Source organism: Neoarius graeffei, chromosome 21 (assembly GCF_027579695.1).
Source record: "Neoarius graeffei isolate fNeoGra1 chromosome 21, fNeoGra1.pri, whole genome shotgun sequence".
NCBI lineage: Eukaryota > Metazoa > Chordata > Actinopteri > Siluriformes > Ariidae > Neoarius > Neoarius graeffei.
Window position 1 is genome coordinate 1,180,624 of NC_083589.1, and position 116,030 is coordinate 1,296,653.

The 116,030-nt window shown below is 43.4% G+C and overlaps 1 protein-coding gene across 1 annotated transcript; it reads left to right on the forward strand.

Moving 5' to 3' along the window:
- The first annotated feature begins 29,965 nt into the window (after positions 1–29,965).
- Positions 29,966–76,070, forward strand: LOC132869637 (deleted in malignant brain tumors 1 protein-like). Its single transcript, XM_060902930.1, has 26 exons — positions 29,966–30,053; positions 34,270–34,578; positions 46,816–47,118; positions 50,568–50,883; positions 51,121–51,416; positions 51,730–52,038; positions 55,171–55,473; positions 55,701–56,006; positions 56,413–56,721; positions 60,393–60,710; positions 60,825–61,139; positions 61,224–61,549; positions 61,693–62,017; positions 62,240–62,599; positions 62,778–62,816; positions 63,277–63,579; positions 63,798–63,810; positions 63,923–64,086; positions 64,239–64,337; positions 74,315–74,377; positions 74,680–74,745; positions 74,856–74,933; positions 75,138–75,200; positions 75,300–75,362; positions 75,728–75,790; positions 76,063–76,070. The coding sequence occupies exons 1-26, from the start codon at positions 29,996–29,998 to the stop codon at positions 76,068–76,070; spliced, it is 5,175 nt and encodes a 1,724-aa protein (XP_060758913.1). The 5' UTR covers positions 29,966–29,995.
- Positions 76,071–116,030: the final 39,960 nt, after the last annotated feature.

Sequence of the window (116,030 nt, forward strand, 5' to 3'; positions counted from 1 at the left end):
GCATCCTGAGGGGACGCACTCAAATGCAGGGAACTGGACATGTGAAGGGTCCTGAAGAATCCTGCTCACTGAGTTTACTGTCTGCTGCTCGCAGAGTGTTGAGAGTGACCTGAGTGGGGCCAATAATTTTAGAGCACACCTTGACTGTGCTCTGCAGGCAGTTTTTGTACTGAAGGCTAAGGGAGTGGAACCAGCAGGTTATGGAAAACGACATTCTACTCTCAATGAAGGAGTAGTAGAAAGTAGTCAGAATGTCCTTGCTGACTCCAAAGGACTTAAGCTTCCTCAGGAGATACTGTCACTGTTGGCACTTTCTGAGGATCTCCTCTGTGTTGAAGGCAAATCTGAGTTTATTATCAAAGATTGTGCCCAAGTACTTGTACTCCTCAACCATGTCCACCGCCTTCCCATGAATGTTGGTGATGATGGCAGCATTATACTCGATGCAGCATTATACTCAATGCAGGCATTATACTTGATGCAGGCATTAATTGGCAGCCAGTGTTGGCTCTTCAAGGACATTGGTGACATCTTCACCATGTTGAGGTCATGCTACACCTCTGGCAGCTGAATTTAGGACACGTTGGAGTTTCTTGAGCTTGGACTCCAGCAGACTGTAAACCAGGCTGTTACAGTAATCCAGCCTTGATGTAACAAAGGCATGGACCGACCTCTCAGCAGGTGGCTGATCCAGGCCCTTTTGAATCTTGCTAATTTGGCCAGCTCTGCTATGGGGCACTCGCTACGATGGTATTCCTATCCACCCCGACAGCCCACGGGCGCAGATAGAGGGTGGGACGGGTGGGATTCGTCCCACCCAGATTTAAATTCACCTCGTTCGGTCCCGCCCACTTATAGGGAGGAAAAAACGTCAATGCTGTCTTTCTTTGCATAAGGCAAACCTCACAGAAAAATCAAAAGACTAATTACCATTCGGTTTATTGAGGTGCACAGCAGTAAATACATAGTTGCAACAACTCACATAAAACAAAACAAAGACTGATATATGGTTGGTTGAGCTGCACAGACTGCACAGGTTGCGAGCTCGAGCTTGGTTGCTATGGTTACCCACAACAAGTTTGACAGGGGGGCGTCACGGTGGTGTAGTGGTTAGCGCTGTCACCTCACAGCAAGAAGGTCTGGGTTTGAGCCCCGTGGCCGGCGAGGGCCTTTCTGTGCGGAGTTTGCATGTTCTCCCCGTGTCTGCATGGGTTTCCTCTGGGTGCTCCGGTTTCCCCCACAGTCCAAAGACATGCAGGTTAGGTTAACCGGTGACTCTAAATTGACCGTAGGTGTGAATGTAAGTGTGAATGGTTGTCTGTGTCTATGTGTCAGCCCTGTGATGACCTGGTGACTTGTCCAGGGTGTACCCCGCCTTTCGCCCGTAGTCAGCTGGGATAGGCTCCAGCTTGCCTGCGACCCTGTAGAACAGGATAAAGCGGCTAGAGGTAATGAGATGAGATGAGATGGGATGAGATGAGAAGTTTGACAGGCATATCAGGGACAGCTCCTAGTTCAGGACCCCAACACGGCATGATGAAGGGTGCCAAACCGAAAAGGCAGAAAATGATTGCATCGTTTTTTAAAAAAACAATGACTGTAAGTAAACTGTGCCTTACTTTATCATATCACCTTGCAATTTTTTGATAGGCTGTTCAAAGTAATGTCGTAGTGAAAATAAAATCGTACGGAGTAGAGATGCCTTTCTGGTAGCCTCCTTCTTTCAGTGGTAGCCTGTAGATACAGTGCTCAGAAGGCAGTTTTAATGTTTAATCTGGCATTCCCTGCCATAATTTCAGCGAGCATATTGTTTCATAAGGAAACTTTGCAAAGAGTTGTTGACTGACTGCCGCTCACGCAACACACAGGCATAGTTAGAAAGTCAGGATGCACTGGTTAACACTTTACACACACACACATAGCCCAGCCATTCGCTATGTTTAACAGTTGGAACTTAGCGGTTTTAAAACTAGTTTTGCAGTTTTGCAATTTCTGTGCGTGATGATAATGTGTAAACTTTGGATTTCTATAGGCTATGTTAAAATGTTATCATTGTCCTGGCCTGCAGGTAGTTCCTGGTGATGGCAGTGAGGGAGGTGAAATAAGTGATCCACAGGAGGGTAGTAGTAGTGCACTAGGCCTGCAACTGACATCCTGTCGTGTCAGTGGTAAATAGCACATGAGAGCACCAGACATCACAGGTGTGCTCTATTCCTACTCTTTATTTATTCGTAGGCCTAATCTAACGGTTGCAGGAATGAAGGAGTGATTTTTTTTTGTCTTAGCTGAGTAATGTTGCCGCCCTGAGGGCATCAGAGTACAGTATATTCCTCACACAACACATGTTGGGGGTGGGGTTGGGGTTGGTTTGCTGGCAGCTTTGTCCCCCCCAGTTCAAAAAACGTATCTGCGCCCCTGCGACAGCCTTGTATGACTCAATCAAATTCTTGCCTCTTTGGTCATGTTGCAAGACCTTCTGGTAGCTCTTGACCACCTGGTGTGGATTTACTGCTATCATGGAAAAGACAAAACAAAGATAAATGAAATGTATACAACAGCTATTTCCAACCATGCATTGATATCGGCCAAGATACATTCTAAGCTGTGCCAATATGATTTAAATAATCCACAGAGGTACAAAAGAAATTATTTGTTGCACAACTCTTTTGGAATTAACTGGAAAGTCAGTTGATGGGAACATAGGAGAGCATCTGTGAATCTCTGACTCCACTGTCCTCTCTGCCTGAATTCATATTTTGCCCATGTGCTGGCAGGGGTCCCAGACAGATGATGACAGGGCATATTATTTAGTGTTGCTATTAGGGCTGAATAAATGCCACATTTGTGATAGCTAGTGACACATTTTGATTACTTTATTTGGGAGGACCAATACTTCTTAAAAAAGCAACACAGCACCCAAATATCTACAAAGAGCATCTTGTGACTCTCATCAATACAAATACTGTGCTGGCGTGCAACCACATATAGATGTTAAGTATATCAAGGATTCAGGTGACACCGCCTTCTCCATATCTGCAAACTGCCTATAATTGCTGACACAGAGTGATATTTTGCTAACTGCTTTGAGTTCTTCTTGTTTAGGCCAGCTATTTGCAGCCCTCTAACACAATCTATGGACGGGTCCAAGGCGACCATAAATGAGACCCACCAGATTTGTACTATAGCCACCTACTCTAAGAGCGTCCACTAATGGCTGGTATTTTATCATTTTCTCAGAAAAACACAAGTCCATATATGCATCAAAACAGCATCCCACTTCCAAAATCACAATAGTTTTTAAAATCTCATCAACAACAACTATGTCAGGGGAGTTAGGGGAGTCTTTTATAACATTTTTCAGAGCAACATTGTTCATCAAATTTGAAAACCAGCTCAATTGTATTTTTCTGTTTGTGTGTATTACAGATTGTCCATATACTTTCCGCAGCTCTGTCGCAGTTATATTAACAATGCGATCATGACAAGCGATGTTCAGGCCTTTACATGCTGGACAACCATTCATTATATGCACTGTTGTTTCTATTGTTTTATCATTGTGCAACAAGCAGCATGGTTTATGACACCTCGGAAACCACAAAGAGAGGTTATACTGAGCTGGAAGGGCTTGCAGTCTAGCTTTGGTGACAAATTTTAGAATGCCTTCGTTGACAGCTGGATTGTGCAGCGCTACATGAGAAGCAGTGTGATCGGCGCACTGAAGGCACGCGAGTTTGCCTTGAAGACGCAAGTTCACCCAGGGAGCACATTGTTGTGAGTGAAAATACTGGAGAATCTCATACCTGCATGCCTGGCCGTTAAGCTTTTTACTGATTCCATCATGATGTAGAGTTGCCTCCGCATGCACATTTAAGTCAATGATTAGCTCCTCACTGACGTTCACCTGAGCTCCGCTTGTATGTATCCAGCTCAACTCTATGTTGTTACGACTGCACAGGTCGTTCAAATCCGGCCAATCCGAGCGCAGCCCAAATCCACTGGCACGAGTATCCAATTCTCCGTTAGGGTTCTTCTTGAAGCCAAGGAAACTTGGTTGTCTGCAGGGGGCAGGGGAGATCTTGCATTTCCCTAAGGGTTAGGGACACACACACACACACTGAACTCATCCAAAAAAGGTCAGAATTGTGGGTTTGGTGGATCATATCTCTGTTGTCACTGTATTAAATAGCATAGTTGTGTCTTACGTAATCAGAAAGCTGCTCTTTTCTCTTTACAGTAACCCATCCATAAAGCTCATGCATTTCTGGGATGAGCAGCAAAGGTGATGATCCTTGCAGATGTGGCATCATTGTAAAGGGAAATGAACAGGCTTTCCAATAATGTAAGCTGCAATGCTATTTATAACAGTGACAACAGATATATGATTGACCAAACACAAAGCACAATAACTTTTTGGGTTCTAAACCAAGAACAGCATGCAGTGAGCTGAAATGGACATCCATGAATCAACAACACTGTGGATAATTAAACAATAAGTATCTCATCTCATCTCATTATCTCTAGCCGCTTTATCCTTCTACAGGGTCGCAGGCAAGCTGGAGCCTATCGCAGCTGACTACGGGCGAAAGGCGGGGTACACCCTGGACAAGTTGCCAGGTCATCACAGGGCTGACACATAGACACAGACAACCATTCACACTCACATTCACACCTACGGTCAATTTAGAGTCACCAGTTAACCTAACCTGCATGTCTTTGGACTGTGGGGGAAACCGGAGCACCCGGAGGAAACCCACGCGGACACGGGGAGAACATGCAAACTCCACACAGAAAGGCCCTCGCCGGCCCCGGAGCTCGAATCCAGGACCTTCTTGCTGTGAGGCGACAGCGCTAACCACTACACCACCGTGCCGCCGCCATTTATTTTATTAGTTTATAATTATTGTTTAATTTAGTCTTCAGGAGAGACTGCCTGCACACAGTACTAGTATTAATAGTTTTTTTCTTACATGAAAGCTGAGGCTGTTAGGGTTTTGCTGGGATTCGAACCTGGTTCGTTGGTGTGATGATCCAGCAAACCCCCACTAGGCCACCAGGGGAATGACTCAAATGCAGAGGCGTGAGGCGGAAGTAGAAAAAGTAACAAAAGGTTTATTTAAACTATATACACTATATACAGGGCAGAACAAAAGACAAAAAAAAAAAACAAAGAGTAAAATCCAAAAGAAAAGCAAAGTGCAAAAATACAAAAGCTAAGAAGATCAAAAAACACAGTACAAAGGAAACTGGAGATAAACATAACAGCACAAAGACTCCGTGACAAGAGGACTGAACTCAGGGGAATAAATAGACAAACTAATTAAGGACACAGGTGAAGATAATTAGGCAATTAACACAAACACAAAACACAGGAACAGTGGCGGCCTCTAGAGGCCAAAATAAACACGACATGAAAAGGAAATAACAGCGGCCTCTAGAGGCCAAAACAGTCCTAGTCCTAACAGGACCCCCCCCTCTAGGAGCGTCTCCTGACGTTCCCAGGGCGATCCGGATGGGCCGAATGGAAGTCCCGACATAGTTCTTTATCAAGGACATCCCGAGCAGGAACCCAGCAGCGCTCCTCAGGACCATAGCCCTCCCAGTCCACCAGATATTGCAACCCGCCGCAGACCCGGCGGGAGTCAAGCAGGCGATTCACAGTGAACACAGTCTGCCCCTGGAAGATGCGGGGGGGTGGGGGGTTCCTAGGGGCAGGGGCATACGTAGACGTCAGTACGGGCCGTAACAGGGAAACATGGAAAGTGGGGTTGATCCTCAGAGTCCGGGGCAACTGGAGCCGGTAGGAGACAGGGTTCACCCTGCGCACCACCTTGAAGGGGCCAATGTAGCGAGGAGCAAGCTTGCGGTTCTCCACCCGCAGTGGAAGGTCCTTAGTGGACAGCCAAACACGCTGCCCAGGGCGGAAAGCATGTGCAGGTCTTCTATGGCGGTTGGCCTGAGTCTGGTTGGTTCTGGAGGTCTGTATGAGGGTCTTCCTGACCTTGCTCCAGGTCTTGCGACACCGTCTCACATATTGGTTGACCGAGGGCACCCCCGCGTCCTCCTCCTGGTCCGGGAACAGAGGTGGCTGGAACCCGAATTGGCACTGGAATGGCGACAGCTTGGTGGCCGATGACTGCAGGGTGTTGTGGGCGTACTCCGCCCATGGCAGCCAGGTGCTCCACGATGTCGGGTTATCCATAGCCAGGCCTCGCAGGGTGGTTTCCAGGTCCTGGTTGAGCCTCTCCGTCTGACCATTGGACTGTGGGTGAAACCCAGAGGAGAGGCTGGCAGTGGCTCCGATGACCTTGCAGAACCCGTGCCACACTCGGGAGGAGAACTGGGGCCCTCGGTCTGAGACGATGTCCTGTGGAAGACCAAAGACTCGGAAGACATGATTAAACAAAAGTTTCGCAGTTTCAAGAGCAGAGGGGAGTTTGCACAGTGGTATGAAGCGGCAGGCCTTGGAGAATCTGTCAACTAAGACCAAAATGACCGTGTTACCTTGTGACTCAGGGAGACCCGTGATAAAGTCGACTGCCACGTGGGACCAGGGACGCCGGGGAATGGTCAGAGGATGCAGGAGACCCTGGGGACGCTGTCGTGGGTTCTTGGTTCTGGTGCAAACCTCACAGGACAGGACAAATGACCTTACTTCCTTCTCCATGTTAGGCCACCAGAAGCGTCTTTTCAGGAAGTCCAGGGTCCTCCGAGCTCCCGGGTGGGCGGTGAGAGGGGAAGAGTGACCCCACTGGAGAACCTTGGCCCGGGCTTGATGTGGGACGTACAAGAGGCCTGGTGGCCCCGTCCCAGGACCGGGGTCCTGGCGTTGGGCTCGTCGGACAGCCTCCTCAATACCCCAGCGGACAGGGGCCACAATCCGGGACACAGGGATAATAGGCCCGACTTCATTCTCCCTGTTAGTGGCAGAGAACAGTCTGGACAGTGCGTCAGGTTTGGTGTTCTTGGAGCCGGGGCGGTATGAGAGGGTGAAGTCAAACCGACTGAAAAACAGGGCCCACCTAGCCTGTCGAGGGTTCAGTCTCTTGGCTTGCTGGAGGTACTCCAGGTTCTTGTGGTCAGTCCAAACCAGGAATGGATGTTGTGCTCCCTCCAGCCAGTGCCTCCACTCCTCAAGGGCCAGTTTGACCGCTAGCAGTTCTCGATCCCCCACATCGTACCGGGACTCAGCAGGACTCAGGCGGTGGGAGAAGTAAGCGCAGGGGTGCAGCTTTCCTTCCGAACGTTGAGAGAGCACCGCGCCGACACCACTGTCCGAGGCGTCCACCTCCACGATGAATGGTTGGGAGGTGTCCGGGAGAACCAGAATGGGTGCCGTGCAGAAGCGGTCCTTGAGGTCTTTGAACACCTTTTCTGCCTGAGGAGACCAGCCATAAGATCCACCTGTCCCTTTGGTGAGGTCTGACATGGGTGCTGCCACAGAACTGAAGTTCCTGATGAACTTGCGGTAGAAGTTAGCGAATCCTAAGAACCGCTGAACCTCCTTAACGGACTTGGGAGTAGGCCAGTCCCGGACAGCCAGGGTCTTGGCAGGGTCCATTTGGAGTTGGCCTGTCCGTACAATAAATCCCAGAAAGGAGACCTCGGGAACATGAAATTCGCATTTCTGGGCCTTGGCGAACAGATTGTTCTGTAGCAGCCTCTGGAGAACCTGGCGGACATGGTGGCGGTGCTCCTGCACGGTCTTGGAAAAGATAAGGATGTCATCGAGGTAGACAAAGACGTACAGGTTAATCATGTCCCTTAAGACGTCGTTGATTAGGGCCTGAAAAACAGCTGGTGCGTTGGTGAGTCCGAAGGGCATCACCTGGTATTCGTAGTGCCCAGACGGGGTGTTAAAGGCAGTCTTCCACTCGTCTCCCTGTCGGATACGGATGAGGTGGTATGCGTTCCGTAGGTCCAACTTGGTGAAGACGGTGGCGCCTTGGAGCAGGTCGAAAGCAGTGGACATCAGCGGAAGGGGATATCGGTTGCGCACAGTGATCTTGTTCAGGCCCCTGTAGTCAATACATGGTCGAAGCCCCCCATCCTTCTTGCCGACAAAGAAGAAGCCGGCACCAGCAGGTGAGGTGGAGGGTCGAATGAACCCAGAGACCAGGGCGTCTTTGAGGTATTCCTCCATAGCCTTGCGTTCTGGCTGAGAGAGGGAAAACAGTCTGCCACGAGGAGGGGTAGTCCCAGGGAGCAAATCGATGGCACAGTCGTAGGCCCGGTGCGGAGGAAGAACGGCGGCCCTGCTCTTGCTGAATACCTCCTTGAGATCCCAGTACTCTGTGGGAACTTGAGATAACTCGGTGAGATCAGGGGGCTCGGCAGGAGACACAGGAGAGCTAGAGAGCAGACAAGAGGCATGGCATGCAGGGCCCCATTCCACAACCTGGCTTGTTACCCAGTCTATGCGAGGGTTGTGGCGAGTAAGCCAAGGAAGGCCTAGAATAACTGGGAACTCAGGTGAAGGAATCAGGTGCAGGGATATTTCTTCCTTGTGACCTTGAGACTGGAGGAAGACTGGAGAAGTAACTTGAGTGACTCTTCCATCACCTAACGCTTGGCCATCGAGGGCAGACACAGACAGAGGGACTTCAAGAGGTGCAGTAGGTATATTGATGCTTTGGGCGAAGTGAATATCCATAAAGTTCCCAGCCGCCCCTGAGTCTATCAAAGCTTGACAAGAGTGGACAGACTCACCCCAGGAGATGGAGACCGGGATGTAGATTCCTTGGCCAGGGAGTCCGGGAGAGAGGGTAGGCCCCGTCACAACCCTCCCTCGGCTGGACGGGGCGGTCCTTTTCCCAAGAGTTCGGGACATGATGCTCGGAAGTGACCAGGCTTGCCACAGTAGATGCAGCACTTGTCCCTCCTTCTGCGCTCCCTCTCAGATGCGGAGAGGCGAGTACGACCCACTTGCATGGGTTCTGGACAGTCACTGAAGGAGGTAGACGGTCTCCAGGTAGAGGTAGGGAGGCTGGGGGGGCTCAAGGCTTGGTGGCGTTCTCTCATCCTGTTGTCCAGACGAATAGCATGTGAGATGAGGGTTTCGAGGTCACTTGGGCATCCAATCGAGGCCAGACCATCCTTGATGGGGTCAGACAGACCATGGTGGAAGGCTGACACCAGGGCAGTCTCGTTCCATCCACTTACTGCTGCGAGCGTTCGGAACGAGATGGCGTAATCTGCGACGCTTCCTCCTTGCCGGATGGACATGAGCTTTCGGGCTGCGTCGGTACTGATGTCTGCCTGATCGAAGACCCGAAGCATCTCTTCAGAAAACAGCTGGAAATCAAAGCACTCAGGTCCCTGTCTTTGCCAGATAGCAGTAGCCCAGGCTCGCGCCTTACCAGCTAATAAGGTGATCACAAAGGCAATCTTGCGGCGATCCGTAGTGTAGGTGGTAGGCTGAAGCTCAAAGGTGAGTTGACACTGGGTAAGGAACTCTCGGCACTCACTGTGCTTGCCGTCATACCTCTGTGGTGCAGGAAGGCTGGGTTCGCGAGGTGAAGAAGGCAGCATTGCAGGAGGCACTGGAGCAGGAGTGGGAGCTGGATCAGGAACTGGATCAGGAGCAGGAGATGCAGGCAGAGATGTCAGCTGTGCCAGGGTTTTCCCAATTTGCTGAAGCAGTTCCTCGTGGCGAGCGAGGGCCTCACGTTGGCTGGTGAGCGTACGTCCATGAGCGTCCATGGTCGCTCCAAAGCGTGTCAAAGCTGCCATAATTCCCTGAAGGTTGGCCGGGTAGACAGTTGAAGCAGCCTCTGCTGAGTCGGTCATGACGGAGTCTTTCTGTTAGGGTTTTGCTGGGATTCGAACCTGGTTCGTTGGTGTGATGATCCAGCAAACCCCCACTAGGCCACCAGGGGAATGACTCAAATGCAGAGGCGTGAGGCGGAAGTAGAAAAAGTAACAAAAGGTTTATTTAAACTATATACACTATATACAGGGCAGAACAAAAGACAAAAAAAAAAAACAAAGAGTAAAATCCAAAAGAAAAGCAAAGTGCAAAAATACAAAAGCTAAGAAGATCAAAAAACACAGTACAAAGGAAACTGGAGATAAACATAACAGCACAAAGACTCCGTGACAAGAGGACTGAACTCAGGGGTATAAATAGACAAACTAATTAAGGACACAGGTGAAGATAATTAGGCAATTAACACAAACACAAAACACAGGAACAGTGGCGGCCTCTAGAGGCCAAAATAAACACGACATGAAAAGGAAATAACAGCGGCCTCTAGAGGCCAAAACAGTCCTAGTCCTAACAGAGGCATTTTATATTATATTTTAAGGTAACTTCATGTTGTGTTGTGAGGTTCTACGCACTTTAACTTTTGAACCAACAGGTGCATTTGGATAAGTAAAGCCTATTTTTCTGCATTTTTGTAGTCCTGGTAATCTTTTATATTGGTAAAGTTGTTTATAGGACCATTTCTCAGTGTCTTTGTTTTTTTAATCAATAGTTTTTTCAGTAATAACTTAATATTTAACATCTCACTCAATTTTAATCACAAAAAGAGAAAATCGCAACAATTTATCGCAACTTTCACTTCCTCCCGCAATGTAATCGCAACAAAAACCTAAAAAACACCACAACTTTCATCGCAATTTTTTGGAAACCCCCCCACAACATCAGACATTTTAGCCCGCAACAATCACAAAAAAGGCCCGCGAAATCCTGGGGGGACTGAATATTGTCTGTCTGTGTGTGTTTATGTCTCTTAACCTAAAGGTTCCCACTGGGTGGCAGAGTATATTAGTATGGGATGTGAAATCTATGAGCCTAGTGCAGCAGGCATAATCATGCATGGGTGATGGTGAAATTCCACAGAATTTTGTGAAAATAGGTTGTGTGGTGTTCGCATAATCCCGCTTACAGATGTACAAACAGATGCTGCTGCGCCACCACAGAGCAGTCACCAACTCCATATCCTTTCGTGTTCATTGCTAGGCTGACTGTTTTTCTTCATTATTATACTGTATATATTTTATTGCAGCTTTTCTCCATGTAAAACATCTTAAATCTACCTTGAAAGTGCTGCTGCTGTTGTAATGAAGCGACTGAATGAATCAAATTGCGTTGCTTGTCTGTGGACCCTGAATAATATTTGATGGATGTCACCCCAGGTTTGCCTCATGACAGGGGGGTATAAGTAAACCTTTACTGAATATGATATGTCATGTTACTCAGTGCGATACTTACATTCGGACAATTCTGCCAATATGGCCTCCTTCTCTTTGGTCAACTCCTCTAGTTATTTGGATTGAGAATCGTCTTTTTCCTGAGCCTTCATCAGCTGTGTGCAATTTCTTGTCCGACAGCACAGTTGTGGGGGACGGTGGCATAGGGTTACCTGAAACTACACAGAAAAGGACCAGCGGCAGCTAGTTAACCAAAAGTGATTGTTAATATAACATTGTGTTATAACTAGGGATGGGAATTGGTAAGATATTATGGATGTCAAATCCATTATCGATTCTGCTTATTGATCCAATTCTTTATTGATTCCTTTATCGATTCCTGATTTATGTGAGGAAAACCTACAGAAATCAGCTGATTAGGATCAGACAGGAGGGTGCCTGCTGACCTGATAGCTGGTTGCAATATCTCAATTCATATCATTAACTGCATTTACATGGGCATCTTATTTTCAATACAATTTTAATAATTCCGATTTTAAAAAAGTTGTCGGGCGGCACGGTGGTGTAGTGGTTAGCGCTGTCGCCTCACAGCAAGAAGGTCCTGGATTCGAGCCCCGGGGCCAGCGAGGGCCTTTCTGTGTGGAGTTTGCATGTTCTCCCCGTGTCCGCGTGGGTTTCCTCTGGGTGCTCCGGTTTCCCCCACAGTCCAAAGACATGCAGGTTAGGTTAACTGGTGACTCTAAATTGACCGTAGGTGTGAATGTGAGTGTGAATGGTTGTCTGTGTCTATGTGTCAGCCCTGTGATGACCTGGCGACTTGTCCAGGGTGTACCCCGCCTTTCGCCCGTAGTCAGCTGGGATAGGCTCCAGCTTGCCTGCGACCCTGTAGAAGGATAAAGCGGCTAGAGATAATGAGATGAGATGAGAAAAAAGTTGTCCATGTAAATGAGACTATTGATAGAAAATGCAGTCGCAAGCTTGCCAGAGTGGTTTACTACCGATTCTCAATCTGAACTGGTTCTCGATTCCCATCTGTAGTTATAATGCCAGCTATAACAATAACTACTATCCTTAATAGCAGTGGTGGATAGTAACCAAGTACAATTACTCGAGTATTGTACTTGAGTACCAATTTGAGGTACTTGTACTTTATTTGAGTCTTTCCATTTGATGCTACTTTATACTTCCACTCCACATCTCAGAGGCAAATATTGTACGTTCTACTCCACTACATTTGTCTGACAGCTTTAGTTATGTTTCATATTACAACACTTCATATCCTTCCTCTCCAGTGTAAACCATGTATCTCCAAATGTGCTGATTTTGAATGTTTGTGATAAACTGAGGGATTGTGTTTCTTTATGGGTTGAGAGAATTCTCCTGCTCCTTAAACGAATTAAACTATTTAAAAATCCTCTTGGATTTGCTGGAAAATGCACTGTTTTTCTGAGCTCATGAAAAGTTGACTTTTTAGAGATAAATGTTTCTCACAGAACAGTGATGCTGCAAACAGGCTGTGATGATCTTATAGATTAAATGACCCAACAGCATATAAAGTAGTTAAAATGAGCTCAAACTTAAACATCTACAACAGTAAAATGCAACATGAACATTAATGTAGTCGTAATATTAATCCAAAACATTCTATATGACCGAAAAAAAAAAAAAAACACTGAGAAGGCCTATTTTACTGCACAATTCATACTTTTACTTTTGATATTTAAAGTAGATTTTGCTGATAATACTTACAGACTTTTACTTCCGTAAGGTTTTGAATGCAGGACTTTTACTTGTAGTGGAGTATTTTCACAGTGTGATATTCGTACTTTTACTGCACAAGCACAAAGTATTCAATGTTTTCTGTAACACGAACTCATCCCCTTGCATCGATCTGCATTAACTATGTAGGATTAGCAAAACTATCATGTCCGTCAGGTAGTGTTGATAAAGTTGGCTAGACTAGCCGATATAGCTAATATAGCTAACTTTCTAAAAAACGATTAGCGTTTGTGCTTGCTTGATAGCTTAGCAGATTTATCCAGTCAAAATAAGTCAACAAATAAGTTAGCCTGCAATCGTGAATTTAGTACTTTGGGTTTACTGAATACTGTAATGTTAGCTTACTTGTGCTGGTGCTAGCTTCTTCCCCATCTTCGATAATAGAGTGTCACTTGGAGCGCTTAGCTCTTGTTCTGGCATGCATGTTCCAGCTTCAGAGTGTCTAACGAACAGTGTTTAATTATCATACAAGCTCAAAATGATCACATTTTGATGAAAAGTAGCTTAGATGAGTCATATCCAAGAGACATTTCTGGTCTATCTGAGAAACTCAGGAGGATCTTCTACAAACACAACATTCCGGTCCATTTCAGACCCAGTAACACCCTGAAGCAGAAACTGGTCCACCCTAAGGACAGAATAGCCAGACACAAACAGGTCAACGTAGTGTATGCAATTCAGTGCAGTGAGGAATGCACAGACTCATATATTGCGGAACAAAACAACCGCTTCACAGGTGCATGGCTCAACACAGGAGAGCCAGTTCCTCAGGCCAGGACTCTGCTGTCTACCTTCATCTTAACAACAAAGGACACTCATTTCAGGATTGTAGCGTACGCATTTTAGCCAGAGAGGATCATTGGTATGAGCGAGGAGTTAAAGAAGCCATTTTTGTCAACCTGGAACGGCCATCACTGAACAGAGGTGGTGGTCTAAGACACCATTTATCAGCCACCTACGTACAATGCAGTCCTTGGCACACTTCCCAGACAACTGAATGCACACCAAAACCCAGCTGTTTTCAGTGACTCACAGGAGGACAGAGAGAACCAACAAACCATTGATCACCCCAATGACTCTCTAGGCCGTTCACACCCAGCCCCCAGTGACCCACACCAACAGGATGACTCAACAACACCTTAGGATTGCTTTTCATCCATGAGAGAATAAATACCTGATACTCCCTATTAGTCAGACAGAACTGAAGAAGCCTTTCGGATGAGAGGTGAAACGTCTTCAAGAATCTTCAAGCAAGTCCAGTTGCTCTCTTTTACCACCCACAGTTGTTTGTACTGTTTCTTTACAAATGAGGGCGTTTCTTTGTGGGTGGATTAGTGATGTAATGAGGTTTATATTACAGTAGCAAAACCACTGTGTAGAAATTTACCAGTAAAAGTTCAAGTCATTTTTTTTATTTCTCAAAATAAGTAATGACTCCAGCTACCAAATAAATGTACAGGAGTAAAAATTACAGGTGCAGTTACAGTGCTATTAAATAAAGCAAAGTAAAAGTATAAATAAACTCATGGAGTAAAGTAATTCAGAAAAGATTTTTGCCTTCTTTTTCTTTTCCAATATGCTGTTTTGTTATTCTGTTTCTTTAGGTGGTATTGGTTTGCACCCCTTTGGCCTTTTGGAATTAAAAAAATAAAATTTTAGTGTACTTAAGTAAATAGACATTCCTCCACTGATTTTTAATCATTAATAATCCACTAAGATCCACATATTTCTTTAAATCAGGTGTGGTGGAGCAGGAAAACATCGAAAACCTGCAGGTCAGGGGAAAAACCAGTGCCTTATGGCACATACAGTACCATATTACTCTTTCTTCAAAAAAACATCTATTTTTCTAAATTGTGGAAGGAAATTCTGAAATTAGATACACTGGGCAACAATGAAGAGAGTGAAATAAAATGAAAATAAATAAATGAATAAAATCTACATCAAAGAAACGCCCCCCTTCCACCACCACCACCTTTCTGACCCCCCATCTTCTCCCAAACATTTTGCTATGACCCTGCGATTCCCGCACTTGCTGCTGACTCTAACACACACCTGCGGATTAAATCCTGGGAGGAGCCGAGACACTGCAGGTAAGGGCCCGTTTACACGAGGACGCTGTCGGGTAAAAACGACTAAATATTTTATCAGAAGTGCCTTTTGTTTACACGGGGACGGCGTTTCCGAGGCTGAAAAATGGATAAAATTGAAAACGCCTTCCAGAGTGGATAAGTTAAAAACGGCCCCCATTGCATATCCGTCTAAACTACCCAATACGTGAAACTCTGCTCGGATCTGCTCACGTCGGGTACGCGTTTACGTCATACATATGTCATATACTGCACATGCCAGCCCGGGAAGTAAGAAAGTAAGTAAAAAAGTAAGAGCATGTCTGATTACATCGATCCAACGGACCTTCAAGCTGCTCTGTGTTTTAATGCACTAGATGTGTTTTCCTGCTCACCCGCCCAGCTGGAGCTCCTCAGTTTGGTGTCGCCAAGTTACACACACACGCACGCGCGCGCCGCCTATTCAAGCCGCTCGTGAAACCATAAACCCGAGACTGAAAACAAAACTAGCAGCCGAACGGATTTATTTTGCTGAGATGGACACTGCCTTTTCTCTTCTTCACCGAAACAAGAGTGAGTGTTACTTAATAAAGGCAGATTAAGAGAGTTTCGGTTTGCTCCTGCTCCTCCCTCGAGCACTACAGTACCTCAGCCGGATCGGTGTTCTGTAAAGTTATCCTAGCAAGTTCTCATACAGACCGTTTTATTATTTAAAACAAGTCATTACAAATTATTTGACTCGGCCAAAGACTCGACCAATACGCACAAAACATAAAAATCGGCAAATGCGTGAAATTCTCACCGATTTTCTATCAGCCCAGCTGATCGGTGGGACAAAACTACTGTTGAATTTTCCTACCCTCCTGGATTTCGCGCATGTGTAGTAGGCTTGGTAGGATAACTTGACAGAACAGCGGCGCAGATGTGCAGATCAGACAAGACGGAAGATGTTGCGCATGCGTGCAGACATAGCGGAGACATTTATGCGTCACCGTATAGACGCAGATTTCCTCCTTGAAAACGGTCGTGTAGACGTGGAAAAAAGTGAGAACGAAAACGGACTTTTGCGTTTTTGTTTTATTCCATCCCCATGTAAAGTGGGCCTAAGACTGATGATGAAACTCAAAACTCAGGTCACAATTTTACGTTGTAACTACGTACTTACAATGTAGTGGTTTAGTAGATGTTACGTAGTGTTTTTACATAGTTACTATGTAAAATTCTGGACTACCAACAATGTTTTTACTACTTCATAAAGTTACATAAAGAAATTACATACCCACCATCTTCCCACTACCTTATGGGGACCTTCCCACTACCCTGTGGGGACCTTCCCACTACACTATGGATACTTTCACACTCATATGGGCACATTCTCACCACCTTACATTTTCACATCCTTTCTACTACCTTATTAAACCTAAGTAATTTTATGCAGAAAACATGGAAGAAGCAACAATATTTTGCATAGTTGGTGCATTTATTTCAACAAAAAAATCGCATAAAATGGCATAAAAACCTACAGAGACTGACTGCAATATTTACACACGTGCCAACCATTATTTTTGTTCTGGCTGATATAATGGTGAACCAGTATTCAATGTGGAACACCTTATTATAAAAGTCTGAGATTTAACCCTCCTCTTGTGTTCGGGTCGCCACTGACCCGTTTTAGTTTTTAAAGGTGTAAAACAACCACTTAATGTTAATTTATTACATCAAGGCTTTTTGACTTTGCCAGGAATCTCTAGTTGAACAAAATAGAAAAAGAAATTTTTGTTTTCCTAAATCTGAAAATGGTCTAGCAAAAAATATAATACTTATGTGCAGTTGTTTCTGTATGCGACGGGCTACTTCATGACAAAATAATTACAGCTTGGGCTTAGAGGGCAAACAATACACACTGTAAAAAAAGAATAGTCGAGAATACTTGAAATTTCAAGGCAACAGTCTGCATTAAGAATTTTATGTTTTGCCAACGATGTATGCCCATGATAATCCAAACTATGATAACACTGTTATCTTTATTAAGAATTCTTAATTAAGTCAATTTTCAATTCCTCATTCTGCCAACATAGATTTCTCTTTTTGCTGAAGAGTGGCATTCACAGTAGTACAAAAAGGCAATTGAGGTTCTCACAATTTTTGGGGGGGCTTTTTTACCTTTATTTGGATAGGACAGTGTAGAGACAAGAAATGAGCAGGAGAGAGACAGAGAAGGAAATGACCTCAGGTCGGAATCGAACCCAGGTCCCCAGACTTATGGTATGGCGCCTTATCCACCTGAGCCACGACAACATTATTTTCAACTGGAGAGAGAACCACATTGCCCAGCCCTTGCATTTGGGAGAGGAAACCCCGTGTCTTGGTCATTAAGAGCATGTGCTGAATAAACACCTGTGGCAATTATGTATTTTCAATTCAGATTATTCACTATTGCATATTTACACATCATTGAGGTGCACCCTATCAGTTTGATGTGGATTTTTCTGTTCGTTAATAATTATTCATATTTTCTTGTCCATTCAATTGTGAATATGGAATTACTTGAACAAAGCATAATTCTATTTTTTAGAATTATCCACATCAAGAAAAATCCACATCAAACTGATAGGGTGCACCTCAATGATGTGTAAATATACAATAGTGAATAATCTGAATTGAAAATACATAATTGTCACAGGTGTTTATTCAGCGCATGCTCTGAATGACCAAGACACGTGGTTTCCTCTCCCAAATGCAAGGGCTGGGCAATGTGGTTCTCTCTTTGGTTGAAGTTCATGTTGTCGTGGCTCAGGTGGGTAAGGGGCCATACCATAAATCTGGGGGCCTGGGTTTGATTCTGACCTGAGGTCATTTCCTGATCTCTCTCTCTCTCTCTCTCTCCTGCTCATTTCCTGTCTCTACACTGTCCTATCCAAATAAAGGTGAAAAAAGCCCCCCCAAAAATTGTGATAACCTCAATTGCCTTTTTGTACTATTGTGAATGCCACTGTTCAGCAAAAAGAGAAATCTATGTTGGCAGAATGAGGAATTGAAAATTGACTTAATTAAGAATTCTTAATAAAGATAACAGTGTTATCATAGTTTGGATTATCATGGGCACATCGTTGGCAAAACATAAAATTATTAATGCAGACTGTTGCCTTGAAATTTCAAGTATTCTCAACTATTCTTTTTTACAGTGCATTTTCACTCGATTCATGTGTTACCTGGCTGGTGGGGCAGGGGAAGAGCTGACTGACTGCCCGATGTGTTGTCTGTGCTACGACAAGGCCGTGGCTTCCAGGACGCTATGCTGCTGCAACCTCACATTGAATGCACTGCACGCTTGTTCACGTGACAGAGCAAGAGAGACAGAGGTCCGGTGTGTGTGCGGAGGGGGCACACATCGGGACATTATTTTCACACACGCTTTTAATGCCGCGGCTTTTCTAAAAGATCATGTCAACATTGGCCTCAGTAAACTGTAAAAAAAAATTCAAAAGGGCACTTTTTTGGACAGAGGGCAGAGGGGCAGGTGCTTGAGCACCACCTCGTGTCTATCTGTGCACACCACTGGTCATGCACTGAAAAAAGTGAAACAAAGCTGTTGTTCATTGAATGTATTTGTTTTCATTCCAGTGAATAAAAAAAAATAGTTTGCTCCCATATTCAAAAGTTGTTTAAATGAATTTAAAATATTCAGGTTTAACAAAGATTATTTATCTTTGTTAAACCTGAATATTTTAAATTCATTTAAACAACTTTTGAATATGGGAGCAAACTATTTTTTTTTTATTCACTGGAATGAAAACAAAGACATTCAATGAACAACAGCTTTGTTTCACTTTTTTCAGTGTACATTAAGTAATAAAACCAATGTATTTAGGGGCACCGTGGTTTAGTCAACTAAGGTGCCATACCATAAGTCTGAGAACCCAGGTTTGATTCCAACTTGAGGTCATTTCCTGATCCCTCCCTGTCTCTCTTTCCCCAGCTCATTTCCTGTCTCTACACTGTCCTATCCAATAAAGGTAAAAAAAACCCAATGTATTTAATTTAGGAAAATCTGAAATAATTGCTTTGGTTCAACCATCAGAAATTGGTTTACATGAAGTTAAATATTTCAGGTCAAATCAAATGAATTATTTATATTGTATAACACTATAATATTAGGTGTGATCGATTACCTCAATTTTTTTAATTTGAGCCAATGTTTAATTTTTTTCAGTGTGGGCCACATAAAAATGAGTGAGCATTATGGATTTATGAATTAAAGACATACATTTTAAAAAATAGTTGGATTTTATGATAAAATGCCACACATCAATAAGTAATATTATTAGTACTGGATGTCACTACACAGATATTCAGACTGACAGATCACAAATGTAAGTCATTTATTCAAGTAGTGTTTCTATCTTTTGATAAAATGTGTACGCTAGCATGTCTCTTTTGTAAGTAAGAATAGAACTCCCTGTCTGATCTGGTATTTTGCCGTGGATCTGCACTCCTCGGCCTGAACAGCTCTTCAAGGTCCTCTGTCTCGGAGACAAATTTGCAAACCAGTTAATATCTTGCAGAACGAATGGAATTAATTAAGCTAATGGTCAGATTTTACTGTTTGTTTTTAATGAATGTAATATGCAAACCTTGGAGATGAATGATATTCCCAAGAGATAAAAATAAATTCCACCTCAGTGAATTTTTCTATAGATTGCATAATAAATGCATGTAACAGTAAAACAAACTAAAATAGTGTGGAACAGCGTTATGAAACATTCCAAATACCCCAAAAAGTAGTCTACATATGTTGTGACAGAATAAATTTTGTGAAACAATTTAGTTTTTAAATTTCACCAAACATTCATATTAGGATGCATGTTTATCAGTTTATATTGTAACAATACGAAATAACTGACCAAAGTCAGCTTTTGATTGAAATCAGGAGGTAGTTAAACCTTCACAGCTTTAAACCATGGTTTAAAAAAGTGAATGAAATTCCCCATAAAGGATCCACACTAACATTCAGTAACAGGGTTGCCACTCAAGTAAGATTTCAAAATGGTGCCGCGGCGCGCTTTCCTGCGGTGGATACTCATACACTAAAATTAGTTAAAATAAACATTTAACGATAACATTTGCATCTAATATATCATCAGACTTAATCACCTTACATTTATGGAATCAATTTTGTGCCAAAATGTTCATACAATACTTTTGAAATATCAAACAAAAACTACAAATCAAAATACAAAAAAAAGTCAATTTTTTTAGACCGGCAAACAAATTATTCGTGTAATTGTGCAAAATATCAGTCTATTACTCTTCAGAAACCTTTTATTTTTGTTCTGTGTCTTTCTCAGTTTTGTTTGCCGTAATTTATTTTGGTTGCGATTCCAGCTTTCTCGTTTGCGCTCCCTGACTTTTTGCTGCAGTTTTGGCACAAACTTCCTGTGTGGGTGGGCTGTCCAGGAACGCATTCCCATTGGCTAACTTGCGTTTGACTGACAGCTACGCTCAGCCATTCCCCCAGAGGCTGTTGCGGCCATTTCCTACTCGGATTCTGGCGGACTGTTTGACGAGTGACCGATCCATTGACGGTAAACAAGGATCGAGTGGACTTCAGTGGCAACTATGATATTGAATTAATTCAACAAAGTGTAAATTCAGTATCATAGTCGCCACTGAAGTCCACTCGATCCTTGTTTACAGTCAATGGATCGGTCACTCGTCAAACAGTCCGCAAGAATCCGAGTAGGGAATGGCTGAGCGTAGCTGTCAGTCAAACGCAAGTTAGCCAATGGGAATGCGTTCCTGGACAGCCCACCCACACGTGAAGTTTGTGCCAAAACTGCAGCAAAAAGTCAGGGAGCGCAAACAAGAAAGCTGGAATCGCAACCAAAATAAATTACGGCAAACAAAACTGAGAAAGACGCAGAACAAAAATAAAAGGTTTCTGAAGAGTAATAGACTGATATTTTGCACGATTACACGAATAATTTGTTTGCCAGTCTAAAAAAATTGACTTTTTTTTCTTTTTTGTATTTTGTTTTGTCGTATTTGTTTGATATTTCAAAAGTATTGTATGAACATTTTGGCACAAAATTGATTCCATATACATTCACATTTACTATTCTTACCTTGAAAGATTCTGTTGATCAAAGCTCTCTGATTATAATGAAACACCGTCCCTTTGCATGAATAAAAAAAACTGGGACGGAAGTCGATCCAACGGGTTTTGAAAGACCGACGCGATCCGGAGCCGCAAAGCATGATGGGATAGAGGTCAGCCCAAAGTTCGGGACATTCAGCATGCCCTTTTCCCGCCAAGTTAACAGGGTGAAGTGGGGTGGTGGAGGGGGTCACGGGATAGGGGCGGGTATTGGCTTTGGAAAAAAAGTGGGGGGATATTGATAATTTCTATGAAAAGTGTCGACGAATGGCCCGAAGGCAGTGCCCTGGAAAATGAAAATGTACATGTTCATTCAGTGAATTTGAGCATATTTTGAATATTTTTGCTTGCTTCAAGCTTTCTGTTGTGTTTACTCTTTTATACCTCCCCCCCTCCCCTGGTCACTGAAGGGGGGTGGGGGGTTACGGATCCGCCACTGGGGGATCACAAAAATAAAAATTCTCAATCACACATCACAGGAATAGAAACAGGCTCAAATCACGGGTCATCGAAATTGGCAATCATGGATCATGTGAAAGTCCTCCCCTTCAGTTAAAGTTTTGCGTGTACCGAACATGATTTGGGATTAAAAAAAATAACACTAATAGTTATATTCGAGGGTTACAATGCAGATAAACTGATAAGACAAACTGCAAAATCATGAATCTATGAACTTTTATTTCATTGAAATGGCCTCATTCAGTGCTATTTTAAAGTTAAATAAACCACGATCAATTCATCAATAGACCAAGATCACATTGTTAATGTTATTCACAGAGACATACAACAAAATGTACGAAAGCAAATTATTAATACATCGATCATCAAATAGAAAATACACACAACATGTAGACTAGGACATACGTTACTGGATGGTCGCTGGATAGTGTGTCCATTAGATATTACCACTACGTTGTCATTACGTATTACCACTATGTTGTCATTAATACATTGTCATTACGTATTACCACTACGTTGTCGTTACTGTGGTGTCGTTACGTATTACCACTACTGTACGTTGTCATTATGTATTACCACTACGTTGTCGTTACTAGGGTGTCATTACATATTTCCACTATGTTGTCATTACGTATTGGCACGACGTTTTATTAGGACGTGCCTACTACATAACTATGACGTATTTCCCTGACATTACCAGACCACTATCTAACCACTACATCGTATATACGTATGTGTTTGCTGGGATGTAAAGAACCTGTTCACACTCTGGAAGAAGATTGCCACTGAAAACAAGATGCCGACAGTCACTGGCGCTTTTCAAGTCAAGTCAAGTGAACTTGATTGTAAATTCTGCCATATGTACAGGACAGACAGGATTGAAATAGTGTTTCTCCCACACCCTCGGTGTAAATACAAATAAAGTAAGTATGTCTGTGTGTATATATATATATATATATATATATATATATATATATATATATAGAGAGAGAGAGAGAGAGAGAGAGAGAGAGTTCTGTACAAAACTTTTAGGCATCCTATTTTTTAATGAAATCTTTGTGATAGATTTTTATTTTATGACTTCTGCATGGGGGCAGCATGGTGGTGTAGTGGTTAGCACTGTCGCCTCACAGCAAGAAGGTCCGGGCTCGAGCCCCGTGGCCGGCGAGGGCCTTTCTGTGCGGAGTTTGCATGTTCTCCCCGTGTCCGTGTGGGTTTCCTCCAGGTGCTCCGGTTTCCCCCACAGTCCAAAGACATGCAGGTTAGGTTAACTGGTGACTCTAAATTGACCGTAGGTGTGAATGTAAGTGTGAATGGTTGTCTGTGTCTATGTGTCAGCCCTGTGATGACCTGGTGACTTGTCCAGGGTGAACCCTGCCTTTCACCTGTAGTCAGCTGGGATAGGCTCCAGCTTGCCTGCGACCCTGTAGGACAGGATAAAGCGGCTAGAGATAATGAGATGAGATGGGATGAGACTTCCGCATGATCCAGTCAGTACAAAAACATTTTAGATTTCAAACATTAGTTTTCTGCAACAAAATTAAATGATTAAATGTTACAAAAGGGCGGCACAGTGGTGCCTCACAGCACACCTCACAGCAAGAAGGTTCTGGGTTCGAGCCCAGTGGCTGACGGGGGTCATTCTGTGTGGAGTCTGCATGTTCTCCCCGTGTCTGTGTGGGTTTCGTCTGGGTGCTCCGGTTTCCCCCACAGTCCAAACACATGCAGCTTTGGTTCACATGGATCAGCCTTGGGCTGAAGAGCCCCTGAGCGAGGCTCCGGACCCACAACTGCTCCCCGGGCGCTGTAGCATAGCTGACCACTGCTCTGGGTGTGAGTGTGTGTGCTCACTGCTCACGTGTGTGTGTGTGTGTGTGTGTGTGTGTGTGTGTGTGTGTGTGTGTGTGTGCGTGTGTTCACTGCTTCAGATGGGTTAAATGCCGAGAGGAAGTTCACTGTGCTTGAGTGTACGTGTGATAAATAAAGTTGTTGTTCTTCATCTTAAAAAATGATTGAATGACAGTAAAGAAAGCAGCAGATTTCAGAAAAGATCATTTTCAGGAAAAAAAAATGAAGGCTGCTGAGTTTTTTGCAAAAATAAGAAACAAGTGTGCCAGTAAAAACCTCCAGAAGAACTGTGGCTGGTTCTGCAAGACTTTCACTAAAACATATCTTTGAAGGTGTCTTTGTTCTCCAGCATTTCTTTACACATGCCCAAGAATTTTGCACAGTAGTGTGTGTGTGTGTGTGTGTGTGTGTGTGTGTGCACTTCTGGTGACATCTAGAGCTGATTGTTACCAGTTGAACATGTTGAGGAAAAGGTGATATTTTACTTGTAATTTTACTGATTTCCCACCAGAAAAACAGAAATAAACCCCAATAGTAGTCGCCCTGATGTGGGTGGAGTCCTGGAGCACGACAGGCAGGAGATGATGTTCACACACACTTTATTTTTAAGACTATCGCTTTTCAGCTTCATTCATTCACTCACTCACAATTCACACACACACACACAACATGACAATTTTTCCATCCACTAGATGGCAGAAAAGCGGTTCCAACCTGAGAATACTCATCACATCTCATTATCTCTAGCCACTTTATCCTGTCCTACAGGGTCGCAGGCAAGCTGGAGCCTATCCCAGCTGACTACGGGCGAAAGGCGGGGTACACCCTGGACAAGTCACCAGATCATCACAGGGCTGACACATAGACACAGACAACCATTCACACTCACATTCACACCTACGGTCAATTTAGAGTCACCAGTTAATCTAACCTGCATGTCTTTGGACTGTGGGGGAAACCGGAGCACCCGGAGGAAACCCACGCGGACACGGGGAGAACATGCAAACTCCACACAGAAAGGCCCTCGCCGGCCACGGGGCTCGAACCCAGAACCTTCTTGCTGTGAGGTGACAGTGTGAACCACTACACCACCATGATGCCCAGGTAGGGAGATGGTACATGGTAATCTACATGAATGTGAGGACCCAAGGTTTCCCAGCAGAACATTGCCCAGAGCATCACACTGCCTCCTCCGGCTTGCCTTCTTCCCATTCTGCATCCTGGTGCCATATCTTCCCCAGGTAAGCAACACACACACACCTGGCCATCCACATGATATAAAAGAAAATGTGATTGATCAGACCAGGCCACCTTCTTCCTTTCCTCTTTGGTCCAGTTCTGATGCTCATGTCCCCGTTGTAGGTCTTTTGCCAGTGGACAGGGGTCAGCATGGGCACTCTGACCGCTCTGCAGCTACACAGCCCCAAACACAGCAAGCTGCAATGCACTGTGTGTTCTGACTCCTTTCTATCACAGCCAGCAGGAACTTTTTCAGCAGGTTGTGTTACAGGAGCTCTTCTGTGTGATGGGACGAGATGGTCTAGCCCAGTGATTCTCAAACTGTGGTACGCGTACCACTAGTGGTACGCGGGCTCCATTCTAGTGGTACGCCAAAGAATCACTTAATTAAATATAAATTTTAAAAAAACAGTGAAATACTATCCATAATATCCAAATGGATGAAAATATCTTATCAACCGATGACAAGAAAATGAAAGGAGATACAAATTAAGTTAATAATTTTAAAAAGTTTGCAAGTGCTTCTGGGTAGCCATACGTAGCATACGTACGCATTCCCGCCGGTTCCGCTGACAGACGGTTATCCGCCATTGGTAGCTACAGAGTAGGCTGTGATGGGAAAAGGTGGAGGTGGCTTTGCTAATTATGATGAGTAGGACAAAATTACTGTCGTGGCTTAAATCCGCGAATGGGAGCGTGGATCAGGGGAGAGGGAGAACTGAAGAGGACGTGTGTGAGCCGAGCGCGGATGCTAACAACAGTGGCAAAACCAGCCCCAGAACTGCTAGCAAACAGCAGAAACCAGTGAGGAGGAAGTATGGCGAAAAATACATAAAACTGGGATTCATTTGGAGCGGGACAGAGGAGCTGCCCAGACCGCAGTGTGTTGTATGCGGCGACGTTCTGAGCAATGAGTCCATGAAACCATCGCATCTCAAACGGCATCTTACAACCAAACACACAGCACTAAAGGACAAACCAATGGATTTTTTTTTAATGAAAACGTGATGAACTGAAGCAGTCCAAGTCCACCATTCTGTCCTCTGGTACACCCGTAGCCAAAGCACAGGAAGCTTCATATCGTGCCAGCCTCCTGATCACCAGAGCCGGTAAGCCGCACACAATCGGGGAACTGCTGTGTTTACCATTAGCCAAAGAGATGACACGTATCATGTGTGGAGAGAAAGCTGCCAGAGAGTTAAACTTGGTGCCGCTTTCAAACGACACCGTGTCAAGGAGAATAAACGACATGGCTGACGATGTTAAAAAGACACTGATTGAGCACATTAAGAACAGTAGATATTTTGCCATACAGCTTGATGAGACTACAGATGTTGCAGATTTGGCCAATTTATTGGTTTATGTGAGATATGAATATGACGGTGTGGCACAGGAGTACTTTATGTTCTTATGTACTATGTACTTATGCAAATATTCCAGTTACTGAACAAGTTCATCCAGGAGCATGGCTTGGACTGGGAAACGTGTGGGTGTATGAAACACTGAAGGCATCTTTCAGAAAGGACACTCTGTTGGACTTTTGGATAAAGCAGTACAGTGAATATCCTGTGCTTTCTGACAAGGCTGTGTGATTTCTCCTTTCTTTTGTGACCACCTACCTGTGCGAGAAAGGCTTCTCTTCACTTGTTGTCATAAAAACAAAGTACAGAAGCAGGGTGGATGCTGAGCCAAACCTGAGACTGAAGCTGACCTCCATTGACCCAGATGTTGCAGGACTGTGTTCACAGAGGCATGCACACCCATCACATTAAGCTCAGTAAGTTGTCAATCAATAGTCAGTCAATAGTCTGTGTATATTTAACTACAGCTGTTATTCTTAATGCTTTTCCTCACTTTTGTTTTATTCTTAATCTTATTGTTCTTCCTCTGTTTGTGGGTGTGTGTTTCTGTTTCAGAAAGCAGTCACTGGGGTTAAGAATCGGCAAGAACTGCAGCTATGCGTAGCCTGTTTTGATTTTTTTCAAGTACATCAAGTACAGTACTTTTTTTTTTACTTAACATTTAAGTACAGTACAGTTATTTGACTTTTAAGTACATTTTCATTTAATTTTTAAGAACTGTCTTTTAATATTTATTTTAGTACAGTGTTTATTTCACTTTTATGTGCAATTAATTTTATTTGATTCATTATTTAAGTACAGTGTTTTATTTTCCTATATTTAAACACAGCGTTACTGTTCAAAGTACTGTGTGTAATGTTACAGTGGCCAACAATATTAAATATACTTGTTAAATAAAACCTCCGCCTTGTTTTTAATGAATACTTAGGCCTACTACGCTACTGTATTTTAATGTTGGTCATTATGGTGGTACTTGGAGAGCCAAGTATTTTCTGAGGTGGTACTTGGTGAAAAAAGTTTGAGAACCACTGGTCTAGCCTTCGCTCCCCTCGTGCATCAGTGAGCCTTGGGTGCCCATGACCCTCTCACCAGTTCACCAGTTTCCTTCTTTGGACCCCTTTTGGGAGAGACTCACCACTGCATACTGGGAACGCCCCACAAGACCTGCCATTGTGGAGAAGAAATGACCCAGTCATCCAGTAATCATAATTTTTGTGGCAAAAAAAGAAAGAAAACAAACAAACAAACAAAAATTAGTGGATGGGGATTGATGGGGGGAGAGGTGTGTGTTTGCCCAGGGTGCCATATATAGCTCACATTGCCACTGCCTAATATACCCCGCCCCTTTACAGTTGCCATTGTTACAAGATAATCAAAGTTCTTCATTTCACCTCTCATCATCATCATCATCATCATCATCCAGCAACATTCTAACAGCGCCCTCAGCAGGTCAGTTCAGAGAAAAATACATTTCATGAAACACAATGTCAGTTTGGAAGTGTTTTACTGCCATCTAGTGGATGGAAAATTATAATAAATAATCAAACTAAAATGGATTTTTATTATTCATAATATTAATCAGTGTGTGTGTGTGTGTGTGTGTGTGTGTGCGCGCGCACTGTAAAAAGAATAATTCACTGAAAATGAATGGATTTTTTTAATATGCAAATCTGTCGAATATGTGTAATAATGTTGAGGGAAAAAATGTTGAACTTCAGTTTAAAGTCTAGAAATTGTTATAATCATGGAATAATAATGCTATAATAGTGTAATACTTAAAATATTAAATATTTAAAGTTTACCATAATACCAGATTAAAGATTAGATGAGTGTGTGTGTGTGTGTGTGTGTGTGGGGAGGTCATGGTCAGTTCCCACCCCCAGACAGGTTTCCTCTATCACATGGCAGCTACCAATCAGGGACAGCAAAGACTCTCATGCGTGTCCTCCAAGGAACGTGACACCAGCCGACTGCATCTTTTTGATGCGGCTGCTGATGTAACATTAGGGGGCGGAGTAACACGCTCAGAGGAAAACGGTCTCCACCCATGAGCACGAGCTCACAGATGCCCATGATTAGCTATTGTCACTGTAATAGACAGGGGTCAGAGAGTACACCACCCCACCCTCCCTGAGAGCACGGAGCTCTTGGGCTTCCGGCCATGGATGGCTATGACATCATCAGGATCTGAACTAGTGACCTCCAGATGAGGGGGCAAATACTTTTCTGTTGTGGCCCTCAGGAGCCCAGTTAATTATAATTATTTGGAATGTCGCCAAAAAGAGTCTTCAGCTGAAAGAGAAAAAAAGACCAAAATGTGGCCCTAAAAGATGAAATGGGCCGACAGTGACGTGTCAAATCTAATGAATAATGTTAATGGTGATGTGAATTAGAAAGGGATTTATTTTTGCTGTTTTTGTGCCTGTGTTGTGCTGAATTCTGACTCCCTGCAGAATCTGACTCCCCTTCATGTGCACATGCAGATGGACCTGATTTCTGCTGTTTCTCTTCTCTTGCTAGATTGCAGTTCATTTTTAATTGTCCTCCACAGTAACCACCAGAATAATGCAAAACATCCCAACAAAGAGCCTCACAGTGAAACTAAATGCATCTAATGACCTGAAGACTTTGTGAGTGCGCTGTTCAGAATCCAACTTCCCTTCACATGCATGCAGGCCTCATAGTGTCCTTTTCCTCACATCGCATGTTCGCAACAGAAACTGGAGGAAATATGCAGCTTCACTATATGGATTCTGTAACACACATGAAGAGCAGTCTGATTCTGCCGGGAGTCTGAATTGGACACAACACCGGCAAGCGATTCCCAAGCTCATGAATCGGCCATCAATTCACGATGATTATATCGTTTATCTCCAGATTTTAAAATCTCAATCATGGACAAGGAATAAATCAATATCGCACAAGCTGATACTGCACTATTGCCCTTTCACCTGCCCCTGACTACCTCTATAAGCTGCTGTACCATTCTACAGCCCAGCCCACATTCTCATCATTATATATGTACATCCATATTTTTTATTTCTAATTCTGGACATTTTAGGACTTTTTTTTTTTACTGTAACCCAAATGTGACTGTACCTGTCCAATAACAATAAAGATTCTATTCTCAGGAACACAAACATCATCTATCATGAGTTTATACATGTACATCATCTAATTTAGGCACGCCAACATAATTTTATTTGTTTTATATATATATATATATATATATATATATATATATATATATATATATATATATATATATATATATACAGTGTATATATAAAATATTAGATGAAAAAACAAATATTGTGTGTGTGTGTGTGTGTGTGTGTTTAGCTGATGTAGTTGCAGTGTGCTGCAGTGGTTTAACAGTGTTTGTATCTGCTCTGTGCAGCTGTCAGGAATTAATGCTGTATGAGAGCCGAGTGCTTCCTCTCTCTGAAATCAGTGTGTGATGTGGTCGACTCTCATCAGTCACACAGCTCAGAGCTGGGAGGAGGAGCTCTGTTCATCAGTCACACAGCTCAGAGCTGGGAGGAGGAGCTCTGTTCATCAGTCACACCCCTCAGAGCCAGGAAGAGGAGCTCTGTTCATCAGTCACACCCCTCAGAGCCGGGAGGAGGAGCTCTGTTCATCAATCACACACGTCAGAGCCGGGAGGAGGAGCTCTGTTCATCAGTGCTGATGTTATTTTGATATATATGGAGAAAGTGAAAGATGCCTCGTCTGATTTGTTCTTGAGGCTGTGTGATGATTTCCTCTCATCTTTCTAATAAGGTAACAGTGAGTGTGATTGGTCTCTCTCTCTCTCTCTCTCTCTCTCTCTCTCTCTCTCTCTCTGTAGGGGCTGAGTGAGGCGACACACTTCTCTCAGTCACTCTGGGTGAGTGGAGGTGAACACATCGTGTACAGCGAGGAGGGAGATGGAAATCTGTCTGAGTTTTATTCTTCTCTCTTCCACATTCCATCTCTCTTCTGCAGGTAAGAACACACTGATTATTCACACTAAAACATCACACACTTCTCACTTTAACAGGAGAGATTATTTTTAATCATGAAATCTGAGAAAGTCTCATGGATCCACCGTAACTTTATAAGCAGTGAAACTTTCATTGTTATAGAATTTAAAAAGCTGTAGATGAGCAAACACACACCATCCTCAGGGTTTTTTTTTTCTGAGGCATCAGTTATAAAATCAGCTCCAGATTAATGTTTAGAGTTTACACATGATTTATTGTGAGTAAAAACACCTGAACTAACACAAGGCTGTGTTCGTGTGTGTGTGTGTTTGAGAGAGAGAGAGAGAGAGGGGGAGAGAGGGGGAGAGAATTCTCATGAACCACAATATAAACTGAAATATCTCTCTCTCTCTCTCTCTCTCTCTCTCTCTTTTGCTCTCTTTTCCCACTGTAATGCTTTATTGTATAAAATACATAATAATTGCACAGTAATATTGTAAATCAATAATATGAAAGTTAAATAATAAAGGAAAATGTTTCATTGAAACTGTAACATTTACTAAACTAACTAATTTATGCTAAATACTGTATTTCATAAACAAAGTCTTCATCCTTCTCTCTTGTCTCTCTTTGTCGTATATTATCCCGGTTTCTCTGGCTGCAGAATTTCACTGTGATCAGGGATATCATCTCTACGGGGATTACTGCTATCACTTCAACAGTGAATCAGATAAAACATGGCAGGATGCTGAAAACTATTGCAGCTCCCAGAACGGACACCTGGCCAGCGTCCACAACCAGGAGACAGTCAGATTCATCACAGGTGAGTAACAGACAGCTGCTCATGCTGGACATCACGGTGGTGTAGTGGTTAGCACTGTCACCTCACAGCAAGAAGGTTCTGGGTTTGAGCCCAGTGGCTGATGGGGGTCTTTCTGTGTGGAGTTTGCATGTTCTCCCCGTGTCTGTGTGGGTTTCTTCTGGGTGCTCCAGTTTCTCCCACAGTCCAAAGACATGTGGTTTGGTTAAGATGGGAGCAGCCTTGGGCTGAAGAGCCCTTTAGCAAGGCCCCTGAACCCCCAACTGCCCCGGGTGCTATAGTATAGCTGCCCACTGCTCTGTGTGTGTGCTCATTGCTGATTTGTGTGTGTACATGTGTGTGTGTTCACTGCTTCAAAGGGTTAGTCTTAGTAGCTGCATGTAGTAGGTGGGATTTGAATATGACTGTGTTTATGGGTTTTTTTCTTTCTCAAGATTACATTCCCAGTTCTTCCTGGATTGGACTTAATGACCGACTACATGAGGGAAACTATGTCTGGTCTGATGGAACGCCTTCCGTATGTAACACTCCCTCAATATCCTTCAACATGTACTTGAAGTAAAGGCTCTCATTTTAACCCTAAACCATCATTTTGAAATGACTTTAAATAGTTTATGTCCATGTTTAGATGTTGGTTTCTCATCTCATTATCTCTAGCCGCTTTATCCTTCTACAGGGTCGCAGGCAAGCTGGAGCCTATCCCAGCTGATTACGGGTGAAAGGCAGGGTACACCCTGGACAAGTCGCCAGGTCATCACAGGGCTGACACATAGACACAGACAACCATTCACACTCACATTCACACCTACGGTCAATTTAGAGTCACCAGTTAACCTAACCTGCATGTCTTTGGACTGTGGGGGAAACCGGAGCACCCGGAGGAAACCCACGCGGACACGGGGAGAACATGCAAACTCCACACAGAAAGGCCCTCGCCGGCCCCAGGGCTCGAACCCAGGACCTTCTTGCTGTGAGGTGACAGCGCTAACCACGACACCACCGTGCCGCCGTTGTTGGTTTGTTTACAGAAATATGTATTTGAACCACTTTTTATTGTATATCTCTTTTCTATACAATATTTATTCTGATGGAATAAAATATTAAGACATCTTCAATAAATTCTCCAACACCACAGCGCTGATGGATTCTTGATTCTGATTGGTCAGAAGGTGTTGATTAATTTTCTATAACAGCAACTAAGACAAAAGTGTAGCTCTAAATCACAGGTTTATATTAATGCTCTCATTCTTTTACATTGTTTCTATAGCAACAACTCATTCAGAGGGACTTTTACAGTCGATGCTCCAGATAAGCAAATGAAAAATAATTCTTTTCTCCAGGGTCAGGAGATGTTTATTTAACATTATGGAAGGAGTCTCCAGTGTCAGTGCTTTGTAATAGTCAAAGGGAAAACTGAAACGTTTTCCCAGACGGCTGGAGGATGTTGCGTTTCATGCATTACATTTTTTATTAACTCCATGAGAAAGTGAGGGAACGGCCGATTATAGCTGCTATAACATAAAAGATCACAGGAACTTACTTGTTCTGCAGATGTTCCACAACATTGACTGTAACTTTAAGGGAAAAAAGTATTGCATGTATTTTTTTATATCGTTATTTTTTTTTACTGAATACAAATTTAAATCTCTGGCACATTGTTGTAGTATAAGAGGAATAAAACACATCAGGACATATTTTTACAGGATAATAATCAACTTTAGTGTGGTGAGATTAACTCTGCTTCATCACTCCGCCCTGTAATTTATTTTCTAACAATAACAGTATGTCCTGTCATATTGTCATTATTTTCTTTCATGATTTCTGGTTTGCTGTCTCCAGGACTTCTTGCCATGGGCCCCGGGTCAGCCGGATAACTGGGAGGATGATGAGCACTGCGTACAAATCCACGGCATGGAGGACAATTATAGGGGAAAATTCAGTGATCGAAACTGCTCGAGCTACGAACTGTTCATCTGCCAGAAAGGTGAAACCTGAGCTCGGTTCTGAGGTGGAAAGTTGTGCTCAGTTCATGTGTAAACATTATTTTATGATCAGAGCATCTCCATCAGTCAGAGGCGATGACCTTCAACCTCATAGTCTGCTTCTTTCTACTGTAATCTTTATATCCTCTTTTCAAAAGGATGATGTTCATTATCTTTCTTTTATTAATTCTACAAATTTATCTGTATTTACAAATTTAAGTCAAGAGTGGAAATATATTATGATTTGCAGAACTTTCCGCTTTCTGGTAGAGTTTTATTCTATTATTAAATATCAGTTTTATAATATTCAGATTAATGTGATGTTTTGATGTCTTTAGGAAAAAATGTTGGTCCTCCACCAGTTCCACCCACCGCCGTACCAGGTATCAGTCTCTCTCTCTCTCTCTCCCCCCTTTATTAAGCTTTATTTTATATAAAATATATAATAATCACACAGTAATATTGTAAACCAAAAATGTGAAAGTTAAATAACAAAGGAAAATGCTTCAATGAAACTGTAACATTTACTAACTGTGTAAACATTATTTGATGATCAGAGCATCTCCATCAGTCAGAGGCGATGACCTTCGACCTTATAGTCTGCTTCTTTCTGCTATAATCCTCTTTTCAAAAGGATGAGATTCATTTATCTTTCTTTTTTAATTCAACAAAATTACCTGTATTTTCAAATGTTAGTAAAGAGTCGGGCGGCACGATGGTGTAGTGGTTAGCGCTGTCGCCTCACAGCAAGAAGGTCCGGGTTCGAGCCCCGTGGCCGGTGAGGGCCTTTCTGTGCGGAGTTTGCATGTTCTCCCCGTGTCCGCGTGGGTTTCCTCCGGGTGCTCTAGTTTCCCCCACAGTCCAAAGACATGCAGGTTAGGTTAACTGGTGACTCTAAATTGAGCGTAGGTGTGAATGTGAGTGTGAATGGTTGTCTGTGTCTATGTGTCAGCCCTGCAATAACCTGGCGACTTGTCCAGGGTGTACCCCGCCTTTCGCCCGTAGTCAGCTGGGATAGGCTCCAGCTTGCTTGCGACCCTGTAGAAGGATAAAGCGGCTAGAGATAATGAGAGGAGATGAGAAGTAAAGAGTATTAATTATATGAAATTTCATGAAATATATTTTGATCTGAGCCCTGTGATGACCTGGTGACGTGTCCAGGGTGAACCCCGCCTCTCGCCCATAGTCAGCTGGGATAGGCTCCAGCCCGTGACCCTGTACAGGATAAGCGGCGACGGATAATGGACGGATATTTTTATCTGCATTACTTTCAGTTTCTGGGAGACTTTTATTAACTTATTAAATAAAAGTTTTATAATATTCAGATTAACGTGATGTTTTGATGTCTTCAGGTCAAAGTTTTGGTCCTCCACCAGTTCCACCCTCCGCCGTACCAGGTATCAGTCTCTCTCTCTCTCTCTCTCTCTCTCTCTCAGGCAGTGTGAGGCTGGTGAATGGTGGAAGTCGCTGTGCTGGGAGAGTGGAGGTTCTTCATGATGGTCAGTGGGGAACAGTGTGTGATGATGACTGGGATATGAGAGAAGCTGCAGTGGTGTGTAGAGAGCTGCGCTGTGGGGAGCCTGTAAATGTTCGGTATGAGGCTCACTTTGGACGAGGATCCGGACCAATCTGGATGGATGATGTGAACTGTAGAGGATCAGAGTCGACACTGAAGAACTGTACATCAGCAGGGTTGGGAAACAATAACTGTAATCATGGTGAAGATGCTGGAGTCACCTGCTCAGGTAAATTGGTTTTAATCTTAACATTTAAAATATATGCTCAAAAATATATTTATCACCACAATCGATATTTAAGTTCAATAAAATAAATGTTGATCATAATAGACTGCGCTGTCGGGGTCTGGTGTAAAGTCCACTTTGATGAACATGACAATGTGTTGGAGGCAGTGTCACTGCAATCTGCTGTAAAATCAGCTTTAGAGGAATTACACACTGTATGATCATTTTACTACTACTACTACTACTACTACTACTACTACTAATAATAATAATAATAATAATAATAATATTGGCATATTAGAGGCCGATGACATAAAACGCACGGACATGAGAAAGGCAATATCTAATGAGTAGTTGAGAAGGATATGAAGGATACTAAAGTCAGAACTGAATGGTGGAAACGTGATGAAAGTGATCAATTTAAGGGCAGTTTCAGTGGGAAGGTCTGGTGCAGGAATTATGAGTTGGACTAAAGAAGGGCTCAGGAAATTGGACCAGAAAATGAGAAAGTTGTTCACCATTAACAGAACACTTCACCCACAGGGGGATGATGATAGACTTTATGTGAAATGATAAGTGGTGGATGAGGTTTATTAAGTGTCGAGGACTGTGTGAACATTGAAGTAGGTCGTTTATACAAGTTTATTGAAGCAACTATCGAAGGGTTACTTCATATTGTAGCAGACAGAAAAAAATTTTGGATGAGGGGGTGAAAAAGCAAAGTATAGCTGAAGAAAGAATGAGCAGATATAGAAACAAGACACTGCATGGACAATTTATGAAGGGACCGAAGGAAGTGAGAGATTAGGATTTGTGGAACTGGTTAAATAGACGTACCATAAAGAAAGAAATGGAAGGACTCTTAACTGCTGCACAAGATCAAGCATTCCGAACCAACAGCATCAAGAACAGAGTTGACAAGGAGAATGTGTCCCTGATGTGCCGATTTTGTGGAGAAAGAGAAAAGACAATTCGTCATCTAACAGCAGAATGAAAGAAACTCACACAAACAGAAAACAAAATGTGGAGACAAGATAAGGTCGGACAAGTCATTCAGTGGATTCACTTCCGGGGCGCTCCTTAGCGTGCGACCCTGCGTCTCTATCTTTTAATGTTGTAGCTGTTTAAATTGACTTCTTAAAATTTTGTTTTCGAGTATGAATGTATTCTGTCAGTGATTTTTAGCCATGCATATTATTGGAACTTTCTTGGAACTCCTCGTGATCTTCCTCTTGGTATCGTTGCTACTGGGGGCTCCTAGGCCTACCTGTTGGGAAGCAGGTGGACTTGGAATTATCGGGAGAGCAACATACAGCAGGGAGTTTGTCCTCTCGCTGCGGACTTCAACAGCCGGGGTTATCCCTGCTACTATCCCGAGCAGTGGCGATTCTAGGGTCTAGTGGGGCCCCAATCAGAAATTCATTGGGGGGCCCCACCACCGCCCGCCCACCCGCCCCCCCCCACCACACACGTGCACACACAACAGAATTTCACTAGGACAAACTCTGGACCTTTGTAATTTTAATAAATAACCAACAAATTGTAGCAAGTATAGTTTTGTTTTATTTCACAAGTTAGAAATATTACATAAACAAACATGAACATTGTGAAGTTTCTGTTTATTTTAACAGAGAGTGCAATATTAAATATAATATTATATTAAATGTATTATTTCAATATTATATTAAAACAAACAAACGAAAAGCCTTTAAACTTTTAGCTTTTAACCTTTGTGTAAGGCAGCGGTTCTCAACCTTTTTTTTTTTTTTAAACAAACGCCCATCATAGGGAAAAATACTATTGTCTCTGTTCATTATTATTGCTACTGACTTACCACCATCTTGCTTTCTTCTCCCCTCGTCTTCTTTTTTCTTCTTTCTTTTTTTCACTCCCGGATGGATAGTTTCTCTTCATAATAATTTAGCCATGGAGGTCTACCAACACGCAATATGTGCACGTTAATAGCCTACAGGGTTTCCGATTTGTGCAAACATGTGGTTGCACGTGCAGGAAGGGATCCCTCTGCAGACTGCAAGCGCTGATTGCTTGAAGAATATTGTCACTCAAAAATGTGGTCACACAATTGGCTGCTTAGCATTTTGTTCCTCCCAACAGCTTATTGTAAACGGGAAACCCGTGAGAGTCAGACTCAGCGAATGACTTTTCAAAACGCAAATTTCGATTCTTCTTCACTCTCGACTCGCAAATTTCTCTAGCAACTGCTGTGCAAATTTCGACTCTCTGTCGCCACCTGGTGGGGGCCCCAAGTAGCTGATTGGCTTGCCTGGTGAGAAAAATCGCCTCTGATCCCGAGGGCGCTGCGGTGTGTACCGGCCTTGAAACCTCGGAAGAGGGGGAAGAGAGGTGGCTTACGCCGGAGATTGAAAACTTTTCGGCTGGATAATCGCCGCAAGCTACCACCGCTCCCCTCTGTATTGCTATCAAATGTGCAATCCATCCGTAACAAGATTGACGAATTGGAATTATGGACTAAGACTAGAGCGGAGATCAGGGAGTCGTGTTTACTTGCTTTTACGGAATCATGGCTCACCGACCTAGATCGGGACGAGGATCTGTCAATAACTGGGTTTGGAAGCCCAATTCGGCTCGACAGGTCACCGGAGGCAACAGGAAAAAACAGAGGAGGAGGAGGGGTGTGTTTTTACATCAACGAGCGGTATTGCAATACTATTACGATCAGGGAAAAAATATGCACCGCCGACATAGAATTACTGTCCATCTCACTACGCCCCTTCTACCTTCCGCGTGAGTTTCAACAACTTTTTTATACACTGGTATACATTCACCCGCGCGCAAATGCAGCCGCTGCTGCTCAGCTGATTGCAGACACTACACATAAACTGGACGAAATTTGCCCCGATGCACCTAAATTTATTTTGGGAGATTTTAACCACTGTGATTTGAGTAAGACTATGAGAACTTATGATCAATATGTTACTTGTACTACAACGCAGAAAATGACCTTGATTGATCTGTGCTATGGGTCAGTGGACGGTGCTTACAGCTCCATACCTATGCCTTCCTTGGGAGCTTCCTATCATAACAGTATTTACCTCATGCCAGTGTACAAACCTTCTTTCAGACGCCTAGAACACAATGAGAGAACTGTGAAACTCTGGTCAGAGGATAGTATCTCTTCACTTCAAGCATGTTTTGAGTGTACGGACTGGGAGTGCTTTCAGGAAGGGTCTGAGAGCATTGATGAACTTGCAGACACGGTATCATCATATATCACATTTTGTGTGGATATGGTCATCCCAACTAAGACTACCGTCACTTTTCCGAACAACAAACCATGGATGACGAAAGAACTAAAATCTGTCATTAACAAGAAAAAGAGGACTTTCTATACTGGTGACATTTGGGAGATTAAAGCGGTGTGCAAAGAAGTAAAAAATGAGATTAGGAAAGCTAAAATGAAATATAGAAGAAAAGTAGAAGAGCAATACAGGGGAGGGGATCTTAGAGCTGCCTGGCGAGGAATAAAGTCAATGGCATCATTAAACCAACAAGCTGAATACGGCAGAAGGACTACTACTATCCAAGGTATTGAGTCATGTGATCTTCCAAATGCTTTTAATTTATTTTACTCACGTTTCGAATCCGATGACTTTGGTAACAATATTTCTATGTGGAGAAACACTCTGGTTCCTAATCATGACCTAATAATATCTCAGGAGCAAGTAACAACCCTGTTTAAGAAGGTCAATATTAGGAAAGCTGCTGGTCCTGATGCTGTTTGCGGACGCACACTACGTCATTGTGCAGAACAACTAAGTGGAGTTTTCACCTCCCTCTTCAATATGTGTGCAACAAAAGGGCTGATTCCCCAAATATGGAAGAGCTCCACTATAATACCATTAGCTAAATTAAATAAACCTAAGGAGCTGAAAGACTTTAGACCTGTAGCTCTTACAACCTTGGTGATGAAGAATTTTGAAAAAATCCTCAAAAATGAAATTTAGTCGTTGGTCACTGGGAAGCTGGATCCACTACAGTTTGCATATCAAACAGGCAGAAGTGTGGATGATGCAAAACTTTTTATTTTAGATAAAATATATAAACACTTGGAGAAACCTGGCTCCCATGCCAGGCTTTTATTTGCAGATTTTTCTTCTGCTTTCAATAAAATGCAGCTGCATATTTTGATTGAGAGACTGAAAAATGACTTTCAATTACCAAATCAATTACTGCTTTTGATTTTAAATTTCTTAATAGATAGAAGTCAGAGAGTCTTAGTAAATGGTCATTTGTCTCAACCAATCACTTCAAATACTGGCTCGCCACAAGGATGTGTACTCTCTCCCCTGCTATTTATTCTATATACAGACAGCTGTAGGTCTTCCCAGCAAGGAAGCTACCTGGTTAAGTTTTCAGATGACACTGCACTGCTATCCCTGTTCCAAGGTCCACATTCCACTCATGGGCCAGCACTGACATCATTTGTGAAGTGGTGCGACAATAACTTTCTAGACTTGAACGTAGATAAAACAAAGGAGCTCATAATAGATTTTAGGAGAGCGAAGGCCGAATCAAAGGCAAGTGTCATACATGGGGGGGGGGGGAGTTGAAATAGTTGATTCTTACAAATATTTAGGCACAATATTTGATAGTGACCTGAACTTTCATTTAAACGCAGAGACAATTGTTAAAAAGGGACAGCAGAGAATTCATCTACTGAGGAAGCTTAACTCCTTCAGTGTCTCTAAAACCATTTTGTGTAATTGTTATCAGTCTTTTATTGAAAGTCTTTTAACGTTTTCTTTTTTATGTTGGTTTGACACTTTATCAGTCAAAGACAAAAACAGTCTTAGTAGTATTGTTAACACCTCATCAAGGATTATTGGAACACACCTTAATGGTTTGAGCGCTCTGTTTAACAAACAGGCAGTCCAAAAGGCTAGAAGTATCATTAAAGCCGCAAGCGGCCTCGACGGGCCCTCGCGCCAGCGGCCAAGGGGGGCAGGGGCATGCGTCCCCGCGAAATACCTTCCACAGCTTCTTCGGCAAGAGACATTACCACAAGGTAGTGGTGTGAAGGAAAAGCATTATGGAATTATTTACCAAAAACCCGTGTTGGAGCAATTGCGTCGGCCAAAAACAGCGCCCCCCATGGACGCAAATGCCCAAAATGTAGTATACATGACATGGGAGGTAGTAAGAGGGTGGCCGTGAAGTTTGACCAAATTTGAGGAAAGATTGGATTTTTTGCCCAAAAATAGCGCCCCCAGTGGCAAAATATCACAGAAATTGGGTAACATGTCAGAAGCCCAATGAGTGATTTGCGTGTGAAGTATGAGCAGTTTTGAGCAATTAGAAGATTTGTTATGAATTTTTAAGCATGTAAAATTGTGCAGTGAAAATTGATTGACGTATAACTTCGGAACGGTTTATGCTACGTGAAACGTATTTAGAAACTTTTGTCAGCCATGTCTGTAGATCATGAGTATCAATTTTGGTGACATTCCTATGAACGGTGTAGGAGGAGAAGCGCCGTGTTCGTGGCCATGCATTTCGCACAAAAGTGAAATTACCTCACTTCCTGTTGGGCGTGGCTAACGCATTGGCATTAGATTTTTGTCCGGCTTAGTGAGATACATATGCGTACCAAATGGCATGCCACTACTACAAACTACATGGCACCCAGGCACCTTAATGCTGGAGGCCAAAATCACAACGACTTAGGGGGCGCTATAGAGGCCCTGAGCCCCGGCCAAGTTTGGGCTTCTGGTTCTGAGTAGCGGTGGCAAGTGGTATACATGACATGGGAGGTAGTAAGAGGGTGGCCGTGAAGTTTGACCAAATTTGAGGAAAGATTGGATTTTTTGCCCAAAAATAGCGCCCCCAGTGGCGAAAGTGCACAAAATTTGGCGTATATGTCAGGTGAGCTATGAAGAGTTTGCGTATGAAGTTTGATGACAATTGAGTAAATAGAAGATGAGATATAGATTTTTGAAGAATACATTTTTTGGTTTTTCCCATGTCAGAAGGTGGCGCTATGCTGTACATGAGCGATTATGAGTTGGAAAAATAAGTGTCTACAACAGCAACGTACTCTCACAAGGTAGTGGTGTGAAGGAAAAGCATTATGGAATTATTAACCAAAAACCCGTTTTGGAGCAATTGCGGCGGCCAAAAACAGCGCCCCCCATGGACGAAAAGTTCCAAAACGTGGTATACATGACATGGGAGGTAGAAAGAGGGTGGCCGTGAAGTTTGACCAAATTTGAGGAAAGATTGGAATTTTTGCCCAAAAATAGCGCCCCCAGTGGCGAAATATCACAGAAATTGGGTAACATGTCAGAAGCCCAATGAGTGATTTGCGTGTGAAGTATGAGCAGTTTTGAGCAATCAGAAGATTTGTTATGAATTTTTAAGCATGTAAAATATCGCATCGAAAATTGACTGACGTATAACTTCTGAACGGTTTATCCTACATGAAACGTATTTAGTAACTTTTGTCAGCCATGTCTGTAGATGATGTGGATCAATTTTGGTGACATTCCTATGAACGGTCTAGGAGGAGTTGCGCCGAATTCGTGGCCATGCATTTCGCACAAAAGTGAAATGACCTCACTTCCTGTTGGGCGTGGCTAATGCATTGGCATTACATTTTTGTCCGGCTTAGTGAGATACATATGCGTACCAAATGGCATGCCACTACTACAAACAACATGGCACCCAGGCACCTTAATGCTGGAGGCCAAAATCACAACGACTTAGGGGGCGCTATAGAGGCCCTGAGCCCCGGCCAAGTTTGGGCTTCTGGTTCTGAGTAGCGGTGGCAATTCTCGGAACTGGTGCCAAATTTGGTGCGTTTTCGCCCATGGCAAGTGCCCCGAAAATGGCCCAACAGCGGAGAAAAATAAAGAAGAAGAAGAAGACGGAAGAAGAAGAAGAAGAAGAAGAAGAAGAAGAAGACGGAAGAATAATAATAGTGAACTCTTACAAGAACAATAGGGCCTTCGCCCATAGGGCTCGGGCCCTAATTAGCCAACCTGACCATGTGTTAAGTGGTCAGTTTTCTTTAATGCCCTCTGGGAGGCGCTATTACTCGGTCAGAGCGAAAACAAATAGGTACTCAAATTCTTTCATCCCTGTAAGTATTAGATTATTAAATAAGATGGTAGGGATAGAGTACACCAATGAGAACTTGATTTATTAAATGCTGGCTATCACTGTCAGGGTAGGGTGTGATGTTTGACTGGATGTGTGTATATTGGATGTATGTGTATATGTCTTGTGTTCTCTTAATTATTTTTAATTTATTGTTGTCTGATGGAGACTGAGCTGTAAACTAAATTGCCCATTGATGGGACAAATAAAGTAATCTTGAACTTGAACTTGAAACTCACACAAACAGAAAACAAAATGTGGAGACATGATAAGGTCAGACAAGTCATTCACTGGAAGCTCTGTCAGAAGTTCAGTGGTATAAGTGGTATGACCACACTCCGGAAGGGCTCATGGAAAATGATGAAGTGAAAATACTGTGGGACCTCAGGGTTCAAACAGGCCATCATCTTCAACATAACAGACCTGATATGGTCGTATTGGAGAAGGAGGAGAGAACGTGAAATGTAATCGACATAGCATGCCCCTTTGACACGCGAGTGTTGGAAAAGGAACATGAGAAAATTAAAAATATCAGGACCATAAAAGAGCGATTGGGAAGATCTGGAAGTGCAGGAGAGTAAATGTAGTACCAGTTGTTATTGGAGCACTTGGGAAAATCACTCAGAACTTCAAGGCATCGGTAAACAAAATTGGACTGAATGACAGCACTGCGTTGCTTCAGAAAGTTCACTTGTTGGGAACAGCAAAGATTTTAAGAAAGTCACTCGACACCTAAGGATATAGGCTAAAGCTCGATGTCTAGATTACAAAAAAACGCATTATCAGCTTACCATGTGAATTGCTGAAATAATAATAATAATAATTAAAGCCGCAAGCGGCCTCGACGGGCCCTCGCGCCAGCGGCCAAGGGGGGCGGGGGCACACGTCCCCGCGAAATACCTTCCACAGCTTCTTCGGCAAGAGACATTACTCCCACAATGGCGAGAAAGCACAGAATTGGACACATGGCAACAATAGGGTCTCGCACTGCACGGTGCTCGGGGCCTAATAATAATAATAATAATAATAATCCTTCAAAAACAATAGGGTCTCGCACTGAACGGTGCTCGGGCCCTAATAATAATAATAATAACTAGAAACTATATGCCAAGCAGGCACCTTAATGCGAGAGGCAAAAATCACAACACGTTAGGGGGCGCTATAGAGGCCCTGAGGCCCGCCTGGATCTGGGCTTCTGGTTCTCAGTAGCGGTGGCAGTCTAAGAAAAAGGAGCCAAACTTCGTGTGTTGTCGACCATGGCAAGCGCCCCAATAAGGGTCTTGTAAAGAGTTTGCTTGCCAAGTTTGACAAATCAGAAGCTGCAATATCATTTCTGCCATAACCAGCACCCCCAGGGGCGAAAGTGCACAAAATTTGGCGTACATGTCAGGTGAGCTATGAAGAGTTTGCGTATGAAGTTTGATGACAATTGAGTAAATAGAAGATGAGATATAGATTTTTGAAGAATAAATTTTTTGGTTTTTCCCATGTCAGTAGGTGGCGCTATGCTGTACATGAGCGATTATGAGTTGGAGAAATAAGTGTCTACAACAGCAACGCACTATCACAAGGTAGTGGTGTGAAGGAAAAGCATTATGGAATTATTTACCAAAAACCCGTTTTGGAGCAATTGTGTCGGCCAAAAACAGCGCCCCCCATGGACAAAAATTCCCAAAATGTGGTATACATGACATGGGAGGTAGGAAGAGGGTGGCCGTGAAGTTTGACCAAATTTGAGGAAAGATTGGATTTTTTGCCCAAAAATAGCGCCCCCAGTGGCGAAATATCACAGAAATTGGGTAACATGTCAGAAGCCCAATGAGTGATTTGCGTGTGAAGTATGAGCAGTTTTGAGCAATTAGAAGATTTGTTATGAATTTTTAAGCATGTAAAATTTTGCATTGAAAATTGATTGACGTATAACTTCTGAACGGTTTATGCTACGTGAAACGTATTTAGTAACTTTTGTCAGCCATGTCTGTAGATGATGTGTATCAATTTTGGTGACAGTCCTATGAACGATCTAGGAGGACTTGCGCCGTATTCGTGGCCATGCATCTCGCACAAAAGTGAAATTACCTCACTTCCTGTTGGGCGTGGCTAATGCATTGGCATTACATTTTTGTCCGGCTTAGTGAGATACATATGCGTACCAAATGGCATGCCACTACTACAAACTACATGGCAACCAGGCACCTTAATGCGGGAGGCCAAAATCACAACGAGTGAGGGGGCGCTATAGAGGCCCTGAGGCCCGCCTGGATCTGGGCTTCTGTTTCTCAGTAGCAGTGGCAGTCTAAGAAAAAGGAGCCAAATTTCGTGCGTTGTCGACCATGGCAAGCGCCCCAATAAGGGTCTTGTAAAGAGTTTGCTTGCCAAGTTTGACAAATCAGAAGCTGCAATGTCCTTTCTGACATAACCAGCACCCCCAGGGGCGAAAGCGCACAAAATTTGGTGTACATGTCAGGTGAGCTATGAAGAGTTTGTGTATGAAGTTTGATGACAATTGAGTAAATAGAAGATGAGATATAGATTTTTGAAGAATAAATTTTTTGGTTTTTCCCATGTCAGTAGGTGGCGCTATGCTGTACATGAGCGATTATGAGTTGGAAAAATAAATGTCTACAACAGCAACGCACTATCACAAGGTAGTGGTGTGAAGGAAAAGCATTATGGAATTATTTACCAAAAACCCGTTTTGGAGCAATTGTGTCGGCCAAAAACAGCGCCCCCCATGGACGAAAATTCCCAAAATGTGGTATACATGACATGGGAGGTAGTAAGAGGGTGGCCGTGAAGTTTGACCAAATTTGAGGAAAGATTGGATTTTTTGCCCAAAAATAGCGCCCCCAGTGGCGAAATATCACAGAAATTGGGTAACATGTCAGAAGCCCAATGAGTGATTTGCGTGTGAAGTATGAGCAGTTTTGAGCAATCAGAAGATTTGTTATGAATTTTTAAGCATGTAAAATTTTGCATCGAAAATTGATTGACGTATAACTTCTGAACGGTTTATCCTACGTGAAACGTATTTAGTATCTTTAGTCAGGCATGTCTGTAGATGATGTGTATCAATTTTGGTGACAGTCCTATGAACGGTCAAGGAGGAGTTGCGCCGTTTTCGTGGCCATGCATTTCGCACAAAAGTGAAATTACCTCACTTCCTGTTGGGCGTGGCTAATGCATTGGCATTACATTTTTGTCCGGCTTAGTGAGATACATATGCGTACCAAGTGGCATGCCACTACTACAAACTACATGGCACCCAGGCACCTTAATGCGGGAGGCCAAAATCACAATGACTTAGGGGGCGCTATAGAGGCCCTGAGCCCCGGCCAAGTTTGGGCTTTTGGTTCTGAGTAGCGGTGGCAATTCTCGGAACTGGTGCCAAATTTCGTGCGTTTTCGCCCATGGCAAGCGCCCCGAAAATGGCCCAACAGCGGAGAAAAATAAAGAAGAAGAAGAAGAAGAATAGTGAACTCTTACAAGAACAATAGGGCCTTCGCCCATTCGGGCTCGGGCCCTAATAATAATATCTCAGGTGACCTCTGGTGCGATCATCACCCTGAGGGTAATAAGCTCTGCCTCAAACATTCACACTCTGCTTTTCTTTGATTTCGATGAAACAACAGAGAACTCTGATTATGTTTTGTGATTATTACATTACATTCTGCTCAGTGAGATTCTGTTCAGTTTCTTTGACAAATTGGAAGAAATTTTAAATTATATTTAAATCTCCACATAAGTATTCAGACCTGCAATGTGACAACTGTCATATTTTCAGACGTTACACACAAGGGGCGGAGTTTATCTAAAACAGAGGCGTGTCTCAGTTGTGTGCGTTTCTGATGTTGAATTTAAACACGTGTTTCTTGCGTGATATCAGCCTGAGTGAGGAGCAGTGTTAACTCCAGCGCCACCATCTGACAGTTTGCTGGAACAACAATGCCACGCTGACATTTATATTCATGCTGTAAATTCGCTCAAAAACACGATGGAGCGTCATTCAAGGACAATAATCAAGACATAAATATGATGGTGTTAATTGATCAACAATATTCAGACTTATAGTGCACAAAAAGGTTGTTTCACATGGAGGATGTTGGAGGAGACACATGTGAATAAGAAATATTGCTTATCTGGAGGAGTGAAGTCTTTATGGCCAAAATTCTAAATGAACTTAAAGTGTCTCTGTCAGTGTATCAGACGAGCGCTCGGTCAGATTATCCTTCACACCGTGATGATGTTTTCTGAACAGGAGAGCAGATGGAATTAACACAAACATCATGTTTTATTCATTTGAAGAATTAAAATTCCAATCTAAAGCATGAAAAAATTGACTACAATAGAAGATGATGTTCTGGATCAGGGCCTATTTTATAAGCTGGAGAACAACGAGTGTGGAAGCCATATAATAAAATTAATAGAACTATTCAGGCATCGAAATCTTATCAATATGATCGACTCAGTGCTCGCCATCTCATTCCTATATCATCATATTAGTCTTTTTATTTTTAAACTGTTTCTTGCTTTTATGTTCCATTGTGTTACATTTGACAGGAAATGTAAAAAGTGCGATTTTCAGTCCCAGATATTTTGTGAATTTAATGATGAGTGTTAATAAAATGATGATATTAAATGTGAATAATATAAAGGAAGAACACATAAAACTGCCTGAAGCAGCTGTGTTGCCCGACTCTGTATATGAGGAACTCATCACTTTAAATATCTGTGTGTTACTGTAGGAAATGATCCTGAGAACGATGATGACGCTGTTCCAGCTGATCAGAGGACAGTTATAGTGACAGGTTTGATAATAATGTGACAGTTTTGTAATCTCCATAATGCACACAGTCATAAATAACATCAAAGTGTATTTACTGTCATTGATTTAATTAATTTTGACAGAGAAAATACCAGAGTCCTGTGATACTGCTGTTACCAATAGTACACAAGGATTATATCACAGAAAGAAAGAAAGAAAGAAAGAAAGAAAGAAAGAAAGAAAGAAAGAAAGAAAGAAAGAAGTTTCACTTTTCTATCTGTGGGTCTTTCTTTATTTTTTTTTTGCATACTGACTCCATTGTTCTGTCCACCTCTCAGACGGTGTGAGGTTGGTGAATGGTGAAAGTCGCTGTGCTGGGAGAGTGGAGGTTCTTCAGGATGGTCGGTGGGGAACAGTGTGTGGTTCTGCCTGGGATGTGAAAGATGCTGCAGTGGTGTGTAGAGAGCTGCGCTGTGGGGAGCCTGAAGCTCTGGGGTATTGGGCTGAGTTTGGACGAGGATCAGGACCAATCTGGATACACGATTTGTACTGCAGGGGATCAGAGTCAACACTGAACAACTGTAGCTCACAAGGGGAACATGCCTGTGGTCATGTTAGTGATGCTGGTGTCGTCTGTTCAGGTAAACTGATGTATTTGAAAAAATAAATAAATAAATTGATAATATCAATACAATAATGTGAGTACTCGTCTCGTCTCGTCTTCTTCCGCTTTATCCGGGACCGGGTCGCGGAGGCAGCAGTCTAAGCAGGGAAGCCCAAACTTCCCTTTCCCCAGACACCTCGGCCAGCTCCTCGGGAAGAACACCGAGGCGTTCCCAGGCCAGCCGAGAGACATAGTCCCTCCAGCGTGTCCTGGGTCTTCCCCGGGGCCTCCTCCCGGGGGGACATGCCTGGAACACCTCCCCAGGTAGGCGTCCAGGAGGCATCCGAAAAAGATGCCCGAGCCACCTCAGCTGATTCCTCTCGATGTGGAGCAGCAGCGGCTCTACTCCGAGCTCCTCCCGAGTGACTGTGCTTCTCACCCTATCTCTAAGGGAGCGCCCAGCCACCCTGCGAAGGAAACTCATTTCGGCCGCTTGTATCCGCGATCTTGTCCTTTCGGTCATTACCCAAAGCTCATGACCATAGGTGAGAGTCGGAACGTAGATCGACCGGTAAATTGAGAGCTTCGCCTTTTGGCTCAGCTCCTTCTTCACCACAACGGACCGGTAAAGCGACCGCATCACTGCGGAGGCTGCACCGATCCGCCTGTCGATCTCACGCTCCATCCTTCCCTCACTCGTGAACAAGATCCCGAGATACTTAAACTCCTCCACTTGAGGCAGAACTTCTCCACCAACCTGGAGAGGGCAAGCCACCCTTTTCCGGTCGAGAACCATGGCCTCGGACTTGGAGGTGCTGATTCTCATCCCAGCCGCTTCACACTCGACTGCAAACCGCCCCAGTGCATGCTGAAGGTCCTGGTTTGAAGAAGCCAACAGGACAACATCATCCGCAAAAAGCAGAGATGAAATCCTGTGGTTCCCAAACAGGATTCCTTCTGGCCCCTGGCTGCGCCTAGAAATTCTGTCCATAAAAATTATGAACAGAACCGGTGACAAAGGGCAGCCCTGCCGGAGTCCAACATGCACTGGGAACAGGTCTGACTTACTGCCGGCAATGCGAACCAGACTCCTGCTCCGTTCGTACAGGGACCGGACAGCCCTTAGCAAAGAGCCCCGAACCCCATACTCCCGAAGCACCCCCCACAGAATACTACGGGGGACACGGTCGAATGCCTTCTCCAGATCCACAAAGCACATGTGGACTGGTTGGGCAAACTCCCATGAACCCTCGAGCACCCTATGAAGGGTATAGAGCTGGTCCAGTGTTCCGCGACCAGGACGAAAACCGCATTGTTCCTCCTGGATCCGAGGTTCGACTATTGGTCGAATTCTCCTCTCCAGTACCCTGGAGTAAACCTTCCCTGGGAGGCTGAGAAGTGTGATTCCCCTATAATTGGGGCACACTCTCCGGTCCCCTTTCTTAAAAAGAGGGACCACCACCCCAGTCTGCCACTCCAGAGGCACTGTCCCTGACCGCCACGCGATGTTGCAGAGGCGTGTCAACCAAGACAGCCCCACAACATCCAGAGACTTGAGATACTCAGGGCGGATCTCATCCACCCCCGGTGCCTTGCCACCGAGGAGCTTGCAAACCACCTCAGTGACTTCGGCTTGGGTAATGGACGAGTCCACCTCTGAGTCATCAGCCTCAGTCTCCTCAGTGGAAGACATGACGGTGGGATTGAGGAGATCCTCAAAGTATTCCTTCCACCGCCCGACAATGTCCCCAGTCGAGGTCAACAGCTCCCCACCCGCACTGTAAACAGTGTTGGCAGAGTACTGCTTCCCCCTCCTGAGGCGCCGGACGGTTTGCCAGAATTTCTTCGAGGCCGACCGATAGTCCTTCTCCATGGCCTCCCCGAACTCCTCCCAGTTCCGAGTTTTTGCTTCCGCAACTGCCCGAGCTGCAGCACGCCTGGCCTGCCGATACCCGTCAGCTGCCTCGGGAGTCCTGGAGGTTAACATGGCCCGATAGGACTCCTTCTTCAGCTTGATGGCATCCCTTACTTCTGGTGTCCACCACCGGGTTCGGGGATTGCCGCCACGACAGGCACCGGAGACCTTGCGGCCACAGCTCCGAACAGCTGCATCCACAATGGAGGTAGAGAACATGGTCCACTCAGACTCAATGTCCCCCGCCTCCCTCGGAAGCTGGGAAAAGCTCTCCCGGAGGTGGGAGTTAAAGACCTCCCCGACAGAGTGCTCGGCCAGACGTTCCCAGCAGACCCTCACCATACGTTTGGGCCTGCCAGGTCTGTCCAGCTTCCTCCTCCGCCAGCGGATCCAACTCACCACCAGGTGGTGATCAGTTGACAGCTCAGCCCCTCTCTTCACCCGAGTGTCCAAGACATAGGGCCGGAGATCAGATGAAACGACTACAAAGTCTATCATTGACCTCCGACCTAAGGTGTCCTGGTGCCACGTGCACTTATGGACACCCCTATGCTCGAACATGGTGTTCGTTATGGACAAACCGTGACTAGCACAGAAGTCCAATAACAAAACACCACTCGGGTTCAGATCGGGGAGGCCGTTCCTCCCAACCACGCCCCTCCAGGTGTCACTGTCATCTCCCACGTGAGCATTGAAGTCCCCCAGTAACACAATGGAGTCCCCAGTCTGAGCACTCCTCAGTACCTCTCCCAGGGACTCCAAGAAGGCCGGATACTCTATACTGCTATTTGGGCCATAGGCACAAACAACAGCAAGAGCCCTCTCCCCAATCCGAAGGCGCAGCGAGGCGACCCTCTCGTTCACTGGGGTAAACTCCAACACATGGCGGCTGAGCTGGGGAGCTATAAGCAAGCCCACACCAGCCCGCCGCCGCTCACCACCGGCAACTCCAGAGAAGTGGAGAGTCCAGCCCCTCTCGAGGAGCTGGGTTCCAGAGCCCAAGCTGTGCGTGGAGGTGAGCCCGACTATCTCTAGCCGGTACCTCTCAACCTCCCGCACAAGCTCAGGCTCTTTCCCCCCCAGCGAAGTGACATTCCATGTCCCAACAGCCAGCCGCTGTGTCCGGGGATCAGGTCGTCGAGGCCCCTGCCTTCGACTGCCACCCAATCCACATTGCACCAGTCCCCTACTGCTACCTCTGTGGGTGGTGAACCCACAGGAGGTCGGGCCCACGTCACCTCTTCGGGCTGAGCCCGGCCGGGCCCCATGGGCAAAGGCCCGGCCACCAAGCGCTCGCATACGAGCCCCAACCCCGGGCCTGGCTCCAGGGTGGGGCCCCGGCTGCGTCATCCCGGGCGACGTCACGGTCCTCGGATTTCTCTCCATAGGGGTTTTGGTGAACTAATAATGTGAGTACATTTTATGTAAATCTAAAGCATTTTGCAACTCCAGTGTAATGATTTATTGATATTCTGACTGAAAATGTGTGTGCGCGTGTGAGAGAGAGAGAAGTTTTATTTGACGGTATGGTTCATATGGGGTCTCTCTCTCTCTCTCTCTCTCTCTCTCAGGCAGTGTGAGGTTGGTGAATGGTGGAAGTCGCTGTGCTGGGAGAGTGGAGGTTCTTCAGGATGGTCAGTGGGGAACAGTGTGTGGTTATGACTGGGATCTGGACGATGCTGCAGTGGTGTGTGGAGAGCTGGGCTGTGGGGAGCCTGTAAATGCAACACAAAACAGTGACTTTGGAGCGGGATCAGGACCAATCTGGCTGGTTGGTGTGCAGTGTAGAGGATCAGAGTCGACACTGAAGAACTGTAGATCAGATGGGAGGGGGGATTACTGTGGTCACGGTCGGGATGCTGGAGTCACCTGTTCAGGTAAACTGCTGTATTTAGGAAAAAATATAACAAAGAGTAAAATTATTGTTTTGATCAATTTGACAAAATTTTGCTCCTCCACTGTAATGATTTATTGATATTCTGACTAAAAATGTTTGTGTGTGTGAGAGAGAGAGAGAGAGAGAGAGAAAGAGAGAGAGAACACATGATATGTTTTTTTGAATTCTCTCTCTCTCTCTCTCTCTCTCTCTCTCTATCTCTCTCTCTCTCTCTCAGACGGTGTGAGGTTGGTGAATGGTGGGAGTCGCTGTGCTGGGAGAGTGGAGGTTCTTCAGGATGGTCAGTGGGGAACAGTGTGTGGTGATGACTGGGATCTGGACGATGCTGCAGTGGTGTGTGGAGAGCTGGGCTGTGGGGGCCCTGGAGATGCACCACAAAACAGTGACTTTGGAGCGGGATCAGGACCAATCTGGCTGGTTGGTGTGCAGTGTAGAGGATCAGAGTCGACACTGAAGAACTGTAGATCAGATGGGAGGGGGGATTACTGTGGTCACGGTCGGGATGCTGGAGTCACCTGTTCAGGTAAACTGCTGTATTTAGGAAAAAATATTACAAAGAGTAAAATTATTGTTTTGATTGATTTGACTAAATTTTGCTCCTCCATTGGAGTGATTTATTGATATTCTGACTAAAAATGTTTGTGTGTGTGTGTGTGTGTGTGAGAGAGAGAGAGAGAGAGAGAGAGAGAGTGTGTTTGTGTGCGTGAGGGAGAGAGAGAGGGAGAGAGAGTGTGTGTGAGAGTGTGCGTGTGTGTGTGTGAGAGAGAGAGAGAGAAGTTTTATTTGATGGTCTGGTTTATGTGGATTCTCTCTCTCTCTCTCTCTCTCTCTCTCAGGCAGTGTGAGGCTGGTGAATGGTGGAAGTCGCTGTGCTGGGAGAGTGGAGGTTCTTCATGATGGTCAGTGGGGAACAGTGTGTGATGATGGCTGGGATATGAGAGATGCTGCAGTGGTGTGTAGAGAGCTGCGCTGTGGGGAGCCTGTAAATGTTCGGTATGTGGCTCACTTTGGACGAGGATCCGGACCAATCTGGATGGATGATGTGAACTGTAGAGGATCAGAGTCGACACTGAAGAACTGTACATCAGCAGAGTTGGGCAAAAATAACTGTAATCATGGTGGAGATGCTGGAGTCACCTGCTCAGGTAAATTGGTTTTAATCTTAACTTTTAAAATATATGCTCAAAAATATATTTATTACCACAATCGATATTTAAGTTCTATTAAATAAATGTTGATCATAATAGACTGCGCTGTCGGGGTCCGGTGTAAAGTCCACTTTGATAAACATGACAGTGTGTTGGACGCAGCGTCACTGAATCTGCTGTAAAATCAGCTTTAGAGGAATTACACACTGTATGATCATTTTACTACTACTGATAATAATAATAATAATAATAATAATAATAATAATAATGGGATATTAGAGGCAGATGACCTAACACACAGTGATGTGAGAAAGGCAATATCTAATGAGTAGTTGAGAAGGATATGAAGGATACTGAAGTGAGAACTGAATGGTGGAAATGTGATGAAGGCAATCAATTTAAGGGCAGTTTCAGTGGGAAGGTTTGGTGCACGAATTATCAGTTGGACCAAAGAAGAGCTCAGGAAATTGGAACAGAAAACGAGAACGTTGTTCACCATTAACAGAACACTTCACCCACAGGGGGATGATGATAGACTTTATGTGAAATGATAAGTGGTGGATGAGGTTTATTAAGTGTAGAGGACTGTGTAAACATTGAAGTAGGTCGTTTATACAAGTTTGTTGAAGCAACTATCGAAAGGTTACTTCGTTTTGTAGCAGATGAAAAAAATTTGGATGAGGGGGTGAGAAAACAAAGTACAGCTGAAGAAAGAATGAGCAGATATAGAAACAAGACACTGCATGGACAATTTATGAAGGGACCGGAGGAAGTGAGAGATTAGGATTTGTGGAACTGGTTAAATAGACGTACCATAAAGAAAGAAACGGAAGGACTCTTAACTGCTGCACAAGATCAAGCATTCCGAACCAACAGCATCAAGAACAGAGTCGACAAGTTGAATGTGTCCCTGATGTGGAGAAAGAGAAAAGACAATTAGTCATCTAACAGCAGAATGAAAGAAACTCACACAAACAGAAAACAAAATGTGGAGACATGATAAGGTCGGACAAGTCATTCACTGGAAGCTCTGTCAGAAGTTCAGTGGTATAAGTGGTATGACCACACTCCGGAAGGGCTCATGGAAAATGATGAAGTGAAAATACTGTGGGACCTCAGGGTTCAAACAGGCCATCATCTTCAACATAACAGACCTGATATGGTCGTATTGGAGAAGGAGGAGAGAACGTGAAATGTAATTGACATAGCATGCCCCTTTGACACGCGAGTGTTGGAAAAGGAACATGAGAAAATTAAAAAATATCAAGACCTTAAAAGAGTGATTGGGAAGATCTGGAAGTGCAGGAGAGTAAATGTAGTACCAGTTGTTATTGGAGCACTTGGGAAAATCACTCAGTACTTCAAGGCATTGATAAACAAAATTGGACTGAATGACAGCACTACGTTGCTTCAGAAAGCTCACTTGTTGGGAGCAGCAAAGATTTTAAGAAAGTCACTCGACACCTAAGGATATAGGCTAAAGCTCGATGTCTAGATTACAAAAAAACGCATTATCAGCTTACCATGTGAATTGCTGAAATAATAATAATAATAATAATATCTCAGGTGACCTCTGGTGGGATCACAACCCTGAGGGTAATAAGCTCTGCCTCAAACATTCACACTCTGCTTTTCTTTGATTTCGATGAAACAACAGAGAACTCTGATTGTTTTGTGATTATTACATTACATTCTGCTCAGTGAGATTCTGTTCAGTTTCTTTGACAAATTGGAAGAAATTTTAAATTATATTTAAATCTCCACATCAGTATTCAGACCTGCGATGTGACAACTGTCATATTTTCAGACGTTACAAACAAGGGGCGGAGTTTATCTAAAACACAGGCGTGTCTCAGTTGCGTGCGTTTCTGATGTTGAATTTAAACACGTGTTTCTTGCGTGATATCAGCCTGAGTGAGGAGCAGTGTTAACTCCAGCACCACCATCTGACAGTTTGATGGAACAACAATGCCATGCTGATATTCATATTCATGCTGTAAATTCGCTAAAAAACACGATGGCGCATCATTCAAGGACAATATTCAAGACATAAATATGATGGTATTAATTGATTAACAATATTCACACTTATAGTGCACAAAAAGGTTGTTTCACATGGAGGATGTTGGAGGAGACACATGTGAATAAGAAATATTGCTTATCTGGAGGAGTGAAGTCTTTATGGCCAAAATTATAAATGAACTTAAAGTTTCTCTGTCAGTGTATCAGACGAGCGCTCGGTCAGATTATCCTTCACACCGTGATTATGTTTTCTGAACAGGAGAGCAGATGGAATTAACACAGACATCATGTTTAATTCATTTGAAGAATTAAAATTCCAAACTAAAGCATGAAAAAAATTGACTACAGTAGAACATGATGTTCTGGATCAGGGCCTATTTTATAAGCTGGAGAACAACGAGTGTGGAAGCCATATAATTAAATTAATAGAACTATTCAGGCATCGAAATCTTATCAATATGATCGACTCAGTGCTCGCCATCTCATTCCTATATCATCATATTAATCTTTTTATTTTTAAACTGTTTCTTGCTTTTATGTTCCATGGTGTTACATTTGACAGGAAATGTAAAAAGTGTGATTTTCCGTCCCAGATATTTTGTGAATTTAATGATGAGTGTTAATAAAATGATGATATTAAATGTGAATAATATAAAGGAAGAACACATAAAACTGCCTGAAGCAGCTGTGTAACCCGACTCTGAATATGAGGAACTCATCACTTTTTAAATATCTGTGTGTTACTGTAGGAAATGATCCTGAGAACGATGATGACGCTGTTCCAGCTGATCAGAGGACAGTTATAGTGACAGGTATGATAATAATGTGACAGTTTTGTAATCTCCATAATGAACACAGTCATAAATAACATCAAAGTGTATTTACTGTCATTGATTTAATTAATTTTGACAGAGAAAATACCAGAGTCCTGTGATACTGCTGTTACCAATAGTACACAAGTATTATATCACAGAAAGAAAGAAAGAAAGAAAGAAAGAAAGAAAGAAAGAAAGAAAGAAAGAAAGAAAGAAGTTTCACTTTTCTATCTGTGGGTCTTTCTTTATTTTTTTTTTGCATACTGACTCCATTGTTCTGTCCACCTCTCAGACGGTGTGAGGTTGGTGAATGGTGAAAGTCGCTGTGCTGGGAGAGTGGAGGTTCTTCAGGATGGTCGGTGGGGAACAGTGTGTAGTTCTGCCTGGGATGTGAAAGATGCTGCAGTGGTGTGTAGAGAGCTGCGCTGTGGGGAGCCTGAAGCTCTGGGGTATTGGGCTGAGTTTGGACGAGGATCAGGACCAATCTGGATACACGATTTGTACTGCAGAGGATCAGAGTCAACACTGAACAACTGTAGCTCACAAGGGGGACATGCCTGTGGTCATGTGATTGATGCTGGTGTCGTCTGTTCAGGTAAACTGATGTATTTGAAAAAATAAATAAATACATTGATAATATCAATACAATAATGTGAGTACATTTTATGTAAATCTAAAGCATTTTGCAACTCCAGTGTAATGATTTATTGATATTCTGACTGAAAATGTGTGTGCGCGTGTGAGAGAGAGAGAAGTTTTATTTGACGGTATGGTTAATATGGGGTCTCTCTCTCTCTCTCTCTCTCTCTCTCTCTCTCTCAGGCAGTGTGAGGTTGGTGAATGGTGGAAGTCGCTGTGCTGGGAGAGTGGAGGTTCTTCAGGATGGTCAGTGGGGAACAGTGTGTGGTGTTGGCTGGGATCTGGACGATGCTGCAGTGGTGTGTGGAGAGCTGGGCTGTGGGGGGCCTGGAGATGCACCACAAAACAGTGACTTTGGAGCGGGATCAGGACCAATCTGGCTGGTTGGTGTGCAGTGTAGAGGATCAGAGTCGACACTGAAGAACTGTAGATCAGATGGGAGGGGGGATTACTGTGGTCACGGTCGGGATGCTGGAGTCACCTGTTCAGGTAAACTGCTGTATTTAGGAAAAAATATTACAAAGAGTAAAATTATTGTTTTGATTGATTTGACTAAATTTTGCTCCTCCATTGGAGTGATTTATTGATATTCTGACTAAAAATGTTTGTGTGTGTGTGTGTGTGTGAGAGAGAGATAGAGAGAGAGAGAGAGAGAGAGAGAGAGAGTGTTTGTGTGCGTGAGGGAGAGAGAGAGGGAGAGAGAGAGTGTGTGTGTGTGTGTGTGTGTGTGTGTGTGTGTGTGTGTGTGTGTGTGTGTGTGAGAGTGTGTGTGTGTGTGTGTGTGTGTGTGTGTCTGTGTGTGTGTGTGTGTGTGTGTGTGAGAGAGAGAGAGAGAAGTTTTATTGATGGTCTGGTTTATGTGGATTTTCTCTCTCTCTCTCTCTCTCTCTCTCAGGCAGTGTGAGGTTGGTGAATGGTGGAAGTCGCTGTGCTGGGAGAGTGGAGGTTCTTCATGATGGTCAGTGGGGAACAGTGTGTCATAATGGCTGGGATATGAGAGAAGCTGCAGTGGTGTGTAGAGAGCTGCGCTGTGGGGAGCCTGTAAATGTTCGGTATTTTGCTCACTTTGGACGAGGATCCGGACCAATCTGGATGAATTATGTGACCTGTAGAGGATCAGAGTCGACACTGAAGAACTGTACATCAGCAGAGTTGGGCAAAAATAACTGTAATCATGGTGGAGATGCTGGAGTCACCTGCTCAGGTAAATTGTTTTTAATCTTAACTTTTAAAATATATGCTCAAAAATATATTTATTACCACAATCGATATTTAAGTTCTATTAAATAAATGTTGATCATAATAGACTTCGCTATCGGGGTCCGGTGTAAAGTCCACTTTGATAAACATGACAGTGTGTTGGACGCAGCGTCACTGCAATCTGCTGTAAAATCAGCTTTAGAGGAATTACACACTGTATGATCATTTTACTACAACTGATAATAATAATAATAATAATAATAATGGGATATTAGAGGCAGATGACCTAACACACAGTGACGTGAGAAAGGCACTATCTAATGAGTAGCTGAGAAGGATATGTTACAACTGAATGGTGGAAACGTGATGAAGGCGATCAATTTAAGGGCAGTTTCAGTGGGAAGGTCTGGTGCAGCAATTATCAGTTGGACCAAAGAAGAGCTCAGGAAATTGGACCAGAAAATGAGAAAGTTGTTCACCATTAACAGAACACTTCACCCACAGGGGGATGACGATAGACTTTATGTGAAATGATAAGTGGTGGATGAGGTTTATTAAGTGTAGAGGACTGTGTAAACATTGAAGTAGGTCGTTTATACACGTTTGTTGAAGCAACTATTGAAAGGTTACATCGTTTTGTAGCAGATGAAAAAAATTTGGATGAGGGGGTGAGAAGGCAAAGTATAGCTGAAGAAAGAATGAGCAGATATAGAAACAAGACACTGCATGGACAATTTATGAAGGGACCGGAGGAAGTGAGAGATTAGGATTTGTGGAACTGGTTAAATAGACGTACCATAAAAAAAGAAACGGAAGGACTCTTAACTGCTGCACAAGATCAAGCATTCCGATCCAACAGCATCAAGAACAGAGTCGACAAGGAGAATGTGTCCCTGATGTGGAGAAAGAGAAAAGACAATTCGTCATCTAACAGCAGAATGAAAGAAACTCACACAAACAGAAAACAAAATGTGGAGACATGATAAGGTCGGACAAGTCATTCACTGGAAGCTCTGTCAGAAGTTCAGTGGTATAAGTGGTATGACCACACTCCGGAAGGGCTCATGGAAAATGATGAAGTGAAAATACTGTGGGACCTCAGGGTTCAAACAGGCCGTCATCTTCAACATAACAGACCTGATATGGTCGTATTGGAGAAGGAAGAGAGAACGTGAAATGAAATCGACATAGCATGACCCTTTGACACGCGAGTGTTGGAAAAGGAACATGAGAAAATTAAAAATATCAAGACCTTAAAAGAGCGATTGGGAAGATCTGGAAGTGCAGGAGAGTAAATGTAGTACCAGTTGTTATTGGAGCACTTGGGAAAATCACTCAGAACTTCAAGGAATCGATAAACAAAATTGGACTGAATGACAGAACTGCGTTGCTTCAGAAAGCTCACTTGTTGGGAACAGCAAAGATTTTAAGAAAGTCACTCGACACCTAAGGATATAGGCTAAAGCTCGATGTCTAGATTACAAAAAACGCATTATCAGCTTACCATGTGAATTGCTGAAATAATAATAATAATAATAATAATAATAATAATAATATCTCAGGTGACCTCTGGTGGGATCACAACCCTGAGGGTAATAAGCTCTGCCTTAAACATTCACACTCTGCTTTTCTTTGATTTCGATGAAACAACAGAGAACTCTGATTATGTTTTGTGATTATTACATTACATTCTGCTCAGTGAGATTCTGTTCAGTTTCTTTGACAAATTGGAAGAAATTTTAATTGATATTTAAATCTCCACATCAGTATTCAGACCTGCAATGTGACAACTGTCTTATTTTCAGGGCAGAGTTTATCTAAAACAAAGGCGTGTCTCATTTGCGTGCATTTCTGATGTTGAACTTAAACACGTGTTTCTTGCATGATATCAGCCTGAGTGAGGAGCAGTGTTAACTCCAGCGCCACCATCTGACAGTTTGCTGGAACAACAATGCCACGCTGACATTTATATTCATGCTGTAAATTCACTCAAAAACACGATGGAGCGTCATTCAAGGACAATATTCAAGACATAAATATGATGGTATTAATTGATTAACAATATTCAGACTTATAGTGCACAAAAAGGTTGTTTCACATGGAGGATGTTTGAGGAGACACATGTGAATAAGAAATATTGCTTATCTGGAGGAGTGAAGGTTTTATGGGCAAAATTATAAATGAACTTAAAGTGTCTCTGTCAGTGTATCAGACGAGCGCTCGGTCAGATTATCCTTCACACCGTGATGATGTTTTCTGATCAGGAGAGCAGATGAAATTAACACAGACATCATGTTTTATTCATTTGAAGTAATAAAAATTCCAATCTAAAGCATGAAAAAATTGACTACAATAGAAGATGATGTTCTGGATCAGGGCCTATTTTATAAGCTGGAGAACAATGAGTGTGGAAGCCATATAATTAAATTAATAGAACGATTCAGGCATCAAAATCTTATCAATATGATCGACTCAGTGCTCGCCATCTCATTCCTATATCCTCATATTAGTCTTTTTATTTTTAAGCTGTTTCTTGCTTTTATGTTCCATCGTGTTACATTTGACAGGAAATGTAAAAAGTGCGATTTTCAGTCCCATATATTTTGTGAATTAAATGATGAGTGTTAATAAAATGATGATATTAAATGTTAATAATATCAAGGAAGAACACATAAAACTGCCTGAAGCAGCTGTGTAACCCGACTCTGAATATGAGGAACTCTCCCTGCTGACATTCTGATGGGACTTCTGGACTTCACTGGTTCTGAATCTGGCCCACTGGGATTGTTGTGACTCTTCAACACTATTTCTGTCACTTTAATGTTCATTCTGACTTCATCACTTTAAATATCTGTGTGTCACTGTAGGAAATGATCCTGAGAACGATGATGACGCTGTTCCAGCTGATCAGAGGACAGTTATAGTGACAGGTATGATAATAATGTGACAGTTTTGTAATCTCCATAATGAACACATTCATAAATAACATCAAAGTGTATTTACTGTCATTGATTTAATTAATTTTGACAGAGAAAATACCAGAGTCCTGTGATACTGCTGTTACCAATAGTACATGAGGATCATATCACAGAGAAAGAAAGAAAGAAAGAAAGAAAGAAAGAAAGAAAGAAAGAAAGAAAAGTGAAACTTCTTTCTATCTGTGGGTCTTTCTCTTTTTTTTTGCATACTGACTCCATTGTTCTGTCCACCTCTCAGACGGTGTGAGGTTGGTGAATGGTGAAAGTCGCTGTGCTGGGAGAGTGGAGGTTCTTCAGGATGGTCAGTGGGGAACAGTGTGTAGTTCTGCTTGGGATGTGAAAGATGCTGCAGTGGTGTGTAGAGAGCTGCGCTGTGGGGAGCCTGAAGCTCTGCGGTATTGGGCTGATTTTGGACAAGGATCAGGACCAATCTGGATACACGATTTGTACTGCAGAGGATCAGAGTCAACACTGAACAATTGTAGCTCACAAGGGGAACATGCCTGTTATCATGTGATTGATGCTGGAGTCGTCTGTTCAGGTAAACTGCTGTGTTTGAAAAAAAAATCATAATATCAATACAATAATGTGAATACTTTTTATGTAAATCTAAAGCATTTTGCAACTCCAGTGTAATGATTTGTTGATATTCTGAATGAAAATGTCTACAATATTTAAACAATGAAATCAAACCCAGGTCACATAAGGCCGAGACTCTCTGCTGGTCCTCACCGGTGCTCTGGGAGAGTGGAGGTGCTTCATGGAGGTTCCTGGTCCACAGTGTGTGATGCTGACTTTGACCAGCAGGATGCAGAGGTTGTGTGCAGAGAGCTGGGCTGTGGGATTCCTGTGGAGGTGCTGGGATCAGCTGCTTTTGGCCGAGGGGAGGGTCAGGTGTGGACAGAGGAGCTTCAGTGTAGAGGAAACGAATCTGAGATTTACTTCTGTCCAACATCATCTTCACTCAAACACTCAACCTGCTCCCATGACAACGATGTGGGATTAAAATGTTCTGGTTAAGTATCATGATTTAACTTCTGTTTAAATAGAGACCACAAACCTGTCAATCAAACTTTAAGCTGCCTTTGTTAATTTTCATCTTTCACCGAGCTCTCGGCTGTTTGTTCAGCTCACACAGGGGCGCGGCTGGTGAACGGATCGGACTCCTGTTCCGGTCGAGTGGAGCTCCAGTACCTCAGTGAGTGGGGCACAGTTTGTGCTGTAAGCTGGGATATGAGAGCTACAGATGTTCTCTGTGCACAGCTGGACTGTGGGAGTGCTGTGGCTGTGGTGGAGGTTGACTGGTTTGGGAACGGGAGTGGCCACATCTGGGCTGATGTGTTTGATTGTCAGGGGAATGAGACACACCTCTCACAATGTGGCGTCTCATCATGGAGTCGAGCTGCATGCTCTCATCAACACGATGCTGGAGTCATCTGTAATGGTGAGATATTAACATCACGTACACCACGTTAGTGAATAAAGTCAGTGTTCATTAGAATATTTAAACCATGTTCTTCTGCTTCAGGATCATCCGTGGCGTTTCATGAGGGGCGAGTGCGGTTGTCTGGAGGGAGCGAGTGTCAGGGGGAGGTGGAGATTTATTTCAGGCAGGACTGGAGGAGAGTTCTCCTGGACTCGTGGAGTCTGTCTGAGGCATCTGTGCTCTGCAGACAGCTGGGCTGTGGCTCTGTGCTGAACTACCGCTCCTCTCCATCCACCACTGAACACAAACACATGTGTGTAACGGGTTTCAGCTGCTCTGGGACTGAAGCTCATCTGGGGAACTGCAGCAGAGCACAAAATGTCAGCTGCAGCTCCGGGGAACAGCTGTACATCACCTGCTCAGGTAAGCAGCACAACACCAACCAATGAGCAGCAATTAACAACAGGAATAAATGTTTTATCATTCTAAAGTGTTCTATTAAATATACAGAATAATCGCATAGTCTACAAAGGGATATTAGTTTTATATACTTTATTAAATTAAATAAATCTTTAACTCAGACCCCAGGTCCATCAGGCTGGTTGGTTCTGGTGGAGACTGTGCAGGAAGGCTGGAGGTTTTCCACAGCGGCTCGTGGGGGACAGTGTGTGATGACTCGTGGGATATTGAGGATGCGCAGGTGGTGTGCAGACAGCTGCAGTGTGGAGAGGCCCTCAGTACCCACATACCAGCCTGGTTTGGTCCTGGAACTGGGTCCATATGGCTGAATGAGGTGGAGTGTGAGGGGAACGAGACGTCCCTGTGGAACTGCAGATTTCAGCGGTGTGAAGAGGGTGAATGTGGACACCAGGAGGACGTAGGAGTCGTGTGCTCAGGTACAGTGTGATGACTGAGATTAAACCTGTTAAATATGGACATGTCTGTGTTTCAAAACTCAGCTCCAAAGTTCCTGAAATTCAACATGAGAGTAAGGAGCTTTTTATAAATGTCATCCATGTTGAATATCTTTTTACAGAAACATAATATTACACATCTTTAACTGAGTCAATAAAACAGGATTTTTACAAATGAAGTTGAAGTCGTTCTTCTTCCAGTAGAGTTTAAAGAGATCCGACTCACGGAGGGCTGTGAGGGGAATCTGGAAGTGTTCTACAATGGAACCTGGGGTAATGTGTGTCACAATCAGATGGAGCAGGAGGTAGAAACAGCAGACATGGTGTGTCGAGAGCTGAACTGTGGAAGACGTGGCAGTCTGTCAAACACTGCAGCGAGAGTAAAATCTGCTCCGAACTGGCTGGATCATCTGAAGTGTAGGAAACACGACTCTAATCTGTGGCAGTGTCCATCTTCACCCTGGGGACAGAACCGCTGTGATAATGGTGATGAGGTGGTTCGTATTACCTGTACAGGTGGGTGGATTCAGACTTTTCTGCTTCTGTCCATTGCCATAAACTGCAGTGTTTCATTGTGAATAGTGTATAACTAATGTTGCTGAAATATAAAGTGTATTTGGTAAAAAATCCTGTGAAAAGTCTGAGGAAAGTCTGCTCTGAGAGATAAACCTGCATGTGAAACCTTTTCATTAATGCATGTATTTTATTCCTGCAGATGATGGAAAGTCTCTCCATCCACGAGAAAAGTGCTCTTCATTTCCCTCTCAGAAACATTGCTCAAGTAAGGATGGATAAGGAAAAGCTTTTTGTACTGTTCTTCATTTGCATTTGTTAGTGACAGAAGATATTTCCTCATGTGTTTATAAAATCATTTTCTGAGGACTTGAATGGATTTCCTCATAGAACCATCCTGAGGGCATCAGTCTTCCTCACACTTCATGAAAATTCAACCAACAGAGATCAAATCAGGAAACCGAACCCAAAGCTGATCTTACTGCTTTACATGATTTCATTCAGCAGCAATTCATTCCTTTATTTATGAATAACACATCAAAGTAAACACCTGGATATGGAGTTGGTATGAGATTCTTTTTCAGAAGACCTCAGAAAGTGTTTTTGGTAAACAAGCCCATGTTGAGTGTCATATAAGGTTGTATTATCATTGTGTTGTAGTGAGCTGTGTGACTGGAGCTGTTCTTCAGCGTGGGTGTGTTTCCTCATGTGTGATGTGTGTGATGTAGAGCGCTGGTCTCTCAGGCTGAGGGGAGATAAGGGAAGCTGCTCTGGGAGGTTGGAGGTGTATCATAACGCTACATGGGGCTTCATTTGTGATGATCAGTGGAACATCAGGAACGCTCAGGTGGTGTGCAGACAGCTGGGCTGTGGGTCGGCGCTGAGAGCTGAGAGGAATGTTCCTGGTCCTGGTGAAGGGACGATCTGGCTGAACAGAGTGAAGTGTCGAGGGGATGAGATTCACCTGTGGGACTGTCATCATTCCCTGAAGAACCACGCTGGCTGCTCTCATGCTGGAGTCACCTGTGCAGGTCAGAGGGGTGCACTAACTTTTCAGCTTTCTGTCTCTGCTCATTACACTTTTCTCCCAGTGTTAAGACTTGCTGACTTTTATTTATACAGTAATCTTCAATGTAATCTTGAAAGCTCAAATCTGAAATTCACTCATCAGCATCTCATAAACCTTATTGAGTGAGAGTTTATTTTAATTGGAGAATATAAATGTTTTTTTTTCTTTTTGTAAATACAGACATATCCACTGTGTCCACAGCGAGACCCACCACCACCACATCAGGTCTGTATATTTGTTCCACTACAATAATTGCTTCTGTTCAGTATTTTTCTAAATATTTATGATTACAGTGTCGTATCGAGATCCTCTTCTGTGTTTCTGACTTCAGTAAGAGCCACTCAAACTCCTCCATCAGCTGGAGCTCCATCCAGCCCTCCACTAGTTCTCTTTGTGTTGGGAACGCTGCTCTTCCTGGCCTTAGTGCTTCTGCTGCTCCTGTTTTACCAGAACAGAGCGCTCAGGAGAGGTACGACACATTCACACATTTTCTTTTCTCTTCAACACCAACTCTATTATTGGATTATATTATTTACAATCGCACACTTTATTCAAAATTGGTATTCATAATTATTCCCAAATACAAACTCTATTATTATTATTATTATTATCCACTCCCAGATGTCTCTAAGACGAGGCGTAAGACTCAGCCTGAGGCAGTCTATGAGGAGATCAACCACAGATCCATCACTAGAAGAAGCAGGAGCTCCACTCAAAGAGGTGAGTGAGATGTGAACTGATCTCCATCACACTGAGGGCCCGGTCCCACAACACCCATAACTATAACTCTACCTATAACTCCAACTCTGACTCTCCCTCTGCCTGAGTTTAGTTCCAGTCTGGAGCAGAAACACTACAACTATAATCCCCACTATAATATTGCTTGGTCCTGACCCTCAGGGAAATAAATATTCATGATTGTTGGTTTAAACAATGAGCTGATTGGTCAGATGTTTGATGGGATCAGGTCCAGGCCTGGAAACATCACTCCAGAAGCAGCGATACGGATAAACCCAGGCCTGGGCTACAGGGATCCATATCACTCTGGTGTGAGCACCGACCACATACACTGCAGGGGACCCAGTTATTTATAGTTAGAGTTAGAGTTATTGTGGGAGCGGCCCTTCAAACAATATTTTCCCCCAAATCCAGTGAGATTTATTTCTTTACAACAAATCAATAAAAATCAATAAAAATAAGTGTGTGAGAGGCAGGGCCACATTAACCCTTGCCGAGGCCCTGGGCAGACACACCCCTGAGCCCTCACCCCCGCCTGTTGTCAACTGCGCTCAGCAAATTCACCCCCTCAGACGTGCCTGTCTAACTAGACACAGAAACTTAAATAATGACAGTGGCACAAGTAGAAATACTATTGAACGATAAAACTTTATATCCATCAACACCTATTTAATCGAGAAAAAACAATGGTGAAATAGGCAATTGCATGGTGAAAAAATCCATCAGACATCATGGTAAACAAGTCTGGTTAACTAAAGTTTAGCCTCAAGAAGCCTTTGAATGAGTGAGTCAATGAACAACATGTCAGGAACATAACCGAGGCCTACAACAGTTTCTTTAGTATTCAGAACAAGAACATTCATTTGGTATATAACCGTCCGTTTTCATTTTGGAATCCAGGCGACTTTTAACTTGTGAAAACAAAGAGCGATAACAAAGAAAGAAAAATATCTTGCTTCTCAGAAATAAATCTCAAGATGTTAGGCTATGTGAAACATTTCATCCTTTCACACACGTAATGTCCCAAACAGCAGCGGCACACAGCTTTACGCATTCAGTTTGACAGCCATGGGTCAACTTACAAGGGCACTTTCCTACTTTTCTGGAAAGCGAAGTCATTAATTAATCATTGAGCTCAAGCTGGCGTAGCGTGTGAAGACATGGTGGACAGTGATCATATTGACAATGACGGGTGATTTATGCGACGGGACAAGGTGGGCTTCCTTACGGGTGGCGAAATGCATCAAAAATGTTATCAATATGATCAAAACTTCTGAAAATATCGTTTCATATTTTCCGATCTCGCTACTTCCGAGGGCCCCTAGTGGCCGAGGCCCTGGGCAGCTGCCCATGAAGCCCATTAGGATAACACGTCCTTGGTTAGAGGAAGCGTGCAGCTGGAGTCCATGTGGTGTCGAGACAGAATTCTGCTGATAAACATCTATTAAAGCTTCTGATTTAGTGCAAGTGTGTGTGTGAGTGTGTGTGTGTGTGTGTGTGCGCACTTTCCTGCAACACCCCGCCCCCTCCTTAGCCCTGAACCCCCCTCTCTACCTGTGTGTGTGCATGCACTGTAACCCCCCCTCCCCCCCGTGTGTCTTCCTGTACAGGTGCATTACTCTCTCCCTCCGTGTGTGTGTGTGTGTGTGTGTGTGTGTGTGTGTGTGTGTGTGTGTGTGTGTGTGTGTGTGTGATTTACCAAAAATAAATAAAAATAAGTGTGTGAGAGGAAGTGTGCAGTTGGAGTCCATGTGGTGTCGAGACAGAATTCAGTTGAGCAAAGTGCTGTACAATCATCACAACCCAATAAAGTTAAGAGACAAATCAAACCATATAATAATAATAATAATAATAATAATAATAATAATAATCTGAAAATGTCACTGATAATTTCGAATCTTCATCTGTTTCAAACGTAAACTGACAATGTTAATGTTAACAGTCTCGCACCGTTTGCTTCACACTGAGCGACATTCACCTCGCGGCTCACTCCAGACAGTTCCCCCTACACACACACACACACACACACACAGAGTTGTGTCATGTTACTCTTCTTATGATGCATTTACACTCCATCCAATCTACACTTTCACTGCACTGTTCACCAGTTACACTTTTTAAAAGCCTGACAATGATTTCTCTTCTTACACACTGACACACAAATCTCATCCACTTCTCTTTTTAAACACAACTTTCCTCTTCTGGATCATTTTATACAAACTCCATCTGTTTGTGTTTTATTTCCATTACAATCTGCACTGAAGATTGTGTTTACTCCCTAAAGTATCTGTCCATGGAAACAGCTGACGCAATTAGTGCATTAAAAACTGAACATCACCGACCCGACCTCGCAAAGGAGCTCAAAGGGCAAATCTGATAGTTGATTCAGGGAGAATGGGTGGATATTTGGGGTCGTTTACTGTCACATGTTCTCAGCCAAAAACTTTATTTCATAGTGAAAATGACATTTTTGTCTCTTTTGATAGTTTTTCAGACTTTAGAGCTGAAAATATCAGAGAAACCTGTGATTTGACAGAACGAACAGAAAGAGCAGATGTAAATTATACACAGTGAATAATACATTTCATTTATGTCGAGGTCATAGTTTCGGGTAAAAGTGGAGAAAACACCGACGCAAAGTTTTCAGTGATAACCATCACACTGGGGAATTTCTGATCCAGCTTTTGATAAAATATATCAGTTTGTCAATAATCTACAAAAGAATATGCACTAAAGAAAAAATACGAGGTCATTGTCTGTAAATATGAAACTATTTTTATGATTTTTTGAAAATAGTACAGTCAGAAACAGAAAATGACCTTTTTGACCTCTCACAGTAGGTCAAAGGTCAGATTTGACACTTGATTCTGGTAGAACAGGTTGGTGTTTGGGGTCGTTTACTGGAACATATTAGAAGCCAAGATCAATATTTCATGGTGAAATGGCGATAGTGACCATTTTTGTGAGCGCCAAAATACATTAAATTCAATTTTTCAAAAACTGATAAAGAATTCTTGACCAAAGAAGAACCTGCACTGGTCCAGAGCAAATCATAACTTTTGGCACCATTGGTGTTTTTGAACATGTTGTGGTTTTGGCTGTTGAGGAGACAAACCGTTTTCGACCGCAGTCCAGAACGCGTCACTTTCCACTTGACTGGCGTCGAAGCTTTTTGTGCAGGAAATGAGCTCATCATTTATTTACATAAAATCCAGGGTGAAATCCTGATATCTTTAGGAGATACTGGAATAAATGAAATGACATTTTCAACAAAAAACACACAAAATGTGCTCTGTGACCTTGAAAAATAGGTCAAGGTCACTCATCTTGGGTCAGTGAGTTTCCGTTGTCTGTGGCTACCAGCAGTTAAAATTTCATCCAAAACCAAAAACATTTGGAAGAAAAAAATAAACATCACCAAAAATACCAATCCAACAGTAAGAGTTTGGGGGCGACAACTGCAAAGGCACCATCTCCCCTGGGCTTCAACCTCGATTTTGGGACGTGACACCCAAAGCAACCGGTCAGTGACCTGAGTGACGTTGATGGGACGTGTGGTTGTAAAAGGTCAGAGAGAGAGAGGGCGGAGCTCGCCCATTTAATGAGTTGTTTTTGGAAAATAAAAATGGATCCTAAACCCTACAGGGAGTCGGTGAAGGAAGGCCAGTACAGGACAAGTAAGAGCTGAAGCCCTCCAGAGCAGGAGCTTTAATGCCCACACAATGCTCCAGGCAGGAGATGAGGATGCTGTGGTCTACTGTGTCGAATGCAGCTGTGAGATGGAAAAGCATCAGAACGGCAGAATCCCTGGAGTCAGTAGCCAATAAAAGATAGTTCAAACTTTTAAAAGTGCAGATTCAGTGCTGTGAAGGACTTTAAAACCAGACTGGAACACCTCAAGAACGCCGTGTGTGTCTAAAAAAGATTGCAATTGTAAGAGCACAACTTTCTCCAGAATTTTTGAAATCCAGTTTAGAAATTGGTGTAAAATCGGAGAGGACTGCGGGGTCCAGATGAGGTTTTGTGATCAGTGGTTGCACGACTGCAGGCTTCAAATGTACTGGAACAACACCTGAGGAGAGACTCCTGTTCATAACCATTTGGATGTTTGGGCCAATAGTTTCCAAAATCTCTAGAAAAAGGCGAGGGGGGACAACATCTGTGGGACAAGCTGAAGATTTCATCTGACCAATAATTTCCTTTCAGAGAGAGAGAGACACAGGCTCAAAGTGGGTAAAAGCAGCAGAGCGAGTGACAGTGATAGACGGCTCATAAGAAGGGGGTGAGATGATGCTCTAAGGCTCGCAATCTTGTCCACAAAGAAGTGGAGGAATTTTTCACAGGTTTCTGGGGAAACATCAGGACGAGCAGATTGGGGGGAATTAAGAACAGTGTTAATGGTGTTAGGACTAGGACTGTTTTGGCCTCTAGAGGCCGCTGTTATTTCCTTTTCATGTCGTGTTTATTTTGGCCTCTAGAGGCCGCCACTGTTCCTGTGTTTTGTGTTTGTGTTAATTGCCTAATTATCTTCACCTGTGTCCTTAATTAGTTTGTCTATTTATACCCCTGAGTTCAGTCCTCTTGTCACGGAGTCTTTGTGCTGTTATGTTTATCTCCAGTTTCCTTTGTACTGTGTTTTTTGATCTTCTTAGCTTTTGTATTTTTGCACTTTGCTTTTCTTTTGGATTTTACTCTTTGGGTTTTTTTTGTCTTTTGTTTTGCCCTGTATATAGTGTATATAGTTTAAATAAACCTTTTGATTCTTTTTCTACTTCCGCCTCACGCCTCTGCATTTGAGTCATCCCCCTGGTGGCCTAGTGGGGGTTTGCTGGATTATCACACCAACGAACCAGGTTCGAATCCCAGCAAAACCCTAACAGAAAGACTCCGTCATGACCGACTCAGCAGAGGCTGCTTCAACTGTCTACCCGGCCAACCTTCAGGGAATTATGGCAGCTTTGACACGCTTCGGAGCGACCATGGACGCTCATGGACGTACGCTCACCAGCCAACGTGAGGCCCTCGCTCACCACGAGGAACTGCTTCAGCAAATTGGGAAAACCCTGGCACAGCTGACATCTCTGCCTGCATCTCCTGCTCCTGATCCAGTTCCTGCTCCTGATCCAGCTCCCACTCCTGCTCCAGTGCCTCCTGCAATGCTGCCTTCTTCACCTCGCGAACCCAGCCTTCCTGCACCACAGAGGTATGACGGCAAGCACAGTGAGTGCCGAGAGTTCCTTACCCAGTGTCAACTCACCTTTGAGCTTCAGCCTACCACCTACACTACGGATCGCCGCAAGATTGCCTTTGTGATCACCTTATTAGCTGGTAAGGCGCGAGCCTGGGCTACTGCTATCTGGCAAAGACAGGGACCTGAGTGCTTTGATTTCCAGCTGTTTTCTGAAGAGATGCTTCGGGTCTTCGATCAGGCAGACATCAGTACCGACGCAGCCCGAAAGCTCATGTCCATCCGGCAAGGAGGAAGCGTCGCAGATTACGCCATCTCGTTCCGAACACTCGCAGCAGTAAGTGGATGGAACGAGACTGCCCTGGTGTCAGCCTTCCACCATGGTCTGTCTGACCCCATCAAGGACGGTCTGGCCTCTATTGGATGCCCAAGTGACCTCGAAACCCTCATCTCACATGCTATTCGTCTGGACAACAGGATGAGAGAACGCCACCAAGCCTTGAGCCCCCCCAGCCTCCCTACCTCTACCTGGAGACCGTCTACCTCCTTCAGTGACTGTCCAGAACCCATGCAAGTGGGTCGTACTCGCCTCTCCGCATCTGAGAGGGAGCGCAGAAGGAGGGACAAGTGCTGCATCTACTGTGGCAAGCCTGGTCACTTCCGAGCATCATGTCCCGAACTCTTGGGAAAAGGACCGCCCCGTTCAGCCGAGGGAGGGTTGTGACGGGGCCTACCTTCTCTCCCGGACTCCCTGGCCAAGGAATCTACATCCCGGTCTCCATCTCCTGGGGTGAGTCTGTCCACTCTTGTCAAGCTTTGATAGACTCAGGGGCGGCTGGGAACTTTATGGATATTCACTTCGCCCAAAGCATCAATATACCTACTGCACCTCTTGAAGTCCCTCTGTCTGTGTCTGCCCTCGATGGCCAAGCGTTAGGTGATGGAAGAGTCACTCAAGTTACTTCTCCAGTTTTCCTCCAGTCTCAAGGTCACAAGGAAGAAATATCCCTGCACCTGATTCCTTCACCTGAGTTCCCAGTTATTCTAGGCCTTCCTTGGCTTACTCGCCACAACCCTCGCATAGACTGGGTAACAAGCCAGGTTGTGGAATGGGGCCCTGCATGCCATGCCTCTTGTCTGCTCTCTAGCTCTCCTGTGTCTCCTGCCGAGCCCCCTGATCTCACCGAGTTATCTCAAGTTCCCACAGAGTACTGGGATCTCAAGGAGGTATTCAGCAAGAGCAGGGCCGCCGTTCTTCCTCCGCACCGGGCCTACGACTGTGCCATCGACTTGCTCCCTGGGACTACCCCTCCTCGTGGCAGACTGTTTTCACTCTCTCAGCCAGAACGCAAGGCCATGGAGGAATACCTCAAAGATGCCCTGGTCTCTGGGTTTATTCGACCCTCCACTTCACCTGCTGGAGCCGGCTTCTTCTTTGTCGGTAAGAAGGATGGGGGGCTCCGACCATGTATTGATTACAGGGGCCTGAATAAGATCACTGTGCGCAACCGATATCCCCTTCCGCTGATGTCCACAGCTTTCGACCTGCTCCAAGGCGCCACCGTCTTCACCAAGTTGGACCTACGGAACGCATACCACCTCATCCGTATCCGACAGGGAGACGAGTGGAAGACTGCCTTTAACACCCCGTCTGGGCACTACGAATACCAGGTGATGCCCTTCGGACTCACCAACGCACCAGCTGTTTTTCAGGCCCTAATCAACGACGTCTTAAGGGACATGATTAACCTATACGTTTTTGTCTACCTCGACGACATCCTTATCTTTTCCAAGACCGTGCAGGAGCACCGCCACCATGTCCGCCAGGTTCTCCAGAGGCTGCTACAGAACAATCTGTTCGCCAAGGCCCAGAAATGCGAATTTCATGTTCCCGAGGTCTCCTTTCTGGGATTTATTGTACGGACAGGCCAACTCCAAATGGACCCTGCCAAGACCCTGGCCGTCCGGGATTGGCCTACTCCCAAGTCCGTTAAGGAGGTTCAGCGGTTCTTAGGATTCGCTAACTTCTACCGCAAGTTCATCAGGAACTTCAGTTCTGTGGCAGCACCCATGTCAGACCTCACCAAAGGGACAGGTGGATCTTATGGCTGGTCTCCTCAGGCAGAAAAGGCGTTCAAAGACCTCAAGGACCGCTTCTGCACGGCACCCATTCTGGTTCTCCCGGACACCTCCCAACCATTCATCGTGGAGGTGGACGCCTCGGACAGTGGTGTCGGCGCGGTGCTCTCTCAACGTTCGGAAGGAAAGCTGCACCCCTGCGCTTACTTCTCCCACCGCCTGAGTCCTGCTGAGTCCCGGTACGATGTGGGGGATCGAGAACTGCTAGCGGTCAAACTGGCCCTTGAGGAGTGGAGGCACTGGCTGGAGGGAGCACAACATCCATTCCTGGTTTGGACTGACCACAAGAACCTGGAGTACCTCCAGCAAGCCAAGAGACTGAACCCTCGACAGGCTAGGTGGGCCCTGTTTTTCAGTCGGTTTGACTTCACCCTCTCATACCGCCCCGGCTCCAAGAACACCAAACCTGACGCACTGTCCAGACTGTTCTCTGCCACTAACAGGGAGAATGAAGTCGGGCCTATTATCCCTGTGTCCCGGATTGTGGCCCCTGTCCGCTGGGGTATTGAGGAGGCTGTCCGACGAGCCCAACGCCAGGACCCCGGTCCTGGGACGGGGCCACCAGGCCTCTTGTACGTCCCACATCAAGCCCGGGCCAAGGTTCTCCAGTGGGGTCACTCTTCCCCTCTCACCGCCCACCCGGGAGCTCGGAGGACCCTGGACTTCCTGAAAAGACGCTTCTGGTGGCCTAACATGGAGAAGGAAGTAAGGTCATTTGTCCTGTCCTGTGAGGTTTGCACCAGAACCAAGAACCCACGACAGCGTCCCCAGGGTCTCCTGCATCCTCTGACCATTCCCCGGCGTCCCTGGTCCCACGTGGCAGTCGACTTTATCACGGGTCTCCCTGAGTCACAAGGTAACACGGTCATTTTGGTCTTAGTTGACAGATTCTCCAAGGCCTGCCGCTTCATACCACTGTGCAAACTCCCCTCTGCTCTTGAAACTGCGAAACTTTTGTTTAATCATGTCTTCCGAGTCTTTGGTCTTCCACAGGACATCGTCTCAGACCGAGGGCCCCAGTTCTCCTCCCGAGTGTGGCACGGGTTCTGCAAGGTCATCGGAGCCACTGCCAGCCTCTCCTCTGGGTTTCACCCACAGTCCAATGGTCAGACGGAGAGGCTCAACCAGGACCTGGAAACCACCCTGCGAGGCCTGGCTATGGATAACCCGACATCGTGGAGCACCTGGCTGCCATGGGCGGAGTACGCCCACAACACCCTGCAGTCATCGGCCACCAAGCTGTCGCCATTCCAGTGCCAATTCGGGTTCCAGCCACCTCTGTTCCCGGACCAGGAGGAGGACGCGGGGGTGCCCTCGGTCAACCAATATGTGAGACGGTGTCGCAAGACCTGGAGCAAGGTCAGGAAGACCCTCATACAGACCTCCAGAACCAACCAGACTCAGGCCAACCGCCATAGAAGACCTGCACACGCTTTCCGCCCTGGGCAGCGTGTTTGGCTGTCCACTAAGGACCTTCCACTGCGGGTGGAGAACCGCAAGCTTGCTCCTCGCTACATTGGCCCCTTCAAGGTGGTGCGCAGGGTGAACCCTGTCTCCTACCGGCTCCAGTTGCCCCGGACTCTGAGGATCAACCCCACTTTCCATGTTTCCCTGTTACGGCCCGTACTGACGTCTACGTATGCCCCTGCCCCTAGGAACCCCCCACCCCCCCGCATCTTCCAGGGGCAGACTGTGTTCACTGTGAATCGCCTGCTTGACTCCCGCCGGGTCTGCGGCGGGTTGCAATATCTGGTGGACTGGGAGGGCTATGGTCCTGAGGAGCGCTGCTGGGTTCCTGCTCGGGATGTCCTTGATAAAGAACTATGTCGGGACTTCCATTCGGCCCATCCGGATCGCCCTGGGAACGTCAGGAGACGCTCCTAGAGGGGGGGGTCCTGTTAGGACTAGGACTGTTTTGGCCTCTAGAGGCCGCTGTTATTTCCTTTTCATGTCGTGTTTATTTTGGCCTCTAGAGGCCGCCACTGTTCCTGTGTTTTGTGTTTGTGTTAATTGCCTAATTATCTTCACCTGTGTCCTTAATTAGTTTGTCTATTTATACCCCTGAGTTCAGTCCTCTTGTCACGGAGTCTTTGTGCTGTTATGTTTATCTCCAGTTTCCTTTGTACTGTGTTTTTTGATCTTCTTAGCTTTTGTATTTTTGCACTTTGCTTTTCTTTTGGATTTTACTCTTTGGTTTTTTTTTTGTCTTTTGTTTTGCCCTGTATATAGTGTATATAGTTTAAATAAACCTTTTGATTCTTTTTCTACTTCCGCCTCACGCCTCTGCATTTGAGTCATCCCCCTGGTGGCCTAGTGGGGGTTTGCTGGATTATCACACCAACGAACCAGGTTCGAATCCCAGCAAAACCCTAACAAATGGCACTAAAAAGAACGTGAGCTTTATGACAGTTATTTCAAATAATATCAGAAAAATATTTTGTCTTTTCAGCTTTGACAATTTTCTGGTATCTGCACCAGCTGTCCTTTAAAATCTCAAAACACACCTGCAACTCGTCTTTTTTCCGCCTGTGTTCAGCTCTCCTGTGAATGTTTTCCTGTACAGGTGCATTTCTCTCTCTCTCTCTCTCTCTCTCTGTGTGTGTCTCATGACCGTGCTGCTCTCCTCTAACAGGAAGTCTCCTCTCTGAAGAACAGCATTCTGGGTATGAGCATGTGGATGATGAGCTTCTCTCAGGTAAAAAAGCCCAGTGTGTGAGTTTGTCGAACTCCGTGAACTGAAAGAGATTAGAATTGCAATTAAAAATCAGAAATGACTAAACGTGTCCTTTCTGAGACGTGATTATGATGTATTGTATCGAAGAATTACAGGAACTCCAGTGTTTTAATGCTGACATATGACATCTCACAATCAACCTGATCTTACTTTAAGCTTCTGAAATCCCTCTTATCAAATTGATCAAAGCTTCTTTGGATGAGGATTTTATTGAGTATAAATGTGTTTAAAAACCCCAAACAAACAAATGGTTCTTTTTACAGTCAAGTCTGGAATTGGAGAAAAGGCGGAGTATTATGATGATGTCATCGACACCAGTGACTTCATAAGTGGGTGCAGTTGTGAACTGATCCCATAAATTTAGTGACTTGACATGAAACCATGAGGTCAGAATGTGATGGAGCTGTTTGTACAGACCCTCTGCTTTTATTTCATTTAGGTGATACAGGAAGAGTCGAGCCACCAGAGGACTACGATGATGCCGTCACTGCTGGACCGATCCCTGATAACGTGGAGGGTGTGGTTCTGTTTGGGGATTTGTTTTAGAAAGCAGTAGAAATTAAACACACACACTGCACATCAGTTTGTTTCTTGCTTTGTGTGTCGTGACATTTTTGACATGTATACGACGTCATTTTGCATTGCGTCATCAAATACACAGTGTACAAACTGCCACTTCAGTAAACTTTAACTCTCTTTAAATATCTGTGTTTTGGTGTAGAGGATGAAGCGGAGAATTATGATGACGCCATTCCAGCTGATCAGAAGTCAGTTATACTGAAAGGTATGATAATAATGTGACAGTGTCGCATCCACAAGCATCCAAACCATCATTAATGACATTCATGTGGATTTAATAGCTTTTATCTCCACATTCTGACAGAGGACGTGTCCGAGAACTATGATGATGCAGTTACCATGGAAACAAACCCAAACATCATCACAGGTCAGATTTTTTTCTGGAAATAAACAAAAAAAGAAAAGCTGCTGAGGGAACCACTGTTTATAGCTGCGATGACATCAGTGAGCAAAGGAACAAACTTATTTTTCCAAAGATATACAACATTATCTGTAACTATAAATGGATGAAAAGTACAAGATCTAATTCTTTACTCAGTGAAAAACTGAAATTGTTGGCAAAGTCCCATGGTCTAAGAGGAATAAACCACTTGGGGACATGCTGTTGTAGGTAAATGATCAACGTGAGGGTGGTAGCAGTAACTCAGCTTCATCACACCACCCTGTAACTCAGTATTTTACTAGAACAGCAACACAAACAGTGGTTTATTACTGATTCATTGATTTCTTCAGGAGACGGTCCAGAAGATTATGATGATGTCATCACTGAGGAACAGGATGGAGGAGAGACAGAAAGTGAGCGAGTTGTTTATTCTGGTAATGTACGTGAGTGCAAAGGCAGCAAAGTTAAAGCGTGACTCTATTCTATACCATATATAATATAAATATCAGCTTTCTGTTCTGTAATCTCCATTCTGTCATTGAACAAGTGCCGTCATATTTATTCCACAGTTTAGATAAGACCTATATTTATGTCTCATTTACTTCCACATCTTATACACATGGCCTGTGTTCATATTATGAAAGCTGAACTGATAAACCTCCTTTTTTCTCTTTTTTATTGATAGAATATTAAAGACATTCCCACACCGTGCATCACTGATTGTATTTTTAAGGTTTTACATCCCGATTAATACAATACACAGGATCTATTAAAGAGGTCAATGTATTTATTTTACAGAATATGATGACGTGGAGGAGAAATCTCAGAAAGACAGGGACCATGTGACTGAGACACGCCACCAAAGGCCTTTTCTCAGGAAATTACATTTCAACTTTTATAAACACAAAAAATGATTTTATTATCCTTCCAATAATGTCATGTTTCCTGAACTGTGTTCATTTTCCCCGAGTTATTAGCAAATAGAGGAGGAGAGTTAAATCACCTTTCATATTCCCTAATGCAATGTCTCCAGCTTTTCTTTTACAACACTTTTAATGCTATAAGTCAGCTTCAATATCACTGACACACCACACCTCATTTATCTCACCAATTATTTCAGCTCAACTCATATAATATTCATCTTCATCTTTTACATTTATCAACCTGTTATTCACTCTTTTACAAATGTCTTAGTAACTATAAGCCACTTGGCAAAAGAACACAAATCTTTGGATTCCTTAAAACAATGTGTGTTTTTACATTTTTAAAGACACATTTACCTTTATGTTCAATGCTGTGCTTTTAACTGTAAAACATCTCATTGAGACGGATTCGAGAATTCCTTCATGAAATATTCAGACCATGACGTGCTCATTAGATCGCTTGCTATATTGCGTTTTTGTTGTCATTTTTATTCAGTAGCTGGCGATGTTACAAGCCAGATATAGTCTATGCAAGTATCATAAATATATATACAGGTTTCATTACGCATTCTCAAATTTTCATTTTAAATTCTCAGGTTTGTTTCCTTATTCTCAGGATTTTGTTTTATATTCTCAGTTTTCATTGAATATTCTCAGATGTTTGTTTTATAATCTCAGCTTTAATTCAATATTCTCACTTTTTAAATGAGTGATGGCCAGTTCATTTTAATATTACATCTTCATCAACAATATACAAGTTAATGTGACTTTTTATCTTTCCACAATGAGAACAAGTCAATATTTTACATTCTGCAGAGTTTTATTGGCTCTTTTTCATATTGTGTAACAATCATCTATTTTTATCCATTCAATGAAATAAAAGTGCTTTGATTATTTTGAGTATAATGTGATGATGTGTGTTGGAGTTGAGTGAGCGGCTCTTGTAGTGATGAATCTGTGGTCGATGCCCTTATAGAACATCTCAGGCAGTAAGAAATAAATCAGTATTTATCTACTGATAAGAAGGTTGTGAGTTCAAATCCCAGCACCACCTTGAGCTCGACCCTTAACCCTCGGCATCTCCACTGGATCATAAAAGCTTCAGCTAAATGAATGAATGTAAACACACACACACACACACGTTAGTCTTCCTGTCCTTCTGAGGACCTTCCACTGACATCATTATTAATGCACTTAATTAATGCTGTGACTGCAGCTGAACCGAACCCCAACCTCAACCTCAGGAATGAAAAGGACACGTTTTGCCTCTTTGATTTATTTTTTGTTCAAACAACAACAACAACAATACTTTCCTTATGGGGACCATCGAGTTCTGATTTGACAGAAGTTGATGAAGTGCTGCTGTGGTTTGATTTGGACTGAAACCCGGCTGAAGCCCGTGATCCCCGATTTTATTTTTATTATGATCTTTTGTTTTCTATAATATTTAGGTTTTGCCAATAATAATAATAATAATAATAATAATAATGGCGTCACGGTGGTGTAGTGGTTAGCGCTGTCGCCTCACAGCAAGAAAGTCCTGGGTTCGAGCCCCGTGGCCGGCGAGGGCCTTTCTGTGTGGAGTTTGCATGTTCTCCCCGTGTCCGCGTGGGTTTCCTCCGGGTGCTCCGGTTTCCCCCACAGTCCAAAGACATGCAGGTTAGGTTAACTGGTGACTCTAAATTGACCGTAGGTGTGAATGTGAGTGTGAATGGTTGTGTGTGTCTATGTGTCAGCCCTGTGATGACCTGGCGACTTGTCCAGGGTGTACCCCACCTTTCGCCCGTAGTCAGCTGGGATAGGCTCCAGCTTGCCTGCGACCCTGTAGAAGGATAAAACGGCGAGAGATAATGAGATGAGATGAGATGAGATGAGATGAGATGAGATAATAATAATCCAGCAGCATACTAACAGCTCCCTCAGCAGGTCAGTTCAGAGAAAAACACATTTCACTCAACAGTAATCTCAGGTTGGAAGCGCTTTACTGCCATCTAGTGGAGGGAAAAATTGTCCTGTTATTAATAATAACACTAATAATTTATTTTTAGTTATTAATGTGTATGAATCTGAAACATGTATCGAGTCTATGTGTGCTGTAAAAATATCTAATAATTTATTTCAAAGCATTTCAGAGTCTCAATTCTCTAACAATAAAAATCATGAAGTGAGCAAATAATAAATTAACAACAAAAGCAAATGTAAATTAGTGTTTACATGTATTAAATATTATGAAAACAATTTACAGAAATGAAGATTAGTATTCAAATCATATGTAATAATAATAATAATGTTGTAAAACGGGCGGCACGCTGCTGTAGTGGTTAGCGCTGTCGCCTCACAGCAAGAAGGTCCGGGTTCGAGCCCCGTGGCCGGTGAGGGCCTTTCTGTGTGGAGTTTGCATGTTCTCCCCGTGTCCACGTGGGTTTCCTCCGGGTGCTCCGGTTTCCCCCACAGTCCAAAGACATGCAGGTTAGGTTAACTGGTGACTCTAAATTGAGCGTAGGTGTGAATGTGAGTGTGAATGGTTGTCTGTGTCTATGTGTCAGCCCTGTGATGACCTGGCGACTTGTCCAGGGTGTACCCCGCCTTTCGCCCGTAGTCAGCTGGGATAGGCTCCAGCTTGCCTGCGACCCTGAAGAACAGGATAAAGCGGCTACAGATAATGAGATGAGACAATAATCATCATGCATTAAACATATAAATATGACCGTATGCAAGGTGGCAGTATGTGGATAAATAACTGTACAGTATGTATAAATATGATCATTTTAAAAACAGTATCTACAAAAATGTCGTGTGGTGCAATTTGCTTCTGAGGGAGAAGGATCAATCGCAGCAGAGACGATATTTAAAGTGGTGTGTGTACAGAGGGGGTGGTTAATACACCAGACAGGTTCGAGTGCATGTGAAGAAGGGGGAAGGGGCTGGAGGGGTGAGGAGAGGGACAAGGATGGCAGAGAGTTGAGGAGCTGAACCTCTCTGGGGACAAAGTTCGCTCTTCTCCTCTGTGTTCATCAGCTCAGACAACGCAGCCGTCGTCCTGAGGGGACCCACTCAAATGCAGGGAACTGGACATGTGAAGGGTCCTGAAGAATCCTGCTCACTGAGTTTACTGTCTGCTGCTCACAGAGTGTTGAGACTGACCTGGGGGGAGGGGGGCAATTATTTTAGAGCACACCTTGACTGTGCTCTAAACGCAGTTTTTGTACTGAAGGCTAAGGGAGTGGAAATAGCAGGTTATGAAAAACGACATTCTACTCTCAATGAAGGAGTAGTAGAAAGTAGTCAGAATGTCCTTGCTGACTCCAAAGGACTTAAGCTTCCTCAGGAGGTACTGTCGCTGTTGGCACTTTCTGAGGATCTCCTCTGTGTTGGAGGCAAATCTGAGTTTATTACAAAAGATTGTACCCAAGTACTTGTACTCCTCAACCATCTCCACCGCCTTCCCATGAATGTTGGTGATGACGGCAGCATTATACTCGATGCAGCATTATACTCGATGCAGGCATTACACTCGATGCAGGCATTAATTGGCAGCCAATGTCACCTCTTCAAGACATTGGTGACATCTTCATGATGTTGAGGTCATGCTACACCTCTGGCGGCTGAATTTAGGACACCTTGGAGTTTCTTGAGCTTGTACTCCAGCAGACTGTAAAGCAGGCTGTTACAGTAATCCAGCCTTGATGGAACAAAGGCATGGACCAACCTCTCAGCAGGTGGCTGATCCAGGCCCTTTTGAATCTTGCTGATTTGACTCAGAGACAGAAAGGAGGACTTGCAGCAATTGTTGATCTGTTGAGTGAAGGACAAGTTGTGGTCAAACAATAAACAAAGATTATGAGCTTCAGGCATTGGTGAGATTTCTGAGCCTCCAAATTGTACTTTCGAGATTGCAGAAACAGACGGCAAGAACTTGGACTGGATCAGTCGCAGTTTGGTTTTGTCATTGTTTCAAACTAGTTTATTGTTTAGGCACCAGGTCTTGATATCATTCAAACAGTTCTGTAGCACATGAACAGTGTTATCATGGCTGCCCTTCTCAATGATGTACAATTGTGTATAATCCACATATGTCATGGCAGATAACTCATGAGTAGCCAGTACATCTTCAAGTGGAGCAACATAAAGTCAAAAGAAGCTAGGACCAAAGACAGAGCCTTGGTGGACACCACAATCAATTTTGTATGTCGATGAGGTCAAGTTCATAACACTGACAAACTGGTGTCGATCCTCAAAGTAAGATTGGATCCAAGCCAGTACGAAGCCAGAGAAGCCAAACCTTTCTTCAAGTCTTCACAGCAAAATGCCATGATCACTGGTGTCAAAGGTTGACAAAAAAATCTAAAAGTACAAGCAAAACCCTTGTCTACAGCTCTGAGCAGATCATCATGGACACAAATCAGTGCAGTCTTAGGTCTGTGGTGTTGCCAAGAGGTTGATTGCATTTTAGGAAACAAATTGTTTCCAGCAAAGTGGTGATATAACTGAGGTGCAATAGCACGTTTCAGAACTTTTGATAGGAAGCTGAGATTGGAGTCTGGTCTATAATGGTTCAGAACATCCAGATCTAAAGATGGATATTAAATGGTCCTATAAGGTTCAGAGTTTTCAAGTAAACACCACTCAGGAGGTCATCTGTACAGATGCGCTGTAACCACTTTTCTCGCCATTGTTTATCCTGTCTCTCAGCAGGAACGGAAGGGAAGCAGGAAACACTTTCTTTGTTCCGATTCAATCAATCTGAATGCTGTAAAGCGCACATAAACGGACCATACTGCCAACTTAAACGCTTCTGATTAAACCACAACTGTTTGTCCTCTTGACGACAGTTGTTAAGGAGCTGAAACCGCTCTGTATGCATTCAGCTCTTTATTTAATATTAAGAACCAACTTAAGTTTATGTTAAGGTGAATAAATAAAAATAACAGTGTAAAACTCCCTGAAATCACCTCTACACACAAAATATATGAACTGAATTCACTCTTTATATTACACCTGTGTACACTAAAACCACATGAACTAAAATCCATAAGCTGATGCTGTGGCTGTTTTTATTAACCGCGGCTTTAATAAATCGCGTTTCTTTGACCCGGACAGGCGCCGTTTGGCCTCTCGCGGCTCCCGTCACTCTGTTTCCTTGGCAACATGTCAACTTTCCATAAAACTCTAAAGCGGATCCAGACGAATTAGAACCGACCAGGAAAATTCTCTCTCTTAAACAGCCTCTAGTGTAGATTTATTATTGTTAAAAGGGTTATAAATATGTATAATATATGTTTTAATAATCTTGAGAGCTTTTATTTCGGCCAGCTGGGATTTCCGGCTTTAACGGAAGTGACGAAAAGAAAGATGGCGGCGCCTCAGAAGCGCTAAACACACGATTAGTTTTTTTTAATTAACCCTCATGATAAAACTCATCCCGTGTACCGACACAACCACAGAGTCAGGGAACTGATTTAATTATAAATGATTAATTACAGAAACACCACACACTGGGCTAACCGCGAAGCTACTGGCCCGTAGCCAGGGGGGATCGGAGGGTTCGTTCGATCCCCCCCGCGACACCGCCCACCCCCGGACACACACGCCCCTCAAGATTACTCAAGATTTATTCATTTGTTCATGTCCGATGAATATACATTGATTCACATTCAAATTTACAATATAAAATCCAGACTAATCAAAAAAGTAGACTAAGTGAGGACGAGTTCGAAAAACGGGTTCATTTCTCCTATGTTTATGTTTACACGTTTTGTTCAGACTGCTTTACACCCCCAATCCAGTGGGTGGCGGTAATGCCCCCATTAGACCCCTTTCACTGACGTCACCCGAAACCGGAAGTAAACAAACCCTGCGCCACATTGGAAGACCAACAAACTCATGATTAGGGGGAAATAACGGCAGCGCGCGGTATGTGAACCCACGAGGCACTTGGTTCATCAAAAACCTACAATAGTAAACTTTTGTGCTGTGTTAGTGTTCTAACAAAGCTGATGGGAAAGGTGAAAAGAAGTCTTTCTACAGAATACCAGCTGTGATTGAGACACAAGCAAACCAAGGAGCTTTCTGCCGGGAGACAGAGAGAGGATTTAGCTGCTTTATGCAGAGCGGATCTGAATACTTCAAGTCTATTTTGTTACTGGTAAGTCACTAGGCTAGAGTGTTGTAGAACATTTTTTAAATGTTTACTGAATAAAAACATCCTTAATTTTATCAAATATTCTCTACTGTATATTTCATTTCTTTCTTTTGTTTTAATTTTCCTCCCTCCATCCCTCTTTGGATTTTAAATATAGTTTTTCCCCATGTCTAAATAATTCAAATATATATAAATAAAAACAGATAAGTAGTAAATTAAAAATAAATTATGAAATAAAAAAATCCACTCTCCCTTGCCCCGAGTCTTATCATATGGGTCAAACCCATCAATCACAGCCAGTTTCTCCACATACCGTGCCCTTTCTGCAGCTGGTAATGTACTCACATAACCAGAATTATCAGCCATCGTGTCACTTTACTCTCGCTCATCCTTTGTTTTATATTGTATGTATGTATGCATGCATGTACTTGGTCTTCCAATATGGCACCCTAGCACAATCTCGCGGTATGGTGACGTCACGCAGTAGCCCTCTATAAAAGAAGATAAAGACAGAAAACGCAAGAAATCTGCTGCTACTTTGTCCCAAAATATTGGCGCCATGTTCCAAAAAAGGGCCAAAATGGGTAAGGTGCTGAGTGCAGGACTTTGTTTTTCTTTTGTTTACAACAGTAATGGTAGATCGATCTGTCAGAGTGATCAGTGGGGGTGGGGGGTAGCGTCAGCCCGTCCGTCAGTCTATGTGTGTCAGTGACATGCACACAGATGAGTTAGGTGGCTCGATGGCTAGGTACTAGTAGTGTCGGACCTGGGGCTGCTTTTATTTTTTTTTCAGCTTGGGAAATCGGAGCTGTGGTGTGAAGACAGTAAAATGCGAGACTTTAAGAGCACGTGTTTTTCAGTCGTCATGGTAACATGGCATCATGGTAACATGACGCCCTGTCAGTGGTTTGGCATTTGGATCAGAGTGAAAAGAAACGTGTGCACTAGCTGAAAAATGAAAATGTTCAGACCAGTGTTTTTGAAAACACCCACTGTTGCTGCATTTGGGCATTTTTAAATCAATTGTCCTTATAGGGCTGTGCGATATTATTTCAATCTCAGGATTACTTGAAACATTTATCTCAATTAGAAATTATTGTTGTTTTTTATGCTAAAGCATGGGCAGATCAGGAGTGTTCTGATGCCATAAACAACAACTGAAGTGAGCAACAGAGACAGACAACAACAGACAGACAATGAAGGAGAGCGACAACAGACAGACAATGAAGGAGAGCGACAACAGACAGACAATGAAGGAGAGCGACAACAGACAGACAATGAAGGAGAGCGACAACAGACAGACAATGAAGGAGAGCGACAACAGACAGACAATGAAGGAGAGCGACAACAGACAGACAATGAAGGAGAGCGACAACAGACAGACAATGAAGGAGAGCGACAACAGACAGACAATGAAGGAGAGCGACAACAGACAGACAATGAAGGAGAGCGACAACAGACAGACAATGAAGGAGAGCGACAACAGACAGACAATGAAGGAGAGCGACAACAGACAGACAATGAAGGAGAGCGACAACAGACAGACAATGAAGGAGAGCGACAACAGACAGACAATGAAGGAGAGCGACAACAGACAGACAATGAAGGAGAGCGACAACAGACAGACAATGAAGGAGAGCGACAACAGACAGACAATGAAGGAGAGCGACAACAGACAGACAATGAAGGAGAGCGACAACAGACAGACAATGAAGGAGAGCGACAACAGACAGACAGAGGAGGGGAGAGCGACAACAGACAGACAATGAAGGAGAGCGACAACAGACAGACAATGAAGGAGAGCGACAACAGACAGACAGAGGAGGGGAGAGCGACAACAGACAGACAATGAAGGAGAGCGACAACAGACAGACAATGAAGGAGAGCGACAACAGACAGACAGAGGAGGGGAGAGCGACAACAGACAGACAATGAAGGAGAGCGACAACAGACAGACAATGAAGGAGAGCGACAACAGACAGACAGAGGAGGGGAGAGCGACAACAGAGACAGACAGAGGAGGGGAGAGCGACAACAGAGACAGACAGAGGAGGGGAGAGCGACAACAGAGACAGACAATGAAGGAGAGCGACAACAGAGACAGACAATGAAGGAGAGCGACAACAGAGACAGACAATGAAGGAGAGCGACAACAGAGACAGACAATGAAGGAGAGCGACAACAGAGACAGACAATGAAGGAGAGCGACAACAGAGACAGACAATGAAGGAGAGCGACAACAGAGACAGACAATGAAGGAGAGCGACAACAGAGACAGACAATGAAGGAGAGCGACAACAGAGACAGACAATGAAGGAGAGCGACAACAGAGACAGACAATGAAGGAGAGCGACAACAGAGACAGACAATGAAGGAGAGCGACAACAGAGACAGACAATGAAGGAGAGCGACAACAGAGACAGACAATGAAGGAGAGCGACAACAGAGACAGACAATGAAGGAGAGCGACAACAGAGACAGACAATGAAGGAGAGCGACAACAGAGACAGACAATGAAGGAGAGCGACAGCAGACAGACAATGAAGGAGAGCGACAGCAGACAGACAATGAAGGAGAGCGACAGCAGACAGACAATGAAGGAGAGCGACAGCAGACAGACAATGAAGGAGAGCGACAGCAGACAGACAATGAAGGAGAGCGACAGCAGACAGACAATGAAGGAGAGCGACAGCAGACAGACAATGAAGGAGAGCGACAGCAGACAGACAATGAAGGAGAGCGACAGCAGACAGACAATGAAGGAGAGCGACAGCAGACAGACAATGAAGGAGAGCGACAGCAGACAGACAGAGGAGGGGAGAGCGACAACAGAGACAGACAGAGGAGGGGAGAGCGACAACAGAGACAGACAATGAAGGAGAGCGACAACAGAGACAGACAATGAAGGAGAGCGACAACAGACAGACAATGAAGGAGAGCGACAACAGACAGACAATGAAGGAGAGCGACAACAGACAGACAATGAAGGAGAGCGACAACAGACAGACAATGAAGGAGAGCGACAACAGACAGACAATGAAGGAGAGCGACAACAGAGACAGACAATGAAGGAGAGCGACAACAGAGACAGACAATGAAGGAGAGCGACAACAGAGACAGACAATGAAGGAGAGCGACAACAGAGACAGACAATGAAGGAGAGCGACAACAGAGACAGACAATGAAGGAGAGCGACAACAGAGACAGACAATGAAGGAGAGCGACAACAGAGACAGACAATGAAGGAGAGCGACAACAGAGACAGACAATGAAGGAGAGCGACAACAGAGACAGACAGTGGAGGGGAGAGCGACAACAGAGACAGACAATGAAGGAGAGCGACAACAGAGACAGACAGTGGAGGGGAGAGCGACAACAGAGACAGACAGTGGAGGGGAGAGCGACAACAGACAACTGAGGTGAGCAACAGAGACAGACAATGAAGTCACAGCACAGTTGTAGGAAGATAACAATAATAAGTTAGACAACAGAGAACTTATAACGAATAAAAAAATGTCTAAATTAGAAGATTTGAAGTGTGCTCGTGTATTTGGGGGGTACGGGAGTAGGGGGCCAGATGAAGTCCACTTTTGGGGAAAAAAGCCGCCGCCCCCCCCCCCCCCCACAATGCTGGCTACGGGCCTGTAATATAAACGAGCTCTACAGTATTATATTTCTGCATTTTAGCTATTCATGTCTTTGAATACTCTAATCCTTTAAAATGAAGTGCAAACCAGAAAAAAAGTTCTATCATATAATTCTCTGAAGCTTTCTTCTGACGTTATCATGGTAGCAGGAGGTCTTGCATATTAAGCAGGCAACATTCAATATCACTTATCACTTCCCTTTCAACTGCTGTGTGTACTAACGAGGTTTTATCTGGACAGGATGTTGTGTAATGTAATACATATACCATACGGTCAATTTGAAGATCGAGATGGTGATTTTGAGTTAAAGAACAGGCGTGTACAATGGGCATTACATACTGGAAAATTTTTTTAAATCAAAAACTATAAGTTCATCTCGGCCTAAAAAATTTGGGCAGACGCTCCCGCGCGGCACATGCCAGCAATTCCCCCTGTCCCCCTATGAAATGAGCAATAAGTAGGAGAGTTATACATGGTATCATACCTAAAATTTTATCAGAAATATAGATATGATACTATGATTCTCCCCAACATGCTACATTAGATAAACTAACCCCATTTATAAAAGATACACACTTATATATGACGTGTATTTGTTAAATATGTGATATATATGATGTATATTCATACAGTGGTATGCAAAAGTTTGGGCACCCCTGGTCAAAATTGCTGGTACTGTGAACAGTTAAGCAAGTTGAAGATAAAATGATCTCCAAAAGGCATAAAGTTAAAGATGACTCATTCCCTTTATATTTTAAGCAAAAACAATTTTTATTTTCATCTTTTACATTTTCAAAATGACAAAAAAGGAAGAGGGCCCGAAGCAAAAGTTTGGGCACCCTGCATGGTTAGTACCTAGTAACACCCCCTTTGGCAAGTATCACAGCTTGTAAACACTTTTTGTAGCCAGCTAACAATCTTTCAGTTCTTACCTGGGGGATTTTCACACATTCGTCCTTGCAAAAAGCTTCCAGTTCTACAAGTTTTTTGGGCTGTCTTGCATGCACTACTCTTTTGAGATCTATCCACAGATTTTCAATGATGTTTAGGTCAGAGGACTGTGAGGGCCATGGCAAAACCTTCAGCTTGTGCCTCTTGAGGTAGTCCATTGTAGATTTTGAGGTGTGTTTTGGATCATCGTCTTATTGTAGGACCCATCCTCTTTTTAACTTCGACTTTTTTACAGATGGTGTGATGTTTGCTTCCATAATTTGCTGGTATTTATTTGAATCCATGCTTCCCTCAACCAATGAAATGTGCCCTGTGCTTCTGGCTGCAACACAACCCCAAAGCATGATCGATCCACACCCATGCTTCAGAGTTGGAGAGGTGTTCTTTTCTTGGAATTTGACGTCCTTTTTTCTCCAAACATACCTTTGCACATTGTGGCCAAAAAGTTCTATTTTGATTTCATCAGTCCACAGGACTTGTTTCCAAAATGCATCAGGCTTATTTAGATGTTCATTTGCAAACTTCAGACACTGAATTTTGTGGCTAGGATGCAGGAACAGTTTTCTTCTGATGACTCTTCCATGAAGGTCATATTTGTTCAGGTGTTGCTGCATAATAGAACAGTGCACCACCACTCCAGGGTCTGCTCAATCTTTCTGAAGGTCTTTTGCAGTCAAACAGGGGTTTTTATTTGCCTTTCTAGCAAGCCAATGAGCAGTTCTTTCAGAAAGTTTTCTTCATCTTCCAGACCTCACGTTGATCTCCACTGTTTCTGTTAACTGCCATTTCTTAATAACATTACAATCTGAGGAAACAGCTCCCTGAAAACACTTTACTATGTTCTTGTAGCCTTCTCCTGCTTTGTGAGCATCAATTATTTTATTATTCAGAATGCAAGGGAGTTGCTTAGAGGAGCCCATGGCTGTTGATTTTAGGGACAAGTTTGAGGAGTCAGAAAATTTATACAGCTTTGAAATCTGCATCATCTGACCTTTCCTAATGAAGGAATTTGAACAAGCCACAGCTCAATAAGCTAATTAAAGTCTGGAACCTTGGTAAAAGTTACCTGAGAACTCAAATGTATTGGGGTGCCCAAATTTTCACATGGTGTTCCTTTTCTTTTTTCACTCTCCAATTGTACAAAACAAAAATAATACACAAATCTTGCAGAAAACGCTAAAAAGAAATGTGTCATCTTTACCTTTATGCCTTTTGGTGATCGGTTCATCTTCTGCTCACTTAACTATTCACAGTAACAGACATTTTCACTAAGGGTGCCCAAACTTTTGCATGCCACTGTACATTGTTACTTTACGGAAATCTTCAATAAGTTTGGTCTTTTCATGACAGCCTGTTGTAGACCTAAATATAATGCACATGAAATGACACTCCTCACCTCAACATGTCCTTTACAATCATTTAAGCCACCATGGGCAATGCTGAAATCACTGCTGCAAACAGTACATCGCGCGAAACTGTCATTATTGTTGACCCTTATTAGACAGGGATATATATTAGACAGGGATATATATTAGACAGGGATATATATTAGACAGGGAGATTATTAGACAGGGATATATATTAGACAGGGAGATGATTAGACAGGGAGATTCTTTTGTGTAATCTGAGGTGAAGTGGGTTTTGTACTTTGGTTTTTTGGGGCGCGCGCGCTCTCTGCCATGGCGATCCTGTAGGCTGCACTGACTCAACTGAAAACTTCGGTCCTCGAGAAAAGGGATAAAAGCCCGCCCACACTGAAAGCTGATTGGCTTATTTTGCTGAGTAACCCAATCAGGATGCTCTTTGTCTAGCATGCGCTACATGAACAGGCACCCAGGCAGTCTCTCTCTCGCGCTCCGTCATATGTGCACATTCTAAGATGCGCGAGGTAGACAATGTTTCGTGTGCACGCGCTTGCTGTAGATTGCGGGAGATATTCTCCAATGTGCGGGCATCAGGAAGCCGCTATCAATATGCGGGAGACTCCCGGAACTTCCGGGAGACTCGGGATGTCTGCGTTATAAGGTGACCACAGATCGTTAACCATACACACACACACCGAACCCCCGAAATTTTCTCAACGGATTTACACGTTTCACAAAAATGACATTTTCAGCAGTAAAAACTCGGAATTCCGCGGATCTGCGGAAAATTCTCATCCCTGTTATCTTCATCTCAATGCACAAAATTCCACCTCAACTGTTTTCCTCCGTTGGGAGAAGTGTGGAAACGTCACTTCCTGTCTGAGCTCAGAGAGTTCCTCCACAGGTCAAACTCAGAGCTTCTCAAGGTGAAGGATGTTGCTTTGGTAGGACGCGTCCTTCAGAGGCAAGACTCCTTCCTAAATGAAACAGTCTCACGAGTGTGAAGGGGTGTGTCGTCTTCTGCTGAGTTTAGTGGCAGATTGCAATCTTAGTACTCTACTGCCATCTACAGGCCTGAGGTGGGAATACTTTGGGGAGTCGCCATGGCTTCCAGCTGTGCTCTGAGAGAATATGAATGAATGCTTTATAATATAAAATGAGCTCCATCCTCCCTAATAGCGGCGCTTCCATTCAAATGAAAACAAACCTGCAGCAGATGATGGACTTTGATGTGTTTCAATTTCATCATGAGAAGATACATTTCTCCAAACTCACATGTATATTATTCTTTTTATTCCTATAAACTAGTGTGCTTTTGAAAACAAAAGATAGACGATTCATGAAAACACTGAGAAAAATAACCTCGCCAACATCGGAGCATCGCGCAGCTGAGTGGAGGCAGAGCGGCGTTTTCCTGAGGAGAAGCTCTGTGCTGGAGTTGTGTGGAGTGATGCTGCTCCAGAGTCAGAGCTGCTCAGTGCTAGCAGTTAGGGTTGGGCGGTATTACGGTAAGAAGGTATCCCGAGGTATCCAAAAGTACCAACGGTATCGGTCTCATTACCGTCATTTTAAAAAAATATATAATATCTAAATAAATACGGAGTACATGAGGTCATAATATAAAATAATAAATTGAAGATCATCCCGAATAACTGTGTGATCGTATTTTCACTAATTCTATCAATTTCCTAAAGAAGTTTTCATCGCGTGCAGGGTTGTTTATGTCGTTACCATGGCAACCCTGCGTGACATTTTGGAGTCTGACAGAAAGCTTCGCAAGAGACTGAGACCGGGGGTGTCATGGCTCAGATGGCTAAGGCACCGTACCATAAATCCAGGGACCCGGGTTCGATTCCGACCCGAGGTTATTTCCCGATCCCGTCTCTCTCTCTCCTGCTCATTTCCTGTCTCTCTATACTGTCCTATCTAAAAAAAAAAAAAAAAGAGACTGAGACCGCGGTTGAAAGATGGCAAGTCAAGATAACGAGTTAGTGGCAAAAAAAAAATACAACATCGGCAGTGTGGCAGCATTTTGGTTTCAAACGAAAAGGAAGAGCCAGCAATAATGTAAATGACCGCGCAAAATCGAAAAAAATCTAATATGTCCCCTAAGGCACACCATAGCCTGGGGTACTCCACTTCCACGAGATCTCTCCAATGAGTTGTGTTTTGAGTAGGTTACATGAGTAACAACAAGGTAAAATAATATAACGTATGACATTTGGGATGTGGGTAATAAACGTTTGAAATGTCATCTACTGAAGAAACGGAAGAAAACATCGTAGCGTAAACTGTTCGGTTTCTGGTGGGAATTAGCAATGCGCTTGCTATCTTTGTTGGGTGTGTTAAACCGTATGGATTTAAGTGGAATAACTGTAAGGAGTTATGTGATCAGGACAACGTTTTAAGCAAGGTAAGGCCATTTGATTATTAATTTCCCCGCCATGGCATGACGTGGGCCCATATGATTTTGCCTTGTGCAGCTATCACGCATTTGAATTAGGTTCGCCTCATTTGCGCTGAAGAATATGGTTTATCGCGCAGTCTAAACGGACTTGGGTGTTGGTTGATTCTTTTTCTTTTTTTTTATTTCCCATGCTTGAAAGGGTATGATCCTGCTCATCGTGTACTTTTTTTGATGGAGTAGGTGAAATAGTGCTGCAAATGGCGTTTTAACGCAGACATGTGTAAACGACAGTTGAATGCTATTTTCAAGATGAAGGAAGAGTTGCGTGATGCTTTGAAATATCTCTTAATCCATTCATCAATGCACAAAATTCGCTTTGCTGCTTAATCCATACCACAATGCACACAATTCGCTATGCTGCTTTTAAATAGTACATTTGAGGCATAGGCGCACGTTACACAGTAGGCCGAAACAAAATATTATTTTTTTCTCGGTAATACCGTATACCCCGGGAAAACACAGAGACGGTTTAAAGGTATCAAAATTTGGATACCGCCCAACCCTACTAGCAGTGTTAGCAAAGCTAACTCTCTGTGGAGAATCAACTGAGGAGGAAAGCTAGATAGAGAAGTCGCTGCCATTCCACGCCCTAACGCGAAAAAGAAAAGAAATTCAAGAAATGCCGCCAAAAAAAGAACTTAATGGATGAGATCGAGGATTTTAAAAAATCGCTCGATTTCCTTACGGAAGAGGTTTCTGCTGTCCACAAGAAGCAGAAAATAATAATGGATCTGGTAGAGGAGGTGAAATCCCTCAGGATCCAAAATGTTGAGAAGGACCAGAAGATCATGCTGCTGGAAAACTGGGTTGAAAATCCTGAACAATATTCAAGGATAAACGATGTCATAGTCTCCAGGCTGGAGATTAAACCCCGGTCGTATGCCCACGCAGTAAAGCGGCAAGACGGAGAAGAACTCACTGAGATGGAAGCCATTTCAGTGGAGGAACAGGTGTCCACTTTCTTCCATTCACACCGAATTAAGCTAGACATCAACAACATCGAGGCATGCCATCTCCTTCCTCAGAGAACAAATACAGACAAACCAGCTGTGATTGTACGGTTTGTCAACATAAAGTTCAAAAAGGAGTTGCTAAAACAAGGCTGAATGCTGAAAGGAACCAATGTATATTTGAATGAACATTTGACTAAAAAGAATGCAGATATTGCTCGAAAAGCCCACTCACTATGAAGGCAGAAGCAAATACAGTCTACAAACTGCAAAATCTTTATTAAACTAAAGGGTTCCCCAGAGCAGGCTAAAGTTTTGGTTGTCAGAAGCTTGGAGGAACTGGACAAGCATTAATGACACCATTTATCTGTAGTAGGATTAACTTTTTTTCTTTTTAGAAATGATAAAAGGCATTTTTAGTGCTTTTTTTCATATGGAGAGTTTTAATCACTCTTCTCTCCTTATATGTTTCTGTTGGACTGTGGAATTTTGCTTTTCCAAAATGAATAGTTACTCTGTATGGTTTGGATATCAGGGATCATGTTGTTTCCCGCCCCAGTTTTGCACTATTTTTGACGGAAAACGCCCATTTTTGTTTTTGGAGTGTAAAATATATAGAAGTTGTGTGTTTTATATATAGTTGTCAGAAACTCTTTAGTCAATATGCAGGACATAGAATCAGATATAGGCCCAGAAAGTAATCTGTTAAATAATGTGATTAGAAATTGCTGTTACGATACTGAAGATCAGTTTAATAACAAATTCAATATAAAACATGGAGTATCGATCCTTCACTTTAATAGCATTAGTTTATACGCAAACTTTCAAAATATAAAAGATCACCTGGGTCAGTTCACTACAGCCTTAGTGTGATAGCCATCTCTGAAACCTGGCTCAGCGTGGGGAAAAAGGGTGATTTTGAACGAGAAGGGTATGAATTAAATTACACTAATAGAGCTAACAAAATGGGAGGGGGGGGGCATCTCTGTATGTAGACAGAAGATTGAAATATAAGATTATTAACAGTATGACTGCTGCTATTGATGATATATGTGAATGTATTTCTATAGAGATTTTCATGAAGAACAACAAAAATATTATTGCCAGCTGTGTTTGCAGAGCTCCCAGCTCCAGGATAGAACAATTCAAAGAAGTGATGGAACGTATGTTCATAAACACTGAGCAGAAGGTCACTTTCATTTGTGGTGATTTCAATATAGATCTATTAAATCCTAATAAATTAGCCTTGATTGATGAATTTATTGCTGCAATGTATAGTATGAGCTTTTATCCGATCATCACTAAACCCAGTAGAATAACATCTCAATCAGCAACAATTATAGATAATATATTTACTAACAACTTGGAAGACAACATAATTGGAGGATTACTAATAAATGATATCAGCGACCACCTGCCCGTGTTTGTTAATTATGATTGTGAATATAAAATGTTGAAAGATGAAAATGAAATAAGACAGAGGAGAGGAAGAGCAGAAGGTACGATAAAAACATTGAGAAGTGAACCGCAGAGGTGGAAAGTAACAAATTACATTACTCGCGTTACTGTACTTGAGTAGCTTTTTTGTGTACTTATACTTTTTCAAGTAATTTTTAAAGAGTGTACTTTTACTTAAGTATGTTTTCTTTTAAGTAGTGTATGTTTACACGTTTTGTTTAGACTGCTTTACACCCCAATCCAGTGGGTGGCGGTAATGCCCCCATTAGACCCCTTTCACTGACGTCACCCGAAACAGGAAGTAAACAAACCCTGCGCCATATTGGAAGACCAACAAACTCGTGATTAGGGGGAAATAACGGCAGCGCGCGGTATGTGAACCCACAAGGCACTTGGTTCATCAAAAACCTACAATGGTAAACTTTTGTGCTGTGTTAGGGTTCTAACAAAGCTGATGGGAAAGGTGAAAAGAAGTCTTTCTACAGAATACCAGCTGTGATTGAGACACAAGGGGAGCAAACCAAGGAGCTTTCTGCCGGGAGACAGAGAGAGGATCTGAATACTTCAAGTCTATTTTGTTACTGGTAAGTCACTAGGCTAGAGGGTTGTAGAACATTTTTTTAAATGTTTACTGAATAAAAACATCCTTAATTTTATCAAATATACTCTACTCCTATATTTCATTTCTTTCTTTTGTTTTAATTTTCCTCCCTCCATCCCTCTTTGGATTTTAAATATAGTTTTTCCCCATGTCCAAATAATTCAAATATATATAAATAAAAACAGATAAGTATTAAATTAAAAATAAATTATGAAATAAAAAAATCCATTCTCCCTTGCCCCGAGTCTTATCATATGGGTCAAACCCATCAACCCATAGCCTACTGCTGACTTTCTTTATCAATGCTGCATCAAATTAATTTTGGTTATGTTTTTCTGTTTCCATGTACAGGTGTCTGCGCCGCAGGAGGAATAGGCCACAATTATAAATAAATCATAAAATGTTTCTAAGAACTTGTTCAAGTGTGTTCTGTTCCTTATAAATGTTAAAAGTTATGCCTCATTAGATAGCTTGACAAACATTAGGAGAGGTGCATTGTTGCATGCATTTTTATATCCTGTTGTACATAAAACAGGACGTAGCCTACGCACATTGATATAAATTAAGTTTCACTTTCATGGTTGAAGTATGCATGTGTGTGTTCATCCTAGGCAAGAGCCCCGATGCTTTATTGTTAGCTAGTTTAATTTAGCCTGTTTTGCTTAATTTGTAGCCTTCCTGTTGTACATAAAACAGGAAGTAAAGTTGGATGAATCATCGCCGAAAATTCAACTATAAATCGACCGAAATCCGTAGTTGAATAAAGGGTGAAAGGGGGTCTATTCTCTGTCGACCACCAGCCACTTTTCAACGTCGTTTCAACGCAAACTCGTATGAGCGAAGCGGTGTTGAATCAACGCCGGTGATCCACGATGATTCGACGGCGTATGGTCAAAGAACATGCCGATGATTCCCCGTCGAATCAACACCCTTTTGCTATCTGGGATAGGAGAAATGAACCCGTTTTTCTAACTCGTCCTCACTTAGTCTACTTTTTTGATTAGTCTGGATTTGATATTGTAAATTTAAATGTGAATCAATGTATATTCATCGGACATGAACAAATGAATAAATCTTGAGGGGCGTGTGTGTCCGGGGGGGATCGAACGAACCCTCCGATCCCCCCTGGCTACGGGCCAGAAACTGAGCCGCACGAGCTGTTGAGCTGAAGCTATTGTTAGCATTGTGTCCGCTGTGCTAAGCTAACGGCTTCTCCTCAGACCTTCACACGGCCTCCAGAATCCGGACCGAATTCAGCCATCCTCTTAAACATAGTCCCCACAGAGGGAACCCGGAAGCCGTCCTCTTAAACATAGTCCCCACAGAGGGAATCCGGATCAGTTTCCAGAGAAACAAGCCTGGGTTTAATAACTGATCCGGATTACAGTGTGAAGCTGCCATGAAGCGCAGCCGGAGAGTCGCATCAGCGGGAGGAGTGTGAAGTGTGCGATGATAAGAGTCCACACACACACAGAGAGAGAATAAAAGTCTCAGTGTTCCTGACGCGATTTCGGAGTCAGAATCTTTATTCCATGAAATTTTAACAAAATAAAAAAAAAAGACTCTAAATCTGCTGACACTGTAAGTGAAAATAACATCACATGCCATTTGGTTGAAATTTATATTTATGGTATTTGGCAGAAGTGTTTATCCATCTGACAGTGAGTGTGGCCTGACTGGAGAAACATTTCCACAGGAATAACTTCATATTTTTATTGTATTTATCCTTTATTTAGTATCCGTAATCGTACGGGGCCGAGTAAAATCAAGGATTAATTTCATGAGTGATTTCGAAGTTTTGAAAAGTTTGAAATCATGAGTGAAATTGCTCCTTAATTTTAGTGGGCCCCGTACGATTACTTGTTTATAATATATCGGGCCAAATTCATACTTGGGAAGCCGTTCAAGTTCACAACATTTCTCATTCACGCTTTTTGAACCAATCAGGGCATGAGACTATCTTGTACGTTTGAATCAGTTTCTAAAGCGTCTTTCACCATGACACGACGACACGACACGAGGATTTTGGACAGGATTTTAACATCTTTCAGGACTGATCCCAGATATTTCTCTCGTCTCCGATGCCGATCCAGTGCTGCCTGCATTGCTTTAAGAGAGTCTGGCTCGTAGTTTTCCCCGTTTTCTTTCCTCACTTCTGCATAAAACTGTGACAGCACCTTGTCTAACTCACAGCATTCATACGCCACTAGAGAGTCGTTTATTTGTCTTTCTGTGGCCCGTTTCATAAACATGGAAAGCCAGAAATTCAGACTTTTTTTGGTATTTTCATTTCCGCTTGCAGCTTTCAATTGGTTTATCATTTCTCCGTCAAATATAGAGAAACGCGGCATTGCAGAGTCAGCCATTTTGTTGACAAAATTTGCTCATTTTTGTAACTGTAACCAAGCAACGAACTGGCCAATAGCATTTCAGAAATACGGCCCTGTGTTAAGGAAAAAAAGCCCTCCTTGATTGACCAATCAGAATTGAGTAATTTGGCCCTATGTATTATAAACCAGGATAAATCACAATGAGACAGAAGTCTCTTTTCCAACTGAGCCCTGGCCAAGAAAGGGCAGCACCGAGCTAGAATATAAAACATACAAACATAAAAAAAACCCCACAATACAACATCAAAAGGAAATAAGGAAGTGAACAAAATAATGAAAATATAACCACGACAATCTAAAAGCATTCACAGTGATCATTCAGAGTGTTCGCAACACAAAGTTTAAAATCAGAACGGGAAATGAGTACATCAAATTTTAACTGTTTCTGAAGTGCATTCCATGACGAAGGGGCATTGAACCGAAAAGCTGTTTTACCACATTCGGATTTCACAGTCGGTAGATTAAAAAGGATGATATTGTTAGATCTGAGGTTATAACTATTGTTAGTTGTCTGTGAAAGAAAAAAGATGGGAACAAATCAACAGCTGCTTTATAAATGAAAATGAGCCAATGAAGCTGTCTCCGTATTGACGGTGGAGTCCGACCCGATAAACTGTATGAACTGCAGTGGTGAGTGGAAACCCAGCCTTAGTTACAAAGTGTAGCGCTGAATGATAAACTGAGTCCAGTGAGCGCAACACAGTCTTTGCAGCACATGTATACAGAATGTCACCATAATCTAAAACAGATCAAAAAGTGGCTGCAACAAGTTCTTTTCTGGCTTTTAATTTAAAACAAGCCTTATTTCTAAAATAGAAACCCAGCTTTACTTTAAGCTGCTTTACCAAGTGAGCAACATAGGAATTAAAAGAAAGATTTAGCTGAGACACTAAAGGAGCTCGGCGGCACGGTGGTGTAGTGGTTAGCGCTGTCGCCTCACAGCAAGAAGGTCCTGGGTTCGAGCCCCGGGGCCGGCGAGGGCCTTTCTGTGTGGAGTTTGCATGTTCTCCCCGTGTCCGCGTGGGTTTCCTCCGGGTGCTCCGGTTTCCCCCACAGTCCAAAGACATGCAGGTGACATGCTGGTGACTCTAAATTGACCGTAGGTGTGAATGTGAGTGTGAATGGTTGTCTGTGTCTATGTGTCAGCCCTGTGATGATCTGGCGACTTGTCCAGGGTGTACCCCGCCTTTCGCCCATAGTCAGCTGGGATAGGCTCCAGCTTGCCTGCGACCCTGTAGAAGGATAAAGCGGCTAGAGATAATGTGATGTGTGTGAATGTGACTAAAGGAGCTCAAGGAGAAGATCCTGCTGTGGAAGAACAGCCTGGAGTCTAAAGGACTGAGAGTGAATAGGGCCAAAACCAAAGTGTTGATATCTGGTCCAAACCTTAACACCTTAACGGACTCTGGTCAATGTGCTGTCTGCAGGAAAGGCGAAGGCTGCAACTCCATCTTCTGTAATGGTTGTCTACACTGGGTGCACAAGAAGTGTACCAGCATTGGAACAAAATGTCAGGGTCTACTGTATCAAAGGCCTTAGAAAGATCGACAAACAGCTCTGTACATGAGTTTTTACAATCAATAGCACTGACAATATCATCAATCAGTTTGATGGCTGCTGTGATGGTGCTGTGTCTCTTCCTGAAGCCTGATTGGAAAGGGATAAGAATATTGTTGCAAGTTAAAAACTCTTTCAACTGATCACTGACTAGAAACTCAAAGATTTTAGCCAACACTCAAAGAAAAAACCCTCAGAATTTCTGAGATTAAAGTCGTACATTGAAGTAGTCTTTTTTTTTTACTTTAATCTCAGAAATCCTGAGGTTTTTTTTTTTTTTTTATTACCCCCCTCCCTCCGCGCTGTACATACAATACTGTGCAAAAGTCTTTGGCACATTATTATTATTATTATTATTATTATTATTATTCATACAAACTTTGTTATAGATTCACAAACATTTTAGAGTCCAAAGTTCGTTTTTTTCCAGCACAAAATTAAACGTTACAGAAAAAAAATGTTGGTACTCGAGCAGCGTATTCCATAAGAGAGCACTTATCAGATGGAAAAAGAAACCATAATGAAGGCTGCTGGGTTTGGGTGTAAAATGAAGAAGTGAGTGTGACAGTCAAAGTGTGCAGAAGAACTGTGGCTGGTTCTGTAAGATGCTCAGTAAAACCTGCAGCTCATTTCCGCATCAAACTGACCTCACTGGCCCGGAGCCGGATGTTTATGGAAGCAGCATGAAAAATCAGCTCCCTCATGCTCTCTGTGTGATTGAGGCAGTTACAGTAAGCCTCCAGTAGGGGGCAGTGTCCCCCCGCTAGTGTTGTTTTCCCCGTGAGCCGAGCTCAGGTATCGCGTGAAGTGCGCACCTGCGAGCAGATGCCGTTTTTCTCTCAGACCCGAGGCAGACAGCAGCAGAGCAGACCGGACCGAGAGAGTCGGAGCAGGAAACAAAGAAAGCCCGAGGCAGAGTGTGTGAGGCAGCCGCGGATAAAGGCAGAGAAGTCCGCAGGCAGAGCCGGTGGTCACAGGCGAATCCAGGTTTGATCCTGATAAGCTGTGAGCCGAGGAGAAAAAGCCCTTTGTGAGAGGAAATGCTTGAGACTCCGGGGAGTTAGCACACAGTAGCCGCTCATTCGATGCCGCTCACAAGGAAAACATGCATTTATTGCGCTATTAACTTGGGGTAAGTTGGTCTGTGGGGCTTAAAGGCGTCGTGCGGTAACTTCAGCAATCAGGCTATATCATGTGTCAAAATGTCGGGTTTGGTGGGTTATTCAAGCCCCTCGGTTTCCCGCGATCTCAGTGTCACGATGCGCCCGCTACAAGCATTTTAAAGTTGACGCGCACAGCCAAATTTAGGCAGCCAGCCGTTAACTAGGTCAACTTATGTGTGACGTCATACCAGTAACCTCCCTTGGGTGATGCTGGCCTGTCGCCATGTTTTCTCTATAGCGTGCGTTTACCAGAGTTGTTTACATTGCGGATTTTGTGGATTTATTCAGTTTGTGGATAGTTTTGAACACTCAAAACACTATGAAATGATGTATTAATATTCTGTGATACAAAATGCCTAATCGGTGTATTGTGTTTGGCTGTAACAACGAACACTGAACACTATTTGTGACTGTTATCAATGGATCTGATTTCAAGGTCATGGCTAGGTATTGATAGAGAAATTATTTTTTTAAAAACACATTGTGGCAGCGGGGGCGTGGTCAAGCGCCGGTCTGTGACAGGAGGGCGGAGCCAGGGAAGGTGAGTGGCAGAATCATTACACCTGACGGTAATTAACCTGTGTTTTGTGTGTTTTCCCAGTAACCGTGCCCTATTTAAGGAGGCAGAGGGAGAGCAGAGAAGAGCTCATCCCGGGACAAGAACACAGTGTGTGTGTGTGTGTGTGTTTTGCTATCAGATTAAAACTGGCGGTTATACTGAAAAGTCTGGCAATAAAAAGCCTATTTGCATCTGAAGCGTTGTCCTGCCGTCCTCTGTGCTCCACCCACACTTCAGAGAGCTCTACAGTGGTGCCAAAACCCGGGACAAGGTGGAGCACCAACCTTGCAGCCCCATGGAATCCTCCCCGTTCGCGGACCTGGTCCACGCCCTCGCCACGGCTCAGCAAAGCCAGCACCAGGCGCTCGTCACGCTCCGAAAGGAGCAAGAGCGGCGCTTCGAAGCCCTGGTGCTGGCCCAGCAGGAAGATCGCGAGGCGTTCCGGCATCTCCTCGCGTCGGCGGGGTCCACCAGCGCCCCGGCCGCGGGCCCGTCTCCCCTCACCGTGACCAAGATGGGCCCGCAGGACGACCCCGAGGCGTTTCTCACATTGTTCGAGCAGGTCGCCGAAGCCTCGGGGTGGCCAGTGAAGCGGCGCGCCTCCTCCCCCTCCTGATGGGAGAGGCGCAGCTGGCCGCGTTATAACTCCCTGCCGGCCTACGCGAACCTTCGCCGGGCCGTCCTCCAGCACGTGGGGCGCATGCCAGAACAACAGCGCCAGCGCTTCCGTGCGCTGGAGGACGGCCCGGCGAAGGTCCGCGTAGGCCAGCCGGCGGGGAGTTATAGACCAGCTGCGCCTTTCCCGTCAGGAGGGGGAGGAGGCGCGCCGCTTCACTGGCCACCCCGAGGCTTCGGCGACCTGCTCGAACAATGTGAGAAACGCCTCGGGGTCGTCCTGCGGGCCCATCTTGGTCACGGTGAGGGGAGACGGGCCCGCGGCCGGGGAGCTGGTGGACCCCGCCGACGCGAGGAGATGCCGGAACGCCTCGCGATCTTCCTGCTGGGCCAGCACCAGGGCTTCGAAGCGCCGCTCTTGCTCCTTTCGGAGCGTGACGAGCGCCTGGTGCTGGCTTTGCTGAGCCGTGGCGAGGGCGTGGACCAGGTCCGCGAACGGGGAGGATTCCATGGGGCTGCAAGGTTGGTGCTCCACCTTGTCCCGGGTTTTGGCACCACTGTAGAGCTCTCTGAAGTGTGGGTGGAGCACAGAGGACGGCAGGACAATGCTTCAGATGCAAATAGGCTTTTTATTGCCAGACTTTTCAGTATAACCGCCAGTTTTAATCTGATAGCAAAACACACACACTGTGTTCTTGTCCCGGGATGAGCTCTTCTCTGCTCTCCCTCTGCCTCCTTAAATAGGGCGCGGTTACTGGGAAAACACACAAAACACAGGTTAATTACCGTCAGGTGTAATGATTCTGCCACTCACCTTCCCTGGCTCCGCCCTCCTGTCACAGACCGGCGCTTGACCACGCCCCTGCTGCCACACACATGTTTTAAGTGTTTCTATGTATCAATCATTAATTGTACAAAATGATTTTCATACATTTATGTATTTGTCATATCTTTCTTTGTCACATGAAGTGTTGTCTTGATAACACGTGGCACATAATTTTAGCAAATGGATGACAGAAGATTAATTGAAAGATTTATGCCACAGAGCTGCCTTTAACTAATAATTATCACTTATTACTGACGATTGTACGTTTTACTAAACAATACAATACAAAGCTCAATACTCCCAGCCTATAACATACTGAATATCAAGTTAAAATCAACCGCAATAAAAGGAAAATGATGAAAACTGGAATATCAAGGGGTCTACTGTATCAGAAGGCCCACTGCATTTCACGAGATCGCAAGCTGTCAAGTTGCTAGAATTCAATCTTTCTAGCTATACTTTCACTCCCTACAGCTATCAGTATTACACATAATCATAGATTAATCACACAGCATTCTAATTCAAGTGAAAATGGTCTTTAAAAATACACACAAGTAGTGATTTAGTCAGAGAAACCAACCAAAACAAGTCTTCAAGTCGCCGGTCTTCTTCATTCTCGTCTTCGTTTCTGTCGTTGTCAGAACTGTCCTCATTTTCTTCTGAAGATGAGCGCTCAGGTTCAAATCTGTAAGGCTGGATACCACCAGGACATTCAGCTGTCAAAATCTCTACTTGTGGGCCATTTTCTTCTTCTGTATCGGTAAAATCAAAGCTAATTTCCTCAGCATCGCTCCTATTTTCTGGTGTGTCCGCCATTGCAACTGCACCGAGTGGTTACTGGTATGACGTCACGCAGCTGTTCCATTGACCGAGAGGGGGCGCTGCGAACGTGGAAAATTTCAAGTGATGGGCATGATCAAATAAGCACCGATTACAACCGCGGGAAGCTTTTGAAAAATCGACGGTCAATTTATTTCGAATCTCGAAAGCATTCTGGTGCAGAATAATGCGACTTTTATCGCCACTGCGTGACGCCTTTAAAATATGCCATAAGATGCTTTCCAGTGTTTTTTTTCTGTGACTTTTGTGCTCTTTATACCGCAGTTTGTTTGAAAAAAATATCGCTAATTAATGCTAATAGCGACCGCGATATGCTAAACGCTAGGCCAAAATGCTAATTTCTCTATTGTTTATGCTAATCGCTAAGCTAAAACTAAGTTGCATGCATTTTGCATTGGGAAGATGCAGTTTATTTATTTTTATGCCATTTGAGCTGCTCATTTTGTGTTGTTAGCCACTGCAATGGGTAACAGGACCAGTTAAGGTGCTGTACATTTCATTTTTGATTAAGAAATTGCATTTTAGTGTATAAAACTGTAATTCATCTGTTAGAGTTAAGTATTAAAAAGGTGAATTAAATTAGTTAAAATTTGATAGAGGTTAAAAAGCATGCATACATTATGTGTCTGTTAAATAATATTTTTGTTGTGATAATTCATGAATAATTGAGTACATTTATGGTTAAAACTAAGTTTTAATTCATAATAATTTATTGTGTTTCTGTATTTCCTTGATTTTTGGAGATATATTTCATGCTTTGAACTGAGAAAATGATGAGATCTCATAAGAAAATCATAAGAAACTGATAAGAAGCTGAGACAGAATCAGATGAAGTTCCTTACAACTGTGCACCTTCTGTGTAGATTTATTTATTTATTTTTTTTGTTAGTCTGATCTACTCTCCAAGAAATAGAGAGAAATGCAGGGATGAGAATTTTCCGCCGATCGGCGGATTTCCGACTTTTTCAGACCAAAATGATCATTTTTGAGATCGATGTAAATCCATTGAGAAATTTTTTTGGGGGGGTATGATTAACGATCTGTGGTCACCTTATAACGCAGACATCCCAAGTCTCCCAGAACTTCCGGGAGTCTCCTACATATTGATAGAAGCGAGCAAGAGCGTGCGCGCGCAACATTTAAGGTCTGCATCACGCATCTTAGAATGTGCGTGCGCGAGGGAGACTGTGTGCAGTGTTGCCAGATATTGCTGACGTTTTCCACAGGGTTCCCGCGGGGTCTAAAAAGTCTAAAATTCAGAAATTTAAATTTTAGGCCTTAAAATGTCTAAAAAAACACACATTTTCATCCCAGGTCTAAAATTTTATTTATCCAAGTCTAAAATTCTTACATCCGCTCAGTCCGTTCCGAGAAGTGCCTGCAAAACATTAATAAAAAATGTGCCGGTTGCGTTGTTGTCTGCCTGCGAAAAAACTTCAATCACCGATGATCGCGGCAAGTATGCAATGGTCCAGTTTGTCCACTACGCCTACCGTAGTTCTACCTTCTAAGTTCCCGCCGAGTTTATGCAGTCTGTGGCAGTCAGAGGAGGTTAGCGGTTGTGTTGGCAGTGCGATGAAGAGTGTGGATAGCGCATCGAATAATAGTGAGTAAAGAGGTTCACATACTTTTGCCACTCACAGATATGTAATCTTGGATCATTTTCTTCAATAAATAAATGACCAAGTGTAATATTTTTGTCTCATTTGTTTAACTGGGTTCTCTTTATCTACTTTTAGGACTTATGTGAAAATCTGATGTTTTAGGTCATATTTATGCAGAAATATAGAAAATTCTAAAGGGTTCACAAACTTTCAAGCACCGCCGTAAGTATGAAAAATGAGAATGTTCTGCGAGCAATAGGCTGAAGCACACTATCGCTAAAAAGGAGCTGTGTTGGGCTGGAACGCTGGGTTAAATAGCCGCTCACATTAGCGCGGAGAGCTTTCACACTGTCCGCGGTCTCAAAAGTAGCCGGTCACCGGCGGCAAATCGCCGTCTGTGGCTTGTTATGCCGCCGGCTATTGTCAGTCGATTTACAAAATTTAATATTAAATATTTCTGACGGCAAAAATAGTTGTGAACGTAAATTACATCCACTATGTCATGTATGTCCGTTGCCGCGTCAACTTTGTTTACATCCTCGACATGAGTGCAGCCATTACTGCCCTGTGTTGCCAGATTGGTTTTAAGTGCATTTTGGCGGGTTTTGAACATATTTTGGGCTGTAAAACGTCAGCAGTATCTGGCAACATATATTTTTTTTTTACTTAATACAAGAAATTAATGGATGCCAACGTTTTTGCCAAAATGGTATTTTATTTTCCATTGTTTAGGCAGCTTCAGCATCATACTGTGAGATTCTGTTCAAATTGTTTTTTTTCTTCTATGAAGCCTGAGTCATTTATTTTATTAGTTTATAATTATTGTTTAATTTAGTCTTCAGGAGAGACTGCCTGCACACAGTACTAGTATTAAGAGTTTTTTTTTTTTTCTTCCATAAAAGCTGAGGCATTTATATTATATTTTAAGGTAACTTCATGTTGTGCTGTGAGGTTCTCTGCACTTTAACTTTTGAACCAACAGGTGCATTTGGATAAGTAAAGCCTATTTTTCTGCATTTTTGTAGTCCTGGTAATCTTTTATATTGGTAAAGTTGTTTATAGGACCATTTCTCAGTGTCTTTGTTTTTTTAATCAATAGTTTTTCAGTAATAACTTAATATTTAACATATCACTCAATTTTAAACAACCCACCCCCCCATGGGCTGCCCCCATAGTCTCCAAAATTTCTGTGGGAAACACTGGCATGCGTAACAACGCTAATCAAGCTTAAGCTAGACGACCCGCCTCAAATACCCATCCCGGGTAAATATCCCAATTTTAGACGACCTGTTCCAAACCATCCCGCCCCATGAAAAATTCGTACTTGCATCTCTCTCTCTCTCTCTCTCTCTCTCTCTCTCGTATATATCCCTGCACGCTTTGCGTGCATTATGTCTGCCGCTGGCAGACATTTTACCATTTTGCACCCTGCTGTAAATTATTTGTACCCTGCTATTCTCCCAAACTTTGAAGCCCCTGCACTGTAGACAATCTTAGCGTGCACATTACATGTCGTCAACGTTACCATGACATGGAGCGCATGAGTCCAGTCAGCATATTCAGCTTTCTAACAATGCTCTTTTTTTTTTTTTTTTAATATATTATTCTCTCCCCAATGGTGTGTCTTTCCTGGCTTTATTATTTAGTATTTATTAATTTTGCATTCATATTTTGCAATGATTTTACACCTCTGTCTCAAATGGCCCCTGTTTGCTCCGTTACTGCTTAAAAACCTGCTGTCTCCCTTGTATACCTTTCGCAAGGTATGACTTGATTTCACTGGTAAATCGCTGCCGCCTTGCGTGAGTTTGCTGTTTAACTGGAAGCAAGTGTGCTACGGGACTACTACGTATGTTTTAACTATTAGTTTTAAAAGATGTGTATGCATTTTTACTGTTGAAATGGTTGCTACAGCAAGTGGAGGTCTGCGATGCTGTGGTTTGCAGCATGGGGTTCACATGAGCAATCAAGAAAGTCATCATCTGACAACAGTGCATTATATAATAACGCTGTTTTATTACCAGAACACCACTAATCAAAAGTTTAAATGAGTTCTGTTGCAGTTAGGGGGAAAAAAACAAACCCCTACAGACTGCATTTACTGCACAAATGCCCTTTATCACTCTATTGTCTTGTACTTCTGTTGCTATGTGACATAATGTACTAATGTTGCCATATGACATAAATAAGCACACAATCAGTTTGTATCCCTGATAGTCAGTTTACCAATACAAATGACTTTGTTTTGAGAATTGAACTCGATTGTCTTTTTTTGGGAAGGGCGGGGGTAGGGCAGGTTGTAATGCTTCGTGTTGGTCTAAAAAATTTTTCATAATGGTCTTAAGTCTAAAAAAGGTCTAAAATTTAACTTACTGAATCCTGCAAGAACCCTGTTTCCATCCCAAAATATGTTCAAAACCTGCCAAAATGCACTTAAAACCACCCAATGTGGCAACACTGCCTGTGTGCCTGTTCATGTAGCGCATGCCAGACAAAGAGCATCCTGATTGGGTTACTCAGCAAAATAAGCCAATCAGCTTTCAGTGTGGGCGGGCTTTTATCCCTTTTCTCGAGGACCGACCGGCATAGCAGAGAGAGAGCGCGTGCCCCAAAAAACGAAAGTACAAAACCCACTTCAGCTCAGATTACACAAAAGAATCTCCCTGTCTAATAAGGATAGAAAATAATGACAGTTTCGCGCGATGTACTGTTTGCAGCAGTGATTTCAGCATTGCCCATGGTGGCTTAAATGATTGTAAAGGACATGTTGAGGTGAGGAGTGTCATTTCATGTGCATTATATTTAGGTCTACAACAGGCCGTCATGAAAAGACCAAACTTATTGAAGATTTCCGTAAAGTAACAATGTATGAATATACATCATATATATCAAATATACGTCATATATAAGTGGGTATCTTTTTATAAATGAGGTTAGCTTGTCTAATGTAGCATGTTGGGGAGAATCATAGTATCATCTATATTTCTGATAAAATTTTAGGTATGATACCGTGTATAACTCTCCTACTTATTGCTCATTTCATGGGGGGGAATTGCTGGGATGTGCCGTGTGGGAGTGTCTGCCCACATTTTTTTAGGCCGAGATTAACTTAGTTTTTGATTTTAAAAAAAAATTCCAATTTGTAATGCCTGTTGTTTAACTCAAAATCACCATCTCGATCTTCAAATTGACCATATGGTATATGCATTACATTACACAGCATCCTGTCCAGATAAAACCCAGTTAGTACACACAACAGTTGAAAGGGAAGTGATGAGTGATGTTGAATGTTGCCTGCTTAATATGCAAGAGCTCCTGCTACCATGATAACATCAGAAGAAAGCTTCAGAGAGTTATATGACAACTTTTTTCTGGTTTGCACTTCATTGTAAAGGATTAGAGTATTCAAAGACATGAATAGCAAAAATGTAGAAATATAATACTGTAGAGCTCGTTTATATTAAAAGGTGCATTGATTTTTTGAAATCATCAAATGTGAATTGATTAAAAACAAGTTTCTTGTACCGGGCGGCACGGTGGTGTAGTGGTTAGCGCTGTCGCCTCACAGCAAGAAGGTCCTGGGTTCGAGCCCCAGGGCCGACGAGGGCCTTTCTGTGTGGAGTTTGCATGTTCTCCCCGTGTCTGCGTGGGTTTCCTCCGGGTGCTCTGGTTTCCCCCACAGTCCAAAGACATGCAGGTTAGGTTAACTGGTGACTCTAAATTGACCGTAGGTGTGAATGTGAGTGTGAATGGTTGTCTGTGTCTATGTGTCAGCCCTGTGATGACCTGGCGACTTGTCCAGGGTGTACCCCGCCTTTCGCCCGTAGTCAGCTGGGATAGGCTCCAGCTTGCCTGCGACCCTGTAGAAGGATAAAGCGGCTAGAGATAATGAGATGAGATGAAGTTTCTTGTACCATATTAATCATTTTCACCTGGTAGTCTACCAAGAAGGGGAATTTATTTCCAAATGCATTGCAACTTTTTGCTGATAAAATTAATGGTTTTGGGGTAAAAAAAAAATAAATAAAAAATAGCCAAAAATCATTTGCCCCTGGGCCCCGCCCCCCTGGGCCCTGGGCCCCGCCCTGGTTTTTTCAGACTTTTTAAATATTTTCCATTCTCATCCCTGGAAATGATTCAGATGGCGATCCCAGCCCAGCGATTCTGAGAGAGAGTTGGAGATGCAGTGTGGCCAGCTACAGAACCGACCTTGATAACTCCAGATCATCTGAATCTCTCACTCTGAGAACAGATAAGACACACACACTCCTCACCTACCCGGGTAGTAGTTTATAGGAATTGAGGACAAATAAACTGAATGGACATTGATACACTGAACACATACACACACCCACATTGGATCTTTCTTCTTGAACTGAACCGACCAGAATATCGAGCAGGAGAGCTCGAGTTCTGTGGACTTTTTGTTTTGTTTTGTGGCGCCTTATTTTGGTAAATAAAAATACAGCCAAGCTGTTGATGTTATTTGTTTTGCATTTATATTAAAATATTACCTGTTCAAATGCCAACACCCACTCCTTTTTGTGAGCCACTTCCTGGTGCAACTCCTACCGGACCTAGAGCAATGTGAGGATCTCTTTAATCTCAAAGTCAGGACTAAAGGTGTTACATTTATATTTTTAAAGCAAAGGATCGTCTCGCACCAAATACTGACTGTTTCATTTATAATGGCTTACTGATTACTGTTTATAGTATTTTTTTTTTTAATGTTGAAACATTTCATTTTGTTATTTTTGAAGTGATTTTTGGTCGACAGCATTTCTTTACACGTGCCTCAGACTTTTGCACAGAACTGTATGTATACAGTGGATATAACAAGTGTACACACCCCGTGAAAATCTCCCGTATTCTCCATATGTCTGGACCATGAGGTAGGGTTGCAAGATGGAAGCCTTTTCTTACAAAGAAAAACATCCAGGCCTGGTGAAATTGTGCAAAAAAGTACATCAACTCTCCCAAAAGCACAAAGAAAAATGTGTTCTGGTCTGATGAAATCAAGGTTGAACTTTTTGGCCACAATTCTAAAAGGTATGTTTGAAGCAAAAACAACACTGCGCATCACCGAAAGAACACCATACCCACAGTCAAGCATGGTGGTGGCAGCATCATGTTTTGGGGTTGTTTTTCAGCTGGAACAGGGGCTTTAATCAAGGTGGAGGGAATTATGAACGGTTCTAAATACCAGTCAATTTTGGCCCAAAACCTTCAGGTGTCTGCTAGAAAGCTGATTATGAAGATGAGTTTTATCTTTCAGCACGACAATGACCACAAAAAAGTTTGGAACGGCCCGGCCAGAGCCCAGACCTAAATCCAATTAAAAATCTGTGGGGTGACCTGAAGAGGGCTGTGCACAAGAGACGCCCTTGCAATCTGACAGGTTTGGAGCACTTTTGCAAGGAAGAGTGGGCAAACATTGCCAAGTCTAGATGTGGCAGGCTGATAGACTCCGACCCAAAAAGTCTGAATGCTGTAATTAAATCAAAAGGTGCTTCAACAAAGTATGAGTTTAAGGGTGTGCACACTTATGCAACCAACTTATTGTACGTTTGTTTTTCCCCCGAACAGATTTCTGTTTGTCAATTAAATTGTACAGGTTATAGGTCACATTAAAGGTGGGAAAAGTTTTGAAATTATTTATCGTGGTCTTGTTTTTTTTTTTTTACATCAGAAAAACTAATATATAATAATGAAATGGCATCAGGAACAGCACTAACTATAAACTAACAAAAAGCTAGTTTCCAATAGCAAATTTTCAATCCCACATGGGGATCTTCTTCGGGCACTGTATTTAAACGTACAAACAGCAGTACATGGAGCAAATGGCACAGTGGTGTAGTGGTTAGCGCTGTCGCCTCACAGCAGGAAGGTCCGGGTTCGAGCCCCGTGGCCGGCGAGGGCCTTTCTGTGTGGAGTTTGCATGTTCTCCCCGTGTCCGCGTGGGTTTCCTCCGGGTGCTCCAGTTTCTCCCACAGTCCAAAGACATGCAGGTTAGGTTAACTGGTGACTCTAAATTGACCATAGGTGTGAGTGTGAATGGTTGTCTGTGTCTATGTGTCAGCCCTGTGATGACCTGGCGACTTGTCCAGGGTGTACCCCGCCTTTCGCCCGTAGTCAGCTGGGATAGGCTCCAGCTTGCCTGCGACCCTGTAGAACAGGATAAAGCAGCTAGAGATGATGAGAGATATATAATCTCACACACACACACACACACACAGTGGGGCAAAAAAGTATTTAGTCAGCCACCAATTGTGCAAGTTCTCCCACTTAAAAAGACGAGAGAGGCCTGTAATTTTCATCATAGGTACACTTGAACTATGAGAGACAGAATGGGGGGAAATAATCCGGGAAATCACATTGTAGGATTTTTAATGAATTAATTGGTAAATTCCTCGGTAAAATAAGTATTTGGTCACCTACAAACAAGCTCTCACAGACCTGTAACTTCTTTAAGAGGCTCATCTGTCCTCCACTCATTACCTGTATTAATGGCACCTGTTTGAACTCATTATCAGTATAAAAGACACCTGTCCACAACCTCAGTCAGTCACACTCCAAACTCCACTATGGCCAAGACCAAAGAGCTGTCAAAGGACACCAGAAACAAAATTGTAGACCTGCACCAGGCTGGGAAGACTGAATCTGCAATAGGTAAGCAGCTTGGTGTGAAGAAATCAACTGTGGGAGCAATTATTAGAAAATGGAAGACATACAAGACCACTGATAATCTCCCTCGATCTGGGGTTCCACGCAAGATCTCACCCTGTGGGGTCAAAATGATCACAAGAACGGTGAGCAAAAATCCCAGAACCACACAGGGGGACCTAGGGAATGACCTGCAGAGAGCTGGGACCAAAGTAACAAAGGCTACCATCAGTAACACACTACGCCGCCAGGGACTCCAATCCTGCAGTGCCAGACATGTCCCCCTGCTTAAGCCAGTACATGTCCAGGCCCGTCTGAAGTTTGCTAGAGAGCATTTGGATGATCCAGAAGAGGATTGGGAGAATGTCATATGGTCAGATGAAACCAAAATAGAACTTTTTGGTAAAAACTCAACTTGTCATGTTTGGAGGAGAAAGAATGCTGAGTTGCATCCAAAGAACACCATACCTATTGTGAAGCTTGGGGGTGGAAACATTATGCTTTGGGGCTGTTTTTCTGCAAAGGGACCAGGACGACTGATCCATGTAAAGGAAAGAATGAATGGGGCCATGTATCATGAGATTTTGAGTGAAAACCTCCTTCCATCAGCAAGGGCATTGAAGATGAAACGTGGCTGGGTCTTTCAGCATGACAGTGATCCCAAACACACTGCCATGGCAATGAAGGAGTGGCTTCGTAAGAAGCATTTCAAGGTCCTGGAGTGGCCTAGCCAGTCTCCAGATCTCAACCCCATAGAAAATCTTTGGAGGGAGTTGAAAGTCCGTGTTGCCCAGCGACAGCCCCAAAACATCACTGCTCTAGAGGAGATCTGCATGGAGGAATGGGCCAAAATACCAGCAACAGTGTGTGAAAACCTTGTGAAGACTTACAGAAAACGTTTGACCTCTGTCACTGCCAACAAAGGGTATATAACAAAGTATTGAGATGAACTTTTGTTATTGACCAAATACTTATTTTCCACCATAATTTGCAAATAAATTCTTTAAAAATCAGACAGTGATTTTCTGGATTTTTTTCCTCATTTTGTCTCTCATAGTTGAAGTGTACCTATGATGAAAATTACAGGCCTCTCTCATCTTTCTAAGTGGGAGAACTTGCACAATTGGTGACTGACTAGATACTTTTTTGCCCCACTGTATATGCATGCGTGCACACATTCCAGAAAGCCATTAGTGTCAAAACATGAGCGAAGTGGCACGAATGACATTAATCAAGCGAATAATTATGAAAGTCAAGCTTATCCAATCAAAAATAGCTAAAAGTTTACAATGGGAAACCGACCAATAAAGAACAGCGAGCCAAAGGCCAATCAGAAAAGGATTAGGAACGAGTAGCATGTGGGCCTCTCAGCTGATGACAGAAACAGTCATTAACATTTAGACCTGAAGGGTGCACTGTTTTTAGTTTCCAGATCCAATCTCTTTCTGCCTCCAGTAGATCCTGAGTTTTGGAACACACCTGTACAATGGTGAAGGACAAGTTAGATTGACAATGTCCGTTCACAGTAAAATGTTCATACAACTGCGTACAATCGTTACCCGAGTTTACCCTGGTGTTTCTAATAGCACTTTTATGATTATTCACGCGAAGTCTAAGCGTTTTTGCCTGGCCGACATACTGGGCGTTACACAGGGTACAAGTGATAACGTACAGTAGATGCAGTTGGTAGAGGCGCAGTTGGCCGCACTACTGACAAGGGCAAAAGTAGCCGAAGTCATCATACTAGTGATTTGAAGTTTGTGAAGGAAGAATCCTACAAATCTGACAGCGCGACTTTCCACAAGGCCCACAAGAACCTTGTGTAACTGAATTAGTGTCTCGGTTGGGCAGCTTCACCCGTACCAGCAAATTACGTAAATTAAGGGGACGTCAGAAGCAGACCAAAGGCTTCTCAGGTACACACTCTTTCATTCTGCTGGAGCAGTGGAGAATAGGGAGGTAGCATGACAAAATACCATAAACGTCTGGAAGGCCGGCGTGATGGTTGAAAATGCACGGTACACGATTCTCACTTTTCTTCATTTTAGGAGAGTCATCTGAGAAAAATGTTATTATAGCATGCTTAATCTGAGTTTTAACTTTGCGTTTGCTGTAACCACGTCTACAAAAAGACTGCTGAAGTTTGCAGAGACGATCTAACGCAGTATCAGCATTCACGCATATGCGTAAAATACGAAGAGCCTGGCTGTACGGTAGACTACGCTTGACATGACCAGGGTGACAAGATGACGCCAGCAGAAATTGTCGGGTGTCAGTAGGTTTAATGAACAGATCGGTATGGAAAGTACCTTCACGATCAAGTTTAACATAAATATCCAGAAAATTGACTCTAACAGGAGAATAATCCGCAGAAAACCTGATAGACAAGTGGATCTGGTTTACAAAATCAAGGAAGGCTAAAAGGGCCTCCTCACCATGAGTCCAAACGCAAAAGATGTCATCAGTAAAATGCCACCAAATGAACAGGGAAACAGGGTTCTGGAGAAGTGTCTCAACTGCATGCATAAAGATAATAGCATAGGAGGGTGCCATCCTCATACCAATGGCAGGAGCTGAAATCTGGAAAAAATAACTGGTTGTTAAATTCAAAAAATTGAGTACTGTAAGAACAAAACGAGCAAGTTCTACAATGTCAGCGCGTCTAGTATCAGAAAAGCCGTGCGTATTTAAAAAGTCAGACAGAGTTTGTAGGCCATCCCTCATGTGGGATGCTTGGGTACAGAGCTATAACATCTAAAGTGATGAGGGTTAGGGTGGTACAGAACCTAAGTTTCTCAGCTTATTAAAAAATTCAAGAGTCTTTCAGGTAGGAAGTAACACAAGGCATAAGGGGTTTCAAAAACCAGTCCACAAGCTGGGAAGCTTTCTCCATAAGCGTGTCACAGCCAGAAATCACTGGGCGACCTGGAACTCCAGCTTTGTGGACTTGAGGCAAAAAAGTCCATCTCTTGCTAAAAGTCGTTTAAATACAGTGCACGAAGATCCCCATGTGGGATTGAAAATTTGCGATCAGAAACCGGCTTTTTGTTCGTGTGCAAGTCCCCCCAGGATTTCGCGGGCCTTTTTTGTGATTGTTGCAGGCTAAAATATCTGATGTGGGGGGTTTTCCAAAAAATTGCGATGAAAGTTCCGGTGTTTTTTAGGTTTTTGTTGCAATTACATTGCAGGAGGAAGTGAAAGTTGCGAGAACTTGTTGCGATTTTCTCTTTTTGTGATTAAAATTGAGTGATATGTTAAATATTAAGTGATGACTGAAAAACTATTGATTAAAAAAACAAAGACACTGAGAAATAGTCCTATAAACAACTTTACCAATATAAAAGATTACCAGGACTACAAAAATGCCGAAAAATAGGCTTTACTTGTCCAAATGCTCCTGTTGGTTCAAAAGTTAAAGTGCATAGAACCTCACAGCACAACATGAAGTTACCTTAAAATATAATGCCTCAGCCTTCATGTAAGAAAAAAAAAACTATTAATACTAGTACTATGTGGAGGCAGTCTCTCCTGAAGACTAAATTAAACAATACTTATAAACTAATAAAATAAATGGCTCAGGCTTCATAGAAGAAAAAAAAACAATTTGAACAGAATCTCACAGTATGATGCTGAAGCTGCCTAAACAATGGAAAATAAAATACCATTTTGGCAAAAATGTTGGCATCCATTAATTTCTTGTATTAAGTTAAAAAAAATAATGTAAAGTGCACACAGTCCTTCACTGTAAACGTAACACACTTTCAGTAACAGAATTTAAGCCTAGATAAACACTGACTCGCACATGCAGTGTTGCCAGATACTGCTGACGTTTTCCAGCCCAAAATATGTTCAAAACCCGCCAAAATGCACTTAAAACCGCCCAATCTGGCAACACTGTGCACATGCTGCTTCTCTTGAACATATACACGGAAGTAAGGCGGGAGGTAGTTTGTCGACGCCAATGATTGATCAAATTTGCGGGAAAGTTGTGGTGATTGGATGTAATTGCAACACCGCCCTGAATTCACGGCGATTGGTTGAATTTGTGTTGAAGTTGCAAATCGCAACATCGCGAAACCCTGGAGGGTCTGAGACACGGGCAATTGCTCTAAGACAACGAGGGAGGCCCAGCCTCCTCTAAAAATGAACATCGTGAAGGATGAATTGCGCTAGGCTTATGTTATAGCCGACCTTATAACATTGCTATTTCAGATCCAGAATCATAGAAATATATGTGCTCAACCCAACTACAGTGCGAAATCATTCCCTTATAACTTTAATGTGCGCGTGAGTTTTTCCCGCTCGTGACAGCACAATGCAGCTCAGCCTCGGTGCACTTCAATGGCATTTGGGAGCTCTGCGCTTTTCAATCTCAAAATGCAAAACGATGATTGGACAAATGCTGCGAAACCGCCCGCCCACGGAGTCTCACGGACTCCCAGCCTCAGTGGACTTCAATGGCATTTGGGAGCTATGCACTTTTCAATCTCAAAATGCAAGACGGTTATTGGACAAATACTGCGAAAATGCCCGCCTACGGACTCCCAGCCTCACATGGGAGGGACATGGCAAAGCTTTCCGCGAGGAGACTGGTGATTGGTGAAAGCGGCCGGATATTTTCTTTGATTGACAGCTCGTTTCAACTGTAGACAGGCAGCGGTGAATCTCAGTTCAGTGACCAATGTTGCCAGATTGGCCGGTTTCCCGCCCAGTTGGGGGGTTTCAAGTGCATTTTGGCGGGTTTTGAACATATTTGGGGCTGGAAAACGTCAGCAGTATCTGGCAACACTGGTTCAGTCCCATGCGGATTCGCAAGTGCTGTGGTGTATTGTAAGAGATCAGCTTACATTTCGATTTCATTCATTACATATGGTTTCTACCAGCTTTTTTAGTTTGTATATATTTTCATTGTAAATAAAGTGTAAATATAGTGTTGTCAAGTTTGCTATCTTAGTTCCAGGAATTTTGTTTGAGTGACTGAACTTGAACTTGAGGGGGCTAGTCAGCTAGCAAGAAAGCTGCGCACGGATGCCAAGCATTGCTGATTTAATTCTGGCGAAGCCATTTGCCAGTCTTCCTTTCAAGGAAAAAATTAAAATTAAAGAGCAGGGTAGACCAACGCCTCAAATTGACTTGGTGAAAAAGGTAGGGAATAATACTCGTTCCTTTCAGCTCTCCTGGTACGAGAAAGTGAATTGGCTAACAGCAAGTGACCCACATCAACAACAGTAAATAGGCTACTTTAGTAATATGTCATGGATGGACCAAAAATATAGAATCTATTTAAAATGTTTATGCTGAGTATATTATATTGGAATATATATTTTTCTGGATATGAATTAAACACAGCTACAATTTGGAAAACATTTTTAAACAAAAACACAGCCAAGAACATTTCACACTACAGACCTGGATTAAAAGTGAAGGGTTATCAAAATTGTCAATAAAACATTTCTCAGTCAAAATAAGTAAAATATAGGGAAAGTGTCATTGAATGAAATGTGTGGCACCCAGCTCTCTGTTTGGCTCCCCAAGGTCAGTGCTTGTGCCTATTCCAGAACACTCTGCTGTTACTGCTGAGGTTCCTGACAAAGAGCTGCTTTCAATAATGATCAATTTTTAAACAACATGCCACAATTTTAAAATATAAAATGTTAAAATATACCCCCCCAACACCACCATCATGTATATTGGACAGTAGGCTAATGGGCCTAAAGAACCTGTTATTTCACAGTTTGTGACCCTGCCAACAATCAGCCAGATCAGAGGCAAGAGTATGGGCAAAACTGATGTTTTTTCTTTTTTCTTTTAAAATCTGGAAATATCGTAACCGACCAGGCTCCCCTGTTTAAAAGACTACCAGCCGCCACTGGTCTGATATATATATATATATATATATACACACACACACACACACCAGGGCTTTGAACCAG

Excerpts from the sequence above, each read along its gene's own strand:
- LOC132869637 (XM_060902930.1), top strand. The coding sequence starts at position 29,996 with ATGGAAATCTGTCTGAGTTTTATTCTTCTCTCTTCCACATTCCATCTC. Across the intron at positions 47,119-50,567 it reads TGCTGGTGTCGTCTGTTCAG|GCAGTGTGAGGTTGGTGAAT; the intron begins GTAAACTGATGT and ends TCTCTCTCTCAG. Across the intron at positions 74,746-74,855 it reads CGACACCAGTGACTTCATAA|GTGATACAGGAAGAGTCGAG; the intron begins GTGGGTGCAGTT and ends TATTTCATTTAG.